We start from the raw sequence: 144,179 nt of genomic DNA, 5'->3' as shown, positions 1-144,179 counted from the left end.
CAAATTATTAGCCTCTAACACCTTGGACAACTTGTGAAAACTGTGTTTTATTTTCCTGGAATACCAATAATAATAATAGCCACCTCAAGACAGAATCTTGAGGGTCATCTTCAACCTACTCATCTCTCATCTGCCAAATCCAGTCCATCACTTAGTTCTGTTATTTCAGAGGCAGGAAGCTAGATCTTCCATAAATAGCCAGGATAAGGGTGTTGAAGAAGGATAGGGGACACCATGCCAATCTGAAAGAGACATTGGGTCTGAAGGACATCTTGTGACTTGCTCTCCATGCATTTAACCACAATATCTTCTTCTGACCTAGAATACCTGTTTCTATTCTTCACATCTTTAGTCATTGCATCCCTTCCTTAGTTACTCTTGCTTTTACCCCTAGCAACAGCCAACCACAAGCAGACCTCTACCTGAAAAGCTTCCTCTAATAGATGTGTCAAAAACCACCAAGTGAAAACTGACCTCTTAATCATGGAAATAAAGGATTGAAATTATGCATTCCTGATTGGTTTATTAAACCCAGACCTTGAAGAGCTTGATTGGTCCATGCTGATGTCCCTCAACCCACTAATCACCTTTGCTGGGTCATCAGACATGCCTTTAAAAACCCCGAGACAACAGATACCTGTTGGCATCCCTCTTGAGGCCCCTCCCTTTTGGGAGCTCTGCTTCTTTCTATTACTTTAATAAATCCTATTATTTTACCCTCATCCTTGTGTCCCTGGATTTCATTCCTTGAAATTGTGAGACGAAGAACTCAACTGCTTAACTTCTGGTTACATTCCTACCTCTTTAATGCTGCTCAGACGACCTCTGTTTTCTGCACCCCATTACCATAACCTCCATTAATCTTCTTGTCATTTTTCGTTATCTCATTGCAGAGGCTCCTCACTGCTGCTTTCCCTTTTTGTCTTGCTTCCCTCAGCTCTATTCTCCATTTACTGAAGTAGAGGCCAACACCATTGGATTCATCCTCAACTCTTTTCTTCTTTCAACCTATATCTAATTCACTAACAAGTCCTGCAGACCCTTCCTTCGATTATATCCAGAACATGACCTCTTCTCAGTTTCCTTATCACTCAGTGCCATTATCATCTCTTATTGTGTTGCAACAGTCTGATAACTGGATGCTATGGTTCTAATCTCAGCTTTCTAAAGTTGATTTTTAACACAGCAGACAGAATGATTCTTCAAAAATATGAGTCAAATCGTATGTGCTGATGGCTTAACATTTCACACAGAGGAAAGTCCAAAGTCCTTCCAATAGCCCAAGCAAGAAAGACCTCTCTTTTGGGCTCCATGTTTTGGAAGCTTCCACTGTGGCCAATCCTCTCCCTGCAGTGTGAGGTGTTCGAAGAACCAAGAGGGCTCCTCTGGAAGCTTTTACCTTCCCACCCCATCTCTCACAATCGGGGTCTTTGGGACTTGGAATTCCCTGTCTGAATGGCTCTAAGCTTGCTCCCAGGCATGTATGTCTTCCTTCCAAGATCCAGCTCCCAAGGACAGATCTGGCAGTGTGCCAGGTTCCACAATCTGGACACCTTCATCACTCTTTCTGGTAATATTGTATTTTGCAAAATTGTAACAGCAACTCTACCCTCACTTCAGCATTTTTTTTAAAGAGAGAGTGAGAGAGGAGAGAGAGAGATAGAGAGAGAGAGAATTTTTAATATTTATTTTTTAGTTCTCGGTGGACACAACATTTTTGTTGGTATGTGGTGCTGAGGATCAAACCCAGGCTGCACGCATGCCAGGCGAGCACGCTACCGCTGAGCCACATCCCCAGCCCTCACTTCAGCATTTTTAACTTTCCGTACCCATCTCTTAATTCCCCAAAGCTTTCATTATCATCTAATATATCATATAATTTACATCTTTATGATATTGTTGCCTATCATACTTCATATGAATATAAGTACAAAGAGGATAGTGATCTTTGCTTTGCTCATTGTTATGCATTCATCTCCTAGAACAGTAAGTAGGCCCTCAGCATTTGTTGAATGAATTACCCCTTTATACATTAGGCAAAATAATGTCCAGAATAATCAAATCCAGCGATGTAATTTCTGCTTGAAGGACTTTAACAGCTCTCATTATTTAAAAAGTCAAGTCTTCCTTAGTATGGCCTGCAAAACTTTCCCTAATCTGGCCTTCTGGCTTCATGCACATGGAAATATAAGTATTTTCTAAGAATAGGACCTCATGGCTGCTTTGAAAATTCTAATCTCATTTTACTTTTACTAATTTATTTTTCCTGTACCTCAGTTTTATCATAAACTTTAAAAAAATTGTAGTTCATATTATACTTTTTGTTAAGAGGATTTACATCTTTCTACTTCCAACTACCTTAGAGGATCTCCTCCTCCTTAAATGTATCCTATTTCCTTCTAGTGTTAGTACTTTACTCATTGCTGGTATAAGTTGCTATAGTTCTGTCTTCCTTGCTAGAACAAGAGCTCCTAATACTGAATTAGGTTCTCATAACTTTGTTGAATGAACAAAGAAATGAATGGTTACATATGAAGGATATAGGAAACAACAACTCCCCAGGGGAAAAGGGGAACCACTATCCCTAGGGAGAAAGGAGGACAATGGGTCCAAGGGAGAGAAGCAAAAGAATATGCTTTGCACTTTTACCATTTCCCAGCAACAATGGGCTTTGAACTTTCACAACTGCTTCCCCTAACTTGGGCTTTGAACTTGCACAACTGTGACCCCTGCTTATCCAACTGATGCATTTTGCTATGATTCAAGTCTCACTTAAATCTTATAAAAATCAGACCCTTCTTGTAACCAGTTACCATTTTCTCTCCTGAAAATGTGCCCTCTGATGCTTAACTTCACCACTTAATAAAAGTCACCACTGATCTGTTGAGATCTGTCCTTGTTCTGGTTATTTTTGCTTTCAACAGGCATGACAGCTTAGCATCATACTCAGGAGTCTGAGACTCACTTCTGGTTGGCTCCTTCCTCTTTAAGAGAAACCTTAATTTATTTACTTATTTTGGAAAAACCTATGAAAGGACTTTCCATCAACTAGTGCCACTTGCAATGGAATGGGCCACTAATGGGATGGGAGGTCATCATCCCTGGACTTTTTAAGAAAAGGGTCCATGTTGAAACAAGGGTTTCAAACTTAAGAAAACAGCCAATGTTGAATTTTAGGGATGGTGATCCTCTTTCAACAGTAAGATAACTTGCAACATTGTCACCCAGAGAAATTGTCACCAGTCCTAGGCCAGAGGCCTGACTCTGGGGGTTCTAACAAATCAGGTCTGGCCACTTGTCCCCAAAACTGAATAGAAAAGGTAATGGTGAAAAGAAGAAAAGAAATTTTAATTAATATGTTCATATTGGGAAGGCAAAGCAAGGTCTGGCACCTTAGCCCTGTCTTCAGGGGTGCTGACAGGAGCTTTAGGTATAAGCAGAGGAAGAATTGGGGCAGGTAACAAGAGATATGCATAATTAAGTACCCTTGGTCAAACTGTGGTCTGGTGGATAATTATTTCAGTTTTGGTTCTATGAGGTGGCTTTGGAAAACATTTTTTTCTTTGTTTTTTAATTTATTAAATGGATTTATTGTTTGACTCCTTTTCTCTTCTTTTTAAAGAATTTTTAAGTTCATTCTAGGTAGTTAAACATGATGGTAGAATGCATTTTGACACATTGCACACAAATGGAGTATAAATTCTCATTCCTCTGGCTGAACAGGGTGCAGAGTCACATAAGTAGTGTAGTTATAAATGTATGTAGGGTAATAAAGTCCACTTCATTCCACCATCCTTCCCACCTCTAAACCTCCTCTGCTCCCTCACTCCCCTCTGCCCAATCCAAAGTTATTTCATTATTCCCTACTGCCCCTGACCTGCCATTATGGATCAGTATTCACTTATCAGAGAAAACATTTGGCCTTTGGTTTTTTGGGTCTGGCTTATTTCACTTAGTATGATATTCTCCAGCTCCACCTATTTACCTGCAAATGCCATAATTTCATTTTTAATTAAGGCTGAATATTCCATTGTGTCTATATGCCACATTTTCTTTATCTATTCATCTGTTCGAGGGTACCTAGATTGGTTCCATTGTTTAGCTATTGTGAATTGAGCTGCTATAAACATTAATGTAGCTGTGCCACTATAGTATACTGATTTTAAGTCCTTTGGGTGGGATACTTGGGTCAAATGGTTGTTCCATTCCAAGTTTTTTTTTTTTTAGAAATCTCCATACTGCTTTCCATAGTGGTTGCACCAATTTGCAGTCCCACCAGCAATGTATGAGTGTGCCTTTTTCCTCACACCCTTGCCAACATTTTTTTTTTGGTGTTGTTTTTTGAGTTCTTTATATATCCTGGAGATTAATGTTCTATCTGAGGTGTGTGTGGTAAAGATTTTCTCCCATTCTGTAGGCTCTCTCTTCACATTATTGATTGTTTTCTTTGCTGACAAGAAACTTTTTACTTTGAATACAACCCATTTATTATTTCTTGAGTTTACTTCTTGCAATTTAGGAGTCTTGTTAAGGAAGTCAGTTCCTAAGCTGACATGATAAAGATTTGGGCCTACTTTTTCTTCTATTAGGTACAGGGTCTCTGTTCTAGTGCCAAAGTATTTGATCCACTTTGAATTGATTTTTGTGCAACATGAGAGATAGAGGTTTAATTTCATTTTGCTAAATATGGATTTCCAGTTTTCCCAGCACCATTTGTTAAATAGGCTATCTTTTCTCCAATGTATGTTTTTAGCACCTTTGTCTAGCACAAGGTAACCATATTTATGTGGGTTTGTCTCTGTGTCTTTTATTCTGTACCATTTGTCTACATGTCTGTTTTAGTGTCAATACCATTCTATTTTTGTTACTATTGCTCTGTAGTATAGTTTAAGGTCTGGTATTGTGATGCCACCTGCCTCACTCTTCTTGCTAAGGATTGCTTTGGATATTCTGGGTCTCTTATTTTTCCAAATGAATTACGTGATTGCTTTTACTAGTTCTGTGAAGAATGTCATGGGGATTTCAACAGGGATTGAATTAAATTTTTATAATGCTTTTGATAGTATGGTCATTTTGACAATATTAATTCTGCCTATCCAAGAGCATGGGAGATCTTTTCATCTTCTAAGGTCTTCTTCAATTTCTTTCTTTAGTGTTATGTAGTTTTCATTGTAGAGGTCTTTCACCTCTTTTGTTGATTGATTCCCTGGTATTTTATTTTATTTTTTAAGGCTATTGTGAATGGGGTAGTTTTCCTAATTTCTCTTGCAGTGGATTCATCATTGATGTCTAGAAATACATCTGATTTATAGGTATTGATTTTATATCCTGTTACCTTGCTGAACTTATTAAAGTATGTATTCTCAGCTGAGTTCTACAAGGGCTTCAAAGAAGAATTAACACCAATATTCCTTAAATTATTCCATGAAAGAGGAAAGGGGGAACCATGCCAAACTCATTATATGGGGTTAGTATCACCCTGACACCAAAACCACACAAAGATGCATCAAGAAAAGAAAACTTCAGACTAATATCCCTGATGAACATAGATACAAAAAAATCTCAACAAAATTCCGTCAAATCGCATACAAAAACATGTTAAAGAGATAGTGCACCATGATCAAGTAGGGTTCATTCCAGGGATGCAAGATTGGTTCAGTATACGGAAATCAATAAACATAATTCATTACATTAATAGACTTAAAATCAAGAGTCATATGACCATCTCAATAGATGCAGAGAAAGCATTTGACAAAATACAACACCTCTTCATGTTCAAAACGCTAGAAAAACTAGGACTAGCAAGAACATACCTGAACATTGTAAAAGCTATCTATGCTAAGTTAAGGCCAACATCAACATCATTGTAAATAGAGAAAAATTGGGAGCATTCTTTCTAAAAACTGGAACAAGACAGGGATGCCCTCTTTCACCACTTCTATTCAACATAGTCCTTGAAACTCTAGTCAGAGCAATTAGACAAAAGAAATTAAAGAGATACAAATAGAAAAAGAAGAACTATCACTATTTGCTGATGACATGGAAAAGTTCTTGTCTCTTAAGGAGGCAATTTCCACTTGCTACTCAGGATGATCTATGAGACCTGTGATTCTGAAAGGGGCAACTGAATTCCTGTGAATTGACTGCTCCTGCTTGAGGGCAAAGTTCATCATGGGGATTTTCTAGAAGGTGTCAGACAACCACTGAAGACTCAAGGTAGCACTCCAGGGGTCTGATGTAAAAGCTGACAGTAGAATATTCCTGAAAATCTTGTCTCAGTCTTGAAGGAAGATAGAGGAGGTACATTTAGGGCTAATAATCCTTGTACTAACAGTTGAGGTGCACACTTCTTAAATGATCAACATGCCTACATGCAGAGCTAAGCAGGCCACAAAGTTTAAGGTCATAAAGGAGAAATACAAAATGAAGGCAGAGAATTCAAGTTTTATCCTGTTTTCAGTAACTCATTGGGCAGCTGCAGGCCTAAATAAAGAGACACTGCTTTTGCAAAGTCAGCCTCTCTAATCCCTGTGACAGAATGTTTCCTCAGGTTTCTCAAGCCCCCTACCAAACTCTCTTAAAACCCTGGCCAATCTGGATAAAATCTGGATAAAACTTTATCTCATCTAGATAAAATCTTTCCAGATTGGCCAGGGTTTCCAGTTTCCTTATGGGAGCCATGATTTCTGAAAGAGTAGGTTTTTAGAGCCTTTAAAGTTAGGGAAGCAAAAATAAAATTAAAAAAATTATGGAAGCATGAACTCTTTAATACCTAGGCAGGCAATGCCTGAAAGAGTTTCTTTAGAGAACTTATTGGATACATGGTCAAAATTGATGACTTCATCACATAATTTGCAGAGCATGCATGAGCACTGTGATGGTACTTCTCCAGGAGACAAAACAAACAAATTCAAACAACCATTCCACCTCCTAGGTCTTCCATTCTAAAATTCCCTTGTGTTTTATAAATAAGTCTCTTACTGTCCCTTCCTGTTTGGCTGTCCATTTTCATCTTAACTGTATGGGGGTGGGGGTAGAGACTGTAAATCAAAAAGTTGTCCAACATCTCTGTCTCTCAGCTAAACCACAGATATGGAACAGAAATTCTTGTGGGTCCTTGGACAATACTTAGTAAACAGCAAAGCATTCTTCACATTCATTGTCATTATAAAGGAGGGTGACTAGTGATCTTTGGTCTAAAACTTACACTAATTCCTATACGACCACTGTTTTTCACTGGCCACATTAAGATCTTACCTAAGGAAAAAGACTACATGGTTTTAAGACTCACAAGGTCCCATCTCCTTCATTAAACCTACTCTGATTCTCCTAAGCAAATATTTGCTAATCCATTGTACTTTCAGGGCATTTCTTTTTATCTACTTTATATTTATTGGTTTATATTCAACTTTCTCCCTAGTAGAATTTTAGCTGTTATTTTGCCTATTTCTATCCAAGAAGTACTAATATCACTTTATTTAATTGCATTGCGAATTTTTATCTTTCCAGAGAATTCCAGAAAACTTTGGTACATTCTGTTAAGAGGTTTGTAAACAGAACCTGAGAAACACTTTTTCAAGCCCAATTTGCAAAGTATCAAAATCATAGTAAGTGCTGGCAGTTTCACTTCTTGCTTTCGGTAGGCCTTGCTTTGTGTTCTCTCTACTGTCTGCTGAAATCTATTTCCAATGAAATTTGTTGTGCTGCAGTAGAAAGTGTGAATTCTTTATTTTCTTCTTCATTTCTTCTTCTTTTTTTTTTTTTTTGAAAATTCAAAGCATTTACTTGTTCTTTACTATGTGCCAAGATCTATTATACATAAGAAAATAAGACAGAGCCAATGCTTTCAGGCATAAACATTCTGGAAATATCTCAAGAATCCTAGCAAAGCATTCCTTTGTATAATGATAGCCAGCATAAAGGACTCACTTGGCGTCAGTCAACAGGAGAAGTGATCAGATCATGTTTGCTTAATGCTTCATTCTTTACTGAATATTGCCAGGCTTATCTCATTTGGCTCCTCCCTCCCCATAAGTGTCCAGTACAGCCTTGGGTATTAATGAAGATTTATGTAAATACACGCCAAACTGAACTGACTACTGTTTTTGAAGTCAAGTGTTTAAGGCATAAATTGCACAGAATGTTTTTAAATAATTTGACCTTGAATGCCTTTAGGCAAGTAATGCAGAATCGATCCCAGATTCTACCACTCCTCATTGTATTATACCTAGCTCTATTCAAATATTTTTTGTTACCTGCCAGTCCCTATGAGCATTTAAGTTTTTAGGAGTTCTTTGTTAGAGCCTGTGCTCTCCTCTCATAGATGTATGTGTAATTATTTGATCTTTAAACCACCTGTGGAATAGATAGACTACCTTTCATGGTACAATTTTAAGTTCAAATTGCATCTTAATTTTTTAGTCAATAAACACTGAGCTTCCAGTTTTTGCAAGCCTTAATATTAGATTGTGGAGAATTTACAGAGAGTTTCATCTAAGAAAGAGTCCCTGCCCTAGAAGATATCATAACAGTTAGAAGGTTAAACCTTGCAAACATGAAGAATACAATTCTTACTAGAACTAAAGAGTAAAAAGAGTGATAGAAGTACAAAAATCCTGGAAGCTCTCTAGAGGAAGAGAGACTTCACAGAGGGGTGGAATTTGAACTGGCCCTGGAAACACTTGTGAGATTTGGAGTTAAAGTTACTTCAGTGGTCACTGCAGATGCAAATGCGCAGGGGAGTTGAGGGGACAATGAAATTTAGGTCGAGATAAGAATGTCAAGGGATTAATGCCAGGAAGAACCTCCAATGGAGAGAGAGTGACAGTCACTCAAAAATGGAGTTACAATACCAAAGAAGTATTTGGAAAAGATTAAATCTGATTATTATTTTTTTTCCAAAATAAAAAGGAGCACATCTTTAAGATTTTGGGGGGGGGGTGGGGATGGAACTGAAACCATGCACTCAGTTAGGAGGTCACTGTATTCATCCACATGTTTGATAACCAAGCCCTGACACTGAGTCAGAAAAGCAAAGCAAAGGAAAGGAAAGAAAAACGTATTATAAGACAACCGGCATGACAACTGGCAACTGATCAGTCATACAAGAGAGACTGTGATTTTCATAAGAATGGGAAGTTTTACTCCATGTATGTATGTTATGTCAAAATACATTCTACTGCCATGTATAACAAAAAAGAACAAATACAAAATACGAAAAAAAACAAAAAAACAAAACAAACAAACAAAAAAAAAACCCCCCAAAAAACAGAGACTGGTTTTAAGGTAAGACTATGGAGACAATATTGGAGCCTTGGAAGGTAGGGGAAAGAAATATAAAATGAGGAGTTGGTTTTAAAATGAAGGCAATGAGTTGGATATGAGTCATGGATAATGCAAAGCATTCAAGTAAAATGTAGGTCTAGATTCTGGGAGATAATTTAGGAGATGAGATTGCAATTGCCTTATTACAGAGTAATCCTAGCATGGTACAATCAAGGCACATGGTACATTTTGACATTGGCATGTGGAATAAAAATGACACAAAATCTATGGGTCACTGTTTAATGCATTGTAAAACATGACCTATAATACTATCTCTGAAGACATTTCCACCATCTCCTTTTAACATCAACATCAAACATTGAATATTTTTATGTTGATGTGTATATAAAACAAACATTTTGGTAATTTGCCTGCTGTTATACCAAATAAATTATTGCAGCAATTCAACAAGTTCCCAATGACTATGTATTGCTATGGGCCAGGTAGTTGGGACTCAGAAAATCTTAAAAGTGTGGTCCTTGTCTTTGAGGAGCTCCAGTTCATTGGAACCTGGGGAGAAGACATCTGGAAGCAGCAGGCCAGGAAGAGCCTGCTGATGTGTGGGAAGCCAAGTAAGAAAGGCACGCAGATCAGACTCCTGTGGCCAGAGTGGCCAGAGCAATGTTGTTCATCCATTTGTGGGACTACAGGTTGTAAGAGAACTTGGAGGACATACAGGTCAATCAGTATTTGACTTCTGATGAAACAGAGAGCTCCTGAACTTCTTCATGCTGAGAATATGTACTGTCCCCTGGCCCACCTGGGCACCAGTGACATGTTCTCTGCCTGGCACAGCACAGCTAGATCTACATACTTACTTCACCTGGCTTTTGTTTCTATAAATTGTAACTGCTTCTGTAGGACCAGAAAAGAAGGAATCTAGGTATTTCTCTCCAGTTTGATTAAGTTGCATAAAATTTGCCTTTTCTTTTTATGTTATTTGCTTACTTCTTATGAGGATGACTGAATCCAGCCAGCCAAGATCTAGGTAGGTTCCCTTGACTTAGATGCCAGTATGCCAGTAACACTGATAAAACTATCTGATCATGGCTTACACTGAATGATTTTACTCTGCATTTTGGCAATTTGTGTCTGTGATTCCCTTCCACAGAGCCATAGAATTTCAGGGCTAGATATACTGATTGGTAAGTAATCAAGTTTCACTTCTCCACCTCCACCCCCTCCCATGTGAATTTATTATTTCACTCTTCTACTATGTAAATCCAGAATAACAAGAGTTAAAATTATCTTTAATTTTTCTCTTTCCGCTGATCATTTTATATGAAAAAAATAAGTCTTTAAGTTGGCCCCAAATCATGCTTTTGTTATATGGTAGTTACCTCTATAAGTTAGTGATATGATAGTGTTTATGTTTTGTTTTGTTTCCTAACAGCTTACTCTTAGAGCATTGCTTATAAACACAGGCCAGCCTAGAGTATGGCCTGTCTGCCAAAAGGATAATCACAAACAGATGTCAGATGTAGAAAAACATTTTTAAGTTCTTAACCATTAACCCTTCAAAACCTCTAAGATGAGAGAGATATCAGGAATAAATTTTTCTGGAGTGCACATTTTCGGTATAGAAAATATTGTACCTCAAAAAAAATGTTCAACAAGAATAATAATGTGGGGGCTGGGGATGTGGCTCAAGCGGTAGCGCGCTCGCCTAGCATGCGTGTGGCCCGGGTTCGATCCTCAGCAGCACCACATACCAACAAAGATGTTGTGTCCGCCGAGAACTAAGAAAAAATAAATAAATGTTAAAATTCTCTCTCTCTCTCTCTCTGTCCCCCTCTCTCTCACTCACTCTTAAAAAAAAAAAAAAAAAAAAGAATAATAATGTGGAATAAAAATTGTAGCAAGTGAGAGAAATCCTAATATTTGGGGAACAGAAGGAAATTTGCTTGTTTATACCCCTGAGCATAATTTCTGAGGCAGAATTCCTCCTGCCTCTAACAATGGAGAGCAAAGATATGCCCACACCTCCTCCACCACAGCAGCCTCACCACAGTCTACAACACAAACTCAGAAAGTACAAGAAAACCTCAGCCCACTCAGTACTCACATAGGCACTGTGTACAGCTCCTCAGGAAAAGACACAAAAGAAAAGCAACATACAGTTGCTATCGGCATCAAATTTCTATTAAAGAAACCAACAAGCAGAGTAGACAAAACCAAAACCAAAGCAATCAGCGAGAAGTAGCATCAGCCCAGGATCCTCTTTTGCTGGGATATAGGAGGTGTAATAAAGATCTGTAAAAATTTGGGGTTAACATAGTAAGCAAGAAAAGATGCAATCAGTCACGTCAGCCCTGCTCTGCTTTCCTGTAATATGAGGGTAATTAAAACCAGAACAGGTTCTGGGGAACTAACTGATGGGAGCCCGGACTAGAGACAAGGTTAGTTTTGCTTTCAGTATTGCTTCTCTGCAAGCAGATGGTCTTGAGCTGTGTCCCTGGTATATCAGTTTCTCCACCAGGAATAGGGGAAAGGGAGGGGAAAAAGAACACCAGCAGGTCCCAACCATGTGCCAGAAACTTTGTATTGTGGTTTTTATCCATTTCCTAGGGATGCTATAATAAATTATCACAAACTGGGTAGCTTAAAACATCACATGCTTATTTTCTGACAGTTCTGGAAGCTGGAGTCTGAGGTCCAGGTGTCACATGCTCCTTCTGAAGGATCTAGGTAAGAAGACTTCCTGTCTCTTCCTGGCTTCCTCTCTAAGTGGTGCTTGGCAGTCTTCACTTGGCAGTCCTTGGTGTCCCTTGCTCATAGGGGCATCACTCCAATCTCTGCCTCTCTCTTCACATAGCCTCTTCCCTGTGTATCTCTGTATGTCCTCTCCTCTTCTTACAAGGACGCCAGCCATGGGATAATTGCCCCCCCTAATCCAGTATGAGTTTACCTAAACTGATTATATTTGCAAACCCTCTATTTTCCTTCTGAAAAAGTAGCGCTTTTTTTCTCCTCTTTGTTCTGTATCCTCTTTTCACTCTATCCCTTGTGCAAGAAAAATGGTTTAAATGTTTCCTTAGCTTGTATTACTCAGTAATATAACTATACTCTTCATTGCTGCAATGACTGTAAATGGGAATGGCTGCCTTCATCACAAGAAAGGGGTTCCTGTTCTGGGAAGCTGTCCTTCCTTTGGGAACTCCACCCAGGGCTTATGTGTGGACCTGATTGGAGATCCCCACCCTCCTTTTCCAGCGGCAGTGACTGGCTGAAGAATAGACACACAGTTCCTGATTCTGAGAGTTTAGAGTTGTGGCATTCGCACCCCACTCCACCAGAGTGCTGATCCCTCTACACACCCCTCTCTCCTCTTCCTCTACTGCAAACTTCCTCCTAAGGGCCATCTTACCTATAGTCGTTCCTCTGGGCAACTCAGCTCTTTTTCTAAATGTTTATGTTTTAGGAAACAGATTCATGTAGGAGCAAGGGAAAGCCCAGGTACTTCCATATCAGGGCCAAACAAAATTCAAACTAATGTCTCAGCACATTGGCCTGCCTCAGAAAATCTATATGTCAAGAAAAACTACCAGAGGGGTAGATACTAAGTGTTGATGGCACTTATGAGTAGAGGCCTTGTATGTGATTTTGCAGTTGCTTTTAAAAATTGTCTTACATTTATTGCTTCCCAGGAACACAAATTACATAGAAATAATGTTTAAAAAGCAGCAATGGAGAGTATAGTTAGATTACTGAATAATACAAGCTAAGAAAACATTTTAAGAGCTCACAAAGGGTTTATGTGTTTCTAATTAATTTTAATTACTTAATAAACTATCCATAAGTCCTTTGCTAAGTTCTTAAGTTAGAAACACACATATGCTCTTTTCTTTGTTTGCTTTATAAATGAAGGTCACCGAGAGGCATAGCTATTGTGTGTGTTTGTGTGTATTGTGTGTAGAACTAGAACCCTCATACTGCATTGATACTTGGTAATACAAACATTAGGATTTAGACCATAAAAACGTCTTATTATAATATGCATAATAATGATCTCATTGGTGTTTGCAACCAGACTACTAGGCCCCTTCTGTGTAAAGAAGTGAAAGTTGAGGCATGGAGAAATCACAGAGCTTAACCAGGCTCACTCTGTTAGAGAGCAAGCTATGCCTTGGAGTCCAATGTCAGTGGGGGTCTACTACCACTCGTGCTTGCAACCTTGCCTGAATTTCAAGGCATTGCACGTTAGTCGTGGATAGGGGGTTACTAGAAGGGAAAGGGAAAAGAGGGGCACTCTCAAGAGAGAAAAGAAGAGAACGGGTCCTCTCAGAGAGGTGAGGGGCAGCCCTCTTCTTATACTCCTGTTTTATTGGGGGATCCCAAGGACGTTTCCCAAAAGACTGGCTCAGGTCTACCTTTTGACTTTTGACTAATAGCAAGATTGTGTCAGAATTTCAGGTCCCCACTGTGCATGGTGTTACCACATGGAGAGGAGATTTTACTATTATAATGACATGCTAAAGATCCAGGCAACTCTGGGTCACTTTGGACTGTGCTGACCAGTTCTAGTTGGAACTTGTTCTTACAGATTTCATGGTTGGGAGTTTTGCTCTGCTTATCCTATCTCCATGAATCTGCAATCTGGTCTGTGTAAAGTCACAAAAGTGCCCACTTCAGGGTAACTTGTGCTCTTCTTATCAGTAGGGAAGAATGTTTTGAACTGCATTTCTCCTACAGATAACAGGTTGTTTGCTGAGGAATATAGCATAGCCTATTGACTTGAACCAGGCAGGACCAGAGTGGTCTCAGGTAAATTGACTTTTTTTTTTTTTTGTACTTGGAATCAAACCTAGAGGTGCTCTACCACTGAACCACATCCCCCAGTTCTTGTTATTTATTTATTGAGGCAGAATCTTGCTAAGTTGCTAAGGGTCTTGTTAAGTTATTGAGACTGGCCTTGAACTTTTGATTCTGCTTCAGCCTCCTGAGTTGCTGCAATTACAGATGTGTGCCACCACACAGGACTGGTAAATTGCTTTTTAAAAGAAAGCATTCCTAGAGGCTTGGGAGATTGAGGCAGGAGGATTTCAAGTTCAAACCCAATCTTAGTAACTTAGTGAGGCCCTAAGAAGCTTAGAGAAATTGTCTCAAAAAAAAAAAAAAAAAAAGGACTGGGGATGTGGCTCAGTAATTAAGTACCTCTGGGTTCAATCACCAGTAGCAAATAAAAAAAGAAAGAAAAGCAACCATGTGAGTGTTAGAGGAGTAAGGCCCAGTCTATAGAATTACCCCCTTTAACTTCATATCTGTCTGTTACCTATCGAGTGTATTGTAGCAGGAAGAAAAAATGCTACAACAATTTTGTTTTTCTTTCTAAATTCAGTGTTTGTTTTTAAGCACAGTGCAATACAAGGGATGCAATTAATGGAATGTGATGCGATGCATATGTTTATATGAAGCACCTAGAACAGTGCCTGCCACACCATAGCCACTAAATCAATGTCAACTAGTTTAAATCTGAAAAATAAGAAGTCCAGTCTTTCCCTTTTCACCTGAACATGTGGGGTTGGGGGGCGTGGAGCCTGAGGATGCACACAGATAGTCTGACACAGAGTGACGAGGATAAGAAAGAAATGCACTTAGGTTTTGGGAAAACGGGCAAACAAGTCCTAAGGAAGGGGCAAGAGCTGAGGAATCAACACTTTATTCAGAACTAGCCTTAGCAACTTTTCCAAAGTCGAGAACCAAGGTTCTGATGGGAATTTAATCTGAAATGTGATAAAAGGTCAGTGTCCTCATTGAAAATTGGGACAGGTGATTCATGGCTGGGAGAAGATCATAAGCAGCTGGGGATAAAGGGAGGAGGGAGGAATTCAACTTGAGAGCCAGCCTGAAAATTGGCCTCCCTTGTGTCATAGCCCAGAAACTGGAGGTAGGTTAGTCACTTGAAGCACATAAGGCTTGGGATCCCACCAGGTCTTTGCAACCTGTTGTCAAGGGAAAGGAAGGAAAGGTGTGGGTGGGAGTTCTGGTCAGAGCAATTGAGATGCTTGCTTTCAAAAGGACAGAAGTCTAGGTATGGCTTATTCATTGAAGAGAACTTCAAAGTAAAAGGAGGTTTATTGTACGCGTAATAAGTTAGGGAGTGAGATGAGGCACTAATGAAGCACTCTTCCTGTCCCAGCTCCACCCCACCTCCAAGTCAGTGAAAGTGAAGAAATAACCAGGAAGATAGTTCCTAGTTAAGAAAAAGTTTTCAGAGCTTACAAAGGCCAAATTTCAGTAAGTCAAATTTCATGATTTCTTGAGTCTTTCAGGTGCAGGGGTGGAGCAGGGAGTGATGGTAAGAGAAGAGAGGGGGGAATGAGAGGAAAAACAGTTCCACTGGCCTTTAACAAGGAAATGAGTGGACTCTTGTGACAGGGAGAAGGTTCTAGGTACTTGAAGATGCAAACTGCCCTCTTCCCCTCTCATTCTTGGAGAGAAAAAGGGGGTGCTGTACATACACCCCTAAAGTTTGAGAGTGTCTAACAAACATATTAATACTAGCCTTTTACCCAGATTTTCTCATGGTAGGAAGTTCACTGTATCTTCCATGCCTGGGGGTGTGAAGAGATGTGGGGTTATACTTAGGGATGAAGAAAATGGGCTGAGGATGTAGCTCAGAGAGGGAGGGAGGGAGGGAGGGAGGGAGGGAGGGAGGCAGAGAGAGAGAGAGAGAGAGAGAGAGAGAGAGAGAGAGAGAGAGAGACCAAAGAAAGAAGCAGACAGAAAGAAAGCAGGCCTGACTAGCATCCTGGTCTTGGTTCCAGTCCCTTCTGCAGACTGGGTTGTGGTCCCAGCCTCAGGTTTGCCTGGATAACCATGTATTCTTAGCATTTTCTGCTCAAGTGGCTGGCTGTTACATCAGAGGGCTGTATGAGTAGTGGGGGCCATGCTGACTCAGGCCTAACTTAATTTGTAGAGCAGTGAGATCAAGGTAGACCCAAGGAATATATGATCTGGAGCCTTTCCTTTTCTTTCCTGATTTTTGCCTCAGGAAGGCCAGAGGGAGACAAAGTCATGGGATGGGACATCAACACCACACCAGGGTATGCTGTAAGATGAGAGCCCAGCAATTGGGGGCTGATGAATTCCAGAGTTAGCCACTTCCCCAAGGTATTGCCTTGACAGAGATAATCAGGACTATAAGTGATCGCAGGATTAAAGTGAGGAAGAAATTCACCTCCTGAAGCTTGGACCGACATCCCTTGGCTTTTTGACCTGGGCAAGCCCGGTCCAAAGGTGAAGTGCTTGGGCCAAGGAGAATTCTAAACTTAAATTCAGGTAAAGGAAACCAGAGGTTCTCATAATGACTCATTGGTTTCAGCTGAGATTAAAAAAAAATGTTCAATCAATTTTACAGTCAAAGGTGAAATGTAGCCAGCTGACTCATGTTTTGAAATTAGGTCAGTGATTCCCAAACCTGATGGTTTCTGGCTGCACATTAGAACCCCCTAGGAAACTTCAAAAACAGAATTACCTAGGCACTACCAAAATCTCCTAATTCAAAATATCCAGGGCTGAGTTCCATGAATCTGCATTTTCCAAAATGTCAGGTGGTTCTGAAATAATCAGCCCTGCTCTTGTTTGGGATCAGCATTAGGTAATCCCTGGGCTTGATTTTGCTGGTAACAGCAATTCTTGAAGAGAAGTAAGTAAGAGGGAGAAAAGGAAGGTGAACATCCAAAGACAAATTGTGCCTATTTCAAGATGTGGCTTATATTTCTCTGTACATACTTAGAATTTCTTTTTCCAAGACAAGCTGGTATCATGATCTGCAATTTACCAATGGTAGTAAGGGGTTGAGGAGGGAAATATTCAGATATAAATGGATGCCCTCTTGGTGCTAAAATGCCTGAATTAAGAGACAGAGCATTGTAATTATAAATTATATCTTATAATTTGTAAATAATGCCTAGAATTCCTTTCTTTATTTTTTCTCTCTCTTTCTTTCCTCCTACCTTCCTTCCTTCCTTTCTTTCAGTACTGGGCAATGAATTCAGGCATGCTTTATCACTGAGCTACATCGACCATCCATTTTATTTTAAATTTTGAGACAGGGTCTCACTAAGTTGCTGAGAGTTTTGGTAAGTAGCTGAGACTGACCTTGAACTTGTGATCTTCCTGCCTCAGCCTCCTGAGTAGCTGGCATCACAGGCACTCGCCTCCTAGCCTGGCCAGCCTGCAAGTGCTGCTTTCCCTGTTACTCTGTTATCACAAGGCCATGTGACTGTATTTCTGATTCACTCAACAGAGGGTGTTTGTTTATTGAATGATATATTCCAGAAGCTGGGAACACAAAACTTCATGAGACATTGTCCCTGACTCCAGGGGACAGTGGGGAGAATGACAAATGAAGAGAATTTTCATAGAGGGTGGTGAATGCAGGGACAGAGAATACCTCTCTCAGCCTTCTTTGACAGCCAGCCTTCTGAGGGGCACTGGGGCCTGTCTCATAGCCTGAAACAAGGGGATGTTGGTGGTAGTGGGGGGGCACAATAGATGTATCTAATAGGTCCCTAGTTAGTATGTAAGGTGACTAATTCTAAAAGGAATGGCTTGGAAAAGGTTGCTTCATTATACAGAAGATGAATCTGAAACCCTGTGGAGTTAAGTAAACAGGTGGCTTGTGGGAGATTGAAGAGCAGCCACTTCTGCCTTCTCTGCTCCCTTATCACTCTGGCTCCCGCTCAGACCTGAGTACCTTCCTTTCATCTCCTGCAGATAGACCAGGTGAGCTGTATGCTGAGCAGCACAGGGTTCATGATCGGACACATTGTTTTCTTGGTTTTGGTACTAGAGATGGAACACCAGTGGTGCTTAACCACTGAGCTACATCCCCAGCCTTTTTGTCTTTTAATTTTGAGAGAGTGTCTCGCTAAGTTGCTTAGGGCCTTGCTTAGTTGCTGAGGCTGGGTTCAAACTTGTGATCCTCCTGCCTCAGCCTCCCGAGTCACTGAAATCACAGGCATGTGCCACTATGCCTGGCTGTGATTAAACATTTTGGAAGCAGAGCTTTGTCCCATCTGTTTTATCCCTTACCAGTCCAGAGACCTTGAAAAAAGGACTTCTTCTCTTGGTACCTCTCTCATTATCTATAAAATGAGGATCATAAAAAACTTGCTTCATAGGGTTGTTGTGTAGATTAAATGAATGGATACAGAAAAAGTACCTAAAATAGGGCCTGCTGACACATAGTAAGTGTTCAAAATGTTAATTATTTTAGTTTTATGCTATTACCTGGTTGGTGTGGCTATCCCAAAATCATATTCCCCAACCATGATTAAATCAGCTCATTTTTTTTTCATTAAGAATTTAAATGTAAAAATTTCTTTATTCCCAAGAGCACAAAATAACACATTGTGCTATTATGAAATATTTTTAAAATTAAAAAAAAAGTATAAAGAGAAAGTAATGATGACCCAAATAACAAGCCCCAGAGGAAATTGCTGTTACTATTTTTATAAACATAACTCTCTATGACTCTTTGAACACATTCATAAAAATTTAATTTTAATAAGTGCCATTATATCAGAATCAATTCAATGAACAGCTTTTATCATTCAGCAAAGGTTCTATAGACACCTTTTCATGTCAATAGTTACAGATCCCATACTTATTTGTGGAGATTAAGAAGTACTTCATTGTACAGAGTGCCATAATTTACTTAAGCTATTCTCTATTGGTGGCCATCTAGGCTGTTTCCAATACAGTACTGTTGCTACTACAAAACAATGACTATAAGAAACTCTGCACAGCCAGCTCTGGGAACCTGTCTGAGTATTTCCTTGGGGCAACTTGCTGTAAGTGGATCAAGGGTGGATACCTATGGACACATGTCCCAATAGAGGAACTCACATATTGGGAAAACAGTTCAGCTAGTCAGCTGGTTTGACAAGAACTGACATGGTGTGGCTTTTGCAACCACTCGGGGCCTGGCTGTGGGAACGCACATGGGCTGATGGCCAATTTGTGGGAGGGCAATTTCTTATAGTCCGTCCTTGCCTATAGGTTTCAGAGACGTCGTTCCTGTGCTATCAGGTAAATTTTCAGACCTGAGAGGGAAGTCTATGGGAGAATTTACTGACCTCTTTGTCAGTCCAGTGCCATACAATTTCTCTGAATTTCTGGCTTTTCTAGGAAATCAGGTTAGGGAAGTTCAATTGGTTGAAAAAATGTCACATAACTTTTGAGGAACCTTCTTTGGTATCATGTCCATGGGTATTTTACTCCAATCAAGCATAGGGCAGATTTTTGCAGGCACCAAACTTCCTTATCCCCTGGTTGTTAATCCTGAGCATCTTCCTCAGCACATGAAGCTGGAGTGTGAAGCAACACACAACAGTGGTGGCCAGGAAGCCCACCAGCTTCTACTGGCTGAAGATTAGCAAAGGGTGGACAGAAAGTGGGAGGAAAAGCCAGAGGAGGACTGCCTCAAGGCTTGGCCAGCTCCTGATGGCTCCTCTCATAGGTGGGGGAGGGGAGGAAATGCCTGAGCCCCCAGTGGAAACCAGAAGTCCACCAGTCTACATATTTCTCTTCAGCCTCCCTTCCTGACCCCTCCGAGGGAGACCTAGGGTAGAGCATTGTGTCACACAGGCTTGGGGTGGTTGAGGGGTGATCAGAGAGGACCAGTGGGATGTGCTACCTGCCTTCACTTTCAGTTATTCCTAACTGAAGACAAAAGCAGAAGTTCAGGCTAACATCTACAGAGGTCTAAAAAAATTCACCAGGGCAATTCCAAGTGCCCTATATGTTTTAATCCATCTAACTCTCACAACAATCCTTGGAGGGAGATGCCCTTACCAATTCCCATTTTATGAATAGGAAAACTGAGGCACAGAGAGGGTAGACAATTTGCTGAAGGTCACACATCAAGTGAATGAGAGAACTGAGATTTAACCCCTATAATCTGGTTTCAGGTTCCTTTTACTTACCATTGCTTCTCTTTATCATTATGTTAGTGTTGGTAATAATGGGCATCTGTCATTCTATCTTTGATCAAATACGCCCAAGAAAAACAGATTAGACATGCCAGTGACTCTAGAGAACTTGATGGGATCAATCTGGAGCCAGTTGATGGATTTTATGGATCTGTTTGTGCTCCTCATCCCCTTGCTCACCACTCCCTAACTTCCCAACAAGAGTACTGATTGGAGCCCTACCTGGCCTGCGACTGGGAAAGACAACAACATCTTTAGAGAACAATGGAAATTCCAGCTAGAGGATTTGCACCAAAAGTAGAACGCATGGTCCATCTTTGCTTTTACTCTTTGTCAACTCTAGTTTCTTACCCCTTTCCTTCCTGTTTCTTGTGTCCTTTCTTCATAGGCTGCAACTACATTGTATACAATAGACACACCATGGATTTGTTTTGTATGTGCATGTTTTGTGTGTGTGTGTGTGTAACATACACAAATTTTCTCCACAGATTTTTAATTTTCTAGAAGTGTTAGTAAGTCATCTAATTTAATGAACATTTTACTTCCATACCATGTTTGAAATTATGACCTCACTTTCAAGACAGATAAAGGATTGGGTCAAATGAAGTACCTAAAACTGTCAGGGGCCCCATCAGACTGGCTGAGCCATGTTGGATATACTAAGAATGAAGAGAGGCAGAAGTGACCAAAGAGTGGACAAGCCAGCAAGCCATTTCGCAATGGGCAGGAAAGAGACTGGCATGCTGGGAGGGTTGGTCTTGAGAGGGACCACATTTTTATTATGGATAAAACAGCCTCTATATTCACTCCCAAGAAATTTTAAGGATAATCATGGTATTTTAATTTGACACAAGCCCACTCACAAAAGATGTTTGTCTTCTTTCTGATGTGTGTGCCTGTGGGTGGGGGTGGGGGTGCATGCATGAACACATGCATGTGTAATGATTCATTTCCAGTAACATTTTAAAGTTCAAACCAAAGCATTTTCATAATCACCCTGACCTTTGAAGGAGTAGCTTCCTATTTTACTTCACCCTGTCCACATTCATTCCTCAATTCTCTAGTTGTAGCCCCTCCCATCATAGCAATAGAACTTGAGACTTTTTTTTTTTTTAGGTACTGGGATTGAGCACAGGGGCAGTCTATCACTGAGCCATATCGCCAGCCTGAGACTTTCTTGATCCTGTCTACACAATTGTGTCCCTTTCACATAATCCAGAAAAAATATCAAAAAGAAACTTCTTTCTGAGATCTATCATCTACAATCATCAATTAATCCTTGTGGCAATTTGGATTTTATAGATCTACTTTCTCTCAAGTCCCAACTTAATACTTTTAATTGAGAAACACCAACACACTGAAGACACAAGAGGGACATTTCTTTTCTTTCTCCCCCCACCCCCTTTTCTTTTTGGTAATGGGGATTAAACCTAGGAGCACTTAACCACTAAGCCACATCACCAGACAGATCTTTTATTTTTAATTTTGAGATAAAGTCTCACTGAGTTAATTAGGGCCCTGCTAAATTGCTGAGGCTGGCTTTGAACTCAAGTGATCTTCCTGACTCAGCTTCACCAGCTGCTGGAATTCCAGGCTTGCGTCACTATGCCTGGCAGGACATTTCTTCTTTTCAGGTAATATAATGAAGTTATTTTGAGGACAAAGAAAGAATCTGTTCTAGGATTCTAGGACTGCCCAAAATATTCAGAAAGGATTTAAGGATATTGACAGTGGCCTATAATATGCAGCAAAGGGCACAGATAAAAAGTGGGGCTAGAAAGAGGAGGGAAATAAGAACAGGACTTGAAACCAGAGCCTGCTCCTTTCCCTGGTTACGAACCAAGAAGAAGGTGTGCTTGATGCCAGGACCCACTGGCTTGCCAGGGCTGAACCACTGTCAGCTTTTTCCAAACTGTGACAACAAGCCCCTAGTGTTCTCTCTGCTCCCATGCCCCTATAGTGCACACCCCCACACATCACAGTGAAATGGTCTCCTAACAGTCAAATCAACCATTCCTCTACTTAGCACCTTCAACCACTTCTCATCACCTTTAGAACAGAAGCTGAACTCTATATTATTCCCTTGGGGGTCTGTATGATGAGCTTTAACATCTATTTGTGCTCCTCATCCCCTTGCTCACCACTCCCTAGCTTCCCTGGTCTCCATTCTCTCCCTTAAACTTGATGAATTCAACTCCACCTTAGGGCTTTGGAGTACATTGCACTTACCTGCTGGGGCTATGCTACCTTTAGTATGGCTAGCTCCATTTAAATGTCACCTTTTCAGAGATGCCCCTGTCCCACCCATGCTGTTTAAAGTTGGTTTCCAACTCTGTTATCCTTTAGGTTGGATCTTTATTGATTAATATTTTGCACTTACATAACTACTCATTTGTTTATTTTGTATCTCCATACCTACCTGCTGACTAGAATGTGACTTTTATGAGGTAGGAGCCAGGTCTTCTTTTATTTGCTTTTGTATCCTTAGGATCTTGTTCCAAGCTTGACATGTAGCAAGTGCTCAGTAAATATTACTTGAATGAAAGAATATCATCTCTAAGCCTTCTGAGCCAATCTTGGACAGTTAAGCAATTAAAATTTCCAAGAAAAAGCAAAGCAACTTGTTACTTGATAAAACAACTATTTTGGTCTTAAGATGAAAGGGAGATTTTTCTTAATGTCCTCTGCCCACTATGTAGTGAAATGAAGGATTCCTTATCAATATACTTATACTATACCCAATAACCAGTTTAAACAAGTTATTTTATTAAAATAACCTCAGTAGAGTCCAATAATGTTATAGACATTACAATTTAATGTGTTCTCTGCATTAGAATACCAGGAACAATGTGGTGTTGCTTAAATGCTCAGATATAGCTAACTCTAGCTCCTCTTTCTCCTATCTGTCTTTCTGTCTACATCTATATAATATATATGTGTATATATATATAATATATATATATGAATTTTATTCCATGCATAAAACAGAACATATGTATTCTTTTATCAACTTATATACATTCTTTTTTTTAAAGAGAGAGAGAGAGAGAAAGAATTTTAATATTTATTTTTTAGTTTTTGGTGGACACAACATCTTTGTATGTGGTGCTGAGGATTGAACCCGGGCTGCACGCATGCCAGGCGAGCGTGCTACTGCTTGAGCCACATCCCCAGCCCACATTCTTAACATATATTAACTCATGCAATTGTCCTAATGTGGGAGATGTAGAAGGGTGCAGTCAGCCAGGGCAAGATGACAAATGAGATAGTCAGGGCAATACCAGAACAAAGGAGCATAGAAAGATTTTCTAATGAGGTCAACTTTCTGGTTGACGAAAGTGCTTGTGGACACAAGTGGCGACCCAATTAGACAGACACTTTTTTATTCATGCCCCTAAGCAGGGGATCCAATAAAAAAATAAAATAGACATGAGGACACAGGAGGCACCTATCAATAGTAAAAAGAGTCTAGACTGTGGAATAAATAAGGAAAGGAGGAAATTCCAGCGACCACAAAAAGAATAAGCCAAAATTCTCCCACCAGCCTCCTGGCTCTGGTGCCCCTTCTCCTTGGAGAAGTCTATTACTGTTGCTTTTATAATAAACCTGCTCTTGATTGCTATCTCTGTGTCCTATTCTTCAATTCTTTGCTAGGCAGAAATGTCAATTCCATCACCCCTAGACAGCAACATTAACAACTCTAGGAGTCAGATACTATTGTTGACTCCATTACACAGATGCAGAAATAGAGACACAGACAAGTTAAGTAACTTATCCACAGTGAGATAACTAGGAGGTAGCAGAGCCAGAATTCAAACCAGACCAGACTAATGCTAAAGTCCATGTTCTTAATCACTCTACTCTTTTATTTCTCTAATAGACTTTTGTTAAACTCTTGGATGACTCAGGTATAAAACAACTAGATAAAGAAATAAACAAACCAAACTTTAGTCTTTCCAACATATTTATATTTCCTAGGATCATGGGAAATACTTTGACATTGGCCTGGATTATCTTGGGTCACTAAGACATTGTTTGTCCACAAGCTCGGTGTGGGTAAGTCTATGGGTGTAATATTGGGTGCATTACTATTGCATTTCTTCCTTTTGTTTCATCAGTCTTTTAATAAGGATATGGAGTCAGAGAGATGATTCTATGAGTAGGGTATAGATCTGGGGATAAGGGTGGGAAAAAGAGTTTGAATTACTGACATGCCAAGATATTATTTGGGTAGTGGGAAAATAACCACTTATTTTTCTTAGAAAAACAAATCCATGTAACACAGCCTAAAAAGATCAAGAAACAGCTCTAGAGGATTACTTGGCCTATGAATCAACTGAATGATTTAACTGAATAAATAAATTTACAAATAACCACAAACCGTGTCACGGCTATATTGAAACACAAACCTGCTTGACAGACTTCATGGGACTTCCCTACACCATTACCTTGTCATCTTTGTAGCTCCAGGAAGGTGTTGCTTTTACCTGTGTAGAGCCCAGTGGTGTAAGGAGTGGGATCTTATAAGGAAGGACTTGATAAAGAGTGGCCTATGGGCCAAATCTGTTCTACTGCTTGTTTTTGTAAACAGAGCTTTATTGGAACACAGACATGCTCATTTGTCTTATCTTGTATGCATATGGCTGCCCCTGTACTACAAGGGTAGAGATAAGTAATTGTGACAGGACCACATGACTCTCAGAGCCTGAAACATTTACTATCTGGACTTCTACAGAAAACATTTGCCCACGACACTGTTATAAAGGACAAGGGAGAAGAAAGGGATAAAGGTTAGTTTGGAGTCTGATGGTGAGAATCTCAAATGGGGAGGTCAAGGTTCAATCAGAACGAAGCCATCTGTGCTCCCCGGCCAACACATTACTATAATGTCAGAAGTCGACCATATCAGAAGTTAGATGAGATGAGGTCTTCTGGGTGTAACCTGGAACCAGTGCAGAAGTGAACAGAGTCAACAGACCAGTAGGGTGGGACCAAGAGAACTTCAGAGAAGCAGAAATGGTCATTCTACCTGTACATTTCTTATTTTATGAGATAATGACCTTTATTATTGTTTAAGCCAATATGAAGAGTCTGATTAAAAATCAAATAAATAAACCCAAGAGAAGATAGTAACAGTGAATTCACAGAAAGAACTAGACAAGAGATTCTGTGAAAAGGGCTTTTAAGTGTATATAAAGTTGCACCATGGGGAAAAGGGAGGAGTAAAAGATGGTCCTGAGGATTTTAGCTCTGGTAACTAGGAAATTGAATAATAATTAACAGAAATACAGAAATGTCGAGCATGACCCACAGTCTCTGCTTTGGGCAGGTGATTGTCCCGTAAGTGAGCCAGACTGAGACAACTGACATTCCAACAAGGAATCTGCTTTTTATATTGCTGCGTGACTCTATTCCCAATGTGTGATTATGTGATAATATGATTTCCACACATTCTAGGAAGGCACAATTATATTCAATATGTATTTTTATTATAAGGGTTTATATTAAAATAGAAATGGAATGTAGTTTTATCATGATGGGAATAAAATTATCAGGTGGGAATAAAATCTCCTTCTCATAGGAGTAAGAGTGAAGAATATTTTTATAAAATCAAAAACCACTGAATTTATAGTAGAAAATATGCACTGAAAGCTATATGGGTAAGTGTAATTCAATTCCATTTTTTAAAATAATATGGTAAATTCTGTATTCAATTGCTTTTAAAATGATGTATAAGAGAAGATATTCAACAGATTAATGATAAAAACATACTTTTATAATTATGGAGAGACAAACACATACAGAGAGAAGATGGAGACTGAATGAAGACTTGGGGTAAAGGTGAGAAAGAAAGAGTAGGAGAGAGTGATGGTGCTAATTTTTGTGTTTCATATACACCCACAGGATGGGTACCTTGATAATTGCCATGGCATGGCGAGGGCTGCAGGTGAGAAATCACACCCCAAGTGTTGTCTTGGTTCCAGGAGGCAAAATTCAAACTTGTAAATACTATTTAAAAAAATTTTTTTTGTAGTTGTATATAATAACTTTTATTTATTTATTTTTATGTGGTGCTGAATATCGAACCCAGGACCTTGCATGTGCGAGGCGAGCGCTCTACTGCTGAGCCATAACCCTAGCCCCAATACTATTTTAATGAAGTTTTCTAAACATAAAAATAAATAAGCTGATCAATGTAATAGAACAGAGTCCATACGCAGATAAAGTTAGATAGATAGAAAGACATAGTCACCTGGTTTTGTGATAAAGGTGACACTGTCATACAGTGGAGGAAACAACGATGATATTTTCAATACAGTAAATGGCACAGGGGAGTCGTCCATATGAAAACATATATTTTAACGCCTATCTCACATCATATGCAAACAACTAATTCCAGAAGGATTGCAGATCTAATTGTGAAAAATAAAACAACATAGATTTTAAAAGAAAAATTGGAGAAATATTCATGACTTTGGAGTAAGCAAAGTTGGCTTGAACCAGTACACACACAAAAAAATGTGCTAGCCATAAGGAAAAAATTGGCAAATTGGACCACATAAAATTAACAACTGCCATTTGTCAAAAGACTCCATTAAGAAAAGAAATAGGCTGGGCTGGGGGTGTGGCTCAGTGACAGAGCACTTGCCTAGCAAGCAAGAGGTCCTGGGCTTGGGTTCAATTCCCAACACCTTAAGAGGGGAAGAAAAAGAGGGATCTTAAGAGAAAGGTAATAGGCACCCACAGAGTGGGAGAAGATATTTTCTTTTTTAAATTTTTTTTTAATAGTTATAGATGGATAGTATGCCTTTATTTTATTTATTTTTCTATATGGTGCTGAGGATCAAACCCAGTGCCTCACACATGCTAGACTAGTGCTCTGCCACTGAGCTACAGCCCCAGCCCAAGATATTTTCAACTCATGTATTGGAAAAAGGACTTGAATCTAAAATCTGTTAAGAATTTCTACAAAATAGAAAAGATAGTAACTCCTTATCCCTTATCATTTTTACTTGTAGGATACTTTCCAAGTCTCCCAGTGGATGCCCCAAACCACAGGTAGTAAGTATTAAACCCTATATATAATATGTGTTTTCTATACATATATGTCTATGATGAAGTTTATAAATTTGGCATAGTAAGATATTAAAACAATAAATAATAACATAGGAAAATTGTATCAATATACTGTAATAAGTCATATGAATGTAGTTTTTTTTCTCTAAGTATCTTATTATATTATAGATTTAAGCAACCTTAGCATACAATTTCTTTTCTTTCCTGAAACAAGAACTTTTTACCCTTCTCTTAAGAAAGCATGTTATTCCTTCTCTTTGGCATAGTCAAATTTCCTGCTTTGGTGTTGTTATTAAGTAAAATCAGGGTTACTTGAACACTAGCATTGCAATACTGTAATAGTCTGATAACCAAGATGACTGCTAAGTGACTAATGAGTGGATGGTGTATATAGCAAGAGTACACTGGATAAATTCACATCCCAGGTGGAAAGAGAGAGATAGCATATGATTTCATGCTTCGGTGATTTGTGTTTAGATTTTTTATGAACATTTATTTGTCTTTTGTTTTGCTTTTGGACAAGTAGGAACTGAACTCATAAATCAAGGTAGTGTGTTTCCATCTTCACGTCTGAGTCATTTTTGCATTTCCCATAATGCCTAGAGAATCCGGTAGGCACTCAATGAATGTTTAACAGAGAGGTTAACTTATCATGTAGGATTGTTGACATCTTTCTGTTAGAAACCAAACCAGGTCATTGTTTTTTTATGTTCTGTTTTCATTTTGACTAAAGAGTGGACAGAAATATTTAACTTGAGGTATAAAAACAGCAAATGCTTTCCATTAGAAAGCTGTTTGTTCTGAAATTAGCAAAGTGAAGCATCTTTTTTAAAACAAAACACAGTTTATTCAAAACAAACTTCTACTAAATTGCCCGTAGATTAAGTTATGTTATCCTGTGTAAGTAACTTTGGCTTTGCCACAGCTCAGCACTCATGGATGATAGAGACCCAAAAAGGAACTGATGCTGGAATTTTAAATGTGCAAATTGAAAAAGAAAAAAAAATAGTTAATTTTGACATTATGAAAGATTATAAAATTACTGTCTATCAATTTAGATCTTCCACCTGGTGCATTTTAATGCAGTTGTTTTAATTTTTACTATAGATACAAGAGTTAAACACTTTAATTTTCAAAATATTTAAACATTTTAATAAGTAAAAACATTCATTAAAAGCAGTTTTTAAGTCGCCCATAACAGTAACAATCTGACTGGGATTATCATTCTTGGACCTTAAAATAATTTAATAAACCATTTCTTGGTATCAATAACATCAATATACAAGTGAATTTCAGGCTTTCTAACTACTGGGCATTATGCTAAACTCTTTAGATATGCGGCCTTATTTAGTCCTTATTTTTTCCCAGAAGAAGAAAGTCTCAGTGAAATGACAAACACAAGGTCATACAGCTAAGAAAACTGGAGTTTGGGTCTGACTGAATTCAGGCTTTCAATGCGTTCTCCTCTTCTCAAATATGAATACATGCCTTAATACAGCTGAATTTTCTTTTTCTTTTTTTAAAAATTTTTTTTTTATTATTTAATTTTTAGTTTTCGGTGGACACAACATCTTTGTTTGTATGTGGTCCTGAGGATCGAATCCCGGCTGCCCGAATGCCAGGTGAGTGCACTACCGCTTGAGCCACATCCCCAGCCCCTGAATTTTCTTTTCTGTCATTGTCTCCTGGAATAAAACAACTCTTAGATCAATGAGTTTCCTGGTATGTACAAATAGATTTTTTTATTGTTGTTTGTGGGGTTTGTTTTTTGCAGTTTTTTACAAGATATCTAAATAATGTTAATCAAGTTTTGAAGTCTGCAAAGTGTCTTAGAAAGAGATCATTATATTTGATTTCATACACTTTAACAGTCAGAACTTGCTCGACGCTTGCTAAGTCATCTCTGTCCAGAAAGAAGAGATAGATGATTGTTACAAGAAGCCTACTTTTGGCCATGTGCCATTGTTGATGTAGTTTTTTTCCCCCCATTATTTAGCCTTGAAGTGGCATTTTTTCAATTTTCACAATAACAACAAAGTTTCTCTTAATCAGTTTCATTTATGCAAATTTTGTTGTCTATTGCATCACTTCTCCTGATCTTCCTCTTTCTTCTTCTCCACCACAGAGCATTGAGGTGAAAGCAGCTTTGTGTGTCTTTGGAAGGCTGGATACTTGATCTTAAGGGAAGCAGCCAAAATTTCCCATGAAGAAGCCAAGATGCTGAGACGGGAAGCCTAGGTTTGGAAGATTTTGATAGCTATGAATAGCCCCAAAATGCTGACCAAAAGCCTCATATCTGTCATGCTGAAATTTCACTGGCAAAGGTGTATTAAATTTAGTTATCAGAATGCATGAATATAAATCAAGATCATTCTTGCAAGCTTTCCCAAGGTTCAACTCTCTTAATTTTTTTATGTCTATGGAAGCATAAATCTTGGGTTGATTTGGTTCATTTGTTCTTTTATAATATGATAATATCATTTATCAGCATGCAGATCTAAGCCTACAATTGCTTAATTGAAGGCCATAAATAAACTGATCATGCGTCCACAAATTAGAGGCTATGTTGGGTGTGAAACCAGCTTAACATAGGGAAAAATGAAAAAATTATTGATTCAGTTAAGTCCAGACTGAAATCCCAGGATGACTAAATTGAGCTTTTTAGACTCTCTCATCTCTAAAGTTTGTATTTGGCCTCATACACCACTAAGAGTTATAAGGCAAATAATTGAGCTTAGACTTTTTAAAAATTATAATTTATTTGGAATAGATAATATGTTCACTAGTTTCAAAAATCAAAAGGTACAAAAAGACATATAGTAAAATTCTCCCACTAGGAACCCAATTTGCCTCCCACCCCAGGCAAGTAGTTTTATTTGCATATGGTTTTTGTGTATGCAAGCAAAAACACATATGACTTTTTCTTTTCCCAAAGTGAGAAGTTTTTATCTGGAAAGATACATAAAGTACATAATATACAATCTCAGTGTACAAGTATTCATACTAGGACCCAGTATGCAAACTAATTATCATAGTATGCTTATTTTATATATAATTAATATAGTGCACTGTACCCTTTGTTCTAGATCTTCCTTTTTTAATCAACAAAAAATATATGTTAGAGATCTGCTTCATATTGGTACAGAAAGAATTTCTTATTTGTTTTTGTGGCTGTGTACTATGGGCTACGTACTTTGGATGTGCCACCACATTTATTTAACAAGTTCTCTATTAATGGACATTTGGGTTGTTTCCAGTGTTTTGTTATTATGAACAAAAATGCAAAGATGCAATGAATTTTCTTATATGTGTGTCATTTTAATACACATGAAAACAGATGTAGGATAAATTTTAGAAGTAGAATTGCTAGGTCATTTATACTTTTTTGTTTTGTTTTGTTTCACAGTGCTGGGGTTTGAACCCAGGGCCTCATACATGCCCTGGGTTCAAGGCATACCACTGAGCCACATCCCCAGCCCTCAATTATACTTTAAATTTTTTTTTAGTTATACATGACAGTAGAATGTATTTTGGCAGAGTGTACATATATAAAGTATAACTTATTCTATTAGGTTCTCACTCTTGTGGTCATACATGATGTGGAGCTACCCTTGTCATATATACAAATACAAGGCTAGGAAAGTTATGACCAATTAATTCTATTGTTTTTCCTATTTCTCTCCCACCTCCTTCTCTTAATATCCTTTGTCTAATCCAATCTATTTCTATTATCCCCCTCCTCAACCTCCTTTGCTTTGGGTTATGATCCACAAATCAGAGAGAACATTCGGCCTTTGGTTTGGGGGTACTGGTTTATTTCACTTAGCATGATATTCTCCAGTTCCATCCATTTACTGGCAAATGAAATAATTTCATTGTTTTTTTATGGCTGAGTAATATTCCATTGTGTGTGTGTGTGTGTATTTATCCATCCATCTGTTGAAGGACATCTAGGTTTTTCCATAGCTTGACTATTGTGAGGTGAGCTGCTATAAACGTGGATGTGGTTGCGTCACTGTAGTATGCTGTTTTTAAGTCCTTTGGGTATAGACCAAGGAATGGGATAATTGGGTCAAATAGTGAGTCCATTCCAAGTTTTCTAAGGAATCTCTATATCGCTTTCTAGGGTGGTTGTACCAATTTGCAGTCCCACCAACAACATATTGAGAGTACCTTTCTCCCCACATTCTCACCAATGTTTATTTTTACTTATATTCTTCATATCTACCATTTCTATACACCAATGATGTATCAGGTAAAAGAAAAATCAGGAAAACTATCCCTTTTACAATAGCCTCAAAAAAATATTTGGGAATCAACAAAAGAGGTAAATGAAAACTATAGAACACTAAAGAAAAAAATTGAAGAAGACCTCAGAAAATGGAAAGATTTCTCATGTTCCTGGATAGGCAGAATCAATACTATCAAATGGCCATACTACCCAAAGTGCCATATAGACTTAATGCAATTCCTATAAAGATCCCAATGACATCCTTCACAGAAATAGGGAAAGCAATCATGAAATTCATTTGGAAAAAGAAAGGCCCAGAATAGCCAAAGCAATCCTTAGTGTGAAAAGTGATGCAGGATGGGAAAATAAACAAGGAGAGTAATGAATTACAGTAGATGGGGTAGAGAGAGAAGATGGGAGGGGAGGGGAGGGGGGATAGTAGGGGATAGGAAAGGTAGCAGAATACAACAATTGCTAATTGGGCATTATGTAAAATTGTGGATGTGTAACTGACGTGATTCTGCAATCTGCATTTGGGGTAAAATTGGGAGTTCATAACCCACTTCAATCTAATGTATGAAATATGATATGTCAAGAGCTTTGTAATGTTGTGAACAACCAATAAAAAAAATAAAAATTATAAAAAAAAAAGTGATGCAGGAGGCATCACAATATCAGACCTTAAATTACACTGCAGAGCTATAGTAATAAAACCAGCATGGTATTAGCACCAAAACAGATATGAAGACCAGAGGAACAGAATAGAAGACACAGAGATAACATCTACATAAATACAGTTATCTCATCCTAGACATAGGCATCATAAATGTACATCGGAGAAGAGATAGTCTCTTTAACAAATGGTGCTGAGATAACTGGAAATCCATACATAATAGAATGAAATTGAACCCCTATACCTCACCTTGCACAAAACTCAACTCTAAGTGGATCATTAGACTAGAGAACCTGCACTTTCTAGAAGAAAAATTAGACCCAATTGTCCAACATATCAGCTTGGGAACCAAATTCCTCAACAAGACTCCTAAGGCACAAGAAATAAAATCAAGAATCAATAAATGGGATGGTATCAAACAATACAGGAAGCAATCAATATCGTGTACAGAGATCCTACAGACAGGGAGAGAATCTTTACCACCAGTACCTCAGATACAGCATTAATTTTCAGGATGTACAAAGAACTCAAAAAACTTAGCACCAGAAAAACAAATAAACCAATTAATAAATGGGCAAAGGAATTGAACCAACACTTCACAGAAGAAGAAATATGAATGGTCAAAAAATATATAAAAAAATGTTTAACATTTCTAGCAATTGGAGAAATGCAAATTAAAACTACACTGAAATTCCATCTCACTCATTTTCATTATACTTTTGATAGTGCCAAATGATTCTTTCTAGATGTGGTACCAATTTACATTATGACTAGCAGTGTAAAGAGCACAGATTTTCTTTGTTATGTTTACTCTTAATGAAATGTGAAGCAGACCCTTTTGTGAAGGCTTCCTAAGCCCTAGGATTCTCTCTGCTTTAGTTTGTTTTGTGTTGCTGTACCCAAAGTGGAATCTGAGTACTTTATAAAGAAGAGAGTTTTTTATATTCAGCTTGTGGTTTTGGAGGCTGAAAAGTCCAAACTGGGCGGCTACAACTGGTGAGGGCTTCATGTGGTGTCACAACATAGAGGACGGCATCACAAGGTGGGAGCCTGTGTGACACCAGCCAGCAGCACATGCAGAACTAACACAGCCAGAGAAGAAGCAAGAGGACAAATAGAGGAAACCGAGCTTGCTTCAGGTAATTTATCCAGGCCCTGAGAACAAGAACCGAGAACAGCACTCCTGCACTCTCCTGAGACCTAACTCACTTTCTGAGAAAGGCATCAATCTCTCTTAAAGCCCTAACCACCACCTTAAAGATCTTAAAAGTCCCACCATCTCCAATGTCGGACTGGGAACCAAGCTTCAGCATATGAATCTTTGTGGTACAAACCACACACAAACTACAACATTTTCTCTCCTCTACTTCAGTATTGCTGTCCTCTCTTACTATTTGAGATGTTTTCTCAAAGTCTCATATTCTCTAATATTTGAACTATTACTTAATTATTCATGAATTTATATATACCACCTCCTCAGTTAGACTGTAGACTCCAATGAGGACCTAAATGTTTCTCTGAATCCCTCACAATGCCCAGTAAGTGTTCAGCCTGTGGAAGACACCCAGTGAGTAACTGTCTCATTTTTGAGATGTTTATAGTGGGATTGTGGAAAAGCCAAGTGGAAATTCAGGTATTAAATGGTACTATGTATGTCTCAGCTTTGTCATGGGGTAGGGAAGGGAAATGTTTATCTGATCCTCAGCTTCAGAGAAGGAGAACAGAGGTAGAAAGAAACAAAGAAAAATTCCAAGTGTTGAGATATACTGTAATTCTGCCACAAAACCTGCTGGTAAACCCATCTACTTCTCCAGCCTGGAGAAGTTTAAATTTAAAGACTGGGTAGATCTTAGCCTCCCTTTCATCAAGAATGCTGCTATTCATTTTTCTCAAACTTATATTTGCAGTAGGTGTTCCTTTAACAGGGCCCAAGATCTTAACATTCCTAACCTCTCCATCCCACCTTGGTAACCCTAGCCTGAAAAACTGATGTGGGATTAAGTCATGAGTGAGATTTCTGACTGCTGACCAAGTTCTGGACTGTACTCTCTTCTCTCTTCCTGGCAAGATAGGGTTAGCAGTTCTCATCTTGCTTTTTTTTTTTTAATACTGAAGATTGAACCCAGGGACATTTTATCACTGAGCTACATTTTCAGCCTTTTAATTTTTTTACTTTGAGACAGGATCTTGCTAAGTTGTTGAGGCTGGCCTTGCACTTGTATCCTCCTGAGTTAGCAGGAGGTGTGTGTTACCATACCCAGCAGCTCTCATCCTGTGCAAGAGACCTCCTAGAAAGGTCACACTGACTGGAAGGAGGAAGTTGGAAATTTGTTTTCAGTGATAACACTTCCTTGGATTGAAATGGATTTATAAACTTCCTGCAATTTTCTAATTTAGAATTCACAATCAGACCTGAGATTGGTGACAACTGGATATTACATATGATAGCTTCACAACTATGAATCTCAGAACCATATATTTTAGCCATTGTTTGGCCACTTATTGCCCATTCAAAATTAATGTCTTATTTTTATATGCATTACTTATAAATGGCCATTTTATGTTCTTGTATTGAGGAGAAAAGATATAAGTAAATTTTTAGCAAGAATGATAATAAGAACTTTTGTTTTCCCTCTGTTCCTGCTGATGGGAAGAATCACAGTCTCTGGGACAGGAGTCCCCTGTGTTTCTCCTTTGCTAGCAAAACAATAAAACTTCTTTTTCCTTTTTTCTCAAAAAGAAAAAAAAAGAACTTCTGTTTTTAAAACTTCCAAGTAATATCACTATATACTTTTTTTGCTTTTCAAATATTCCAGTTTATTTAATGTTCCTGATTTGACTCTCCAGGCAAACACAGTGCCTTTATTTGGTACAACTCCCTGTCAGAACATAGCATTAAATGAGATAATACATGAAACACAGTGCCTGGAATACAGTATACATTCACCAAATGGTAATAATCATCGTAATTAATTAATGATAAGACTCACTTACACTTACTTCATTTGTTCAAAACTGACTTCCTTAAAAATGTAAATGATTCTGGGTATTTTAAATTACAACAGGGGGTAAGTTGGTTTATTATAAAAATTTTCTTGAAACTTTGGGAGCCTAGGGTAGGGAAAAGTTCTAAAAACAGGATAATCTGTCTTCACAAATTTGATCAGGGATATCAATAGTGCAAAGTCATTTCTGAATTCTCAGCTTTAAAATAGTAATAATCTTTCTGTGCATGGTGGTGCATGCCTATAATCTCAGAAGTTATAGACACTAATGCAGGAGCATTGTGAGTTCAAATACAGCCTTAGTAATTTAATAGGGCCCTAAGCAATTTAGCAAGATCCTGTCTCAAAGTAAAAAATGAAAAGATGCTGGGGAGGTGGGTGGCTCAGTGGTTATGTGTCCCTCGATTCACTCCCTTGTTTCCCCCTACCCTGTTAAAAAAAATAAAAATAATAAAAATAAAAATAGCAATAATCTGTAAGTTTTCTAAAATATTTAGATAAAAATATATTTACCTGCTTATGGCAGACAGCCACAGCTTGAAAAGTGGCTGGAGAAAAGTTTAATGAAAGCTATGGCTCATTTTAAGTTTTTTTTTTTCACTAGGAGTTGAACCCAGAGTCTCCTATATGTCAGTCAATCACTGTACCACTGAGCTCCATCTTCAGCTCTCAGGTTATCTTTTCTATACACAAACCCTCCCAATGTCACAAAATTCCGGCTGTAACTATGATCACCAAAGCCAGCCAGGAAGATTGTTTCTTTATGTTTTTCCCAGATAAAAATGGTGAGATATTGCTGGGCGTACTAGGGAATGTGCATATAATCCCAGCTACATGGGAGGATAAGGCAGGAGGATTGCAAGTCTGAAGCCAGCCTGAGCAATTTAGTGAGATCCTGTCTTAAATAAAATAAAGGGCTAGGAATATAGCTCAGTGGTAAAGTGACCTCAGTTTCAATCCCCAGTACTGGAAAATAAACGAAGAATCTAATGTATATTATTAGAAATAGCCAACATCATCCTTTAAAAACCTCCGATTCAGAGAAATGATCAAAAGCCTCATTAAATTGAATTTGATGACTAAGTACTCAAACGAGATGACACATTAAAAGACCCATTCTTCCTTGAATGATATCTTGTTTTAAAATCTAGATGTTTTTCATGGTCCCACTCAATTCTTAAGACCTTCATCCTCAATTTGGCCTCATTCTAGGTTTCTCAGTTCCTTTTTAAAACCTGGAGATTGAAATACATCTAGCTTCATGTGCTTTAGCTTGTAAATCATGTTTACAGATCTGAGAAGGGTGTACTCTGGGAGGAAAGCCCCTTGATTTCCATATGCCTCTTGAGTCTCCCTCCTTATCTCCTATCTTCTCTCCCTCAGATCTTCAATATGGATGACAGATTTTTTTTTTTTTTTTGTACTGGGAGTGGAAGCCAAGGACTCTTAACTTCTGAACCACATATCCAGCCCTATTTATTTATTTAAATTTTGAGGCAGGCTAAGTTGCTTAGGGCCTGGCTAAGTTGCTGACACTGGTTTTGAACTTGTGATCCTCCTGCCTTGGCCTCCTGAGTTCCTGGAATTACAGGTGTATACCACTGCACCTGGCAGAGTAACAAAATTTGTGTTTTGTCTTGGTTTTGTCCTAAAAGAAACTAGAAAGAAAATAAAAATTTTCAGTGAATTATTTTAAAAAATGAATTATTTTGATTTCTTTCATTATGTAGGATTCAAGAACATTATGTAGGATTCTGTGTAAACTGGGCATGGTGGCACATACCTATAATCTCAGCAGCTCTGGAGGCTGAGGCAGGAGAATTGTGAGTTCAAAGCCAGCCTCAGCAATGGCAAGGTGCTAAGCAACTCAATGAAACTCTGTCTCTAAATAAAAAATGCAAAATGGGGCTGAGGATGTGGCTCAGTGGTCGAGTGCCCCTGAATTCAATCCCTGGTACCAAAAAAGAACATACTGTGTAAACCCAGAATCTATTATCTATCTATCTGTCTGTCTATCTACCTATCTATCTATCTATCTATCTATCATCTATCCATCCATCCATTCAATATATCTATGAAGAGGGCTGCAGATATTCCAAGTAACTTTTCCTATTGGTAGATAAAACTGGAAGTGCTTTATACAACACCAAGAAAATAAGACAATGGACATATTAGCATAATGAGAAACAAAATAAATATTTTATTAAATTAATGCAAGTACAAACAATGACAATAAAATATAGAATTAGATGACATTTCTGCATATGTAATTTACAATGAAACACAAAACAACAGGGTTAAAGTGCTTATAAATCCAACACCATGAGGTGTTGAGACTTAGGAATGGAGTGAATGTATGGAACAAATGAATGTCTTGCTCATCCACAGTCTTTGTATCAAATAAAGGACATTGTCACACAAATTATTGTATAAATAAATAAGTAGAAACATATAACATAAGGGGTTCTGTTGGAGACTCTGTTTCTTCAGTATTGACACGTGGCAAAACAAAGAAGATGCTAATAAATTGCCGGGAGTGAAGGAAAAGTTTTGAAAGGTCATCTGAATCTCAGCGCTTCTGGAAAAAAATATCTTATGAGGCCCATGTAGGAATAAAAGATGGTGACATTGAAGGGTTTAAGCAGAGAAAATGGGCCCTTTCTGGTGCAGATAAGGGTTTAGGGTAGCCAGCAGCCAAGGTACTTTGCTGGGATTTCCAGAAATAACATGTAATTATGCAAGTGCAACATCAAGGTGGAATTTATACTAAGGGTGTGGTGGGGCATGCCTGTAATCCCAGAGACTGGGGAGGCTGAGGCAGGAGGATTGCAAGTACAAAGCCAGCCTCAGCAATTTAGGGAGGCCCTCAGCAACTTAGTGAGACACTGTCTCAAAGTAAAATATAAAAAGGATTGGTGATGTGGCTCAGTGGTTAAGTACTCCTGATTTCAATCCTTGGTATAAAAAAAAAAAAGAAAACATATTTTAAAAGTTTTTGACTTGTTTCTTGCATACAGAGTTAATAATAAGGCCATTACTAGGTACAATGGTACATACCTGTAATTCCAACCACACAGGTAGCAAACACAGGAGGATTGCAAGTTGGAGGCCATTCTCTGCAACTTAGCAAGACTCTGTTTCAAAATAAAAAAGGCTGAGGATGCAGATCAGATCAGAGATAGAGAGCTTGCAGGGCCCCGTGTTCAATCCTCAGTAGAAAACCAAACCAAACCAAACAACAACAACAAAACAACTCTGCCCTTCAATGCTGAATTGACTCTGGAATGACTCACTGTAACCTGAGAACCCATGGGCATCACTTTGTGCAAACATAAAATAAGCATAAATGGAGAAAAAATGAAAAGAAGGTGCTAAAAATACCACACACTACATAGAGAAGTATGGTAAAGTCATATCAGGGATAAATATAATGCTAGAAAAGGAATTCCAGAGTTATTTTCCACAGTTTTTTAAAAAAAAATACTGACTTCCTATAATCTAAAAATTGCTTTATTATAATGTTTATGTAACTGATATTTTGTCTTGCTCACTTCTGTAGACTCAATGCCTGGCCCAATGCAAGGCACATGTAACATACAAAGATATTTAAACACTTTTTAAATAAACATATTTCTTAAAATAGAGATGTAAATTGTATTCCAAAAGGACAGCAGATAAATTGAGGAAATCTGAATACTGCTATTTACTGCTGTGTACAAGCTACTTAATCTCTTTGCTTCCTCAGCTGCGAAATGGATATAATAGTGGTTGTGATGACAGGAATATATGAGATCATGTGTGTATAGTACCACACAGTTATAAATCTGATATTTAAAGAGAACAGATTTTGCAGCAGACCCCTGAGGTCTGAGAATAGGATTAGTCAAGTCAAACAAAATATCAATAAGTTATATAAGGTCAAATCCTATACAAACCAATGGCTTATTTTCTATGCTTCCAATTTGTAATGTCAGTTACAGAGAATACTAGTATCTAACAAATACTAGATATTTCACTGAACACAAACAAGCAGTTAAGTATAGAGTTTGGTGACAAAATTTTGACTTCTACTCTAGAATGTCTTCAAAAGAAATCATTCATAACCACAGTCATATGACAAGACCCCCTCAGACTGAAAATAAATAGAAACAACTCATTCTTCAACACCGTTGCAACACGAGGAGGTGGAGAAGACAAGGAGAGGCAAAGGGCACTTCTGCAAGAACATCCATGAAATCAGGGATCCTCAACCCACTTTCCTAGCATGAGTGATGGATGGTTTGCTTGGAGACCCTCATTCAGAAGTGTTCTTTGTCCCTTTTACATGCACTAACAAGTCTCTCAGCTTATGTTGAAATGCCCAGGTTTCCTTCCAGGCTCCCCTTTCTACTCCCATCTTTCTTTGTTCTCCTCTTCTTTCCCCAGGTTCCATTTTCAATATTTGGGCCTTTTAATTCCAACATCATCAGCAGCATCCCATAGGCCCTTTCATCCATGAACTCCCAAACAACAGGCCAAGAATCCCTGCTTGAAAAATGTAATTTTCAATGCTGGTTACGTCTCTTCAAACTGTGTATCTGAAGAATGATAACAGTATATTAATTGCATGGGGTCAGGGTTCTGGAAAAACAAGAAATTGGCAAGAAACAAAACTCATATTTTCTAACCATTTGATCAGTGTTCAATAAGAGAAAGAGGCAGATTACATTTATGCTCAATTACCCTTGAATGATAAAAGATGACTAACTTCTGGTTTGCTCGGGAATGTCCTGGTTTTAAAACTGAAAGTCTGATGTCCCGAGAAACCCCCAAGTTTTGAGCAAACTGGGAGGGTCAGTTCCCTAGGATGACCCACACGTAGACTAATTAGCTTTACAGCGCAAATTAACCACCTGATGAAACCTACCTGGGCTTTTTAAACTTGGGCTCATTGTGAAATGTTGTTTCTAACTACATTAAAATGAATTAGAAGATTTGATATAATTGTTTTAAGTTCTACCAGCTGGATGAGGTTTCTCTGCCCTTTTATAAATGTAGGCATTTGTAGCAAAATGAATTGAAGCAGATAGGTGAAGAGTAAGGATCCATGGTCAGGTTAGTGGGCCCACAAACTTGGTTTTTGGTCAGAAGCTGTGTATTTGGGGGTATTTTTAATTACCTTCATGAACCTCTGTTCTCTGCCCTAAAATGGAGATAATTCTAGTATTAGAATACTAGAATTTTCTCATTCTTTTGGTGTGTGGGTTAAGGGGATTAAATGAGACACTATATACCACACACTCATCAGTTAACAGTGCCTGGTATGCAACACTGTAGAATTAATTATCCACTCACTTAAGTCAACATGGTCCCCTGTGGCAGGAGATGATGGGATGCAGGGAAAAAGAAGGTTAGTGAAGAGAAGCTGCCTTCTCCTTTCCCCTCTTGTCTCCTCTTTCCTATGGAGGGTCAGTCCTAAACCTCCTCAGAATGGAAGGAGTTCTTAGAGTTGTGAGGCAAAGAGGAACCAGCAATTCCAACAACCAGCCTTTTCCAAAAGGAGGGGAGACTGTGATGGACAGAATTCTCCTTGTTATTACTTTAGTTTTTTTATTCATTTTCCTTTAATTTCCCAATTCTTTATGACATTCTTACCATTTTGCTTCCTTGAGTTTATATCTTGGATGCCACCATTCTCCACATCTAGCATTCTCACTGAAGAAAGAGAAATAATTTTCATTTTCATGTAGTACAACACCGTACCTTACACAGTGACTAAAGTTTAAACTCCAGGTTCCTATGAAACATTTTTATTCCCTAGAAACTTAGGTGAATTTCCTTATTCCAAACTCCAAACCCACGAGATTAATTAATTCCGCAGTTTCGAATATATACTTTTGCTCTTAGATTTTCTTTAGGAGTATATACTTTCATTTCTATGGTTTTAAAAAGAAATGGACTATATTCTGAGGCATTTTATTGGTTTTCTGGCCATTCCCAATGCCAACTAATCTTTTCTCCAAGGGAATATTCAAAATGCAAGTTGGTAATAATCATTTCCTCGTGCAAATCCATTCCATCTCGATACCTCTCTGTTACTGAAACTTGACCCATATATTCTGGCTAACTGTCTCAGTTCTGTTAAGGGCCTACTCTTTGAAAATAACTGATCTGTACTCATTCAGTTACATACTTTCCCAGGTCCACCCGCCCTCCTAGGGGGCTGTGGGGAATTTCTAAATGAGTATTGGAATTCCCTTCATATTCTACTTCCCTATGTGACATCAGACACTTCTATGTGAACATCATCATTGGATCTCTCGGTACATAATCTCAAAGTATTGGGGGGAAGTGTTTACTCTGAATCATCTTAGGAGGAAATTATTTGAATATACTCATTTTCTTGCATTTTAATCATTCCTATGGGCGTGTAAATAAATAAGCACATGCAATTTATTTTTAAAATTATGTAACACTCTCCTCCAGAAATCTTGCAATATACTCCATGGTAAATATATAGCTCTATAGAAGGAACTCTTTATTTCTTAGGAAACTCAGAAATGAGCTCAAAGGCTGGGATTGTGGCTCAGTAGTAGAGTGCTCACTTAGCCTGTGTGAGGCCCTGGGTCCAATCCTCAGTACCACATCAAAATAAATAAATAAAGGTATTGTGTCCAACTACAACTAAAAAATAAAAAAAAAATTTAAAAAGAAACAAGTTCAATATAATGTTGTAACTAATATAAGACTCAAATTCAATGGAACCAACAGGAATTTAAGTACATTCTCTTCTATAAATTTGTGGTTATTTGCATAGTAGAAAGAAGCTGCATAACACTGAGTCTTCTTCAGCCTCCATACATGCCCATTCTTCTACCTCTTGCCACTATACACCTAATCTTCTGGCAATTCCACTCAGCTTCACTGTGATTGCTATTAACAGTCAGATATCTTGGTGCCACCGTGCAAAACCAAGCCAGTTTCCTTGCAGACATTATTCAACTCTCACCCTTTGAAAATGCAACTACAGGGTTCAATGCCACCCTTCAATATAGGTGTAGCAAAATGAGCAGCATTGAAGGAAGAGATAATACACAGTTTCACTCAGTGGCAAAGCTAAAATCCATATGCAGAGTTGAAAGTGGGCCCTGAGAGGGAAAGCTAACAGGAAAGCAGCATAAGGCAGTACTCTAACATTCTGAGTGGGATAGATCCCCCCTGATGGGGATTGTCCTATACATGCAGGACATCCAGCATCTCTGGCTCTGCCTATTAAGTGTCACTGTGGCAACAATGAAACCTTCACAGACTTCACATCCCTAGGGGAGACCATTGCAATGAAAGAAATACCATTTTTTCTTAAGCAGATCAGGATTGTCAATGCTGCACCAAAGCAAAACAGTACAGCTCCCAGCTTCACAAAGTGAGTCCTTTGAAGTAATGTAGATGGTTCTGAAAAAGAAAATAAGACCAAAGAGAAAATTTTCATGGGAACTAGTCAGGGAAATAATCATCCCTTGAAGTTTAATTTTATTTAGTTTCAGGTTAATTTTCTTAAATCCTGAAGCTCCTGGCTAGTGAGTGGCTAGAATGATGAGATATCTCTGACAAGAGAATAGATGTAGCATGAGAAGTGGAAGAAGGTCTGGACTTGGACAGATGGACTTGGGACTTAATTCTGGCCCCACTGGACAGCTTTGAGATCTCCAGCAAGTCCTTTACCCAGACTACAAAATGGAAAGGCTAAGAAATTTCTTGTGAGGTGCAATTTCTTGTGTGGTGCTTACATAGTACCACAGGGAATGCCTGCTCAATATCAAATGGCAGAATGCACTATGTTACTTTGTCTTACATTCTTTAATATAGAAGTTGGAAGGCTACTGTACATGGCAAGGATGGCCCACTGTGGAACCTGGAAGGCCAACTGGCACTGTTCAAGGAGTTTCTGCCTCCCCACATCCATGGTCATGATCAAGGACCAATACTTGTTATCTTTTTCCCAAGTTTGAACACTTTGGGACACTATTGGTTTCTCTCACCAGTTTCTCTGTCTGCAGCCTCATGCAGGGGCTAAAGGAGTCCCACAGCACATGAATGCTTGGAGACTTCTAACTCCTCTTTCACCATAAGTCTGTTCTTGCTTAACCTCACTATCAGCTGAGACCCGTGATTCCTAACTTCCTATTTCGAATTTTAAAGTCATAACAGCAGCTGGACTTTGTTTATAAAGCCTGTTAGTTTATAAAGCCTGTTCATACATATTTTGAGTCTCAAAACAACATTACAAGTTAGGCATACCAGGTAAGAAAAAATCCCCAATTTGCAGTTGAGAAAACAGACTCATAGCCGTTAGGTGACTTACTCCAAGTTGCCACACAAATAAGTTGTCATAAGACAATTTTTAAATGGCAGGAATCCACTAATAAAGCTCTTAATTGAAGGCCAATCCCAGAAACAACATCTCTATTTTTTAAAGCCTTTTGGCTCTTTTTGTTTAAAAGAGCACCCTGGATTGGTTTTTCAAATGGGTTGACTTTTCTATCCAATTTTCCAGTAGTTTTCTCTGAAGTACATGGAGTTTTTCTGTCAACATCTACAGAGGGAAGGGGCAATGAAAAGCACTTCTCATCAGAACACCTTTGGGTTTGTACTAATCATCATGCTTATCCTCCTCACTTATTCAAATGGCCCAAGACTCATTAGACACTGTCTCCTATTCTACCTACTTCTGCTGAGTAGTGGGAATAAAAATACTTGAATTTGGGCTCACAGGGTCTCAAATAATTTGCATATACTATAGCTTATTTTTCCCCTTCAAAAACCTTGCCTTATATATATTTATATACCCCCTTCAGGGAATGTGGAACCCACAAAAGTCTAGTAATTTACCCAGGGACATGAAGCCTTTCATTCTATGGTCCAACCAGGATGTCTTGAGTTGAAAACCCACAGAATAGCTTGAGAGAGGCGCATTTGGAGTAAGATAAAAAAGTACATTCCCTTTGCTTCCTGGCCCAGAAACTGTGGAGAGAAGGGAGCAGCTCTGATATGCTAGACGTTGGATTCCTAAAACAAGTCCTGAATTGAGTATTGTTCTCAGGTTCCTCCTGATGTCCCAACTACAAGAGCATTTCCAACATACAACTGGATTGCCTCTTTTCTTACCTGTTTCCTGGATAGTATGAACAGTGTCCTATTCTTCTACAAATACCCAAACCTTAATATACTACGTGGCAAGTAGGGAATATTCCATAAATATTTGCTGAATGTGTATTAAGTAGCATTATGACTTGGATGCATGGAAGTGAGGGAATAGCATAATGGCATACATTTTGTAAGTACTATGCTATTCATTCATTCAACCATCACTGAATGACTATGATGAGCAGGCATAATGGTAGCTGTTAGACATGTTTTAGTAAACACATTCAGAATATTACCTGGGATGACCAATTCAGCGGTATTGTTTTCTGTGAAACTTAATCTCTTAAAAGTACAGTAGAAAATCTCATTAGCTGTTGTGTTGATTCTTAGTGTGCTGGTCACATTGAAAAACTTCTCTTCGCTCTGGGATTTGGTGATGGTGGTTTTAGCACTCAGGATTTGGTGGTCACTGCTTGTCCAGATGACTTCAGCCTCAGGGTAGCCCTCAGCCTGACATGTTAGTTCATATTCCGAGGTGACTGGATCCATAGAAATTCTTTGGCTGATCTCTCGGTATGGTGCTGCGTCATGAGAAAAAAAAGAAGTCAAGGTTTTCTCTAGACATGTATCTTGGTGTTGTCTACATTAGAAACCATCAATGCAGGCTGATTCTCAGGGAAATAGGCTTAATGGTCAGCTTTCTTAGCAGTAGGGAAGCCCTGCCTGTTGACCTCAACACTTCTATTCAAGCACAGGCCAAGTCTGAGCTTTAAGAAACAACTGTCTTGCTAGAAAAATCATGTTAGTATATGAATACATGAACCAGTTTTACTCCACATCATATACAACTACAAGAATGGGAAGTTATACTCCATGTATGAATGTCAAAATACCTTCTACTCTCATGAATAAATAAAAAGAACAAATAAAAAATTTTAAAAACTATGTTAATATATGTATTGAACTCAAACTAAAATATAGACTAAAGTAAACTGTCATCTTTAAACAAGTAGTCTCTCTATTCAAATATGAAATGTCTATTTATTCACATTTTTATGTTTTTCCCAGCAAAATGCTATAGCTTTCATAAAGGGCTCTGTTTCTTCTTAAATTTAATCCTGGATATTTCCTTTGTTTTATTGTAAAGCTGTCTTCATAAACATGAACCTTTCTAGCTAGCATGCACTATACCTTAGACTTAATCGAATAAACTGATTTTGATAGTCATTTACTTGTTCAACTTTGAGTCAATGATCAGAAGTTAGATTTGAAAAGACATACTATGTCACTTGTGAAAATTAATACTTGTTCCTAGTGACCCTTTTTAAAGTTTAAGTACATTTTTAAATTTGAGAATGGGTTAAGATCTACAAAAAAAGTTGTAAAAATAATAGTTACTATATACTCCTTACCAAGATTCCCTCATTATTCACATCTTACATTACTCTGGTACAACTGCTATGACTGAAGTGCCAACATTAGTACATCACTATTAACCACATTCCATCATTTATTCCATTCCACCAACTTTTCCCTAATGTACTTTTCCTGCTCTAGGATCCCATCTGGGTTACCATAATATGATTTAAAAATTTTTTTTTTATGTTTGCTATTTTAGTACATCTTTTAATTATTACATTCATGGCAGAAAGTCTAATTAGTTTTAAGATAATTGGTTTGAGAACTTTTTAGGATTAAGATACTCAGTCTGCTGACTATTCTAGTAGATTGTTTAATGCTCATATATAGCATAAGATTTATACTCATGTTTACTCATTACAAGTACATCAACATATTTTTAATTCTGTTGACATAACCATTGCTTTATACCTAATACTTTAATGAACAACTAATCATCTATAACTCTCCAATTCTTTACAAAGACATAACAAAAGCTTTGTGATATAATACTTTCACAGAGATTTAACAAAGCAATTAGTATAAAATAAAATAAATAAATAATGATGTGATGTTTTGGTGCTCTTAAATCAAGGAAATCACAACCAATAAAATCAATATAATTATGATTTTGAAACACAAAAATAATTGGGCCATCCATCTTTTATCTGTCATATTTAAAGACCACTTAAAAATGAATCCACTGATTATACTTCACAAACTGCTATTAACATAACAGGATCAAGTTCACATAGCACAGAGCTTGGTTTATGGGTGATTAGAATTTCAACCTAAACTTACTGTTAGTGATAAATACTAGGGTTAAAATTCTTTTGCCTTTTTTTTTTTAAGACTTCTATTATCATTTTAAATGGAAGAAGGGTGAAAAAGGATGCTGTTTCACACAGAGGAGTAAGTACACATATGATGCAGCCCTAAGAGCCAACAAATGAGTGGTTCACTCCACAAGGATTGAGTACATAGCTGCGCATTAGTCCCTAAAGTGGGGCACATGTGTGAAGGTATGGGAAGAAAATGCTAGAACTTCCACTTACACACATTTCTGTCATATCAATTAAAAAAATAATTTAAGCTTCACAAGCTTTGCTTTTTGACACTGGGTCTCAGTCAGCCACACAGGGGTCTTACAGGAAGAGGACTTTCACAAAACCAAAGGGAGAATGGGGACCCAGTTTGTACTTACTATGGATTTTCAAATTCTAATATCTACTTTTAACTAATCTTCTCATGAAATGAACAACTAATTAAAAACTTTTCCACAAAGAAACCAAGAATTGAAGATAATACTAGTAATTTAAATACAAACCAAAAGGAAATGTCAGAAGGGATTTTTTTTAATCAACTACTTTATGAGGTTAAAACAATAAAGACCTAATTGGACTTGACAAAGTGTGGACTAAAATCCTCAAGATTATCAAGACTGTCTACCTTTGCTAATGATGAATTTTACCCTAAGGTGCATTATGCCTTGCCGTATAAACTAATGAGTGAAGCATCTCAATTAGCAAGATATTAAAAGTATTGCTTGGTAATTTTACTTTACCTTTTGAAGTGTCTATTTTTGTATATTCCTAGAACATATCATGTACCATATGAAGTTGGTGAAAGTCATCCTTTTTGCCTTTTAAAATGTCAATTCCTTATAATACAATCTATATATTACTACAAAGTATATTCTTTATAATTATACACACATTAGTTTAAAATGTTTTACAATTTTTGCTGAATTCTGGTTTACTAGATCTAGAGCACTATGCTAATGTTGGTTGATCAAGATTAAGAAAAGTTCAAAGTAGTTTTGAAGTCATACAACCTGATACACATGCCAGAGGTATAAAGGTAGGCAGAAAAACATGATTATTAATGACAGATTTTAGAGCCAGTCTGCTTGGGTTTAGAACTCAGTTTTACCACTTACTAGTCTGATGGCCTTGGATAAATTGCTTGATTTCTCAGCCCTCAGTTTCCCCATTCTTAAAATGGGAAGAATAATGCCACATATCATTGAATCTAAGATACTTATCAAAAGTACACATTCAAATTTCAGAGCTAGTAAAATGTGAAAAATATTCACCTTAGACAAGAGTCATGTTGAAGATTAAATGAAATGATTAGCCAAAAAAGCTTAATACAGAGCTTAACCCATAGAAGTGCTACCCAAGTGTTAGCAGTAGTACCGGTAGAGCTGCTTCTCTTCCTCTTTTAATACTGAAGTGTACTCTTGTGGCAGTTCCTGATGAACACCATTGGAAATAAATTTCCACATATTATAACCTGTTCACAAAAGGTGCAATAACACCCAAAGTGATAAGAATTGAGTTAATCCAAAACCAAACCTTTCCAAATTTCACTTTTGAAATGCTTCACTTATAAAGCCCCGTGGTGAGTAAACTCCCTGTGGGGAGCTGTGTTACCACATATTTGCAGTGATGGGAAGAGAAGTCCAAGAGCATTACTGTGAAATCATTTGCATAAAGAGGTGACTCAGTAGTTCTATTTCCTTAGGTTGTAAAATTGTGCAAGCTAGCCACCAAATGTCCACAGGTGGCAGTGCCTCAGTGCAACTGAAGCTTGGTGGCTGGCTTGTTCTCAACACAGAATGTTGAGACCTGCTTTAGCTCAACTCATCTTCCTGTATGCAAATAACAAGATGGTTTGGGATGAGAGGCTAATTTATAAAACATAATTCCTGTATGCAAATAACAAGATGGTTTGGGATGAATGGCTCAACAAACCAGGTTTCAAATCTGGTTGGTCACTTGCTTTGCTCCATCAAGGATCCCTCCTAGGAAAAACCTTCAGTGCTAGAAGATCTTTTATTATGTTGAAGAGATATTATAGAGCCACAGATAACCTGGTATAAACTCTTTCTCATTTACAAAGTCAGCCATCTGCCTGCATCCTCCTGACAGGCTGATCAGAGACCTTTGGAAACAGAAACTTAAACTCTATGCTTCCTTCTTCCTGACTGCCAGGTTGATGTTCTTTCACCCCATCCTAGATCTAGCAAGCTTATGGCTTAAAGCTTGCCAATTTATTTAATTGCCTTTGAACACAATAGATACCTAATATTGCTGATGAACCCAAGAAAAGTTGACGATTTAAACAACCATATCCCAAGTTTTTTTTTTTTTCCCATGACTGTCTTGAGGGAGAAGCAAATGGTGAAACATAATGAAAATCAAGTCTACTTCATGAGGCAAGTGACATTTTCTTAACATCAGTAGCATTAATTAAGCCAGCATCAGACACCCAGTAATGTGCCATAAAATGGATGCATTTCTCCTAATCACTAATAATTTTATTTTTGAATTTATAATTATCAGTGATCTTTCATAATAAATCTAAATTTTCCTGTTTATATCATGGACCTTCAGATTGATGAACAAACAAACCAGAAATAGAAGATCCTTTGGGGTTTTTTTGTTCTTTGTGGGAGTTTGGATTAGCTGCTCATTCCTGGGATCCTTTTACCTCTCAATTCTATGAAACTCAACAGTGAAAGCAGAGTGGTCAGCTAAGGTGCTTTCCTTCCCTTAGCTAGTACCAACCCAATACTTTGAACTCTAGTGACCTGATGACATAGTTATGGGTCAGTACTCAGGAATTAACACTTATAGTTCCTCTTTAACACTCCAAGATAACACTGGTACATACACTGTTAAAATAAATACATGCTTGGTGATCAGAGTTGTTGGCATCTCTGGGGACAAATGGCTTTCTTTATACTTGATGTGATTATTTTTTGCCTTCATAGATTGGCTTAAACTGTTATTGAATGTGAACCTAATTATGGGATTTGTTTTAAATATATTTATTGGGGTTTGAGAGATACAGACATTCCAAGGAAGGAAAATACAGCAGACCTAATAAAATTAAAAAACAGCGATTGAATTAAAATAATAAAAAATAACTTCCAAAGGGATATACAAATAGTATTAACTATATTTGCATGCTGTAAAAGATAGTGGTAAAGGGAGGAAGGAAGCTTTTGCAATTCATTTTATTCCTTTCCATAGCATCCAAATTATTTGCAGGTACATGTATTGCTTTTATAATAATAAAAAAGTAAAAACTGGGAATTTATTATGTGGAAAACTGAACATACCGTATAACATGGCTCTGTGTTACTTGACTCTGGATCACCAGAGACTGCCAAATAAAAGGTGCTCAAAGAAGTACTCACTAGATGAGTATATGAATAAATTAGTGAACAGGTTGCTGGTATTCTTTTTTTTTTTTTAAATAAAGTTTCCTCTTTTTTTTTTTAAAGAGAGAGAGAGAGAGAGAGAGAGAGAGAGAGAGAGAGAGAGAGAGAGAGAGAGAGAGAAATTTTTTAATGTTTATTTTTTAGTTTTCGGTGGACACAACATCTTTGTTGGTATGTGGTGCTGAGGATCGAACCCGGGCCACACGCATGCCAGGTGAGCGCGCTACCACTTGAGCCACATCCCCAGCCCAAGGTTGCTGGTATTCTGTTGGAAATTAAGTCTGAACTTCTAAGAATGATAAGCTCTCAACACTTGGGATATGTTTTTCATTAAGGTTTAGCTTTCTTTATCTACAATAATTCTTACCATTGACTTTCAAGGTAATCCACTTGTAGTCTGCACCACCATAGCTGATCATGCAGCAGTAAACCCCAGCATCCTGCAATTTCACATTGGTGATCTGAAGGACAGCATTTCCCTGGTAGAGCTGGTCTTTCAACAGCCAGGCCCTCTGCCTGTAGCTACTGTGCTGAACCTTCAGGTCTTCTTTCCCATGCACAAACTGAATAATTTCCTCATCCTCCTTTCCCCAGTAGACAACTAATGAACCCAAGTCTAGTTGTTTTTCTACTGGGAATTTGCATTCGATTGTCACATTGCTGCCATGTTCAACTACATACAGGTCCTTGGGAACAGTGATACTAAAGGCTGAAAAGAAAGATGGCAAATCTTCAGAACATAGAAAATTCCTTAAAACATTTACAAAATGGGTAGAGGGCTTGCAATCACCTTATCTGGTGAGTTATAGGATAATTATATTTAAGGATTTTAGTTCCTTAAAATACATGTTTTATCCAGTGGGCTTGAAACATGTTTTGGGACACTATTTCTGATCCCTGCATTACAATTATAAAACTAGCTAAACAAGTTGCCCCGCAATTTGTAAACATACATTCCTGTAAAAATATTATAAGGTGATGGAGAACTTATAACCACAGAGACCTATTTTCACATCGACATCCCCAGAATGTCCTTTGCTTTCAACACAGTCTGAGTGGTAGATTTCATAATCTTCTCTTCTTACTCCCCTACATTTTTGATCCATTCTCTGGTCAGAGGTAAGTGGGTATGGAAATTTAGAGAGGGCCCCAGTATGTTACCAGTGCTGTGTTACCCTTAAAACTTCGATACACACTAAAATTCTTTCTTAGAATATTTTCATCAGGAAAAGCAGGTCATAAGCAATATCAACAGTGATCCTGGCTTTGTTTAATACAAGCAAATAATGTACGTATAGGCCATTTCTCTAGAAATTTTCAATAAGTTATTCATGGGAAATCATTGAATTTTATTTCTTTCAGTTTGTCTGTCTTTATACAATGACACAGGTGATTTTTTTAAAATGAAATAAGTAGACTGTTCTCTCTATACAAATTATGTCCACTTAAAATTATTATTTAAGTTTTTAACTCATGGTTAAAATAGTTAAAATACAGAACCTAATGAAGGGATTTGGTGTCTTACCGTTCAGCAAATGACAGAAGGATGTGAATATAAAGACATTAAACATCCTCATCTTTTTGCAATGACCTAGTTATGGAAAACACAAAAAGAAGACTGCTTTATTCAACAGTTGAACACATAGCACAACAGGATGGCACTTGGCAGTTCTAAGTGAAATAGTCCTGATAACCAGGTGATAACTGATGTCTAAGTGTGGAACCATAGCAGGGGAATTTGGAAGTTAAATATCTTTATTTAATAGCACAGAACTGCATAAAGCCAAGTGAATAGAGTTACTGTGATGAGCATCTTTAAATTTGGTTACAGGCCTGAAGAAAATTGTAAATTGTAATGTACACTCAACAAAAGCCAAGAAGAAAATACTTTGCCCAAATCCTCTCAGTTATTTCATGTTTTCTGCATGGTAACTTATCTAGAAACTCAAATGTGCCTTATGCAAAAATTTCAAAGTAAGGAAAATTTGACTTCTTCTTCTCACCTTCCAATATTTTTCTTTTCCTTCTATGACTAAATATTTTCATTTTAACCTTTGGCTCTTCAAGACTTCCACTCTATTATAACAAGTAGGCCAGATGCATCCCTCAAAATCTTTTATGCCTCTCACTTATTCCAAACTACAAATCCTACTCTTTCAATAAACAGAATTTGTTAGTAACAAGAGATGGGAAGATGAGAGAGTTGGTCAATTTATGTTAAGATATGAATATCTCATGGTCACTCTCCCAGAGTCTTTTCTTCATTTTATCATCTCGCTTAAAGTTTTACTGATTTTTTTTATTCAGCAAACCATTGATCGAGCACTTCTTCTGTGATTGGCACTATTTTAGGAACTGGAGATATGGCAATGAATATAAAAGAAAAGTCATTCTTCTCTTGGAGTTTATATTCAAGTAGGGGAGGAAGACAAATTTGTGGTATTTCAGCCATGCTATTTATTTATTAACACATTTTTGTCTTTTGTGTTATATTTATACACTTTGATAAGAAAGTCAGTATCTCTCCAACCTCTATATAAATACACACAAAATTAATCAATGCTACAGATATATAAGGCAGAAGATTAATGTTCCCAATATATAAATAGCTCCTAAAAATCAATAAGAAAACTACAGTAACCCAAGAGTAAAACAAGTAATAATTTCTAACATACAGCTCAGAGACTAAAAAATACCAGTAAACATAGGAAAGGATGGCACCAATAAAATGTACATTTAGGATATAAGATATCATTTTCACTTATTAGCTTGACCAAAATTACAAAGATTACTAATGTTTGGTGTTTATGAGGACATATACAAATAGGCTTTCTTGCCCATCAATGGTGGGAAGGAGAAGCTGTATATCTTTTTTCCGAGGGCTATTTGGTAATCTTTTTTGAAATTTTAAATGTATCTGTCCCTGTGACCTTTCACTACTCTCCTAAAAGTCTATCATACAATCCCACAAACACATACATACAATAATATATGTAAAGACATTGCATTGTTAATAATATCTCCAAACAGAAAAAAAATTACCCTAGATGGTCTGAATGGTTAAATAAATTTTGTTCTGTTGATATGATACCATTAAGGATAGAATTCAGTACATGTATATGTATTGCTTTTGCAAAAGGAGGCATAGAAAGGGAACTTCAGAACAGTATATGAAGCAGAAATCCATTTTTGTTCAACAAATAAAAAGTATGTGTGTGTGTGTGTGTGTGTGTGTGTGTCTTTAGACATAGGAAGTGTCCAAAATACCGACAATGATCATATCTATGAGTGAAATTAGAGGGAAGGCAAGTAAGTTTTCACCCACTTATAGTTTTTAAAAGGAAGAAAAGGATAAATGGGATTGTGATTGATTTCATCAGTGTTTTTCTGAGTTTTCAAATGAATAATGGTTTTACTTTTCTTATCAGAAAAAAAAATGATGAGTTTTTGGCAAACTAAAGTGGTATAATGGAAGAACCCCAGAAATGGAGTCCAAATATTGAGGTAGAATGAGGATATTAATCTAATGTTTTTCTTCACTATAAAAGTGATATAATCACATTACAGAAAAAAGAGAAAGGAGGGAGAAAACCCTCTATTCTATCACTGTCATGCAGGGACATTTAGTAATAACCTGGAAACATTTTTAGTTGTCAAAACGGGTTTTGGGCAGAGGAGAGTTGCTGCTGGTATCTAGGAGAGAGGCCAGGAACTTGCTCTGAAGCACAGGACAGCATTCCTGCAGAAAAGACATATCTGGCCTAGAAAACAATAAGTGCCAAGGTTGAGAAACTCTGTGACCAATGTATTTCAGGAAAATATTTTTCTTTCAGTCTTTTTCCCTATGAATCTTTAAAAGAAGAGAATGTTAACATACATTTAATATTAATTTTTTATTGAAGGTTATGAAAAATGTTTTCCATTTGGTGTGTGATATTCATATACATTATTTAATAGTCTCATTCTATTCATTTATTTTTAGGTATCAAATTATTGCCAATTTAAAAAAATCACAAGTGTTGTGTATTCAGAAACTATTTATTGAGTGTTTATTATGTGCCAGGCCCCAGGTTAGCCCCTAAAGACAGATTTCCCCCAAAAGAATTGCTGATCAAGGAGAAAAAAATATTTTCTTGGTTCTTATTCTGAAAATTGGTACCATTATATAGTATATTCATCCACCTCTGGCATTATTTAAAATTTTTTTCCTAATTTCATTACTGAATAGTAGAACTTGAATTTTTTGTGGGTTTGTTTATCATTTAGTTCTTTGGGAATTATCTGATAACTTCTTTGTATAGTTATGCTAACATGTTTCTTTCATGTTAAAAATGCATATATGAAAATATTAAAAATAAAATGAATCATCCTCTTGCAAGTTCAAGGTGCACAATTCTTATTTCTTTCCTCTCCAGCTACACTGCAGATAAGAAGCAGGAATATAACTAATCCTTTGAGGACACAAAGGTTGCAAAAATGAGGCTGCAGCATCTGAGTGTCTTTTCATTGAGCCAGTATTGATTATAGCACAATTTTAAAATATTAATGTGATATTATAAACACAAATATGTTTATCAGGCAGTAGAGGATTTGGGATACCCCTAATTACAAGCAAAGCACTGTTGAATAAAACAGAGAGACACTAAATTCACTTGTGGGTTACAACTAATTTTGAAAATGTTTATGGCATACTCTGGTGGAGTTTTAATCCTTTAATGAATCTCGTTGAAATTTTAGATGCAATTAAAGTTTACTGAAGGTGATGGATTAGATTTGATATTTACCTAATTCTTCATCATCCCTTCTCCTCTAAGGCTTTGTTCCCTTGGAGTGCAACTATCATGAGTGGGAGAAGAAAAGGGGGAGGAAAGAGACCATGTAAATAAACATGTTCTTTGATCTCTAAAACTCACATGAGAGTAGTTGATCCAAGAGAACAATGATGTCTTCTTCAGGTAAACTGACCTTGTGTGAATTCCCAGACAAGAGTGGACACTTTCACAGAGCAATGAAATGTGGCCTGGGGAAGAAACAAGGGCTCATTCAGGATGGGGAAGTGGGTTTGCCCCTGGGAGAAGTCCAGTACAACACCAAGGAAGTGATACCATGTCTCTATCTTCCCAGGGTAGGACGGCTATGAGAAAGATGCAACAATGCAAGTTTTCTTTCTCAAAAGTAAAAGCAAGGACTAAGAGAGTTGATCTATCAAATCTTTAGTAAATTTTTAAGCTCTATTAAACTGTACTAAACCTCATCCCCCTGCCCCAGTCACACTGAATCACTCTTGTACATTTTCCACATGCGACTTCAAACCCCCAAGCTATTTCTCAGGCTTTGTGGAAGACCATACTCTGACTGCTATCATGTAGCTTCTACCTCACTTTCCACGAAAAAAAAATCTACTTTTTGTTTTTTCTTCGAGTATCATAGTTCTCCTTATATATTGTTGACCACTATCGTTGTCAACTGGTACATCTTTTCTGGAAAGCACTTTTAAATATTCATGAAAAGGTCTTTCAAATATACAAGACACTGACTATTTACACTTCTAACAGTTTATCTGAAGGCAAAAATTGGCAATTTCCTAGAGACTTATGTGCAATGGTTTGGTGAATGGCTAGCGTAGTGAACCCTATGAATAACCATTATGTTCAGCAATGGGAGGGTAATATTGGTTCTGTAGCACCATGAAATACAACAATTAAAAAATATTTTAGAAGGCTACTTAATTCATAGAAAAGCATTCACAGTTAAATATACAATAACAACAACTAGTTAGAACAATGGTACTTTTACTCCTTGTGTTTTAAAGCAACCCCAAACTGAATTTAGACATAGGTCAAAGTCAATGTGTCTAAGAAATGTCTTAGCATTTTAATTCTTAGGCTCTTCCACTCTTCCTCCAGGATTCCCTTTGATCTTTCAAGCAGATACAGCAAGAAACTTAGGCCTTTGCATCCTGGATCTCAAGACTGGAAGGGACCTTAGGAGATGCTGAAGGTGGGATGACTTACCCTGAGTCATATTACAAGTGATAACTTAATGTTGGACTAGAAGCCAAATGTCCCGGTTTCCAATCTAGTAATTTCTCTCTAGACCCAGCTACCTCTCAGGATCGTATCCATGCACATGCACTCACATAAAAGATTGACATTAGTGCAAAACAATAGCAACTGTCAAAAGGCCAGATATATTGCCTGGTTTTAGGTCTTAACTCTACCATACAAATGAGTTCTGCTGCACCACCAAGTATCACACTTCCCATTTCCCTCTCCTCTCTCCATCCCAAAGACCCTGTCTTTTAAATGCCTCCAGTAGCGACCAGAGACACCTGGAGTGGGTGCGGGGCGGGAGAAGGACGCTCCCTACCTGCGGGTGGGGAGACTCGTGGCTGGCTGCGCGGGGAGCCGGTACCCAGGATTAAGCGACCAGGGGATGTAGCGTGTGCGCTCTAAAGACTCGGGAGCGAGGGCGTCCCCGCCCTCTGGCACAAAGCTCCGCCCCAGGGCAATTCCACTAGGTGAGTGTGGGCTTTTTCCCTGTCAGCTGGGTTCTTGGGATAAATATTTATGAAAACGAAACGAAAAGTGAAACTTTCCAGCCCCGCTTTTTCCCGTAAGTAAGTAAGGTTTCGTGAAGAACAACACTCAACAAGTGAATGGAAATATATTGTCAAAAGAAAAAAATTTTTTACAAAGCCTCCCAAACACATGAAAAAAATGTTCAGCATCATTAGCAATTAGAGCAAATCAAAACTGCAGCTGAGATTTCATCTCACACCAGTCAGAATGGCAGCCATCAAAAACACAGTAATAAATGCTGGAGAGGTTGTGGAGACAAAGGAACGCTTTTACACTTTGGTGGGATTGTAAATTAGTACAACCACTGTGGAAATCAGCATGGCAGTTCCACAAGACTAGGCATGGAACCACCCTATGACCCAGCAGTACCACGACTCAGTATTTATCCTAAAAAATTAAAGTCATCATACTATAGTGAAAAAAAAAATGGGGGAGGAAGAAGAGGGAAAGGGGGAAATACTGGGGAATGATATTGGCCAAATTGTATAATTATATTGCGTGCATGTATAAATATGTAACAAAAATCCGGCATACAACTATATGTGCCAAAAATGTGTAAAAAAAAAAAAAAAGAATCTAACTTAACTACTCTTAACAAACAGTGTCCAAAACTAAAATAAACTTACATCTATTATATCTTAAAATTTAAGATTTAAAATCTATTATATCTCAAAAATTTAAAATAAACAAACACCTGAAATCACAAAGATTTTAGTCTTTGATTTTAGGTTCTTTCGTTCTTACTCCAGGACATCTTAGTAAAGTCTACTGTCAGGTTCTGCCCCGTTCTAATAAGAACCTTTGGAAGGTGACTGAACATTTTGATATTACTTGATATACCTTGGTACAACATACACACGGTAAACAACAGACTCATATTAAGGCTTTGGTTTTTATTCTAGAAAGTAGTTATGTGTGTATAATAGGAAATATATTTTTAAATTGTGGATTTTTGTGACTTCCTCAAAGTTCCTCGACATAGTGAAACTTCAATTGCTTTGTCATTAAAAGAACTTCCCATCACAAGCTGAGCTATATACCTTTTAAGAATGCTCTGGATCCTTGCTATACTACCATCTTTGGGATCTAAGTTGGGGAAGCCTATTCTAGATGATGAATAACACCCTTCTGGAAACTCTGAATCAGAGGGTATTCCCCAACCGAAATCATGTGACTACAATAGAGCATGGTGTCTTAATTTACTTAAATATGCCCATTGTTGGACTTCTAAGTCTTTCCTTCCTTCCTCCTGTCCATCAATTGAATTCATTTTCGTTTGCCTTTCCGGCTTATTCATTTCAACTACAATTCAAAATACTGCATGATGAATGAATATTGAGTTTGCCTTTGGCTTGATTGTGGCATTTGCTTCCCCAGTACAAATTTTCACACAAGGCATTACAGATTTTTATTTTTTTAGTACTAGAGATTGAATTTATGGGCACTTTACCACTGAGCCACATCCCAGCGCTCTCCTTTTAAAAATTTTTTAAAATTTTGAGGTAGCCTCACTAAGTTATTGAGGCTGGCTTTGAACTTGAGATCCTACTGCCTCAGGCTCTGGAGTCACTGGGATTATAGGCCTGTGCCACCATGCCTGGCAGATTTTAATTTTTAATTTGTAAATACTGAGGATGATACTTCCTTAGAGATCTGGTAGGAAATGTGGGATTCTCTCTGGTATCAGTAAAATTGTAACAGACTTTGAAGACTCAGTTCCAGTGCTCCTTCTTTCAAATAGTTTTTGAGGCCATATAATGGAATAGAACAGGTTTCCCAACTTAAGGTCTAACCTGTGATAAAATATAGACTTTATGTGGTAATCCAATTTGCACATGTTTGTGTAAAGGTGTGTTGAGTGTACACACATATATAAACATGTTTCATGCAACAGTGGCTGTGTATGTAATTAATACCTCTGACATTTTCTTTTTAATGTTTAATTTTTCTAAAAATAATGGTCAAGATCCAGGAAATAGACTTCATGATCTGCTAGTTCAGTCATCACTATTAAGATCTTAAAAAAAATGTCTCTAGAGTCACCTACCTCAAGCCAGCTAAGATATCTTGGTCAAATAGTTTACCAAGTCATCAGGATTAGGTCATATTCTCTTGGATAGTATTTATAATCTATGAATTCTTTATAAACCTGGAAAGAGGGATGTTTTGGTCTTTGATTATTTTATGAAAGGTCTACACAAATGATTAGCAGGGAAAGCAGGAAGTGAATAAAATTTGCCTTTCTCTGAAGCTGTTAGTGGGAATTGAATGTATTTACTCAGCTTGTGCTTAGGGATTTGCATATTAGTAATCTGAGGATTTGTGTTCTTTTTTCATCTATTTCATCTTTTTCTTCTCTTCAGCTGCTCATACTCCCATGCAATTGAGTAAACTTCTTAATGAGGTTTTTGGTATCCTCCAGAAATAGAAAAACAGAATGTGCCTAGAAAAAGAGAAATTTCATTTATCAGCTCTAAAAATATACATAAATCCAAAGAACTAGGCTGTTAAGAAGTGTTATCTTGAAAAACTGTGTGAGTTTTATGATTTGGGCAAAGTGGATGGAGAAGTGCTGAGCCAGAAGAGCAGTGACTAGCCAGGGTTGAAAAGCTAGACACCTTGGTCACCTCTAATGTCACCATTTCCCATTCCCATTCACTCCCCTCATTCATTTTTAGAGGTAAAAACTCATCATTGCCAATGTGCTTCCCTTCCTCCCCCCCTCCTTTTCCTCCTCTTCCTCTCCCTTTTCCCCTTCCTTTTCTCCTTCTCCTCCTCCTCCTCCTCCTCCTTCTTTTTGGTACTGGGAATTTGACCCAGGAGCACTTTACCACTGAGCTACATTTCCAGCCCTTTTTATTTTTATTTTGACTCTGGGTCTTTCTAAATTGCCCAGGCTGGCCTTGAGCTTATGATCCTCCTTCCTCAGTCTCCTGAGTCACTGAGATTACATGGGTGTGGTACCATGCCCTGGTAATGTTCTAGGGTCCCTTGCATCATGGTTGACTTGGGGTAAGTGTTTAAGATATCCATTCTAGAGCTCTGCCATAGACCTGCTACATCTGAACTATGAGGCAGGATGGGGTGGGGGTCTTGGAAATTGACATTTTAATACTGTTATCAGGTGAGTGATGTTCACATTGAAGTTTTGAAAACAGATGACTTAAGGTTTAAAGGGGGAAAAAATCAAATCAAGAATTCTTTGTAAGGACAGTTCCAACTCCTCTTCTTCTATCTAATATGGCTGATTTAGATTAATTCACCTTTCACTCTGCCTCTGCGTACTCCATTTGCCACTTTCTTCCCTTAATCAAGAGAGATGAACCTCAGAACAAAGCAGTAACAACAAAAATTGGCAAAGTGCTTCGTCTGCATCGAGTATTTTAAAATCCACTTTATTATATGAAAAGACAATGTTCAGATTTATCCCCATTTTCTATTTGAATTGTGCAGGGTGGTAAACCACTGCCCTCTGCAAAACCCATTTCTCTCTCACTGTTCCCATTCCAACCCCTAACCTTGGTTGCCCCATCTTTGCTATAGATTAATGCATAAAGACTCTGGAGCAGAATACTTAAGCCGGGTTACACAAAACAATAACGTAGATTTCAGAAGTAATTAACATGTGGGGACCAGAGAGTAACAGCTGTCCTCACCTGACACTCAGATGCTTCCCTTCTTAGTGCTCTATTTATCTCCTTCCTCTACGGATGGGTGGTAGAGCTCATGCCTTTGTTGAGGAGCTCCCAGGTCACAGGGGCTCAAAAACAAAGTCTCCAAAAATATTCCCTGTCCTTATCAAGTACACAAAACTATGTATAAATAGTTATGAACTAGGTAAATACTGTGGGAATTTGGGAACACTTTGTGGTCAATGCTTTAATTCCAGGGATTCTCGATAAATCAACAGAAAGCCACTAAATAAGAGTTTGCAGTAAGGAGATGAGTTTTTTAGGAGATGCCGGGAAATGTTTTGTTGATTTAATATCCTAAATAACCTAAGTGAATGCCATACAAATGAAACAGTTACTCATGGGTCATCTACTTGATGTAAGCCCACAACTTGGTTTAAATGTCTCATATAGAATGATCTCCAGAAGCATTATCTTATACTGACACTTGGTTGTAAACTGATAAAACATGACTCGAAAACCTAAAATTCTATGAAACTTCTACTTTGAAGGGAACAACTACTTTTGGTTTTGTTTTGGTACGAGTAAGTATTTATTCAAAGACCAATTATGGTTACCTCCAGGTGAATTGGAGCACTCTATATCTGCTATGATGTAGGCTCATCATAAAAGAATGATGAGCCTTTCCTTTCCCCACCTTTTCCTAAAAAGGCAACAAGGCCATTCTGTTCTGAGAGAGGTACATTCCAAATGTAAATTGATGCTTAACAATTTCAGATAACAAAGAGTTTTATTAAAAATAAAAAAGAATTAGAATGCAGGAAGAATAATACAACAGAGTGTGCAAGAGTGTGTCAATACATAGAGATGGTTTTTGAAAAATAAATTGTGAAGATAATCATGAAAAGATCTCCAGGAACAATATATTTTAGGAAAGAATAGGTGCAAAGACTATGTAAGAGCCAGGGGAGGAGCCAGGCAACTTTCAAGACTGGAAAGATCATTGTGTCCTGAGTATAGAGGAAAGAAAGGGAGGGTAGATTAGATCACATCTTGAATGGCCCTGAGGCCTAAGGATAGAGGCAGGATTCTAACTGCAATTAAAAGCCACTGGATAGTTTAAAACACAAGAATCACCTAGTGGACATTCTGAAGTTTGGAGTTTAGAGGGGCCTTATGTTCATGGAAGCTGAGAGGTCTTTAGGAGTGATTGCTGTAGACAAATTTCAAATGACAGTTTGGAAGTAGAATCATTAGGACCTGTTGATAGATATTAGTGATATACTCTTCCAGAGTAAGGTACCACAGCCAGATAACTTTTTTTTTTTTTTTTTTTGGTTTAAAAGGTCTATTTTTATTTTAATAAATGTTGACACATTTTTAAAACACTAGCAATTTACATTACCATCAGCAACATTTTGAATATACATATATGTGCTGCCTCCTTCCCTGTGACTTCAGCTTTTTTTCTCTGGATGTTCATGAGCCTTTTTAAAAAATTTTGAAACCAGGAAATTCTTACTAGGTTGTATCTCCCTGTTGATTCTTTTTTTTTCTTTTTTTTTATTGGTTGTTCAAAACCTTACAAAGTTCTTGACATATCATATTTCATACATTGACTTCAAGTGGGTTATGAATTCCCATTTTTATCCCAAATACAGATTGCAGAATCACATTGGTTACACATCCACATTTTTACATAATGCCCTATTAGTGACTGTTGTATTCTGCTACCTTTCCTATCCCCTACTATCCCCCCTCCCCTCCCCTCCCATCTTCTCTCTCTACCCCATCTACTGTAATTCATTTCTCTCCTCGTTTATTTTCCCATTCCCCTCACAACCTCTTATATGTAATTTTGAATAACAATGAGGGTCTCCCTCCATTCCATGCAATTCCCCTTTTCTCTCCCTTTCCCTCCCACCTCATGTCTCTGTTTAATGTTAATCTTTTCTTCCTGCTCTTCCTCCCTGCTCTATTCTTAGTTGCTCTCATTATATCAAAGAAGACATTTGGTATTTGTTTTTTAGGGATTGGCTAGCTTCACTAAGCATAATCTGCTCTAGTGCCATCCATTTCCCTGCGAATTCCATGATTTTGTCATTTTTTAGTGCTGTGTAATACTCCATGGTGTATAGATGCCACATTTTTTAATCCATTCATCCATTGAAGGACAGCCAGATAACTTATACCAGTCTTTCACCAAGATTATATAAGTACTCTGAAAAGTCTGAAAACAAAACCAAAAGTCTTCTGTTACATTGACAACTGGGAAATTAGCAATCAAGAGATAAACTTACAACCCTTTCTGAAAATAAGAGAGGAAGTTGGTGGCAGTTGCTGGGAGTGGTTCAGGGCCTTAGCCCTGCTCCTGGGACTTACTGTTAACCAGGCTGGGAAAATAACTGCTTCCATCAGAAGTTGAAGAAATTGGTGGGGAATGCCAGGTCAGGTATGAGAGCAGAGTTCTGAGTAATGGTTAGAACATTTCTTTGACAAAGTACACAGAGGGAAAGCCTCATTGGCTTAACAGTGCCATTGGCCTGGGCATTGGCATTAAGGCGGGTGCATATGAACTCAGGATGAATCATTCAGGGCAGGGAGGAGACTAGAAAGATAGATTTCATGATGACTGTGCATGGACAAACCAAATAAAAATGTGAATTAGAGTCTAGAGTTATAGACATCTCACAATCTCAAGGGAAGGCTCCTAACCCAGAAGTTTTTGTTGATTTTTGTGCTAGTAAGAACCGACAAAGCAAAGGCTGAGAGAATGGAGAAGTTGGGGGCAGCATTTTCAGAGTAAGACAGAATAACAAGAATCCAGGTGAGTGAGGGCAATACAGAAAAACGTCTACCCCATTAAGTCTAACCTTTTTTTAGGCAAGTCCCTGGGGAATGCAGAAAAGCAATTTCTCCCAACACAGTGTGGCCTAGCTTAGGTTTGGGTTGGAAAGGGTAGCCTTATTTTACTTCTGATCATAAAATTGGTCTCAAGTAAGATCATTTGGTATCCATTTCCCTATATTTAAGACTCCCAATAGATATGGCAATAACCAACCCTAATCTGCTTGGTTTTCGTAAAGGGGATAGTTAATGCCTGCTATAACTGAGAAAATTTTAACATGGTTAATTCCTCTTTTCCACATGTTTTTAGAGGGCAAGAGGAAGATGGTGAGTTGGCATGGGGAAGAACAAGCTCTAACATTGACATGTTTGGTCACAGGTTGGCTTGGAAGGACTTTGATGGACACTTCTAGACCAAGCTGTGCAGTACTTTCAATGATGATTACCATAGAAAGAGGAGAAAAAGAAAGAAGATGAGGTCTAGAATTGTTTTTTTGGTGTCTTTCTTGTGGAGAACTATTTAAAAAAGGAGAATATATAATGTAAGTAAGATAGGAAAAACTAAAACAAACTTTTCCCTACTCTCATATGCAACACAGCACAGAACACTTAAGATCTCCAAAGTGTGCATGGAGTTTTCCTTACACACCAAGCAATTCTCCAGCAGATATGGATTAAGTGTTCTAGAATTCAATTAAATTCTGACACTATGGGAAGTTATAGAAAAATCCCACAATGTACGGGGCCCAGCCCCACAGGAGGGTTCCTACTTCAGGAAGCCCTGAGTCCAGGCCCTTAGAACCTCTGACAGACCAGCTACGTATTGTGGTTTCCCATGACTTTCTCCTCAGGTTTGATTAATTTGCTAGAGTGGCTCTCAGAACTTAGGGAAACGGTATACTTACATTCACCAGTTTATATTGGTGGAAATTACAAATGATACAGATGAACAGCCAGATAAAGAGATGCACAGGGTGATGTATGGGGGAAGGGGCAGGGAGCTTCCAAGCCCTCTGAAAACTTCAGGTGTTCAGCAACTCAGAAGCCCCATGAACTCTCTAGATCTTTATGGAGAATAACGAGATTGATCACAGCACATCAGCAACGGTTAACTCAATCTTCAGCCTTCTCCCCCTTGTGGAGGATGGGGGTTGGGCTGAAAATTCCAAACTTGTGATCATGTCTTGGTCTCTGATGACCATCTCTTATTCAGGAGCTCTCAGTCACTTCTCTAGAACCAAAGACAGTCCTGTGACTCAGGAAATTCCAATGGCTTTAGGAGCTCTATGTCAGGAACTAGATTAAAGATAAGATATCAGAAGAAAAGATGCACCTACTACCACTGTCCCTCAAGAAATTACAAAGCTTTTAGATGTTGTGTGCCAGAAAATGGGGATGGAGACCAAGAGTGTCCACAATATCACACACAAAAAAATAAAGATCATTTTACTCATCAGCATTCAGGGAATGTTTTCTGTAAAAACAGAAGCATTCAGGGAGAAGAGTAGACTGAATTTCTCAAGGCTACAAGCGACTGATTTTCACAGACTGAGAACAGTGTCATGTGAGTTTTGTAAGTTTCAGAAGGAAGTTAACAGGGTCCTAGTCAAGTGGTATGGTGACATCACAGGTGAGAAAAAATATAGACACAAGCAGCTACTGTGAGTGAAAAAAATCTGGAAAGAGAAATATCTAAAGAAGATTTTAAGAGGTTATGCTGTACAGAACATTTGATCATTCTATAATGCTTCACCAGTAGTTTTCTTAGAATGCTATTGCATGCTTGGACTGAACTGTGTGAATTCTTGGTTTGATTCAGGTTATACTCTAAAATATAATCATCCCTGCTCAGAAAAGCTTTCCTTGACTTTCTTGCCCACTAACATGAGTGTCATTTCCAATACTGTTTTTCCATGCCAAACCTCAACAAACTATATCATTACTTTTTAAATTAATAAAACAAAATACAATAATCATAACAATAAAGATTAAAAGGAGCAGTGATACTAAAACAGGATTTTTTAAAATGTCAGATACTGTCTTAGTGATTTATATATGTTAGCTTATTAAAATATAATAACAATCCTATGAGGAAGTTACTATTATTGGCTCCATGTTAGTGATGTGGAAACTGAGACATACAACTTAAGAAATTATCTAAGCTTACACAGCTAGAACAATGGCACAACTAGGATTCAAACCCAGACATTATGTCTCCAGTGTCTGCTCTTAACACCTACAAAGGGTTGATTGGTGTCCTTATTCACTGCTAGTGGCATCATATATTTGTTTAACTCCTAAAAGTTAAACCCAGAGTTATCATATGCTACAGAAATTTTACTCCTACATATATACCCTAGCAAACTGAAATATGTTCACATAAACTTAGCAGTATTATTCATAATAGCAAAAAGTGGGAGCAATCTAAATATCTATCAATTTTTAATAGATAAAACAAAATGTGGCGTATTTACACACTGGAACATAAAATGAAGAACTGATACATGCTATAAACTTGGATGAACCTGGAAAACCAGATGTTAAATAAAGGAAACCAGACACAGAAGACCATTCAATTTTTATGAAATTTCCAGCATACACAAATCTATAAAACCAGAAATTAGATTAGGAGTTACCAGGGCCTAGGGAAAGGGAAGAATGGGATTGACTGCATCTCACTAAGTTGCTTAGGGCCTCACTAAGTTACTTAGCTAGCTTTGAACTTGTGATCCTCCTGCCTGAACTTCCCAAATTGCTGGGATTACAGGCCTGCAACCCACCCCATTTCCTCCCAGTCTTGAATTTTCTTTAGGGGCTGATGAAAACATTCTGGAATTAAGTAGTTGTGATGCTTGTACAATTTTTAAATATGTAGCCACTAATTACATACACTTTGGAGTGGTGAATTTTATGGTATGTAAATTCTTCTTCAATTTAAAAATCTTTAGGCAGGGAAAATACAGGACCTAAAGAGTTCTCTGCTGACATGTAACACATTGTTCTAAAGTGTCACTGTTGAGGAATGCAGGAAGTCCAAACAAGGCTCCTACAGAATTTCTGTGATGATTATCTGGTCCAGATTGTGCTCAGGCTACAGTCGTGCCCCAGAATTGGAGTGAAAAATTAAAATTTGGAATTTAGGGAACCCCATTCCAGAATGGTTTAAAAGAGCATTTACCCTCAGTCCCACACTTTGCAACTACTTGCAGTTCTTTACAAGCTGAGGTTCTTGACTAAACTGGTTCTCAGATTAATGGCATAAGTTTCATACTCCTGTGAAAACATCCAAAGCCCCTCCCCTCTTTTGTTTTTGGTACAGGGGATTGAATCCAGGGGCGCTTAACCTCTGCCCTTTTTAAAAATATTTTATTTAGAGATAGGGTTTTGCTGAGTTATTTAGGGCCTTGCTAAATTGCTGAGACTGGCTTTGGACTCCTGATCTTCCTGCCTCAACCTCCTGAGCTATTGGGATTACAGGCATGCATCACGGCTCCTGCACACCCTTTCTTTTAAGGAAACTGTTTTTTATTATCATATATATACTTCATAGAAAAAGCAATGCTTCAAATAGGTCAGGAGACTATGACAAGTAATGCAGTTTGTACGTGTCACTCTATGTACATGTGGGAGCAGAGCTCTCTCCATGATGGGGAAGCGGTTGCACTTGTCTGATGTCCCTTTGTAGACACATTCCTGAGCACACTTGGCGTGGCCCATGGCAATAGCTTTTCTTGCAGACAGTACATCTGCTCTCTTTACAATCTGCAGGAACCACTACTGGTGCAGTCACAGTTGGGGTCTATTTCAAATGGAAGTGAGTCAGTGCCCAATAGGAAGGATGAATAGGCAGAGGTGCTGCTGGAGGTGTGCTCTAAGTCCATTTTGAACTTTCAAACTCATTATTTTTTTTTAAGATTATTTTATTTTTTAAGACTTTTTAGAAGGATAGAGAACTATTGTACAATTTTACCATCCTGGTGTAAGGAGTTTCCATTGAGTGGAGAATTTTACATTAATTTTCTCTAAAGTATTATACTATTTAATCCAGTATTTCTAATCAAAATACAAAAAGCTATATATACATTAAGATGACTATTATGATGTTCTTCCCAATAGAAAAAAATCAGAAATGTTCAAAATGGAAGTTGTTGTACAACAGCTTCTGAAAATCATATAGTTGTTAAAATCAGTAGTATGAATGTTATGTACATGAAAATTCTCATGCTATAATGCAAGATGATAAAAAGCCCACATTTGTATGTGTGTAAAAATATAAAAATGTATATTCACAAATTCATATAACTGGATATAATCTACATACCAGTTAAAATTATATGTCACTTGGTATTGAAACATTTCCTTTAATCATTTTAGCTCACATTTCATAAAATGTGTCCTATAGCTATACCATGATTTTTCTCAATTCCCTAGGTATATTCTCATGGTCATCTTTTTCTCTTACATTTTGAAATTATGACCAATATCCTATATGTCATATATTTATAATTGTATTTATAATTTAAGGTATAGAGGGTTTACAATCAGGATTGGAATTTTATTTGTTGGCTCAACTAAAGACATATCAATGAAGACAATATTTAAAAAGCTGTGGAGTAGGTTAAGAGAACCATCAAGCTGAGGTCTCTAGAGAGTCTAGTAACAATGGGAAGCCTGTGCCATGTCTAGGCTGTAGCATAAGGTCAGAAGTATGTCCAGCGTCTAGTAAGCTGGAACAATGGAGGAGGGAACACTTGTCAGGAGCTGCAGTTGTGAAGGAACATAGCCACCACCAGAGAAAGAATGGAGAAAACATACCCTGATGCCCCTTCCTTCCTGTCTTTCATCTCCTGCAAAAGCCCCAAAGGGATACCAGCTGGGGAGAGCCCAGGTGATGCTTTCCTAAGAGGCCATCTTCTGCAATCCAGTGAGTACAAGGAAGGGAGGAGAATGTATATAAGGGAAGGCAGACTGAAGAGCCTGAGAGTCTATGGGCTTTACCATCCAGCATCATTCTTGTCCTTTGCTCAGATGAATAGGAAACTGATCCCCTACTCACAGGAATCATGAAGTGTGACTAGTGTTAAACACAACAAACTTCTATAAGGCTTCTTGAAGACTTCTCCTCACTTAGACTTTGAACTCAGGGTCCTGTGTTCTTCCTTGCAGAGTCAATTTTAGCAAGAATCCTGCAAAGACAGTTTAAAGAAAATTCCTTGGATGTGGATATATGATTACCTTCGATATCTGATCAAATTCCTCATTCCCCACTACCTCTCAGGCAATCTCTGATCATTCTTACCTGCTTTTATCAAGAATTTTTAGATCAGTTTAGTAAGAATTCCCTCTGTCCTTCATGTCTCCACTTAGTAATTTTTCATCCACTGACTGCTTCTACCACCCTTGCTTCCTAGCTATAAACCTCCACTTCTCCTTGCTATATTTAAAGTGGAACCCAGTTCTCCAACAGAGCTCCTTTTCCCTCCTATTTCAGTAGTTCCTGAATAAAAGAAATTTTTATTCCCTTAACTACTGTCTGGCTTTGATTTTCTTTCTTTTTTCTAATATTTTGCTTTCATTTGTAGTAGGACACAATACCTTTATTTTATTTATTCATTTATTTTTATGTGGTGCCGAGGATCGAATGCAGCGCCTCACATATGCTAGGTGAGCACTCTACTGCTGAGCCACAACCCCAGCCCCTGGCTCTGATTTTCTATAAGTCCCATCAGCTACCACATTGCCTTGAGTTGAGGTCAATTCAGGTGTACTCTCACTTAATTATTAAATTATATTTGTCTTCACCAGTACTCTTTATGCAAGGTAGCAGGAGAAAAGGGGCAGGGAAGGAATAGTGAATTAACACTTTATATGTGGAGCTACTATAATTCCTGCCTCTCCAGTTTCTTGCTGAGCTAAAGTTGATAATCATAGCTTCCTATTCATTCACTCATGTTCCCCCTGCCCTCTGCCAGCACCTTGGTAGATCAGGATTTTTTACCTGAAGTAGTGATATAACACTTCAATTTTTGCATAATCTGAAATTTAATTGGTCCCAACTTTATTGGCTTACTGCAGTTATCTAATGATCATTATTATTGTTCATGAGAGGACTAGGAGATACCCAGTGAATCTCTGGTTGTCACACATAGTTTTCCTTGCCCTTCTTGAATAGCTACAACTCAATTTCCTTTTAGTAATTGGGATCAATCTTCTCAATTTTGTCACTATGATGAACCAAAATTATCAGAGGGCACTTTCAGCTTCCAATTCCCTAGAATCATGTCTGGATTCTCTAATGGAAGCATTTCTTCCTTTTGAACTAGGACTTTCAAGCATGACAAACCCAAGATCAGAGGAATGGTGTACTGCATATTTTCTGGTTTTCCCTCTAGGCATTGCGCTTAGGAGCCTGACTACCATAGACTGCATCAACCTGACTTCCTCGTCTTCTGGCTGTCATGTGGATCTAGCCAATGGAAGACCTGACAGGATATGGGAGCATGGAAGGACAGAGAAGTGGGCCTTCTATCTTCACTCTGTTTCCACTTTGAAGTGAGGTCCCAGCAGCGGCTACAACTATAGAATCTCATCCTGCTCTGCCAAAGGTTGGCATTGACTCTCTATAAACAATTGGCTGCTATTGGGTAACCTCTCCTGTAGCTGCAGCTTCAAATCTCACCTGGTTTTGGTAATTTCCCCCTCTTTCTCTCCTTCAGACTTAGAATTAGTAGCAGTTCTCATTGTTCTGGCTACTACAATTTATTAAATCCTTTATGCCAGACAGTTTGTCTAACTATATTATCTGATTTGGTCCTAATAACCCAATAAATTAGATGTTTTTAATTGTATTATAGATAGAGGTGATAATGTGAGAGGGTGACAATGACAGCTGAAAATTGAATCTAGGTGTGTTCATGCCAGTATGTGCACTCAAACACTACTCCATGCTCTCAAATGTTACTTCCTACTTCGTGGAACAGTTTTAACATCGCTTAAAAAGTTAAACCTCCTCTTGGATTTGCTCCTGACAACACACTCTTGCTCCCACAACTGGAAGTGGGGATGTTGTTGCAATTTTTTCATTCAGCCATTGAACAAATAGTGTTTGAAAGCTAAATACTGAGGGCTGGACCTTTCTCAAGGCTAGAGACTAGTGAAATCCATTTGAAATCTATGCTACTACCCCAGGCCATTTGATAACAAAGGATAGCTCTTCAAATAGTCTCTCAAGGAGGCTGGGAGAGAAACTTGGTTTACTCAAGAGAAAAATTGCTGGTCTGAATGAAAAGTGGCATTTCTCAGAGGAGCAGAGGATAAATATGGCTTTATCCAAAAAAGAACCCATAATTCCGGTCAAGTTTGTTCCTTTTATGTATATATATTTTGCTACTTTAATGGTGGCAGCTTTTCAGCTGAGTAAACAAGCACTTATTTGAGATTTCCATTCTACTTCTTCTGCCTTAAAAACAACTGCTGACATTTTTAGATGAAATGTAACTGGCAAAATCAAGAAAGACTATTTAAGCTCACTAGATGTCAAATATCAGCTACAATTGCAATGGTGTCATACCCCTATTAAATTAGCTAGTTAGTAGAATATACACATATGTATACAAGTGTGTACATATGTGAATATATATACACATGCAGAAATGCCCTCTGCCTTACCAGGTAACAAAAGCTCCAAGAGGAAGGATTAAAACTCTTTCTATGTGATCAACTGTTTTGTTCGGAGACCCCAACTCATTAACTAAAACTGAGTGTTTAATAAACATCTGTTTGTTTGAAAACTTGCCAATGAAGTCATGGTGAAGCTGAAGTACATTTTCAAAGAACCTGTTTTATAATGTCTTTCCACTTTTCAAGTTATTTCAGAATTATCAGTACTTTTATCTTTTTAACAGTACTAGTTTCTAAACAGTAAACTATATAAATTGACTGAGTCCTTCTTTTAAAAAAATTAAATATTCTGATTATGGTTTATTTTTAATATATTTTTCTGTCCTTTATTTAGCATTGCAATGTACTTATTTATATCATGTTTTCTTTTCTTTTTTTTTTTTTTACACTGGGGATTGAACCCAGAGGAAATTGGCATGAATCTACATCCCCAGTTCTTTTTATTTATTTACTTGTTATTTTAAAAAATCTTTTATTGATTTTATTTTTTAAAAAAATACACGACAGCAATAGAATACATTACAATTACAAAAAAATTCGACATCATGTTTTAGTGCAACTTACGAGTATCAGGCCAGAGAAAATTGCTTTGTAAATATAAAAATGTAAACAAAATACAAATTCCATTACCAAAAAAACCCAAAAACAACAATAAAAAAACAAACAAACAACAACAACAACAACAACAAAACGACTGCTGAGTTGTTATGTTTTTGAATTTGCCTCTTCCACACACCTGTTCCACTTTCATTCTCCCCTCGACCGGAAGAATACTCAGGCTTCTGTTACGATTGCGGGCCCTTTAAGAAAGCCAAGGGCCGCACTGATTGGCTGGGGCTCCTAACAACTGTCATGGCCAGCCAATCCCGAGGCTCTGTGGGCAGGGCCTCGTCCCCGCCGCGGTACAAGGGGGCCCTAGCTTGCAGGCCTCTGCAGCCATCACCTGATCACCGCGCCCCTTTACTCATAGCCGGTGAGTGAGCGCCCACCGCGGGCGTGTGGGGAGGGAGGGTCGGCACCGCAGCGTTGGCCGGCGCAGCTCCCGGGCCCGGGCTGGAGAGGCGGCTCTCCCACTGCCCCTGGTGCTGATAGCTATTGCCAACCTCATTTCAGAAAAGCTGGTTCTGTTTGCATTGACCTGAGGTCTCTTTGTATTGTTAGAATGGAGTTGGGAAAAGTCGCTGAGGAAATCAGCATGCCACTTGAGCGGAATGTCTCAATTACAGAAATTGCGTCCAAAATCGAGAGTGGAGATTATTACAGAAAGCCTCCTGTCACCGGGTTGAAATTTGCAGAGGGGAATGGCCTAGTTTGGATCGCAGACGTTTATTGAAAATCATTGTGATTATGCGACCAGTCATAAATTCAAGCAATTTTTTTTTTAAATCAGGAAATAAGTGCAGAAATTTGGATGTTAGAAGTCATGGAATTCATATCCTCTCTCTGAAAATCAAATTCAGGTTTCCAAGGATGGCCACAGAAAGACTGCCTGGATTGTGCAATTCTCCTCTGGGCAAATAAATCTTCCCTCAGTAATCTATAGGACAGCCAAGATAGGGCTGGAGCATTACAGACTCTCCCAAGGTCTCACAAGTAATGAAGGCAGAAGAGATCCCAAGTCAATTTTCTCAGCCTTCTGAGACTCACCTGTGTCATACATTGTAAAAGTAGTAACACATTTGTAATCCATGATAAAGTGTTGGATTTTTGACAGATTTATCTCATAAAAAATCAATGAAATAAAAGTTATTTCTATTGCTTATTTTCTGATAATTTTTTTTTTGTGTGAGTGGGAGACAGAAAGTTGAGAATATTCTGAACATCTTAAGGAACACTCCCAGACTTTGGAAAATGGATTGTTTACCAGTAAGAAAAGGGAGGAGGTTTGAAAAACTCCATTGAGGGCAAAGTTTACAAGGTGTGGCACACAAATTTTCAGGTGTAGTCTCTTGAAAGAGAGATTTTTTTTCTGCCCAGCCTCCACCTTTAATCCTTGTATCTGGGAGTGTCACATAATCTGTCTGAACTATAAGCCCAGTCCCAAGGAAGCAAGGCCCAGAAAGAAGTAAATCTAAATCCTAACTTTATAGAATGTTTCTCTTCTCTAGATGATTGACATGAGGACTGTCCCACTTCAGGGGAGATCCCACCCCCTTACAAACAGAAGCACTCTAAGGGACACAGAATGGTGACATACAGACTGTGTGCATAAAAACTAGAGGACAAATGTTTTCTTTATGTTTGCAGCAGATGTAAAAATTCAATAATTCTGTACATATGCAGAAGAAAAAATAATAAGGAACGGCAATGACTTGAGCCAAAGTTCTTGTACTTTGCTTTATGCAAACACTGTGTTCTGCATCATTTGGTTTATGCAAACCCTGTGGGAAGAAGTCCATGGAGACTGTCAAGATGGATAACATATTGCTGGAGCATTTTAGGCAAGTTCTAGGTCTGCTGTCTGGTCAGTACATGGGGTGCTAAAACTTTTAGAAAGAAGAGAATTGCTAGTTCTTCTACCTTCATTAGGTGGCCTCTATCTTTGGCCACAGGTGTTGGAGTGGAACAGAGGGAGAGAACCTTATGATTACCCAGGTCTGTTCTGGGTCCTGTCTTTTCTCTTTTGCCCAGTTTTAATGCTGATTCTGGCTCATTGGCCCCAATAATTCTAGGCTGTGTCCTTAGCCAGAACACAGGGAAGCCATTGAAGTCTGGTTTGTGGCTCCCACTCACCTGGAGCACCATTGGCAGGGGTAAACCATTCTACCTGACATTAAATACCCCCTTCAACATCTCCTAAATTAGCCAGAACCCAAGATTTTCTGATATGGAAGGATAGGAAAATAGGAGCTGTCTGGGCTTCTTAGAGAATACTTGTGACTCCTGGATATGAAGCATTAAGTCTGGCCACCCTCACATGAACTCCACCACACTATTCATCAGCCTACTAGAGGGGAGCAGTATCAGCAACATTGTTGAGGAAGGTAGAGAAGTTGTGACTTTCCCTGGGTTTTCCATCTTTTAAAAGTAAAATCAAGAACTAAGTGTATTCTCTATCTACCCAATTGGATAGAGAAAAAAATTTGGAATTCTGACCCACCCAGAATTGACAGTACTTCTCAGGGAAGATTATAAAGTAGAGGATAGAGATAATCTCTGATTTACATGATGGTTTGACTTAGGATTTTTGACTTTATTATGGTGCAAATGCAACATGTATTCAATAGAAAATATACTTCAAAATTTGAATTTCAGTCTTTTCCTGGGCTACAATATACAACAACCACTCCGTTTTTACTTTCAGTAAAGTATTTAATAAATTACATGAAGTATCCAGCACTTTGTAAAATAGGCTTTGTGTTAGATGGCTTTGTCCAACTGTAGGCTAATGTAGGTGTTTTGTATATGTTTCAGGTAGTCTAGGCTGAGCTATGATGTTGGATGGGTTAGGGATATTAAATGCATTTTTGACAATGATATTTTCAATTTATAATGAGTTTAAATAAGTGGCATGTTGAAGAGGGACACGAGTCATGGCAGGATTAATGTACTGACCTTGAGACACCTAAATCTTCTTAAAACACAAATTCAGTGAGCACAGAAAAATCTGTTCACAAGATACTCAAAGCATGTTCTGATTCAGCTCTTCAGAAATGCAAGTTTTATTGTCCACCTGTATAGTGGGTAAGAGGATGAGTGCTATCCAACCTGCTCTCAAGATTTATAGCAGAAAGAAAAACTAGGAAATATGGAGCCATATACTTTATAGAGTAGAGAGAGATTTTGGAAATGATCTGATCCAATCAGCTATACTTAGGTGAGTAAATGATGGCCAAGATGGTTAAGCTGGATGGCTAATAAGGAGTAAGGACTAGAATTTACACTGTGTTCTAAGTCAGAAGTTTTTCTTTTTTCACTTTGTCATAAGATCATGGTAGCCCAAAGCAGAGCATGCAAGGATGTACATGTATATTATTTTAATTGTCTTTATATGTTTTACACTTTAGATCAAGATGGGGTTTATATTTTCAAAATCTATGAATGAAAACATGAAAAATCAACAAGAGTTCATGCTTACCCATGCCCGACTTCAGGTATGTTTTGAAACAATTAAGCTATTATGTTGTTACAATGGTTAAGTTCTACCACTTTTACTTCAGCTGTTCTTTTTGACCTTCCCCTTCCAAAAAATAAAATAAAAAAACCTAAAATGCTCTTGGGGCCTCTTCCTCAAAGACAAGATGAAATGGATTGCTAATAATCTGGTGAATGTCCTTGTTTAAGTCTCCAATCCAGACACTTGTGTCAAAATTGCCATTCTGTAGAAAGAGATAACTACTTAAGAGTATGATAGGTGGAATAATGCCCTCCCCAATATATATGTGTCCTAATTCCCAGGAACTGTGACTATGTCAAGAATGTTACCTTGCACAGCAAAAGAGATTTTATAATGTGGTCATGTAAGGAGTTTGAGATGGGAATATTATCCTGGATTATTCAAGATAGGTCCATTGTAATCATAAGAGTAAAGAAGGAAGAGAGAGAGAGGGGAGCGATTTTAAGGTACTGTACTGTTCTACTTCTGGCTTTGAAGATGGAATCAGTTGGGATTGAGAGCTAAGGCATACAGGTAACCTCTAGAATGTGGAAAAGACAAACAAATTCTGCACTGTAGTTTCCAGAGGGACCAAGTCCTGTCAGGCCATTTTGTACTTTAAACCTCACAACTATAAAGTAATAGGTTTGTGTTGTTTTAAATCATTACATTCTTATAATTTGTTACAGTAGCAATAGGGAACTAATACAGATAATGATAACTTTACATTAGATTATACAATGAGCAGATAAAAAAGATCTAAGCATAGTAGAGGGTTGTCCAGTTGCCTAATAAAAGTTGTCAAAAAGTACATTGAAATGTAGGAATTCAAAATCAAGGGTTAAAGGTTTGACCCAAATTATTTTCTTAAGATTTTAGTTAAAGATTTCTAGGTCTTGGTTATCCTTTGTAGTGCTGGGAGTTGAAGGTTCTACTATTAGACAGTAGAGCTAGTGATTAAATGAGGACCCAAGCCAGACTGCCTGGATTTGAATCCTAGTTGCACCCATGACTAACTGTATATCTGTATAAGTACAGATCAGTCTCCTGATCTGTACTCTAGAGGTAATAACATCCCCCTCAGAGAGATGTTTTAAGGAATAAAGTCAATATATATTATATAGAACCACATCTCCAGTAGTTAGAAAAGTGCCTGTAGGCATTAGGGTATATTAGGTATTGCTGTTGTTATTGCTACTAAAGACTGATAAGAGTGTCCTGTGCAAGATAAAGATTTCTTTTGGGGGAATGGAACAATTGAAAGAATGGGAAATTGAATTATTATAACAGAGAAAAGTGACCTACAAGAGACCAAATATTAGATATTTTAATCAGTCAAGTATGTCAGATACTTAGAACATCCTGGTCAAAGATCTTTGGAAACTATAGTTCCCATGATGGTCAGGGTCTGTGAAAGGTTGGGGAATTTTAGCCTAATGGAAAACTCATTATTTAGTCTGTTACAGAAGCCCAGAGACACCTAGAGCAGAGATGGAGGACTTCATTACTTATATCATAGAAAGCAGCATAATCATGATGTTGGTGTTATTTCCCCATGCCCTGCAAGACTCATGGAGGTGACAAAGATGGGCAAGGACTAATTGGGTGCTATACAGTGGATTTGTGTCACATTTGAGGAATGTTTAGCTTCTGAAATCTACTGCATTTATAATAAGCCATGAGCAAGGAAGGGGTGAGGGCAAGAAGAGAGGAAATTTCTTTTATCTCATTCCTCAAATGGCTCACTGAAGCACAAGCAAGAAATGCCCCATGTAAAGAGCAGTTAGGGCCTTCATTCTTGACATAACCTGCAAGAATGTATAGGGACATTCTGGGCTCATCATAATACCCTGATTTGTCAGATTCTGGGAACAGCTTTGACATTTTTAACACTGATCCCAGTGACCAGGTGTTACAAAGCTGGGGCTGAGGCCAAATGGTCCCAGTGTAGACACTGGTTTTCAGCTTAGCTGAACCAAAGGTGAACCCAGGCATTTAGGGAAATATCTGTTAGTCTAGGACCCTATTGAGATGGCAATTTTGTCTTAAATGGAAGAGTGGGGTGGGGGATAAAGTTTTCCCCAGAGAGTGGTTATTACTCTTTTGTGCAAAACTGAAGTGATATTTGGATATGACCAGGCCAGTCATACTCTCAAACACATCATTGTCTTTGAAGTTTTATTTTTTAATTTATTTTTTTAGAGATACATGACAGTGGAGTGTATTTTGACATATTATACATGTGTGGAGTATTAGTTATTCTAATTAGTATCTGATTCTTGTAGTTGTACATGGTGTAGAGTTTCACAGTGGTATATTTATATAGGAACATAGGGCAGTTACGTCTGATTCATCCTACTGTCTTTCCTATTCCCATTCTCCCTCCCTTCCCTTCATTCCTCATTCTAGTCCACTGAACTTCTATTTTTTTCTTCTCACCTCTTATTGTGTGTTATTATCTTTATATCAGAGAGAACAATTGGCCTTTGGTACAGTATTATTTCCACTCAGCATGGTAGTCTCCAGATCCATCCATTTACTGGCAAAAGTCATCAAGTCATTCATTTTATGGCTGAATGATATTCAATTGTGTATATATATCACATTCTCTTTATTAATGCATCTGTTGAAGGGCACCATGGTTGATTCTATAGGTTGGCTATGTGAATTGAGCTGCTATAAACATTCATGTGCCTATGTCACTGGGATATGCTGATTTTCAGTCCTTTGAGTATATACCAAGGAGTGGGATAACTAGGTGAAATAGTGGCTCCATTCCAAGTTTTCTGAGGAATCCCCATACTGCTTTCCATAGTGGTTGCACCAATTTACAGTTACACTAGCAATGTATACATGAACTTTTCCCCTACATCCTCGCTAACATTTATTGTTACTAGTATTCTTGATAATTGCCATTCTGATTGGAATGAGATAGAATCTCAGTAGAGTTTTGATTTGCATTTCTCTAATTGTCAGAGGTGTTGAACATTTTTTCAAATATTTGTTGATTGATTATTTCTTCTGTGAAGTGTCTGTTCAATTCCTTAGCCCATTTATTGATTGGGTTATTTTTATTTTATGTAATTTTTTTGAGTTCTTTATATATCCTTGAGATTAATGCTCTATCTGAGGTGCATGTGGCAAATATTTTCTCCCATTCTGTAGGCTATCTTTTCACATTTTTAATTGTTTCCTTTGCTGTGAAGAAGATTTTTATTTCGAATCCATCCCATTTTTTGATTCTTGATTTTACGTCTTGTGCTGTAGGAATCTTATTGAGGAAGCCAGTTCCTAAGCTGACATGATGGAAAGTTGGGCCTACATATTATTCTAGTAGGCCCACTGGTCTATTGGCTAGGACCTAGAAAATGAACTTGCTTTGCTCAAACCAGCCAGTTTATAGCCCTTCTCTTGTTACTGCAGTTGTGGCTAAACATTATCAAGAGTATTTGGTGCTATTTCCAGCAGGTGGCGCTGTTGTACAAGGCATCGAGTCTCTTTGCAGGTCACCTTTCATTTTCCCTATTTTTCCCAGGGATCTTACAATGTTTCTGTAAGACCACCTGGGAGGGGGTCGGACATTCAGATCCTCTGATTCACTATGGGTTTTATAATACAAACATGTAACACATCAATTTCATAAAACATTTATATGCAGTGGGAAAGGGTGGATATTCAGTACAGTATCTTGAATTGGTTCAAGGTCCCTCTAATTTCCCTTCTTCACTGTACACTTTGCTCAGACTTTACCAGTTGAATCCAAGTGTTCCTCAACACCCACCTCCCTGCCCAGTTAGTACACAAAAAAAGAGTTTAACGTGAGTATTTCAGGGGTTATCATATCAGGAGAGTAGGCAGGCAGGGGAGATCAGGAGTACACAAGGGTAGGAAGGACTTTTTGTTCTTTGGCTCCTCATCACAGAATGGACACTCCTCTGTGCCTTTGGTTGTGTTCAGGGGAATTGACTTTTTAGCTTTCATTGGTGTCACAGTGCTTCCCAGTGGTCCTTGGTAACCTGGGCCATCTTGGTGCATAACACAACTCTTTCCATGGGACCAAGTAGACTCTGGCACCTGCAACCAACAGAGCCATAAAAAGTTGGGTCCTTCCTCAAAGTTCCCCATCACAACCAGACTTCTTCCTGAAAGATCTCAAGTTGGGGAGGAGAGTATACAGAATGAGGTTCTGAGGGCAAGGAAGTTGAGAAACAGCTTGGCACAGGAAAGCAAGTTTTTGTATTTACTTTTAGTTTCAAGTGGCCTCTTGCCACAGCTCAGCAAATACATTTCTAATGATTTCAGTTGACCCAAAGTTATATATACTCATCCTTGACACCATTTATTTAGGCTTCAGGGACCTCTTGCTTCAGCAGCTGCAGCCACATCATGTTGCCTTTGGCTGTGGAACCTGCTGCCCTATTGTCATAAGAGCATCCTCCCTTTCACCAACCCTAGAGGAAAGCATTGCTATAACTCAAGAACTATTTGGGCAGCTTGTTTCAACCCTATATGATTATTTATTTATTTATTTATTTGCAATGCTGGGGATGGAGCCCAGGTCCTAGTGCAAGCAGGGCAAGTACTCACCACTGAGCTATATCCCCAGCTTTCAACCCTAAATTTTGTTGCTCGGTGTCACTCAACACATAGGACAGTGTGTTACTTTACCCTCCTGTCCATGAGAGGAGAGAGAATTTGTTATGAGATCTTAGGGATTTTACTCACACCCTCTAACTCAAACAATGAGAGCCATTGTCTTTTCCAGAAAGCCATATCTCAATCATCATCTCATTCTTGTTGCCCAAACTGGTTTTTACCTGACTTGTAAATTAACAAGTTAGCTTGTCATGATTTTACAGATGCTTGTGGAAGACCTTATTCTCACAGCACAGCACGCAGCATGTTGGCAGCAGTTTTCCATGTACTCCATTTCCCATGGAGGGGATGTAGGTGAGCCTAGTTGGAGGTTGAGATAAATACAATGGGTTTGTGACATAACTGAGGAACACTGGGTTTTGTGGAATCTACCACTTTTATTATATGTAGCAAGCGAACCTGCAATTTAATGAGGAGGAGATGCTACCTCATTGCTTAATGCTACTAACCACAACTATGGGAAAGTGCCCAAAGAGAGAGCTGCATCCCTGGCCTACCCAGTAAGAGCATGCAGGAAGACCCAGAGACATGGGGGATTGATTCTCCTAACATATGTGCTGGTTAATAAGACTAGTTTTTCCATTGGTTGTTATTTCCTTGCTGATTATTACTTATCTGTTAATTTCAAGGAAGGATGGCCAGGAGAATATAGATAATACAGTTGAACAATTCTTGGAACCCTGAAGCTACTTGAATAAGTTCTGATCCTAATTTGGGCAGCCTTGAGAGAAACATAGTAATAGTTTTGGAAGATCAGGTCCATCCTTATATGTTCCATATTTAAAAGAATTAAACTTCCTGATCATTCTTAGGTTTAGAGCTATTCTTTCTTTCTTTTTTTTTTTTAAAAAAAGTATCATGAAGTATTTGACACAACAGAATATATTTATAATAAATGTTTGAATTATGAAGTGTAGTGAAATGAACATCAACTACCCCTCCACTAAACTTAAGAATTATGTTATCACAATACTCTGGAGCCATATGTAGCTTCTTCCCTACTTGCTGAGTGACTCCAAACTGCTAAAGCTAGGCTGTATTTGACCTTCTGTCCCAGAAATTGGTAGGACAGAGGAAGATCCTGCAGTTGTGATGACATGGACCTCTGGAATGGAGAATGACTTGTCTTTATAAGATATTCAAAAGAGAAATTACAAAAATACTGGTTGAAATACCATGCTTAAATAATATATTTAGCTTATGATTATATGTGTGTGTTGATTATTTTCTTTAAGGGAAATGATAGAATAAATAAGCAAGATTTTTATTACAGAAAGCATAATGACTTGAAGCCTTAGTCTAGTGGGTTTTAATTTCTACTTTATTTGTAAAATAAAAAAACAAAACTCAATAATTCCTTATTATTGTTTTTTCTTTCATAAAAAAGGACTAAAATTAGAAATTCAGCAACATCTCCTATACCCGTGGCCAGGTTCTCAATCCTGGCTGTACATTTGGTTCAGTCAGAGGCTCTTGAATATTTAGGTCTTGCCCCAGACCAGTTGGATCCCTCATGGCTGTGTGTGGGTGTCATTGTTGATACTTGAAGCTTTCTAGGGGGTTCATAGTACACTGCCCAGGATGAGAAGCTTTGTCCTTTTCTTCTTTCTCTGTGATGTTACATAAACATAACTAGTGATTGACAGTGATTTTATAAAATCTATGTAGGAGATAGAACCAAATAAGTTTTCACTTCATAGTAACTTAATCATAGTAAATTAAGCATTGGGGTCTGGTCAATCAAAATTTATATCTCCTGAAATTGAAATGTTTTCTTCTATTGAAAGATGGAGGGAATTCACATTCTTAGTTGTAGTGATATTTTCAAATCATGAGCAATCTTCAATTTCCCACTAGAAATTTTTTTTTTCTAACCTCTTATTGAAGATGATGGCTAGGTAATTAGCAAGCTTTCACCCCTATAAAAATGAATGCTTTCTTAAAATGCCACTAGGTGGCACACCTAAACCAATTTTATTTCACTTCATTGTCAGAAAAATATCTTGCTGTTATGAAATAGGATGGAAACAGGAAGTCTAAAGCAGAGAGACAGAACAGATTCCATAGGTCCATGCTATGCTACAATGCTATTATAGAGATTAGTTGTGCAGTGAATAAATATTTATTCATTGTTTGTTACAAAGTTTGGGCAACAAACTGAAGATTAAAAAAACAAGAACAAACAAAACAAAACAGAACAAAAACCAAAAACAAAACAACAAGAACAAAAAATCAAGACAAAAATTCAAACCAAAACAGAACAAAAACCCATGAAAAACAAACTTTAACCTGTATAGTAAAAAAATAAAGTCAGGATTTATAGACTCCTTTCATTTTCCTTAAAAGCACACGAAAGACATTGTTCCAAATGTACTAATAAAAACAAAACAGTTTCAAACACATACTGTGAGGCTTTTCTTAGCCATTTCAATAGTCATTTGTCCATTTCTATAAATTTCTATGGAATGCCTAACATGTGCCAGATGATACTTTGCTAAATGGATTTCTTCTTCCAAACAATTCTTGCTTTTGTCCAAGGGGCAGTGGCAACCAGAAGTTTCAACATTGTGTTCATAACTGAAAATTCTGTAATGTTTATGAACCAAAATTGAGTTGGTGTCAAATATTTTCAAAGTGCTAGAAGATTATGGAGCAACATCTTCAGTTTTGAGAGGAAAACCCCCACATTCTATATTTAGCTACATTGTACATACTGCAGATGAAAAGAGAAATTCAGACATGCAGATATTCAGAAAATGAGTCAGCTAGGTGTTATTGAAAAAATTAACTGAAGTTGTATAATGTTGCCAATTAATAAAGAAATATTAAAAGCTACCAGCAAAATCTAACTTGCTAATGTGCATATAGAGGAGAGGAAAAGGTATAATTTTAAACCAATATTTTGGCAATCTTGTTTCTTCTATCACATCTTTCTTTACCTTTATTATTATTATTTTGGTTTTGGCTGGAATGTACTTTATGGGAAATTTCAACTTAACTGTAAATACTTCAGTATGAATCTCCAACAGATTGTATGCTATACCACAATGCTATTAGACAAATCAATTGGGGCTAAAGATTAGTGGGGCAGTGACAAAATATGTTATTAATAACCATAATTAATATGGTTATTAATAACCATATTTAACTAAATTTACAATAATTCTTTTCTATTGTGATCTCTCATCTCAATTATCTCATACATGTCTTTTTATAATTGTTTGAAATAAGTATCCAAGCAAGTTATTTTTTCTTTTGTAATAATTTCATTTATCAGTCTTCCTAAAGTCTGTTAATCATATCATGGAAGTTGCCCCCAAACAGTTTTCATCTCAGTTTCTCCATCACACTTGGTTAGTAGGGCTCCCAACTCTTTCTTAATTTGTGACAATATCTCTTCCATTTGACTTGCTATAACATTTGTTTATTGAAGAAGCCAGGTCATGTGTTCTAAGCAATCCCCTGATGGCTTCCTCATTAAATTATTGAACATGTTCTTCTGTCCTTCTGTCTATCCTTTCTTCTTCTTAGATGCTGGCATAATCCAAGGTTTTGCTGAGACTCAGGCTCAGTTTTTCTTTTCCAAGGATCTGTTAGAAGTGGAGCTTGTACATCACACCACAAGCACATAAGGCCTGGTTGTCTTACTCTCAGTGATGTCGGCCTGACCTATCCCTTATAAAGTTCCCCACCAAACTGTAATTGTATGACTTTACTACCCATTTGTGATCATTGCCTAGATATATTAATTCATTAGGGCTTGAAAAATGGTGATTTAAAAAGATTCCTTCTTTCTGTATTTATTAGCTGAAAGTTTATTAAGAACTTTTCTTTACTAACTATTGGATATCGCAAGTCAGTTGGTACAGGAAGCACAAAATGAATGCTTGAACCTTTCCTTTAATTTAGCCATTTTCATAATAATGAGCTGATATCAGAGCAATCTACATGTTTAAAAAATAATTTTTTTTATTTGTATACTATGATCATAAACTCTTGATGTATTTTAATCAGTTGCAGTCATCATTGTTTTTGATGCTCAAATTGTCCCAGTTTTGACTAGGGGGAGATCTTTCAACTTGACATCTGTGTCTTTTGGATAAGACCCAATCAATCTTTGATTGTAAGCAGGTCTCATTTCCTACATTAAAGTATATAGCTTAGTAATAAGGATTATTATACTTTGTGTAGTTGCTCTGAGGTTTAAATGAGGTGATACTTGTGCAGGAATTTAGAACAGACCATTGACCCCATGTAACACTCAGCAAGGTCAGTAATGTGAGCCAAACTTTTATTACTAGCAGTGTCATTCATTTACTCACCATATATTTGTGAAGCCCTGCTCTAGTCTAGGCAGTAATTTGGAAGGTACATGATGCTGGCCAAGTCCTTTCCTCATGGAGCTTACATGCCAACAGGAGAGCAGGCAACAAGACAACTAGCCAGAGTGTGTTATGGGTATCAAGTTCTGTGAGGGAAAAAAGCAGGTTGAGAGTGTAATTTCAGGAGAATGTGGATTGGTGGGGAGATGCCATTTTCAGTAGAATAAATAGTGAAGACCTCTCAAAAAGGTGACATTTGAGCAGAGCCTTGAGGGAACTAAAAATGTAAGCCAAAAGAAAGTCAAGAAAAGATGGTTTTAGGCAGAAGGAAAGCAAGAGCAGAGACTTGGAGGGGGAGAACCTGTGCTGTGTTGGAGGAGCACCCAAAAGACCAAAGACCGGGTACCCTGAGCTCTGGAAGTGGCGGGGGCGGGGGGGGGAGGGGATGTGGGAAGGGGAGAAGGGGACAAGGTCAGAGGCTACATAGGGCCATCATCCATCATAACTGTTTTGAAATGTATTCTGAGTGACCTAGAAAGTCATTAAAGGGTCTGAGGTAGAGGAATAGCATGACCCAATGGTTTTTGTGACATGAAATATATTTGCTTTTTCAAATACATAAAAATACAACAAAATAACTTTCATAAGAAATAACACTATAAAATTGCCTAAGCCCTCATAACTCCAAAGTCTGTCCTTCTTATGCCCTCCCATCTGTTTTTCTTTTTGATTTAGGTGGAAATTTTGCCAGCATCTTGAACTGGAAAAGGCTTTGTGTTCTCAGAAAAGCAGAACAGCACAGCATGCACTTTGTGGACTTGGGGTGTCAAGGAACCCAAAATGTAGAGTAGGTGGTGAGAAGGTGAGGAGAGTAGCCAGATCTTCTGCAGGTAGATAAACGAGAGAGTAGGTGGCAGGTGGATGCAGAGCCGGGAAGTGTCAGGGGATTTAGCTAGGAAGTGCCTTGAATAAAAGGGGCAGACTGATCACAAGTTCACCAGGACTCTGTGGGGCTGTGAGGAGGCGTGATCAAATTTCTATATTTGTGTCTCCAACTATCCTCAACTTATCCTCTGGGACTCATTTATATCCATGCTTCCCTCACCCACTATCTGTTCCTAGTCTCCCCGTGTCACTTACCCATAATCATTTTTTCTGAGGTCTTTTAAAAAATTGTGATAAAATATACATATAAAAATCACCATTCTAAAATGTACAATTCAATGGCATTAGGAAATCTATAATGTTGTGCAATCATTGCTAGTTTTTAATTTTTTTTTTTTTTTTAGCAGTGCTGGGGGATTGAACCCAGAGCCTTGTACATGTGAGGCAAGCACTCTAGCAACTGAGCTATATCCCAGGCTGTCACTACTTAATTTTATAACATTTGCATCACCCCAAAAAGGAACCCTATATCTGTAAAGCAATCACTCGTAATCCCTCTGAACTCCAACCCCAGCTCTTGGCAACCATGAATCTGTTTTCTGTTTCTATGGATTTGTCTCTATGGACATTTCATATAAATTGAATCATACAACACTTTATATTTGTCTAGCTTCCTTTACTTAGCAAATGTCTTTCCAAGATTCAGCCATGTTGTAGCATGTATCAGTACTTTGTTCTTTTTTTTTTAAATGGCTGAATAACATTCCATTATAGATGTATCACATTTTGTTTATCCTTTCATCTCTTGGTGGGTATTTGGGTTGTTTCTACCATTTTGCTATTGTGAATGATGCTGCTATAAACATTCTTGTACTAGAATTTTTTTTTTTTGAACACTTGTTTTCAATTATCTTGGGTAAATACTAGGAATGGAATTGCTGAGTCATGTGGAAATTTTACGTTTAACTCACTGAGAAACCACGAAATTGTTTTCCACAGTGTCTGTACTTTTAAAATCTCTTTTTACATTCCCATTATATGTATAAGGATTTTTCTGATTCCTACTAATACTTGTATTTTCTCCCTTGTTTGTCTTTCTCTCTGCCTCCTCCTCTTTCTTCTTGCCATCTAGTGGGTTTAAAGTGGTATATCTCATCGTGGTTTTGATTAGAGTTTCCATAATGAGGAAAATATTAAACTTTTTTATATGCTTGTTGACCATTTGGATATGTCTTTGGTAAGATGTCTGTTCTGGTCCTTTGCCCAGAAGGACAATTTTAAAATTTGAAATTGACAATTTTAAAATTGGGTCGTTTGTCTTTTCATTGTTGAGTTGTAAGAATTCTTTACATATTATGGGTACTAGATCTTTGTCAGATACACAATTTGCAAATATTTTTTTCCTAATCTGTGGGTCATCTTTATTCAATGGTGTCCTTTGTAGTACATGTTTCTAATTTTTGTGAAATCCAATTTTTCTTTTATTGTTTGTACTTTTGGTGTCATATCTGAGAAACTGTTATTAAATTCAGGGTAATAAAGATTTGTTTCTATTTTTTTCTTCTAAGATTTTTAAGGCATTATCTCTTACTTTGGTTCTTGATCCATTTTTTAGTTAATTATTTAAATGGTATGTGATATAAACACATACTGCATGTGACTATCCAATTTTCCTAGCCTGAGATCCAATCTTTTTTTAAAATTTCTTTTCTTTATTTCTTTCCATTTCTTTCTTTTCTTTTCTTCTCCCTTCCTCCCTCCTTCCTTTTCTTTTTCTTCCTTTCACCAGGGGTTGAACCCAGGACACTTAACAACTGAGCCACATCCTCAGCCCTTTTAATTGGTTTATTTTTTTAAATATTTTTTTTAGCCATAGATGGACACAATATCTTTATTTTTATTTATCTATTTTTTTAATGTGGTGTGAGGATCAAACCCAGGGCCTCACACATGTGAGGCAAGTACTCCATCACTGAGCCACAACCCCAGCCCTTATTTTTTATTTTGAGACAGGGTCTTGCTAAGTTGCTTAGGACCTTGCTAAGTTGCTGAGGCTGGTTTTGAACTTTCATTCCTCCTGATGAAGTCTGTTCTTTATGAGCATAAAACAGTTAACTACTATGCAGCAAAGGTTTGGGGTTACAGACTAAGTCCATAACTGCCTCAGATGAAGATCCTATCTATGTAACCCCTCATAGAGGAAATCTTGACTTATTAGTGGTCTTTGTCTAGGAATCAAGGGAGTGAAAATGAAACAATTAGGAAGATTGTTGGTGCCATAGACACATGTCTACAAAGGCAAATGAAGGTCAAGCCACCAAGCTGACTCTTTGCTACCTGCCCCTCCCACCCAGAAAGTGGGACCAAACACTTATTATATTCACTTCTCTGAGGGGGACACACTGGTTCTAGGGTTGTTCACAAACTTAAGTGAGACCAGTGAATCTAGTTATAGAAAATCAAAAGGCTCTTCTTTTTCTTTTTTTCTGTGAAGCTATAAGTTTATTTTCTGATTGGAGTGAACCTTATGTTGTTTTTAGTCCTTTATTGCTTCAGCAAGAAGGAATTGGTCTTACTCTGGATTGTGGTTTGAGACTTAAGATTATGAAGAGAGAGGATGACTGAACTTTCAGGCAGGTTGGCAAGGCTTCAGGTTCTCACTTACAGGGTTTAAGTCCAGGGTATGACTGCTAAGGACTGTGGATTCATTTTCTTTTTTCTTTTTTTTTTTTTTTTAAAGAGAGAGTGAGAGAGGAGAGAGAGAGAGAGAGAGAATTTTTTAATATTTATTTTTTAGTTCTCGGCAGACACAACATCTTTGTTGGTATGTGGTGCTGAGGATCGAACCCGGGCCGCACGCATGCCAGGCGTGCGCTACCGCTTGAGCCACATCCCCAGCCCCATCATTTTCTTTTGTGTGTAACTGGCAGGTCACTGGCATTAGAGTCAGACACATCTGGGTCCAACCCTGCCTTCATCACTTACTGGTTGAATGACTGTGTCAGGCAACTTTCTGTTGCTGTGGCAAAATACCCAAATGAACAATTTAAAAGAAGGTAAGATTTTTCTCAAGGTTTTCAGTTTATGGTTACTTGGCTCCATCATTCTGGGCCTGTGATGAGGTAGATTATTATGGTGTGGAAGAGCACAGCTTCCCACCTCATGGTGGCCACGAAGCAAAGCAAGAGGGCTTGTTTTTGTAACAAAGCCCCTTTCCTGAATCCCATTAAGCTATGAATCCATAAATGGATTAATCCATTCATGATGTCAGAGCCCACATGATCCAACCACCTCCAAAGACCCCATCTCTATACACTGATAACATTGCAGCCCCAGCCTTTGATCCTCTCCCCCCTTTCCTGGGGGACATGACAATGACTGTGTGTAAATAACATAGGCTTCTTCATCTCTAAGATGGGACAATATTGAAGCACTAGGTCATATGGCAGTATATGCTCAATAATGTTCCCTTTTTTTGTTGTCTACTTTCCTCTCCATTTGCTCACAATCACTATTTCATTCTTCTATCTCAAATTTCATTTTCCCATTTTTCACTCTTTGCCATCTTTTTTTTTTTTTTAAACTTCTTCATCCCTATACCTTCAGTTTTAGAGTAAGCACATGCTCTTCCAGTTCTCTCTCACCACTGCCATGTAGGATATTTAGCACTTTAAACAATCAATCCTGGCAAATGGCTGAGGGGCCAATTTGCCTGTCAGTCCACAGCCTTTTTTGGATGTCTGGATCCCCATGGGCATGCTTAGCTCTGAAACAGTAGGGAACATTTGTGAGTGTTCCCTCCAGAGCCATGGAAGAACCAGGAACATTCCAAAAGTTTCCTGTGACCTGACCTAAAGAACATGGTGTGTTCCTTTGTGTTCAACTTGTACAAAAATGGAATTGCTGTTTCTTCCATTCTTTTGTATAAAAGATATTTCTGAGTTCTCATGATTTTTTTTTAAGGAAACTTCAGAACAAAACATTCCCAGTTTAAAATGAGTTCAGTAAATAGCAACGTGACTTGGGTGGTACGTCGAATATTGCAAAGAAACCAGCACAAAGTTAGGAAGTTACTGAGTAGAGATTGTACTGAATCATGTATTTAAAGCTGATTGATTACAATCATTGCATAAGGATATTTCCTGTTTTCATATTTTTTTTTGTCCAGAGATTTGACATCTATTCCCATACTTATAATTTACTTTGTAACTATTTACAATCTGATTGTAACCATATTTATTTTTTAATTGGAATTTTTTTAAAGTTAATGATTGAAAAATCATTGCCTACCTTTAATAGTTTCTAAGACTTTTAAGTCTGATACAAACCAGAATTCTGAACATATTCTCTCATGCTGCTTCAAATCATGATTTCATATCAATCAGGCAACCACTATGTTGGTTATTTTGTTTGACACCACCTTTACCCTTACCCAGCTCCATTTCCTTTCTCCTTCTGCACTAGAAATGCTAGTGACTTCCTGTTGTTGCCAGCCTCTGGTGCCTTCCCATTGCTGTGGTTGCTTAAACCCCGATCACACTGTCCTTTAATTAAATTCTTTTTAGTTACACTGTTTTCAAGTCTAAGAGGGTGTGCACTCTCTATTTCCTGTTGATATTGAAGAAGATAATGAGCATGTTCATGTTTTTGTATAAGCCATTATCTGAAATTTAAAAGGTACCTGCATTTATCATGAGCACTAAAAAGGTAATATTTTAAGTTAATCTCAAACTACAATAAGGTTTCTGGCAGTTGCAAATTTAATGTGATGCTTATAAGACTGCTTCAGATAAATACCAAAATTATAAATTAAAAATTTAGACATGTCTTTTCTATAACTCTGGTCCCAATTTAGTTCTCTGAACTAGTTGGTGATTTCTTCTTTGATTCCCACATTGCATATGTACACTAAATAAAATAATGATTGTTTATGCTGACCACAGAGAAGAGACCTAGAACTCAAGTGTGTTATACAAAATTTACAATAAAGCAGCTGATTCTTTAATAAAATTGATATCCCTTTTCAGTTCTAGATATGGAACCACAGATACATTACAGAACTACAACTTATGTACATACTGGGAAAATAAGATAGACTAAATGCTGTTTTCTAAATACCATTTTATTTAGTTATGTAATAATTAACAGTATGACATCAAGCCCAAGTAAATTAACAATATGACATCAAGCCCAAGGAAATAATGCTGATTTATTTCAAATGAGAGTGGTACATATTGGTTCCTAGGTGAAATCCTCTGCTTGGGGGTGGAGGAGACAAAATCTCCTTGATCATTTTTAAAGCTTATCTAGGCACTGGAACCATTTTTTGCCTTGCTCTTGGATCTAGGCCATATTGTGGATCTGTGTTATTCTAAATGCCTTGCAACAGTTCCTAGTATTAGACAAAGTTTTAGTGTGAACAAAAGTTTTAGTGTATTTTTCTAGAGAAGCATATCTACAACAATTTTTCCAGTCCCTTTGATATTAGAACTAGTTATTGCCTTAATTATGATTTTTATGTTTGTGGCTGCTGTTAATATCTATGTTTTAAGCTGATAGCAATGTTTGTTGCATAGATTGGGTAATGAAATAAAATCATTTATACTTGAAAATGACAACCTTACATGCTCACTTCTGTTGCCAAAAATAACAATAATGAATGAATAAATAAAAATTAACAGGTACAATTAAGGTAAGTTATAATTTTTCTTGCTTTTAAAAATCAAGTTTGAAAGCCAAAATCTAATTTTATTATTTTAAAGTCAATAAAATAATAAATTATTTTATTATTTTATTGTCCTATGAGCTGAATTCTGGAGTTTCAAAGGTAAAATCTATCTAAATCTCACTTCTGTACTTATCCTTAAACTTAGACAAGAATTTATAAAGCAATGCCTCAGGATGTTTCTGAAAAATATGTCAGAATTACCTTATACTTCTGCCTTAGCAGTGTGTTGAGCATATTGGCATTTTCATTTGAATTTTCTTATTAATGTTTATGTTAAAGATAAAACCCCAAGAAGAATATTCTAAAACCAAATTGTTTATTCAATTCTTATTAAGGACAGCTGTATGCCAGACCCTGTGCTAATGAGGATCTAAAGATAAAAAGACAAGGTTTAGAAGTTTTATGGTATTTGTGTGTTCTGAAATAGTTCAAATTACTTTACATGCTATTTTTCTTGGAAGAAGAGATAGTTGGATCATATTCAGTAAACAAAAATTTTGTGTTCTCTGAATCTATTTTGTAAATTAATGATGTTAGTTTTGGATTTACTGGTTAAGTTCAAATATTATTTATTAAAGATAAATTAGAAACATGTGGGCCATTATATTAGAGATTTATTTTATTATAGTAATATGAATGTATCATTTGGGATCTGAATTTTTGTTATATATGGAAATACCCGCTTGATTTTATAATTATTGTTGATGACTTAAATGCCAATTTTCGTTATAAAATAATTATTTTTAGTTATGTACTCAAAATAAAGATATTAATTTGAAGCCATATTCGTTTTGAAGAAAGCTTGAACATGAAGACCTCAAGTTTTAAAAGCTATATTAAAATGGGTTTATGAGTGATTTTCCTCTCTTGAAAAACTCTTATATATTATATTTATAATGTATATAGTTATATATTTATAATGTATATAATGCAGCAGCAGACCTATACCTTAACAGTAGCAACTCTTACTCAGCCCACAGACTTCTCATGAATCGTTTCTTGCACATATTATAATAAAAATCCAAACCACCATAAGGTCTATTTGGCAATGAATATTTTAATTTGATATTCTGTTCATATTTTTAGCATTTAGATATTTGCATATGCAAAGACTTTAGGACACTAAAAAGCAAAGGAACTTTTATGCAGTTAGTTTTAAAAGCCTTTTAATATTATTTCCTTTTTTTACACAGTGCTTTGTTATTTGCCCTTTTCATAAATGGAGCAATTAGAGCTTTCATTTTCAAAAACCATCATTTACAAATGCTTTCTTTCCTTTTTAAAAGTATGCTTACAAGTGATACAATTTCTCCAAAGTTTTATGGTATAAAATAGGGTATTTCAGATGTGGACCTCCCAGTGAGAGGATCTCAAAGGCATAGCTCTTTGCTTTGTGTTCCTCATATTTTATAGTGGTTTGGGGTACAATGTGGTAGAAATGTCAGCATGCTCATAGAGTCACCAAAATTTTATGAAAAGTTAGAGCACCTAAATATTAATCACTCAGAAATCAAATTGTTTTCTGTGGACTTCCTTCCTCAAAAAGACTCAAAGCAGTTGCTAGAAGGAGGGAAGATCAATGCTCACTTCTTTTCAGTTTTCCTTCCTCTGTAGAAGGCTTGTGCCAATTTTGCAAGTTAACACTTGATGTGATCTCTTTAGGCAGTTCAGCTTCTATATCTCTTCTGTGATTAAAGATTGTATTTCTTCTGGAGGGTCTCTGGCATGCTGAAGTTCCACAGCTGGGTGGTAGGTTTCTCATTCTTCCTAAATCTGAGCAGCAAAGCATTTCTGGAGCATCCCTATCTCTGGTGTTTCCCTTTTGATGGGTGGGATTGAGGAATGGGTGAGGATATTGGTGCTGCCTTATCAACTTGCTTGCAGTCACAAAGAGAATCTCAATCTTGAAAGAGACTTTATTTATTGTTTACCCTATTTTGCTGTCCATCTGCTGGATAATCTAATCTCCTTGCTACATGTCCTCATAAGATGTGGTCCAGACACAGCTTTAACCTCTTCCTTCATATTTTGATTTCTCTGTTATAAAGTTCATATTTACATAGCCTCAGCTATGCCTTCCTTCAGGTTTTATGCCTCCCAGTTCTAGTTTTTAAATAAATGGAAATAAGGTAGAGAAGGAAATGCCCAGGGCTCCAAAGGGCTGCTTCAGAGTCACATTTAGAGATGGTGAAGAAGCTCACAAACCTTAGGGGTTATGTTGAGTGCAACCAGAATCAGCGGACATTTGCTGTCTCTTTGTGCCCTTTGAATTCAGTGACCTCAGGTCAGCATTTCAGACAACTACCTGTAGTGACTATGCTCCTCTTGACCCAGCCAGGCTGGACTTGGTTAGGGAAATACTTACAAGCCCACTAACTGCTTGACCCTTACTTCATCCCCCCTTTCATTCATTCATTGATTCACACATTTCACAAATATTGATTAAACATCTATTTAAGGTGATGGGGATACAACAATGAACAAATAGATTCACTGCCCATATATAGTCTTCATTTACTTAATTTTCATATATATGAATAAAAAAGCTGTCTCTGAGGGGGAAATATCTGAACAGAGGTATAACCTGAGGTCTTTACCTGAGTAAAGCCTCCATATTATTTTAAGCCATTTATTTCAAAAGCTTATCTAAAGGGGTTTCTAATTTTTTTTAAAGATATCTCCCTATAACCCCACTTTTCCTATACTTGTTCTTAAACTTAAGCAAGAATTAGAAAAAACAATGCCTCAGAATGTTTCTGGAAAAGTGTCAGAATTATATTTTACAACTGCCTAGCAGTGAGATTGACTATGTTGGCTTTTTCTTTTGCTGCTTTTATTAATGTTTATATTAAGGATAGAACCCCAAAGAGAATGTTCTAATACTGATTTATTTTTTATTTAAGTTTTGTTACTTTTAAAGTTTTAGTTTTTAGTTTATTTTTAAATTTCATTTTTGATACTGATTTATTTATTCAATATTTCCTTGGCACTGGCAGACTACCAGACCCTGTACTAGTTAATGAGGGTATGAAAAGACAAGGTTGAAAAGTTCTATTATGTTTATATGTTCTGACATGGTTCAACTTATTTCATGTAGTTCTTTTATTAGAAGAAAAAATATTTGGATTATGTTCAGGAAACAAAATTGGAATCCATTAGGAAAATTAATGATATTAGTTTTAAGTTCATAGTTAGGTTCAGTTCAAGTATATTTACTGAATGTAAATTATAAATGTGGGGAACATTGGGTCAGGGGTTTATTTATTTTAGTAAGATAATTATGTTATTTAGGATTTGAAGTTTTGTTATTTATGGGCACATTTTGATTTTTCAATCATTGTGCATTCTTTTGATGCCAAATTGAGGTATAGATTACATACTTTTAGTTATGTGCTCAAAAAGGAATATATTATTTTTTGGGGGAGGTGTGGTGTCAGGAATTGAACTCAGGGGCACTTGACCACTGAGCCACAGTGAGCCACATCCTCAACCCTATTTTGTATTTTTTATTTAGAGACAGGGTCTCACTGAGTTGCTTATTAGCACCTTGATTTTGCTAAGGCTGACTTTGAACTCATGATCTTCCTGCCTCAGTCTCCTGAGCCACTGAAATTGCAGTGCGTGCCACCACAGCTGGCAAAATATATTAATTATAAACAATATTTTCTTTAAGGAAATTTTGAGCATAAAGATCTCAAAGTTTTAAATGCTATAATAGAATGGAAATTATGAGTAATTTTCTTTTCTTGAAAAACTAAAAATTTATCTTACTATTTACACAAATAAGTGAACAGCACAGTGAACTGAAATTCTAGATTTCAGTTACCTTAACATTAACTACTGGGCTGGGCTTGTGGCTCTGCAATAGAGAGCTCACCTAGCACTTGCAAGGCCTTGGGTTTGATCCTCAGCACCACATAAAAATAAATAAGTACAATAAAGGTATTGTGTCCAACTATAAAAATAAATATTAAAAAAGTAACTACTGCTAATTTTCTGATTGAGAATATATATTTTAATTCAACTTTTGTTCATATTTTTAGTTTTAAAATGTTTGTATATTTAAAGTTTAGGGTACTTATGAGCAAAGAAATTTATATTAGGTTAGATTTTTTTTAAAACCCCTAAAAATTAATTCATTTCTAAGTAATATTTTGTTTCTATAACTCTTTAATAAATATACCAGTTAGAAATTTCATATTTGAACAGTGTCATTTACAAGAACTACATATCCAAATACATAAAATATATATGTAAAAAATACCAACAATCTGTCTGTTGTGAGAGATAGAAGGAAGAACAAGTAATCCCAAGAAACATGGGTGAAAGTAAATGAACATAGCAGTAGTTTTGCCTTCTTCATGTATTTTGTGAGATGAAAAGCAACCTAGTGCCACCTGGCATCATGTCACCATATAGTGCTTCCTTCTAAAAAAAATGTATAAATATGATATAATTACCCAGAAGTTTTATAGTGTAAAATGAGATATTTCAGATATATTCCTCCATGAGAAGATCTAAAAAGCACATCCATTTGCTTTATGCCATTCATATATTCTATTGTGACCTTGGGTGTAATGGGGGAGAAATTCCCATCATGTTCATAGCTTTACCAAACTGAAAACTTAGCACATCTTAATATTAAGACTTAGAGATGAAATGTTTGTCTGTAGACTTTCTTCACCAGGGGCACTCAAAGCAGTTGCTTAAGGAGGGAAGATCATTACTCACTTCTCTCAGTTTTCCTTCCTCCAGGTGAAATGGTATGTTACTTTTTTGGCTTAACAGAGTTAACTTTTCCCCATGGATAGCTTTACCTGTTTTTTTTTTCTTTTAAAGTTTAGTATTTATATCTTTCTGCAATTAAAAGTGCCTTACTTCTAGAGAGTCCCTGACTTGTTCATGCTGAAGTTTCAAGACTGGTCTTAAGTTTCTCATTCTTTCTAAATCTGAGCAGCAAAGCATTTCTGGAGCATAACCTCTGATGTTCCCTTTTTGTAGGGGTGGCAGGGTTGGAAGTTGAGGATTCAACTTGTTGCCTTATCAGCTGGCCCAGCATCAGAAAACCTCACAGTTGAAGGGGACCCCGTTCAGCTGTCTGCTCCTGGTTGCTCATAATTCACTGGATTAATTAATCTCCTGCTACCTGTCATCAAATGATATGGTCCAAGTTCTGCTTTATCTCATACATTTGAAATTTGGTAACTTTTCTACAACATTCTTACATGCACAAATCTCAACTATGCTGTCCTTCAGATTCTAATTTCCCAGTTCTTTTTTTTATATTAAATTAAATAGAATAGACAAGGGAGTGATGTGAAATCCCTTGGGTGCCTCATGCTAGGAACAAAGATAGGAAGAAGCTCATAAACCTCAGCAGGTTTGCGCCACAGCCAGCCAACACTCCCACGCCTTTATTTCCCATGAATTCAATGGATCTCAGAGCAGCATCTGTGATAGCTGCCTGCAGCAGGTACTCCTTCTCCCAAGGCCACAGCAAGAGTGGCTTTTTTTTCTTTCTTTTTCTTTTTCTTTTTTTTTTTTTTTAGGGGAAATAGCTCAGCTCCCTCCATGCTGACCACTACTTCATTCTTTTATTTCTTCATTCAGCAAATACTTATGGTACATCCATCTAAAGTGGTGAAATATACAATTGAACCAAGTCGCTGCTCAAATAGAGTCTACTTTTAAATAGGAAAGACACAAATAAACAGACATGAATACTGTTGGGTCCAGTAAAGTCATGTGATGAATACTAGAGAGGGATGTGGGATTCAAGGAAGACCATTCTCTGAGGAAGAAGTATTTGGGCAGAGACTTGAGTCAACTGAAGGGAAAGCTATGAACCAGATGGAGGGAAAAGAAATAGCATTTCCTTTTGTCTTCTTACATGAAAGTACATGAGTTCATTTAGTGACGGACTGGTCCATCTGTCACCATCAATAGTGAGTTCATAATTTTGTGTCCTCACCCTCACATTCATACTTAGCACTGATATATTTGTATTTAGGGTAGAGGTTAACTCAAAACAGAAAAGAATAATATTAAAATTTAAGTATATGTTTAAAACTGTCATTTTGTTTTATTCTGATTTAGTAGAAACATATTCTTATTTTTGTCTTTATTCTAATTGTGAAGTATGAACCATTTCAAAATTTACAGCACAAAGAATTGTTTTGCGGTCTCTCAACTCACTCTTAAATAAAGTGCCTAATTTTTGTAAGATAAATCATTCTAATCTTTGTTGTTTATTTAGAATAATCCAGTGCTGGCTCCTATATTCTATAATGGACCAATAATTATGTAAATGTAACATAATAATACTTATTTCTACTCAGACTTCCCTCATAGTTTACCAGGATGGGAAAATTATTTTTGTTAGGTTTTGTCTCTCCTATAAATTTCTCTACTATTTTTAATGTTCCTTGTGTATTTCCTGTTTTCAGTTTTTCTTGTCAAGAGATTTGAAATCTATTCTAATTTTTGTATGGGGTACAGGCCATAGAACTGTACTTGAGATACACCATCTTAATTATTAACTCTATTGCTTTTTTTTATTAAGTTTTCTTGTTTGTTCTATAAGATGTTTAGCTCATTCTAAATGCCATGCCACACACAACATCATTGGACAGAGTTTCAATGTGAACAAATTAATGCATTTTTCTAGAGAAGCATAATTGTATCTGTAACTATTTTCAGCCTCATCTATTTAAACTTATTGTCTTTATTATTTATTTATGTCTTTGATGGGCTTCTTTTAATTCTCATGATTTGAGCATAACAGGAGGTCTATTGTACAAATTGATTAATGGATCACTAAACTTCTATACCTGAAAATGAACAGCCTCAATACTAACATTAGACACCTTCCCCACAAACTAGGAGTAAAAATTAAGGCCAGCAAAAGAAGTTTTTCTTTCCTTAAAAAATATTTAAGATAAAATGTTATTTGATTATTTCTAAGACCATTATTTTAAAATATTATCTAATTCGGTTCTTAGGGTTTTGAGGCTAAAGTCTCCCAAGACCCCAACTTCTATCTTTGTTCTTATACTTGAGCATGAATTTGCAAAGCAATACCTTAGAATATTTCTGGAAATACATGTTAGAATTATATCATATTGGTGACAAGTAGTCATTAAACATGTTATAGGCCATTAAACATGTTAATATTTTCATTTGTCTCTTCACATTAATGTTTATGTTAGGGATAGAACCCCAAAGAGAATGTTCTAATAGTGATTTATGTGTTCAGTATTTATTAAATGTTGACTATATGCCAGTCCCTGTTCTGGTCAATAAGGATATAAAGATAAAAATACAAGATTAAATATTTTTATAATATTAATTCATATGTTCTGGTGGTTCAAGTTATTACACATAATACTTTCATTGGAAGAAGAAGTATTTGGATCATGCTTAATAAACAAAAATTTTAGCTGGACCCAGTAGTGCAGACCTATAATTCCAGTGATGTGGGAGGCTTAGTTTGGTTCAGTTCTGGTATATTTACCATAGACAAATTAGAAATATGGGGGCCATCAGATTAAAAATTTATTTCTTTATGATAATAAAATTGTGTCACTTAGTATTTAAGTTTTTATTATAGAAGGGCACATCATTAGATTTTTTTAAAAAAATCATTGTACATAATTTGAATGTAAGCTTACAGTGTAAATAATTATTTTCAGTTGTGCATTTAGAAATTTAAAGTCATATTTATTTTGAGGAAATTTTGAACATGAAGTCTTCAGAGTTAAGAATTATATTTAGTGAGAAAATTATGAGTGATGTTTTTTCTTGGGAAATCTTTTTTGCAATTATGTTTTCTTTTTAGGCATGTAAATAAATAAGACAAAAAACACAACAAAAGTTGCAGTTATAGTTATGAACCTTAACATTAACAACTATAACTGCTCAATTACTCTTTTTACTTTGAAATAATCAATATGCCAGAGTGGAATATTTGGAGATGAAATGATTTTTGAACCCCATTACTACTTGGTGGCATAACAATGCATGATGCTATCTATAAAAAAATATTTAAACACTACATATTTTTCCTAAAGCTTTATAATAAAGATGAGGTATTTCAGATGCAGATCTCTCTGTGAGAAGATCCCAAGGGCATAGCTATTTACATCATTCATAGTCTGTAATAGGGCTGGGTGCAGTGGATGAAGAATGCCAGCATGTTCATAGTTTTATGAAAATGAAAGCTTAGTGCATCTTAATATGAAAAACTCAGAGACTAAATTGTCTGTGGACTTCTTCAGGTTATGGCTTGTGCCATTTTCAGGGCTTCATAGAACAGCAAAACATTTTTGGAGTATAAGCCCTGATAGTTCCTCTGGGGGAAAAACGGGGGAAGGTGAGGATGCATCCACTGCCCTGTCAGGTTACCCACAGAGAACCTCTCACCTGAAAGGAATGTTATTCGTGGTCTGCTTGCATTTCTTGCTGTCCACCGACTGGATATCCTAATCTCCCTTCTACGGTTTTTATTCATACTGATCTCAACTATGCCCTTCTTTGAGTTTTATGCCTCCTAATTCTAGTCTTCAAATAAAAGGCAATAAATTGGAGAAAGAAGGGACCCAGAGTGGGGTTGGGGGATCAGGACTAAGACAAAAATACCTTTCAGTTTTTGTTATACTTTGAATATGAAGTGTCTCTGCAAAGCTCCCATTAGTGCAGAAATATTCAGAGTTAAAATAATTGCACTATGAGAGCTGTAATATAAACAGTCTATCCTAGTTTGAATGGACTGACTGGTAAGCAGGTGAGACATGGCTAGAGGAGTTGGGTCACAGGGGATGTGCCCTTTTTTCTTCTGGCCCCTTCCCTGGCCATGACTCCTCCCTCCCCACTTCCTGAGCTGCTTTCCTCCGCCAGCCCTCAACTTATCAGCATGTCATACAGGCTTTCTGCTTTTACTTCCCAGTAGTTAAAAAAAACCTGTGTATTGTGTCAGAAAGTCTAGATTGCTAGACGTTTAAAAATTTCACTTAACAAAGGTAACAAAAACTGATGTGTTCATAGTTCCTTAGGAAATGGTTGTATGAAATTTGTGTTTATAATAAAAATAGCAATGCTAGATTGAAGGCTGGTCTATGGAGATGTAAATTTCTATAGATTTATCAATCAAAGGAAAATACATCCCAGTAAAATGTAAGATGATTTTCTTCTCAAATCATCCAACATCTGTATATTATTATCATGATTCAGTTTTTAATGTACATACACACACACACACACACACACACGTGTGTATATATATGTATGTATTCTGCTGCTGCCCAATGAAGTCAATGATTAGAGAGAAAGTGATGGGAGAAGAAACAGTTTATAGATAATAAGCTGGTAGAGAGAAGATGAAGAATTGTGACCCCAATTCCATCTTGCTAGGCATCACAGGTGCAAAAGTTTATATGGGGTCTTTGAAGAGTCTAATTTTATCCATACCCAAACAGGCACAATTCATAGCAGTAATTAGTTCTCTTGACTTGGCTTGGATTTTGTCCATAGGTCACCAGGTGTTCCAGACATTCCTAGTTTCTGCAAATTCAAAGAAAAATGACTGATTATGAGGTTGGATTACTGGTATTATTCTTTGATCTTTTCCATTATTCTTCTTTAAAGGCAAAGTTGACATTATGGGTTAATTATTTAGGAAGTAAGGCACAGAAGAGGGAGGTAAAATAGAAACAGTGAAAAACAGACAAGCTGGAGCTAGCAGCGAGTTAACCCATCCATCAGCTTTGGCAATTGGTTTACATAAATATATTAACCTTAAGCATCTACTCAGAATTATGTTAGTATGTTATTGTGAGCATCTATTGTAGCTTGACAAGTATCTCTTAGTTTATCCTCATAGCACATCCCAGGAGTAATCCTGAAGAGATCAGATGATATATCTGTTACTATATTGTCTAAAATGTAAACAGAAGAAATCCAAAGGCACAAGAGTTGTGCATGCATTCTTAACATGCATGAGCCTTGATTTGTTTAAACACCAATTTCCCAGCATTGTTCTAAGAGATTTGCTGCCTTATCTACTTTCTTCCTCTAGATGTCAGTACAAATGTTAAAACTCTAAGAGGTGAGAGCCTAGGAGAGGAGCCTAGGATTATCCAACACAGAGAAACATGCCCTCCCTTCACTTTGCATTGTAGCAGTGGGGGGTGAGACAGTTCATTCAAATTACCTGTGGGGCTTTTTCAACCAACATTCCTAATAAGTTACCCACTCCAGTGCATCTTGACTTACTAATAGTTTGAGGATAGTTAAACTGGACAAAGCATCATTGTGATTGAACACATCAAGATACCTATAGGACTGTCTGCTTTGTTTCTTGGTTCCACCATGGTAAAAGGGAAGATTTACTCTTACTTCAAGGCCATAAAACCTGAAGGACAGTTTCCAAAATCTGTGTCTCTTATCACAGAGCAATGAGGAGAAAGCAGAGCTGGATCTTCTCCAGTTTATTAGCTCTACTGATCAAAGACTCTAATAGTCAATGTAGCAATCTTTTTGTATCCAGGTGTACAACTCATTATGTGACAAATGAGTTTTGTGTAATCTTCTGATATGAAACCAAAGTATCCTACCATTAGGAGAATTATTGTGGTAAACTAGATAAAACTAGTCTTAGCCGAAGTTTATGACTTCCTTCCCTTATCTTTATTTTATCCTCAGGCAATGTTCTGTGCTATCTTGGCTGTTATTTGTTTCACCCTGAGAAACCAAGTATCATAAACTGCAATTGTTACAAAGAAAATTAATCCTATTCAGATTTAGCACAAATGAAAGCCATTTTACATGATCCAAGACAGCCTCAAATCAATGACTTAGTTAATGATGCTATAAGCACACACAAATGCTTAACTATTCCAGTCAAGTTTTTAGGGTCTTCTGTGGCCAACATAAATCTGCAAAGTATTTTTCCATCTATTGGGCTACGCTAAATGTTCTTTAGAACACTTAGAAAATGTGCTGTTTTGTTATTTAAGATGGGCAAATGAAAAAATATCCCAGTGTTACAATTTTCTGAGTGTTGAATAGTCTATTAGTAAATAAAACTTTTTTAGAAAAGATTTAATTATTTTATAGTTTAAAGACATTTAAAAATTCCTTCCTTTTCCACTTCACGCATCCCCATTTGATGTGAATGATGGAAAGCAACACTATTGTAGATTTGACTTGGCCCTGTCCTCTAATATTGGTGACATCAGAGCTTGCTTTTTCGTATATACTATCATTAAGCCTCACAACAGTTTTTCAAGGAATATGTTAGTAAATGCATTTTATAGGTGGAAGAGTTGCATCTTAGAAGAGTACCATGGATGAGATTAAGTGGCTTGTACCCAAAGAAGTCTGATTTGAAGATTGGGCTCTCTCTGGCTCCAAAGTAATAGACCCCAATTTGATTTGGTAATTGTGTGAGTCAGTTTTCCATCACTGTGTCAAAAACCTAAGAAAATCAAATTAAAGGAGAAAAGATTTATCTTGGCTCCTGGTTTCATGGGTTTCTGTCCATGGTCACTTAGCCCCTCAGACTTTGGGTGTGAGGTGAGGCTGAACATCATGGCAGAGAGACATGGTAGAGCAAAGCTGCTTACCTCATGATGGCTGGGAAGGAGAGAGAAAGAGGGGGTGGCGGAGGGAGGAAGGGAACAGAGATAAAATAAACTTTCAGAGGCATGGTCCAAGTGACCTACTTCTCCCAACTAAGTCTTACCTCCTAAAGTTTTCACTACCTTCCACTGGGGACCAGTTCTTCAATATATGAGTCTTTGGGGGACATTCCAGATCCAAACTATAACAGTGATTTATAGCATGCCAAAGAGAATAAAAATTGTAGAGGATAGACAGGAATGATGACATTGTGTCCTCTTCTACTCTGAACACTGTGGTTATGGAATCCAGACAGGAAGTGTCTCCAGGCCCTCACAGCCTCCCTCTTTGACTCTTTCTGCCAGAGGTTCCTCTTCCCCTTCCTTTGATCTTTCAGATTCTGAAAGTTGTCCAGCACCAGGCTGTCTTGATCAATTCAATAATGGTGTCAACAGGTTCAGGTCTTCCCTGCCAGTCCCATGGTTTTGCAAGGCTACTTTTACATGAAGAAAGGCAAATAGAATATAATAAAGTCTGAATTAGACACAGAGTTGGAAATTTCTAGGATTTTATATAACAGCACTCTAGCCTGAGGCAGACAAACGCTGGCACCTCAGTTTCAGAGCTTCTTAGACAGCCTGCTCTGATTGGTCTGACTCTGCTGGGGCTCCTGAATGAATATATGACCACAGACACCTTTTGGCCATGCTACAACCTTCCTACACTTTTACATTTCAGGCCCCAGGCCACCCTCAGGCTCTAGGCCACCCCCAGGCTTTGTCTCATGATACATTACTCAGATAGTGTCACTGTAAACTATGAAAGTTCTTCCTCCTCAAACCACATGACATTTTATACTGATTAAAAAAAACCCAAAAAACCACACCCCTCACAGCTGGGCTCTTCCCTGGAACAATCAGCAAGGCATGGTGTTCTCCTGTAGAATATAGAAATGTCACAGGTCATCATCAGATAAGGCTATGCTGTGACCATGATGCAGCAAGACAAAAACAAGAGCATTTTGTAACCATATTAAAACACAGAGGACAACATGAATGTTGTCCAGACTACAGTGGTGACCAAGAATCCCCATTCTGGCTAATATGCATACCACTATATCTTGATTGTTTGTCCCTCCTGCTTATAGTGAAGTCATAAGATATCCAGTCATAGAACAAATGCCATTTCCTGATGGGACCCAATTCCAGATCAGCTATAAACCATTCCCAAATCACTTAACAGAAGTCTATGTCCTATGGGAAGTTCTTTCTAATATCCTTATACTGAGGCTTCCCATAGTTTCCATAGTGTGTATCTCCTTCATTGCAATAATGTAATAAATTATTTCGTTAATGGCTTTTCTTACTGTAGGTATGTTCCTGGTGTCTTTAGCTGGAGGATACTGACAATACAATGATGCTATACTAAATATCTAATACTTATTTAGCATTTACCATGTGCTAGGCACTGTTGTGAATTCTTTGCATATATTGACATTTATAATCCTTGTAACAAATTTTGAGATTGGTACTATTGCTATTCTTATTTTTTACATGAGGAAACTGAAACAGAACTTAAATAGCAGTCCTGTTTCCCCAAAGAGAGACATTTCCTCAAAAGTTTGGGCAGTATTTAAAGTATACAATAGGCCAAGAACATTTCATTTCTCTATCATCTTCAGGATCTGAGTGACTGAGGGCTCATTCCCTAAGACTAAATGGGGAGAAGATCTTCTCTAATTGCTCATTCTAAGTCAAAACCTCAAGGACTGAGGAAAGAGGAAAAGAGTGGACAAGTTTGTGAACTTTATTTTCTTCAATGCAAAAAATATGATCTTTTGTTGAGAACAATGAGTTCATATATAGATTTTTTTTTTTTTTTGGTACCAGGGATTGAACTCGGAGCCACTCAACCACTGAGCCACATTCCAGCCCTACTTTGTATTTTATTAGACAGGATCTCACTGAGTTTCTTAGCACCTCTCTAAATTGCTGAGGCTGGCTTTGAACTTGTGATTCTTCTGCCTCTGTCTCCAGAGCCACTAGGATTACAATATGTGTCATCCACCACGCCTGGCCTTAAGTAGATTTTTATGCATCTTCTTTATATGTCTTATGATTATTGGGGGCTTTCTTTGACACAGGAATGTTTTAGATGTTCACTAATCAATAATATGCTTATAATATCTCTGAGACATCTTACTTAATTTTTCAGCATCTTTTGATACAGCTGATCATTAATTACTCCCTCCTTGAAAAACACTCTCAGTTGTTTCTGGGAGCTCATGCTTCTCTGCCCCCCTCCCCACAATGCCATCAATCTCAATCTCCTTTGCCTCTACTTCTCTCTGATGGTTGCACCTTCTTGGAGTGGCCCTGGTTCAGTTTGCCATTGTCTTCTCAGCGAACAAGTTTTATGTCTAGGCAATCTTGTTCAGTCTCGTAATTCCAAATGTGTTCAAATTAATATTTATAACCTGAACTTTGACCATAACTACAGAGTGATCTATAAGATTGTCTACTTGACACTTCACCTAGATGCCCATAAACATCTCAGACTAACATGTCTAAAACACAATTCCTCATCCTTATTGAACTGAATCTGCTAATTCTGTGGTGTTCCCTAGTTCCATAAATGACACTATATGCTACTCTTTCTCTCCCATCCTTTTCTCCAGTCCATCACAAAATTAGTTTCAGTCCTAAATTCCAAACATATCCAGAACCTAACCACTTTTTACCACTTCTACTGCCATAGTTCTGCTCCATTCCCTGATGTCTTGTCTGGATTAATGTTATAGCCTCCTAATTGGTCTCCTTGTTTTTATCTTTGTCACTTTAAAAGTTCTTCTTTTCTTCTTATGCTAAGGTATGTTATACCTAACATAGACACAATGAAGTACATAAACATCAGACGTATAATTTGATAAATTTCTATTTATATCTATAAAATTACTACCCAGATCAGTAGATAGAACATTTTCAGCCCCTGGAAGACTTCCCCCTGCTTCTTCTCAGCTAACATCAACCAGGATCCAAGAACTGTAGAGGGAACTCTCCAAGATCTGAGACTATATCCTATTTGCAGGTTAGTAAGTTAGTCCTGCATAATTTTATGAATGCTGGCAGAAGTGACAGCAGTCCTGGGTCAGAAGAAGGACTTTATTACACATGTCAGTAGCAGTGTTGAATGTGTTAGCATTGCCTTGTATTGGTTCCCTGTGCCCTCAAGTCCCATGGGAGCTATGTGAACAGGGCCAGGAGACATGTGGATATGCAGTGGGCTCTATTACAGGAGATGGTGACTGAGCTAAAGGAACCCAAATGTTTTATAATGGACAATGATCTCGCCCATCTTTATCTCCTGAAACAGATGTTCTCTGTTTTCCAAGGCTATTTCTAAACAGCTTCCTTCAAAATACAATCTGGAAAAAAGGAAATTAATGCCTTTGCTCACAAGGCATACAGAAATGTGAGAGACCCTTTGAGAACTGCCTCTCAACAATGTCTTTTGAACAGTAGATCACAGATTTTGGCTGCCTTCCTCTCCCTTTGACCATCCCTTCCTTGTAAGATTTATATAAACAGACTCTGTTTTTCTGTTTTCTCTAGCACAAGCATATAGGTACTATTAAGACATCAATTAAGGTGTCTTTTTCAACCCAAATAATTTATATGAAAGGCCACAAAAATAACAAACATTAGGAGAGTATAAGTTTATACCAATTCAAAAAAAGGTATCATAATATTTATTTGCTGTCTTAAATTTTATAGGCTAGAGAAGCATTTATTGAGATATAACTATGAACTATTATAGAAATAATAATCACAATGTCACTTCTTTCCTCAAAACCTTCCACAAGCTTTTCATATCAGTAGGAATAAAACCTGGGACATTCATTTACAACAACCTATAAAATCCCATATGACCTGTTCTTCCTAGTCAAACCCCCATTTGACCTTATCTCACCTGTCTCCTCATCTCTGACCTTGTCTTCCCTCAGTTTGACTGTTTTTGTTATTATTAAGTAAAGGTTTGAGCAATACCAAATATCGGAGGAAAATTAACTCATTTATCAAAATTATTATATTGTGTTTATAAATTTAAGTACTACACCTTGGTGAATGGGGAAGAAATTCAAATTCATTAGGTACCTTCTGCGTGACAGAAGCTATGCAGAGTTCTTGTGCTGGAATCTGCACTCTGTTTCTTGTGGGGGCGGTGATGATTATATTCTGTGTGTTAGTGAAGAGTAGCCATGCATTTCTAACTCATGTCTCAACTTGGTACATTATGATCTTAGCTCTTTTTTCATGATGTGCTTACACATAGTCAGTCTTTCTTCATCTTACATCTGTACAGTTTGGTTTTCCTTCCACAGATGATTTGGACTAAACCAGTATGCTGTCTCCATAGTGAGTAAGAATTAATATGAAAATCAATCTCACTCTTTAGTAAGATTTTGACTTTCTCTGCTGGTTACAAGCCACTATCCAAATATATCATTGTCCTGGTGTGATTTCATTCTACTTCACATCCAGCCAATTCTCATAAAGTGTGGCATAGCATGCACTATTGACTTCCTCCTTCCTTGCTAACAGAACGTCTAAATAATGGGGAATATGAATTATTTTATCAATTTTACCTGAAATTTTATAGAAATTATTGTTTTACTCAGATATAATCGAACATTTATCCTATCTAGTTTTGCTCTGATCACCTGTACATTTTGTATGTCCTCAATTTCCTTTTCTCGTGTCTTGATAGTTTGCCATTCCTCAGAGTAGTGTCCTAGGGCCTTCACTTCTAGGGCTGCTTTAACAAACGTGGTGACTTTAAACAGCAGAAGTTTATTTTTTCACAGTTTTGGAGGCCAGAAGTCCAATGTGAAGGGGTGTCATCGTCATCAGGAGTATGTCCCTACAAGGGCTCTAGGGAGAATTGTTCTTTGCCTCTTCCCACTTCTGGTGGCCCCAAGTTTCTTTGGCTTGTGGTTGCTTCACTCCACTCTCTGCCTCCCTTTTCATATAACCTTCTCCTCCTCCTCCTCCATGTGTCTTTTGTAAGTATATTTGTCAATGAATTTAGAGCCCAATGGGATAATCCAGGATGCTTCGTCTCAAGATTCTTAATTACATCTGCAAAGATTTCTTTTCCACATAAGGTCACATTCTTAGATTCCAGGGATTAGGATGCACAGATATTTTTTTATTTCTTTGCTAGGGGCATTATTCAACCCAACACAGGGAGCTGATTCTTAATCTTCTTTCCTTCTTTTCCTAGATCCAGTTTCTCACCAGTTCCTACCCATTCTATACCTTTTGGAGCCCATCCTTTTCCCCCCATTTCTACCATCCTACTGTGGAAAACTTCCTAGTGGTCTGCCTGCACCCAGTTCTGTTCCCCTCTGTTCTATTCCCCACAGTGCAGCTAGCAAATATAATCACATCACTGTTGTTTTTGGTGGCTCCCCATGAAGTCCAACATTGTCAGCATGGCCTTGCAAATTGAAAGTAGGATCAGAGAAGCCCTCATGAGAAAATGCTATTTGGTGAAAACAGTGCCACCCAAGCCCTAGAGTTTTATTCTATTAAATAAGTTAATAGAATAGTACCTAGCACATAATAACTATAACATTCTATAAATATTAGCATTTTTTATATTGTTTTAAATCCCATGCCTACATTAAGAATGTATCAAAATTTATTGGACTATTTTGTTATTGATAGGTATTTAGATGGCCCCCATATTACAAATAATGCTAATACTGAAAAGTCTCATACAGATGTCTTTGATCAGATATACAAATATTTCAGTAGATACCTTCTTAACCTAAAATTACAGGAGAAGAAAGCCTAAGTATTTTGTCTTCTGGTGCTGCCAAATTGTCTTCAAAACTCCCATCCTCATCTGTGTCCCACTTGCAGTATTTGAGTGCCCTTTCATATTCTCTTACTAAGACAGAGTATTGCCAATTTGTATGTATATGATAAAAAATCAGATATGCATATTATATAAATTTTATTTTTCTGACTACTAATGAAGTTTTATATTTACTTTGTATTTTTTTCTGTGAAATGTTTATTTATATCTTTGCCCTTTTTTCTACTGTGTTAACTTCATCTTATTGATTTGCAGATTTATTATTTGCTAAGCTTCTTTTGTTTCTTATATATACATATATCTGATAAACTGAAAGTATGCATTTTATGTATGTATACATGAGTTTATATTTACATATATGCACACACATACACATATGTGGATATTAAGTGCTTGAAATATGACTAGGGCCACTGATAAACTTAATTTTTAATTTTAATGTACATACCTAGATATAGCTAATGTCTACCAAATTGAACATGTTTCCATAGTAACTCTGGATGTCTGGAAAGTAAGACAATTTTCAAAACTACCTTTTCTCTTCTTGTAAATTTTTCCTCTAGGTATATTTACAGTGAGCTTGTCAAGTTTATTAAGGTGATTTCTGACAGAATTCTGATTAGGATTTTTGTGGGTGTTACACAGTATTTGTATTATTGTATTACTGATTGATTTTTAATGGTTTTGGCACATAGGAAATCTTTAACTTTTGTCTGTTGATCTTACATTCATCCATCCTATGAAATTATCTTGTTGCTTCTAATAGTATTTTTGAAGTTAATTTTCTTGAATTCTTATAGGTAGACAATAATTACCCAGTTGTCATATTTTTTACTTTTACTGCACTACAATTAAAAAAGAAGGCCTGAGTTCTACTTTGAAGAATTTATTGGGACATTTTATTGTGGTATATTACAATGTTCTCTAAATATCTGTAAAGAATATTGTTCTATGTTTGTTGAGCATAACACATACACATGATTAAGCTTATTAATTTAATTGCTTAAACCCTCAATTTTCCTACATTTAAAAAATTAGATCTGTAAACTTGTAAAAGGGGTAGCTAAATTTTACCATTATTGTTAGTAACTTGTAAATTTTTCCTTTTTTAAAAATAGTTTTGCTTTATATATTCTAAAGCTACACTAAAGACTAAAACTTCTTTACTAATGTATCTTTTTTGTGTGTTTTAAAAAGTTTTTTTATTTGTTATTTTTAGTTATACATGACACTTTACTGTATTTTGACACATTATACATATATAGAGTATAACTTTCCAATTTTGTGGTTATACATGATATGGAGTTATGCTAGTCATATATTTGTATATGAACACAGGAAAGTTGATTCCAACTCATTCTACTGTCTTTCCCATTTCCATCCCTTCTCCCTTCCACTCCAGTGAATTTTTTGATTTATTGTATATGCTTTCTATAGTTTTACAGTGTACAGCTCAATTAATTTTTATAGATTCAACAAAACTGTAAGCCTCAGCTCGACCCCTTCTCATTCTTTCCTTTACGTAAGGATAACCTCTATCCTGACTCCCAGCAGCATAGTCTATTCGTTATCTTTACACATTGGATTCCTAGGTTTGTAGTGTATTATGCTGACTTCTTTTGTTTCAGCATTGATTGTAAGATTTTTTTATCTTGTGTACAGTGCCAGCAGCCCCCTTGTGGTCTACCTTAGTGGGACCTAGAACTGCAAGCCAGCTAGAGAAATCCTTTCCCTGAAGATAATTTCCCTTCAGGGATACATGCAGAAATAGGAAAAGCAGACTCTGATCATATGGATTACATTTTTTCTTCTGTCTTGAATAATTCCTTTTATCTTACACTTTTTTATGCATCTTGCTCCTTCTCTATTATACTCTTTGCTTCCATCAGAAGTCTGATAGCTACTGGTTGCCTGTTCACATGCATGATGAAAAACTAGGGAGATTAATGTAAGTAGCTAGCTCAGATTTTCTCTGCAGTCTGTGGGCTTTATGGAATGGGCAACATGGGATAACAAAAAAACTTTCCTTTAGGATGGATGAGCAAAAGTACCAATTTATAAAATAATAAATGGCAGGAGGATCAGGGAGGTAAGAGGTACTAGGGACTGATATGGAGCAATTTTCTTCCATGCATGTGTGATTATATCAAAATGAACCCCACTATTATGTTTAGCCTTCTAGCACTAATAAAAACTTTGAAAAAAAAACACCCTGCAGAGCAAAGATTGATACTTAGGTGGAGCATGGTGCCATATTTCAGGTCCCAGTGTTACTGCTTCTCTTTTTTTTTTCTCCCTTCTCTGTTGGAGTACACAATTGCCTCAAAAGAAGCTCTTCTCTCTTTGACCCCATATCCTAGAATGGAGCTTTCTCCAAGAAATGTTCCACTTTGGAGAAAAATTTGGCTGGGAACAAGCAGTCATATCTGTGTGTGTTGAAGGGGAAGGGTATCATTTGTCATTGCATAGGTAATCATTAAATTATGTCCCAAATTTAGAGCTTCTCCAGCCTTTTTACAGACAGACCTACTGGTCCTCCCCATAGCATTAGATTATAGTTTCTTCTCTGGAGTTACCATCCTTCTGATTGTATCTGCTTATCTATGGCCACACCCCCTGAACATGTCTGATCTTGACTGATTTCATCTACTTTATCTCTTTCAGAACTCAACATTTCTGGCTTGCTGATGTCATCCTTCCTTGTTTCCCAGTACAATTATGGATTTATACTTTAAAAAATGTTATTAGTCTATATATATGTATATATCAATATCAAAAAGTCACTACCATAAAGTCTCACTACCCAGTAATCCCTCCTACATTTCTTCTTTTTATTATCATTTTTATTATAAAGGAATGAAACAACTCATAAACAAAATTTATGTGATGCATATCTATAGAAAGAAGAAAATATTACCACAGTGCTACCCAAAACAGCCATGCTTACCATTTCTTCTTATTTTTTTCCTGTGCTACATTTATTTTTGTTTAGTTGTTATCATATTCTATACATTTTTGTATTAGGCCTTTTGAGCTGACACTGTCTTATCATTTTCTAGGATTGTAGACAGCCTTTACAATGTAGATCGTACAAAGCTTCAGCACATTTAATTGTATAAATATTGCACTACTTATTCACTTCCCTGTTGTCAGATGGAAAAATAGACATCTACTTCTCAGGAACCCTGGGTACAGATTCATTCTGAAATGTTGGCTTAGCAAATTTGTTTTCTTTCTTAAAAAAAAGGAAAAAGAAAGAAAGAAAAAACCCTGAATGTAATATTTTTGATTCATTCATGAACCAAAATTCTGTAAGAACAAGAGGGTCTATCTATAATCATAGTTCCCTTATACCCCTCTCCCCAGGTACCTGGTTCATCTCCTCAGATTCAACCACTATTACTAGTTTCTTAATAGTCTTTCAAAGGAAGTACATAGTTAGGCATATTGGAATGAGTGAATGAGTATGTGAGTGCACACAAATGACATGTGGTTGCATAGTATACCCTCTTTATACTTTACCTTTCCCATCTAACAATAACTTATAGATTTTGCCACATCAGAACATATAGCTACATATGAATAGTGATAATGATGATAAAAATAAAAACAAAAAAGAAAAGGAAAGGAAGAAGAGGAAAAACATACATTAGTGTTTACTGAGTATTAACCCTGCTGGAAAGTGAAATTACTAGATTGAAGAGAGGTGCATTTTAAATTTAGTTGCTTATAAAATCAACTTACTATTTCCAAATGATATTCTCATTAATAATAAAGTCTTCAGTATGCTGAAGTATGCTGAAATACCCCTTGAGATGTTTACCATGATTATCCACATTTATGATTAAACAGAGATACAGATAGATTAAGGGATTTGCCCAAAGGTGCAAAGCTAGTAAGTGGTAGTATCAGGACTCAAATGTAGTCAGTGTGACTGTGAGGCCTGCACTCAGCTTCTGCACCATGCCTCTTCCTTGTGCAACCATCACTAGCAAACATATTCAAAGCATACTCATTTTCCCTAACAGAAACTCTGTTCCCATTAAATTCTACTCCCCATTCCCCCCAGTCCCTGGAAATCACCATTGTACTCTGTCTCCATGAATTTTATTACTTATTTCATATATAAGTGGAATTATATAATATTTTTCCTTTTATGATGGCTTATTTTATTAAGCAGCATAGTGCATTCAAGGTTAATCCAGGTCAAAGAATGTTTCCGAATTTCCCCTCCCTTTTAAAACTAACTAATACTTCATTATACAGAAAGCCAAAGATATTTGAGATGACACTCATATACCCTGTCCATTCCACCTCTATTTTTGATATTGGTTCAATTTTTGCAAGTTTACTTATAGTAGACTGCAAGTTTGGGTTTAGAGCAGGCAGGCTTGGGTTTGAATCTCAGACCTGCACTTATTAACTGTAACCAAAGGGAAATCACTCTGCTCTTAAGTTACCTCAACTATAAACTGAGATAGTACCTTAAGTGTCAGGGAATAGGTTGTTCAACTTCCATTCCACTCAAACTCCCTTACAACATGCCTATCTAACAAAGACAGGTTTCCCAAACTCCTTTTCAGTGGGGTTTCACATCTGGCCTGATTCTTCAAGGGAGTTTATAAAGCCCTTAAGGAGACTTGGGAGGTGAAGGCACCATTGAAGGTGACATGGGAGGTGAAGTAGGTGAAATAGGTGGTGTAAAGGCTTTGAGAAGACATTGTGTCTTCTTGTAAGCACTGTAGTAGATGTGACTGGTATTTTGGGAGTCATGGATGTGGAGTTTCAGTGTTTGATCCTGAGCATCTGTGGAGATGGCAGAAGATGTGTGGTTCCCCCAGGGTAGTCCTAAGTTCTGAATAAATTTCTCCTGGTTATGTTCCTGAAAGTGTAGAATGCAAACTTATTTCCATGGCTCCCCCCCCCCAAACTCTTAAGCTTCCAAATATCCTATACTAATTTTGTTTTGTTTAAGCTAGTGGTAAGAGTGGATTCCATTGTCTGCAATTCAAAGACTAACCTAGGATTTTGGGGAAAAGTTTATATATGTAACTAGCACAGAATTTCACATACACTGTGACACAGATTTTTATTGTTTTTAAAAATATTTTAAAAATTTTCAGTGGGACTTTTATTTATGTATTTATAGTGCTGAGAATTGAACCCAGTGCCTCACACATGCTAGGCAAGCTCTGTGCCACTGAGCCTCAATCCTGGCCCATCAAAATTATCATTATTATTTAAAATTTTATCAAAGTATTATAATTATACATAACAGAGGATTCATCATGATATATTTGTACATGCACTTGGTATAAATTGGTCTACTTCATGCCTCCATTCCTCCCATTGCTCTCCACTTCTCCTTTCCCATTCCCTTTCTCTACACCACTGCTCTCTATTCTATTTTCATGAGGTCTCTTTCCCTTCCTTTTCCCTCTCTAGCTTCCCTATATGAGAGAAAACATACAAACACTGATTTTCCAAGCCTGACATATCACACTTAACATGGTGTTCCATCCAAGTGCATCCATTTTCCTGCAAAAGACATAATCTCATTCTTTTTTAATGGCTGAATAAAACTCCATGGAAGCCACATTATGATTTTTATGTGTATCAGTTGCCATAATAAATTAGAAACAAGCATCCTGGTTTGCTTAAGGGTTTTCTGATCTTTTTAAAAATTATATCTTGATTCTGTAACTCTTTGATGTATGGATTACAGAGTAGAGCTCTTAGCTTTGTACATTGTTGGAATTGACAGTAGAACATTAAATATTAAACTAAGAAGTCTGTACTCTTTCAAATGGGAGAGATCCAGGAGGAAAGAAAACATCCTTATGATTTTTACTTAAGTTCTAGAATTGTCTTAACCTCAGTTAATAGGGTTTATAACATACCAGATACTGTTTGGAGCTGAGGCTTTAAAGAGTTTTTGATAATGATTTAGAAGTTTTGGATTTTGGGGGAAAGTTTTAGTGGAGAGTAGTATTAGAAACTACATCTGAGTGTTGGGTGTGCTTGTTGGCAAAAGGCTGTGATCACTTCTGTGTCCTTCCAGTGACAGAACTAAGTTGGTGTTTATGATTACGCCAATTCATTTTGCATGCATATCTGTATTGTTATCTTTCCAAATGCATCCACATTAACCTAACCATGAGTTCAAACTGATGTCATGACTAATCCATGACCACATGATTTATTCTATCCTTTTCCCCTTGCTTGTTTAAAATCTCCAATAGTTAGAAACATGTCTCCCACTATCTGCCATCAACTTCCTTGTTTGTTCCTGTCCAGTAGATAGGTAAAACCGTTTCAGAATTGTTAACCTATACCCTGTGAGAAATAGTTTTACCAAATAGAGCACAATGCTCATGTTGTTCCTTTAATCTTAAGTTCTACAGTTTCTAGACAAAACACTATTTTCCAGGTTAGTTAGATCATTCCTTTCCTTCTATTCCTTCAGTGAGGCTATGTCACACATTTGTAATACGATCAGAGTATTTGGTCACAGTCTGTGTTCCATCTCGTATCCCATACTACTATTACTACTACTTCTTCTTCTCCTCCTCCTCCTCCTCCTCTTCCTCCTTCTTCTTCTTATTCTTTTTTGAGATACTTGGATGATTTATAAAATTTGTCTACACTGAGATTTGGTCTGTGATATAAAGCTGTATGCATTTGATAGTGTTGTATGTTCATTATAATAGTACAATTCTGGTTAGTTCTTCCACCCTTAAAACCCTCATAATTTTTGAGAGTTCCCAGGGCATTCGCTCCAGAATGTTAACTCAGCTTAATCTTTGGTAGAAAAAAACAAACAAACAAAAAAACAAAACCTAATCTGTGAGTTAGTTCTTTTCAGGCAATGCTTTTCAATCCTGGGTGCCCCCTGGAATTTCTGGACATCTTTTAAAAATACTTAGACCTGATTCTACCTTCAGATCCTGATTTAATGGGTCCCACCTGGTTTAATTGGTTTGGTATGTGAGTCTGGGCATTGGAACTTTGAAAAACTCCCCAGATGCTCATGGTGGTAAGCTACGGTTTAGAACTACTACTCTTGAGTTCTTCCATATCTTGTTTGATCCAAATGCCTTTTGATCAAAAACACCAATGATTGTTACATTTACATGACATTGAGAAATGGTATGAAATGTCATCTAAATTTTGTGAATAAGTAACACAGCAAGGGTGGATTTCATACACTAAATAATCATGAACACAAAACACATTATTTATTCTTTACTCTCTGAGCTCAAAATGAACCTCTATTTCTACTGATGAGGGCAACTGAATTTTGATAAGTCAAAGTGATTTAATTACTTCAATTTAAAACTCACTTCTCATATTGAATTTAGTTTGGCCCTCTCTCCTTCTCTGTTCATTTTTTTCCTTGGAACAATCTATGTTTGAGTTCAGATATTAGGGGAGGCATATCTGGTAGAAGCAGGCCTTTTTGCTGTTATTTTCTGTTTGATCAACCGGGGCAGTACCAGGTGATTTTCTCTGAGGGCATCTAGTCATGTTCCAGACTGGATTAGTCATCACCTTTACAGATTTGGGTGCTGTGAATCCTCTGAGATCCAGCTGTCTTCTCAGTCTCTAGCTTATAATCACTACCCAAGTATCTGTTTTGGGGTCCCATGGCAACTCTGATATGCCACCTGCCTTAACTTTTTGTATTTCTCCTGTGCCCCTCTCCAGGTGACATGGAAATCTTGCAGACTTTCTCCACACCCCTTGATAACTGAGAGAGACTATGCTTGGATATGCCCCAGAACCATTGCTACCCTACTGTAGCTGGTCCCCTCTAAGAATTCTCAATAGGAGGCAGGGCCACAAATCCTTTTTTTTGGGAACTCCAAGTCTATCTAAGGTTTGCTTTACATTTCCTGGTACTTTAACTTCCAAGAAACCCCAAATAGCTAAGACTTATCTTACATGGAAACTCTCATTCTCCTCTCTCAGTTCCTACCCACTATACAAAGAGGGAATGGTGAGGAAACTGAGTCATGTTATTACTCTTTCATCATAAAACCTAGACTTTCTGTCCTCCAGAGTTACTAATGATATGCAGTCCCAATATTTTAGGATTAAAAAGCCAAAGGGAGAACAATACTTTTGTCTCTCCAGAGTCAGATTCTCTTCAAATAATAGGCTTGGGCTTTCAGTCTGTTACTTCTTTGTGTATTTCCTAAAAATGCACTCTGATATTCAGACTACTGTGTTCTGAGCTATTATTTGCTTTATGTTCCAAAGCAGCAAAAGGCACTGACTAAATTGGCAAAGAACTTGACACAAGAAAAAAAAAGAGGCAAAGAAAAATCTCCACTGATGTCCCCAAGTAGCACCTCTTTATCTTCATGTCACATTGTGATATGGATCTGATGCTCAAAGTGAATCTCAGTCTGTAGTTGGATGGATTTGGAAGGCAAAATTAGTTTCATGCAAGTGGTAACAATAAAGCCAAATAAGATGTATCTATGTTTAAAAATCCATAGATCTTTCCTCACATATAATAGAAAAAGTTGAACATATATTTGAGGCTTGGACCAAATGCAATCAAGACCTCAGAAAGCAAACATGGAATATCAATATCTATTCTGTATATATTCCAAAATTTCACAGTCAAAGTTAACAGTTGGAGATCAGTGTCCAGAGGGACTTTAGTCAAAGTTTATTGAGATTAAAAAAAAAAAGGACTCAAAACAATTAAGAATGAAAATCCACTGGAAAACCAGATTATCAACTCTGTGTTTAGATTCAAAGACAAGTAATCACAGATTGTCTTTCATTTTGTCCTCAGCTGGAAAGGCAGCTAACGTTGCAGAATGAAATGAGGGAAAGACAAATGGCCATACAGGTTGCTTGGTCTCGGGAATTCCTCAAATATTTTGGAACATTTTATGGCATTTCAACCATCTTTTTAACAGCTGGGTATGTTTTCTATTTACTTTAACATTTTTTTAAAAATAATCTACTTCTTTTGTCTTTAATCACATTAATTTGGCAAAAATAGGACTTTGGTCCAAACAGTGTACATGTAAACAAAAAAACCTCTTATTGATTAATCCTTGGTAGTAACTCTGTAGAACCATCCTAATAATAGTAAATCCTGCCTTTAGTTCCTTAGATTTCATCTGTCCTTTTCTCCACTTTGTAAATTAGGGAGAGGACTGACTTGACACCAAGATAGGGGGCCTTTGTGGGTTTATCTCTGCAGTCCCTGAATGGTAGCTCTTAATCTTCATCCATTTTAAAAACAGGAATTTGAGTGTCAAAGTCAAATAAAAATGAGCAGCTGATGGTGCATACCTGTAATTCCAGTGGCTCAAGAGGCTGAGACAGGAGGATTGCAAGTTCAAAGCCAGCCTTAGCAACTTAGCGAGACTCTAAGCAATCTAGCAAGACCCTGTCTCAATAATTAAAACAAACAAACAAAAACCAGGATGGGGATGTGGCTCAGTGGTTAATTGCCTTTGGGTTCAACCCTTGGTACTTAAAAAAAAAAAGAGGGGATTTGGGGTGAGGAAATTCTTATTTCCCTACAAGATTTAAATGAATTAAATAACTTTTGCCATAGAGGGCATTCTTCCAGAAAGCAGGTATCTTTTTTTCTTCAAGTATGGATCTATGTATTTACAGGTTATTCCTTGATAATGTTTTTTTTTTCATTCTTGAAACAGAGCAATAAAACAAAAGAAGCCAGCCTTCCTCTTCCCTATAGTTCCATTAAGCTTCGTCTTCATCTATCAGTATGACTTGGGCTATGGTACTCTTCTACAAAGAATGAAAGGTAAGTCTCTCAGCGATTCAGGAGGCTAAGACAGGAGGATCACAAGATTGAGGTTAACTGCAGCAATTCAGCAAGGCCCTAAGAGGCTTACCAAGACCTTGTCTCAAAATAAAAAATAAAAAAAGGGCTGTGGATGTACATCAGTGGTAAATCACCCCTGGGTTCAATCCCCAGTACATATCTACTTATTAAAACTTTCATTTTAGTGACATCCCAGTGGTAGCATAAGGTAAGTCATAGTGGGAGTATTTACACCATGGAAAACCTTAAATGCCAAGTCAAGGCTTAAATTTTTATTTTGTTGATCTTCTATATCAGGGGTTGGTCTAGCTCACTATTTTTGACAATAAAGTTTTACTGAAACAAATCCGTGCCTATTTATTTTTTCATTATCTGTGACTATTTTCTCATGACTATGAAATAGCTGAGTCATTGAAATGGAGACATTTGAACTCATAAGCCTAAATGTTTTACCCTTCAAGAAAGTTTGCCAACCCATAGTCTAGACTTCAGAAATAGATGAAAAAAAAATTGCCAAATAACAGTAGTGATTAAGCTAAATTTTTGTATCTGTAGCCATTTTTTTTTGGTCAGCTTTTTAGCTGCTGTGACTAAAAGATCTGACTGGAACAATTATAAAGAAAGAAAAGTTTATTGAGGGTTCACAGTATCAGAATTCTCAGTCCATAAAAGGCTGGCTCAATTCCTCAGGGATTGAGGTGAAGCAGAACATCCTGGCAAAAGAGTGTGGGAGAGGGAAGCTGTTCACATGATGATCAGAAAGGAGAGAGAGAGAGAGAGAAAGAGAGAGAGAGAGAGAGAGAGAGAGAGAGAGAGAGAGAGAGAGAGAGAGAGAGAGATAGAGAGATAGAGAGATAGATATCTCTACTTGCCAAATACAAATATCTGCCCCAAAGCCATGTTCCAGTTCCTACCTCCTCCAGCCGTACCCCACTTGCCTTCAGTTACCACTAAATTAATGTCATCGGGGGATTAATTCATTGATTAGGTTAAAGCTCTTGTAACCCAATTATTTCTTCTCTGACCTTCTTGCCTTTTCTTACATGTGAGTTTTTGGGGGACACCTCACATCCAAACTATAACATTCTGCTCCTGACCCCCAAAAGCTCATATTCATCTAACAATGCAAAATACATTTAGTCTATTCCCCCTAGACTCAACAGTCCCGAGACTGCTCAAAGTTCAAGGCTAAAGTTTCTTCTGAGACTCAGGGAAAACTTGCATTATGGGTTCCTATAAAAATCAAAACAATTTACAAGTAACCAATATATAATGGTACAGAGTAAACATTTCCATTCAGAAAAGTAGGGGCCTAGAAAGAAGGGATAGGACCAAAGCAAGACTGAAAGACAGCTGGGGAAATAAGTCCGGTAATTCTGTGTCTGGCAACTGGAGCCATGTCATTATGATGTTCTCTCCAAAGGGCTTGTGTAGATCATCTTCTGTGGCCCTGTTTGTTGAAGCCCAAGTGGCCTTTCTGTTTGCTTGTCTCACCTCTATTCCTGCAGCTTTCCCAAAATGACATCCCACATTACTGGCACTTCTTGGGGATCTCCACTGCAGCTTTGGGTTCCTCCTCAAATCTCTACACATTGCCCTCTCAGGGAGTGCTTGCAGGACTATGACCCTGCTGCACTTTGCCTGGCCTCCAAGGCCTTCCTCTGAAGTCTCAGTGGAAGCCTCCATAACCCCCTAACTCCAACATCCTGTAATCCTGCAGAATCAGCACCATGGGTTGATACCAAGGTCTGCCACCATCTCGAGCAGTAGCCAAGTCTCCAGGGACCTTGGCTACAGCAGCCTCTGAGTTCCTGGGTAGCTGAGCATGTTGAAAAAAACTTCCTAGGCCACCTTGTGCAAGAAAGGTATTCCACTGGTCTTATCTCAAGAGAATTTTTACTTTTTCTCCCTTGATCTTGAGATGGATGTAGTCTTACCAGCTCCTGAGATCCCCTCAAGCTTTCTCATTGTCTCTGGGCAAGGTCTCTAGCATTTCTTTAGTGGTAGTAAGATCTGCAACTTCCTTAGTCCCAGTTTTTCTCCTGCCTTTCAAGTCCAAGTTTTTCAAATCTTTCTGCTCTGATTTTTGCTCCAGATTATCATAGTAAATTTGGCTAAAAAATGACGAGCCTGTGTCACCACCTGAGTGGTATGCTGTCTAGAAATATCTTCTGCCAGATTAGGAAGTCCATTGCTTTTGAAATCATCTTCCCAGAAAGTCTCTGGACATGGGCAAAATTCAGCCTACTTCTCAGTCAGACCATAACATGAATGGCCTCTACTCCAAATTTCAATAGTGTGTTCCTTTTCCTCTTGAGCCCTGTTTTCACTGTTCAGAGTCCTATTGGCATTCTGGTCTTCTGAGCTCCCACCAGAATTGTCCACTAACCTTTGCTTACAATAATCTAAAGCATTTCCAGCTTGCACTGCTAACCATCTCAGTATTCCTCATACCAATTCCAAAAGGCTCCAAATGCTGATGAACCACATGGTCAGGTTTGTCAGAGCAATGAACCCACTCTCGGGACCAATTTCTGTTTTATTCAGCTTTTTTGCTGCTGTGACTGAAAGACCTGACAAGAGCAATTTTAGAGAAAATTTTATTTATGGGCTCATGGTTTCAGAGGTCTCAATTCATAGACAGCAGACTCCATTCCTCAGGGCTTAAGGTGGACATTGGGGGCATGGCTTTAGGATATATATTTTGTATTTAGGGAGTAGAGTCTCTTGCTCTGCTTCTGATCATCATGTGAGCTGCTTCCCTCTGCCACACTCTTCTGCCATAATGTTTAGCTTCACCTTGAGCCCCGAGGAATGGAGTCTGCTATTAATAGATTGAGACCTCTGACACTGTGAGCCCTCAAATAAACTTTCCTTCCTCTAAAATTGTTCTTGTCAGCTCTTTCAGTCACAGCAGTGAAAAAGCTTACTAGCTCTTTTATATTGTGAGTAGTGTGAAAATGCAAGAAAATATTCTTCAAGTATTTAAAAACGATTATCTGATTTAGCAAAGTTGTTCACAACATTCTCAAATGAGTGAAGTTCCAATACAATCATCAATGTTTCACTTTTGTTCTACTCCTTAGTGTAAATGAAAACATCAATCATCATTCATGTTGAAATTATACTCTCTCATCAACTGCAAATATAGTTTAGTTATGGATTCAAGAGTTCCACAAAAATCAGCAAAAATATTCAGTGAGAATCAATTTGCTACATGAAATTTATGATCAAGAGTATTACATGTTTTATTATATGCTATATATATGTGAAATTTATAGTAAACAGTTTTATTTATTTATTTATTTATTTATTTTGAGAGCTGGTTGTTAAATACTCACTGCAATAACACTATTCTCACAGGATCCAGGCTCTTGCTACCTTAGAAGATGGTGCTGCTGCCAAAGAAGCCATTCCTGTTCTAGGGAGATAGGGTTGCCCATTAGTCTAGGACATAAATGTCTCCCAAATTCCTACCACTTCTCTGAGATTCACACTCTAATAAAGATTCCTGTGTCCCTTCTTATTAATCCTTCAATACAGAGCACATTGAACATGTGCTTTACCAATCTGTGTTGTCCTGGGCCATGAGCCTATCATCGTTCTATTATACTGGTTAGGTATGGCAAAGGAAGAGTTCTACACTCCTCTCCAGGTTTGGGAGTAAAGAGCAGAACATTTCATTCCCAGGCCTAGGGATATGGAGAGGTTCTTTAAAATTTCCATTTGAAAATGGAAATGCATTTTCCACACAGAAAAAAATGTTCATTTAGACTCAGGTACTATTGGTATCGTGGTTTAGCTGTATTGTGGGCTAAATAGTTTTTGTGGATAGCCTTGAAATTGATTGATAGCATTACTACTGTGTTGCATTCTGAGTTCCAAAAACACTAATTTATAAATTAACTTTTAGAATATAAACTCATTTTAAGATGGAAACAGTACACAACTTATTTACAAATATTAAATTTCATGTCCATCGCCTGCACAGTTTCATATTACTCATCTGCTTAAGAATTCATTAGTCTATGCTCAAAAATGCCTATTTACATGGAGAATAGAATTCTTAGTGTCTTGTAAAGGATGATATGTAATATTAAGGAATATCAATTCCACTGTATAGCATTCACTTGAACATATTATTAAAGGAAAGCAAGTTTTTTTTTTCTAGATACATTTGATTATCTGTTTGGAAATTAATTCTATCAATCAAAAATTTAAAATTTCAAGGCAAATTATGTGAGTTTCCTTTAAAAACATTACAGCTTTAGAATCCATCAGGAAACATCACAATAGAAAGTTGAGATTATGTATTTTCCCCTGCTAATAGTGATGATTGTAAAATATGCAATTCCTGCCTGACTGATCTTACATGGAAAACATCTAGTCTTTCTTCAAAGGCCAACTATTTATATATAATTTTATTATTATTTTTACTTGGTATTTAAAATTGAGGCAAAAAAGATGTTTGAAGATAGTTAAAATGTTCTTATAATTTGAAAATTGTAGCCTGCTTCATGGGTTTGGAGTACAATTAAGAAATGATAAATGAGTAAGGTCATGGATATGCTAAGTACCATGATTTTAAAATATACAATGTATAAATGAATACAAACATCAACCTATGCCCCTAAGTATGTACTTATAAATTGTCAATAGAAATTAATTAATTAATTAAATAGTGTATTAAAAGAGGAGTACGTATAACAAGCAGTTATCTTCATTCATATGCAGGGTTATAGAATATCAACAACAAATTCTTAAAATTTCTTGTTAATTGTTTTCAGTAATAAAAGCAAATGTCACTGGGCCCAAGAAATTACTACATTGTTTAGTTCTTGTTTGAAAGAGGAATTATTTATAAAAAAGGTATGTACACCAGGCACAGTGGCACATGTCTATAATCCCAGAAGCTTGGGCAGCTGAGGCAGGAGGATCGCAAGTTCAAAGCCAGCCTCAGCAATTTAGTGAGGTCTTAAGAAACTTAGTAAGACCCTGTCTCAAAAAAAAAATGTCTGGGAATGTATAAAAATAATGTAAATGTGTGTGTATGCATGTTTACAGACTACGGAATATTTAGTATTATTTTGGGTGTTTGTGAGTGATTTCAGGTCAAAACATACCTTTCTTGAAAAATTTTTAGTAGAATTGACTTTCTTTCCTGTCACTTCATTTATATTAAGGGACAATAGGAATGACTGTAATTTTTGCATCTCATTTCATCGTAAAATGGAGAAATAACATAGAGTTCAGACACAATTAATACTGATGATCCTGACTTTGGTTCAAGGAAAGAAATATTGCTCATCTTCGTGTTCTTTCTCCTCTCATTTTCAAATGCTGTCTTGTTTCAAAAAAAATTCTGGTGTCTGATTGGTCTACAAGTTTCAGAATTCATCATTGTGTTTTCTCTGGTATGCACTAGTGCATTGTATTACTTCTGAGGAAAATGGGTGAAAAGTTTAACTGTGGGATATGAGGACATGGCCCCATATGGTGTTACAGCTTGTCATAGGAACACAGCAATCAGGCAATCTCACAACATGCTGATGACCACTTTGTCACCTTGCATATATCTACCTGTGCTTTGTTTAAGGTGAAGCTGAGGACATACTAGAAACAGAAAAGAGTATGCTGCAGCTGCCAAAAGGAATGATCACCTTTGAAAGCCTTGAAAAAGCCAGAAAGGAACAGAGTAAATTTCTCATGGACAAATGAAGCAGGGTTTACCCACTGACTCTCAAAGCACAGAATTGTTGGCTTGAATCATGGTTTTTCATAATTTTTTAAAATGCTCAAGATTTTGATATAATGGATTTTATTTTGAAATAATAAAATGCAAGATGAATTTTGTTGAAATATTTTAAAATAAAGTTTATAACATTCAACACAAAATCATGGGGGTACTCCAAAAAATTTTACATTTCATATATATGTGTGTTTTATAATTGTCTAAATAAAAAAATAATAAATTATACTGCCTGGAAGCAAATATCCTACTGCTTACATTTTTTTGGCACATAAACACTCTGCATCACATTCAACTGTTAAAGGTGATTCTTTTGTTTCAATTTATCAATAGTGCCCTGTTCCCATATAATAGCAAACAACCAATATCAATGACTAACATGTATACTGAACTTGCTATGGAGAGACTGTTTGGAGTGTTGTGTACATGTTCTTGTAATCATCCTAGTAAGTCCATGAGGTATCATTTTATGAATGTTGGAACTGGGGCAAAAAGAAGTGAAATTACTTGCTCAAGGTCATACATGGGTAGAGTTTGGATTTGAACCTCAATAGTTTGGCTACACTGTTTGTATTGGAAAAAACCTTGAAATAGTTAGGTCTTATATTGAACATGCAGAGAAGTGCTATGAAACACAAAATGTGGCAACATTCAAATAATGATTCAGAACATAGTTGAGAGAGGTAGAAGGAGGTTGATTGGAATGCTTACCTTTTAAATTTATTTTAATTAGCTATACATAACAGTAGAATGCATTTATGCACTTTGATGTACATGGATGGAATATACTTTCTCATTTTTTGATTGTACATGTTATAGAATCACATTGGTTAATTTGGATTTACTAGGGAACCTATACTTCTATTTGTACTATTCCTTCAGATGTATACCCTGCATATTACTCTCATTCCAATCGTATTTATTGAAGGCTACTGTGTGACCGGCACTGTAGTATGCATTGGAGCTATATCAGTGAAGAATAAGAGAACCCCACATCCTGGTTATATGAGTAAGTTCTGGAAAGGGGTGGGAGAACAAGGGAGGGCAGCAAACTAACATGAGATAAACAATGTTATTTTTTGTGGTGGTGAATGCTTCAAAGGAAATGGAACCAGATGCTAAGAGAATGATTGGGAGCATAGGGTAGGGCTTCTTTAGATCTGGAACTGCAGACACTGTGTCTCTGAAGTGGTGACATTTGAACTGTGACCCGAATGATGACTAAGCCAGTCTGTGAAGAGCAGAACAGGGTGTGGGGTCAGAGAAGGCATCTCTAGGCAAAGAGAAGAGCTATAGGAAAGGCTCTGAGACTCCATATGTCAAAAGAATGAAAGAAAGTCAGGGAGAGTAGCAAGTGATGAAATCTGAGGGTGGGAGCAAGTGTGAATGTGATGAGGACCCTATCTTTAAGGAGCTGATGACACATCAATGTTCTTGCAATTACAATTATGTTGTAATTGTAAGAGAACTTTAGGCCAAGTCTCAAAAGATGCATATACATTCTCCACAAAGAAAAAGAAAGTAGGATGAATGGGATCTCAGGAAAAGGAGCTTGAATAAGTGCAGGACCATGTGTGCAAAACTCAAAGGATCATTCTGCTGTCTGGGGCAAGTGACTTTTCAGCTGGGAAACTTTGTGTGTGTGTGTGTGTGTGTGTGTGTGTGTGTGTGTGTGTGTATGTGTATGTGTACTGGAGATTGAGCCTAGTGAAACTCATCACTGAACATTTCCAGCCCATTTTATCTTATATTTTGAGGCACGATCTTGCTAAATTGACCAGGCTCGACTTAAACTTGTTATCTCCCACATAGCTGGAAATGTGGGATACAACTGGCACATGTAGGAATTGAAAGAAATGAACCTAGTGACACAATTCAACTCCCGGAGGGCCTTGGATGTAACACCAAGAACTCCTGGACTCTAATTAGGGTGATTTGAGTGAAATAATCCAATTTTGGATTTTTACCAGGATTAGTGGATTGGAAGGGAAAAATCCTAGAGTTCAAGCAATGACATAAGATGGAGTGGTCCACTTGAGCATTGACCGGGGGTCCTTTATTAGGGGTTTGGCCTTGAGGATACTCTGAGGAAAAAGAAAGACGAACAGTGCTAGGAAACTAATTTGAAGTCATAGAGGGAGGAGAAAGCAATTTCCCATCATTTAATAATGGGTTAACTGGGTACCCTGAAGAACATGGGAACAAAGAAATGGTAGGAAGAATACTGGTGGCTAATGTGTGCCTAAAATGATTTGTAGACCACGTCAAAATCTGGATTTGTATTTTTCCCCCCTTAAGTTTAATCATGCTATCCAAACTTTCCTGATATACTCTAGCCAGGGCTCACCAAGTATAGTTTTGAGGCTCTTACAAGTATTGATCTGGCTAAAGACCTTACATGGGGTTTGTGCTGGTGTGCACCATAACTAGATCCTAGGTCCCCTAGGAACCACAGGCCATTCACTTGTATTGATTTATCTTGGCATCAAAACTGAGTTCATTCATAATTCTATCTCAAGAGAAGCACTAGTGATAAGCACACTCACACATGAATTTACGTTTTTTTTTTACTTTATTTTAATTAATTAATTAATTAATTTGGCATTGAGGATTGAACCCAGGACCAATCATCCTCAGATTATTCCATGAAATATAAAAGGAGGCAAGCTTCCAAACTGAAGGTAGTATCACCATGATACCAAAAGCAGACAAAAACACATTAAGGAAAGAAACCTTCAGCCCAATATCCCTGATGGATATAGATGCAAAAAATCTTAATAAAATACTGGAAAATTGCATACAAAACATAGTGGGGTTCATTGAGGGAATGCAAGATTGGTTCAATATACAAAAATCAATAAACATAATTTATCACATCTATAGACTTAAAGACAAAAATCACATTATCTCAATAGATGCAGAAAAAGCATTTGACAAAATATAGCATTGTTCACATTCAAAACACTACAGAAACTAGGGGTAGTAGAAACATACCTCAACATTGTAAAAGCTATATATGACAAACTCAAGGCTAACATCATTCTGAATGGAGAAAAATTAAAAGCATTCCTTCTAAAAACTGGAACAAGACAGGGATGTCCTCTAGCACTACTTCTATTCAACATATTCCTTGAAATTCTAGCTGGAGAAATTAGGCAGAAGAAAGAAATTAAATGGATGCAAATAGGAAAAGAAGAGCTCAAACTCTTCCTGTTTGTCATGACATGATTCTGTATTAGAAGATCCAAAAATCTCCATAAGAAAACTTTTAGAACTCATAAATGAATTCAACAAAGTTGAAGGATATAAAACTAGCACCCATAATTCCAATAATGTAGTATCTGAAAGAGAAATTAGGAAAACCATCTCATTCACAATCGCCTAAAAAAAAAACTTGCAAATCCATCTAATAAAAAATGTGGAGGACCTCTACAATAAAAAATACTTAACACTAAAGAAAGGAATTGAAGAAGACCTTAGAAGAACAAAAGATCTCCCATATTCATAGATAGGCAGAATTAATAATATGAAAATGGCCATATTCCAAAAGTGCTATAGACATTCAATGCAATTCCTATTAAAATTCCAATAAAGTCCTTCATAGAAATAGAAAAAGTAGTCATGAAATTCATTTCCAGAGAGTCCTACCCAGTTCTACCTCTTGACTTTTGACTGAGACCAGGATTGTATTAGACTTTAAGTTTCCAATGCACCTGGTAAAGATTGAAGGCAACTTTCATTCACTTTGGTTCATACTGACAATCTTGAGGTTCACATTTCCCTGAATTCTGGAATCTGGTCTATATAAGGGTCATAAAATAAGATCTACCCCTTCTCTTCAGGGTAACTTGTACTCTTATTATTGGCAAAAGGAGCCTTTTGGGTTTACAGATAACAGGTTTATTGCTGAGGAATTTAACATATTCTATTGACTTAAGCCAGGCAGGTAAAAATTGCTTTATTTTATTAATAAAATAAATGACAGAAGAATGCATTATAATTCTTATTACACATATATACCACAATTTTTCTTAATTCTGTATATAAAGTATGTTGACACCCAATTCATGTCTTCATACATGTACTTTGGATAATGATATCTATCACATTCCACCATCCTTGCTAATCACCTGCCCCTCCCTTTCCCTCCCACCCCTCTTCCCAATCTAGAATTCATCTATTCCTCCCATGCTCCACCTACCTATCCCACTATGAGTCAGCATAATATTTTTTAATTTTTTAAAATTTATTTATTTATTTATTTTACAGTAGAATGCATTTTTGACATATAGTATACAAATGGAGTACAACTTCTCATTCCTCTATCTGTATATGGTTCAGAGTTATTCTAGTAGTGTAATCATACATGTATATAGGGTAATAATGTCTGTTTCTGTCTACCATTCTTCCCATCCCCACAACCCCATCCCTTTCCTCATTCCCCCCTATACAAACCAATGAAGGAGCTGTGGTAAATTGCTTTTTAAAAGAAAGTATGTGGGATCAGCAGAATCAGCCTGGTTCATAGAATTATCCCCTTAACCTCATGTTCCTACAGTTCACATCTATTTATTTTCTATCAGTGGTGATGCTTACAAATCTGGAACAGTTAAATTCAAGTCTCAAGAGCTGGCAGCAACATTGTTGGGTGAGTGACTGAGGACTGTTTCTTTTGGGGTGGTTTCCACATGTCCTGGTTTCCTGATAGTCTGCATAGATCAACTCCTTCATTGAGTAAGACTTTTTTTTTAAAAACTGAAATTATCAGATTTTATTTAGCATGCCAGTACAATTAATTTTGATAATAAATTAATATGTACAGTTATAAAAATGTTTGTTGCTATGTATAAAGTATATCAGAATCCTTTAAACAGCCAACTTAATTTTCAAACTCAAAAAGTGGGGTAACATCAAGTTATTGATGAAAACTGGAGTTTACATTCCCTGTAATTCATGATTCAGACTGTTTTGAATTTATAAATGTTTTAACCACCTTTTTGATTCGAGCAATCTCCCTCTCATTCTGAAATGAGAACTAACAGCTGAAAACCTTCTGTGCCCAGTCAAAAGTGTCATGGGGTTAAATGATAGAGTGCTAATCTCAATTTGTTTTTTTCCTTAGAAGACTTAATTTGTGGACAAAACATTCTGTGGAATATATGTACAAGTCAATGGTTTAGAGATATTGATAGATTGAAATATTATAGGGAGGTTTGTGTAAGTTGATTATGTCATTGTGATTAACACTTACTGATTTATGTATATTGAACCATCCTGAATCTGTGAATGACCTTTTGTATAGGTTTGTAGATTTGATTTGATTTTCTAGTATTTTCTTGAGATAAGGATGGGTATCAGGGATATTGGCCTATAGTTCATTTTGTTTGTTGTGTTCTTGTCTCCTGTTGGTATCGGGGGATGATGTTCTAGTATAATGAGTTTGGAAGGTTTTTCTTTGTTTTAATTTTTTTGGAACTTAAAAATAGTTTGAGAAGAATGGGCATTCTTTCTTAAAATTTGGTTAACAGGTGCGGTGGCACATGCCTGTTATTTCAGTTTCTAGGGAGGCTGAGGCAGGAGGATTACAGGTTCAAGTCCAGCCTGAGCAAATTAGCAAGACGTTATCTCAGCACAGGCATTAAATGCATTAGATAAAATTCAACATCTCTTCATGATAACATCCCTGAATAAATTAAGTATAGAAAGAATGTACAACAGCACAAGGAAGGCTATATATGACAAAATCATAGGCAACTACATAGTGAATGGGAAAAGCTGCAAGCCTTTCCTTTAAGATCTGGAAAAATACAAGGATGTCCACTGTCACTGCTCTTAATCAATAGAGTACTGGAAGATTTAGCCAGAGCAATTGGAGTACAGAAAGAAATAAAAGAAATATGAATAGGAGGACAGGAGGTTAAATTATCTACTGTGGATGATATGATATAGGTATGGAAAAACCTGAAGACTCCACTAAAAAACTACAAGAAGTGATAAACAATTTCAGTAAAGAATACAATATCAACAAAAATCAGTAGCATTTTTATAAACCGTTCACAAATTTGCTAATGAGTAATCATGAAAATGACCCCATTATGTCAGCAACAAAAATACAAAAACAAAACTAAAAGAACCTAGGAATCAATTTATCTAAGGAAACAAAAGTCTTCTACAATGAAAATTACTGATGAAAGAAAGTGAAGATACCAAAAAGAAAAAAAAAAAGAAAAAAGAAAAAAGTGAAAAGTCCACCTATGTTCATGGATTGGAGGAATTAATACTGTTAAAATGTCCATACTACACTAAATGATTTAAGGTTCAATGCAATCTTCATTAGAAGACCAATGACATTCTTCACAGAACTAGAGAAAACAATCCCAAAATTCATATGGAAGCACAAATAGCTAAAGCAATCTCGAAAAAAAAAAAAAAAAGGACAAAGCTGGAGGCATTGTAGTATGTGATTTTAAGACGTACTACAGAACCACAGTAACCAGAATAGCACAGTGTTTGCATGAAAACAGACACATAGACCAACTGAATAGAATATATATCCCAGAAATATATAACCACCTCTGTGTACAACTAATTCTTGATAACAGTGCCAAGAACATACATTGGAAAACAGCTAGTCTCTTTAATAAATGTACTGGGGAAACAGCACAAGCCAAAGTTTTAAACTTGACCATTTTCTCACCTTCTTCAAAATTCAACTCAAAATGTATCAACTCCTAAAAATGAGACCAGTAACTATGAAACTACTATAAGAAAACATGGAAGGAATACTTCAAGACATTGGTATAATTAGTGATTTTTCAGATATGACCCCAAAACACAGGAAATAAAAGTAAAATAAACACATCATTATCAAACTGAGAAGCTTCTTTTCAGCAAAGGGAATACTCTTCACAGTTAAAAGAGAAGTAATAGAATGGAAAAATATTTTGCAAAGTATTCTTAGGACCAGGGATTAATAGCCAGGAGACAAAGAAACTCAAAAAAGTCAGTACCAGTGAAACCATCCATCTAAAAATGGGCATGTGACCTGGGTAAGTATTTCTCAAAAGAAGAAATGCAAATGACCAACAAATATATGAAAATGCCCAATATCATTAGTCATCAGAGAAATGGAGATAAAAACGACAATGAGATATCATCTTACCCCTGTCAGAATGGCAATGATCAAAAAGACAAACAAACAAACAAAAACAAAAAACATAGATTCTGGCAAGGGTGTGAAGTAAAAGAACTCTTACACATTGTTGTTGGGAATGTAAATTATATCCAGAAAAGTATGGAGGGTCCTGAAATAACTAGAATTGGGTCTACCATATAATCCAGCTGTCCCAAAAGAATAAAAAAGGAAAGGAGATCAGCATACCAAAAAGACTTCCAATCCAATGTTGACTGAGGGCCAATTTATAATAGCCCAGAAATAAACCTAACCTATGTGGTCACTGACTGATGAATGAACACACAGTAGAATATTTTTCCACCATAAAGATGAATAAAATCCTGTAATTTGTAGGAAACAGTGAGACTCGACAATCTCAATTTTTTTTTTTTTTTTGGTCCGGGGATTGAATTCAGGGACACTCAATCTCTGAGCTACATCCACAGCCATATTTTGCATTTTATTTAGAGACAGGGTCTCACTAAGTTGCTTAGTACTTTGGTGAACTCATAATCCTCCTGCCTCAGCCTCCCCAGCCGTTGAGATTTCAGGCATGTGACACTGTGTTGGCCTCCACACCATGAATTTTATTTAGTCAGGGATATACAAATTGAGGTTATACTCTCAGGTGAACTGTTCTGAGAGATAAAAATGAAAAAAAAGAGCAAAATTTTTTTTAGAATATTTTATATTTATTATTATATGATTTATATATATTGTATAATATTGATTTTAACATTATAATAACACATGTATAGGCTATTGATCACACATATTTATTATCATTCTATATCTCTGAAGTATAGATTTCTTTTTTCAAATTAATTTTTAAAATCTATATATGATTGCAGAATGCATTACAATTTTTACTACACATATAGCACAATTTTTCATATCTCTGGTTGTATACAAAGTATATTCACACCAATTTGTGTTTTCATACCTGAACTCTGAATAATAATGTCCATCACATTCCACCATCATTTCTAACCCCATGCCCCACTCCCCTACCCTCCCACCCCTCTCCTCTATCTAGAGTTTGTGTATTCCTCCAATGCTCTTCCTCCCTACCCAACTACGAATCAGCCTCCTTATATCAGAGAAAACATTCGGTGTTTGTTTTTTGGGGGGATTGGCTAACTTCACTTAGCATTATTTTCTCTAATTCCATCCATTTACCTACAAATGCCATGATTTTATTCTCTTTTATTGCTGAGTAATATTCCATTGAGTATATATGCCACATGTTTTTTATCCTTTCATCTATTGAAGGGCATCTAGGTTGGTTCCACAGTTTAGCTATTGTGAATTGTGCTGCTATAAACATTGATATGGCTGTGTCCCTGTAGTATGCTGTTTTTAAGTCCTTTGGGTATAGACTGAGGAGTGGGATAGCTGGGTCAAATGGTGGTTCCATTCCCAATTTTCCAAGAAATCTCCATACTGCTTTCCATATTGGCTACACCAATTTGCAGTCCCACCAGCAATGTATGAGTGTACCTTTTCCCCCACATCCTAATAGACATATAAGAAGAGGATAAACAACTCAGTGTCATGTATGTCTGCAATCAGAATTTAAAGGGATTAAGATAGAAATTCCTATATTTCATGACTGATCCTAACAAAACCTCCAGCTGTCTTGCACAGCTTCATAAATGGCTGTAAGACCACGAAATGCCTTGGACAAAGCCAGGGAGAGTGCTATCTAAAATGGCGCCTTCAACCTAAAAGAATGAGGACAATGCCAAGGAAACTTACAGGCCAGACAGAACAAAGGGCCGCTACCCAGAAGTACATCTCTTCAGCCTTGTCCTGGTCCATGTCCCACATCTTGTCCTTCACACAATCCACGGAGGCAGTCTTCCTGGAATCAGTGTGTATTTACTGCTTCTCATGATATGGCCACTGTTCTTTTAATGTGATGCCTTCAATCTCTTTTATGTCCCACTTTGATTAGGCTCTTATAAGTAAAAAATATTTTCCACTACTTGAGTAATAATAATGCAAGTAAAATGACAAATGATAATTAATATTTTCTCTTTTCCCTTCATCCTCCCTCCCCATATTCCCTTTCTTCTACTCTACTGATCTGCCTTTAATTTTGGTGAGATCCACCCCCAATTTTCTTTTCCACTTTATTTTCTAATTTCCACATTTCAGAAGTCATGTGACCCTGAACCTTCCAGTTATTTTAACATAATGTGTTCCATCCATTTTCCTGTAAATCATATAATTTTTAAAAATTTTTGTCACATTTTATTTCATGATTCACTTTTTCTAGTCTGCTAATTTTGTTCTTTCTTTCTCACTCTTGGTTTTAAAAGTGTGATTTTAATTTATATAACTACAGTGTTTAGATTTTCCTTTATTCTATTTAGATACTAAGAGCTTAGAGAAACAGGAAATTTTTGAATGAAGATATCCTGAAATAATTATACTGGTGCTAGTTTTTATGTTTCCCCATAAACTTTCTCTGAGAAGGTAAATTAGTAAAATCAAATTATTATATCTAGCAATGAAATGATGTAGCTATAATTTGAGAGTGATGTCTTAGTTTAAGAAGTTCAGTTTTGTGAATATTGAAAACAATTTTATTTCCACATTATTTTATTCTAGAAGTTAGAGTTATCTCTTATGTTAGCTAATTGGTAGAAAATTCAATTATAAATAAAATTATGTTCATTACTGCAAAGTATTTGATAGTCATAAAGCTATATTAAAATTATTTCAAGATTAATTATAACATTATTTTAGTAGGAAAGAAATTTAATGGATGATGTGGATTATTTTTATTTTCTAAGAAATTCTTTTTTTTCCCATTTTTTTCATTGGTTCTTCTACTGTTATACATGGCAGTAGAATCAATTTTGATAAAATTATACAAGCATGGAATATATCACATTCTAATTAGGGCCTCATTCTTGTCAGTAGACATGATGGTGGGATTCACTTAGGTATTTTCATATGTGTATATAGAAAAATTTTGTTAGATTCATTCTACTTTCTTTCCTATTCTTTTCCTCCCATCCTTCCCTTTGTTATCCTTTGTGTAATCTACTGAACTTCTCTTCTTCCCCTCCCTTCTTATACTGTAGTTTAGCTTCCATGTCAACCTTTGGTTTTTTGGGGATTGGCTTATTTCACTTAGAAAGATAGTCTTCAGATCCATCCATTTACTGCAAAATTTCATAAAGTCGTTCTGCTTGTAGATGAGTAATATTCTATTGTGTAAATATACCACAGTTTCTTTATCCATCCATCCATCTGTTAATGGGAATCTAGGATGGTTCCATATCTTAGCTTGTAGGGAAAATAAAAAGAGACACATAGACAAGATGCAGAGGCAGGAAAGATGGCTGAATGGCAGAATGGCCAAGCTGCCAGCTTTATTTATATCAATAGGTTACATTAGGTCATTGGCATCAGTAATACATTATAGTTCATTGTGTAGTCAGGTAGGTTACAGAGTTAGCAACATTATGCAGTTTATTCCTCAGTTATATACTGTAGTTGCAATGTGTAATGTTAGGAGCTTTGGGTAGCTCTCAAGAAAGTCCATTGTTTAAAGTTACTATTACCTGAAGAGGTTCAGGAGCAGCAGAGCTTGTTGAAACATTGTGATTGTCTAACAAGAGTGTTTCTTTATTCTCAGGAACTGTGTGCCTGAGATTAAGGTCAAGGCTGATAAGACTCTAGCACAGAGCCTCCTCATGCAGGGAGGGCATTGCTATAGCAGCCTGGCATTTCCTATCAGCCAGGCATTCTCTACCTTTGCACAGAAACTTCCTTAGCCACCAAGCATGCCACAGTCATGAAGCTATCAGAGACTCCAATCCCAAACACAGAACCCCTACATTAGCTATTGTAAATTGTGCTGCTATAAACATTGATGTGCTGAGTCACTGTAACACGCTGATTTTAATATACTGAGAAGTGGAATAACTGGGTCAAATAATGGTCCAATTTCTGGATTTTGAGGAATCTCCATACTGATTTCCATAGTGGTTGCACCAATTTGCAGTCCCATCAACAATGTATGAGTGTTCCCTTTTCTCCACATCGTTGCCAACATTTGTTATAACTTGTCTTCTTGATAGGTGCCATTCTGACTGGAGTGAGATGAACTCTCAATGTAGTTTTATTGTGCATTTCTCTAATTGCTAGTGATGTTAAACATTTTTTATGTGTGTTTTGACCATTTGTATTTCTTCTTGAGAAGGGTCTATTCAGTGGCTTTGCCTATTTATTGATTGGGCTATTTATTTATTCATTTTGTGTTAAGTTTTTTGAGTTGTTTTTATATCCTGGAAATTAACACCCTGAGGTGCAGGTGACAAAGATTTTCTCACATTCTGTGGGCTTTCTCTTTATACTCTTGATTGTTTCTTTTGCTAATAAGCTTTTTAGTTTGATGCCATTCCATTTATTGATTTTTAAATTTTATTTTTTTGTACTTTAGGACTCTTGTTGAGAAAGTCAGTTCCTGAGCCAATATTTTGAAATGTTGGGCCTATATTTTCTTCTAGTATGTGCAGGGTTTCTGATCTAAGTGCTAGGTCTTTGATCCATTTAGACATTATTTTTGTGCAAGGTGAGAGATGGTGGTTAAATTTGACTCTATTACATATGAATTTCCAGTTTTCTCAGCACCATTTGAAGAGGCTATCTCGTGTGTGTGTGTGCGCGCGCATGAGTGCATGCCTTTATTCAGTATGAAGTAACTGAATTTATGTGGGTTTGTCTCTTGACTTCTATTTTGTTCCAGGGGTCTTCTTGCCTGTTTTGGTGCCAATACCATGCTGTTTTTGTTACTATAGCTCTCAAGTATACTTTAAGGTCTGGTATTGTGAAGATCCCTGCTTCAATTTTCTCATTTAGGATTGCTTTAATTATTCTAGACCTCTTATTTTTCCAAATAAATATCATGACAGTTTTTCTGTTTCTATGAAGAACATCATTGGAATTTTTATGGAAATTGAATTGAATCTGTGTTGTGCTTTTGGTAGTATGGCCATTTTAACAATATTAATTCTGCCTATCCAAGAACATGGGTGATCTTTCCATCTTCTAAGGTCTTCTTCAATATCTTTCTTTAATGTTCTTTAGTTTTAATTGTAGGAAACCTTCCTCTCTTTTGTTAGATTAATTTCTAAGTACTTTTTTTGAGGCTAATGTGAAGGGGATGGTTTTCCTAATTTCTCTTTCAACTGCTTCATCATTATAGTATAGGAATGCAATTAATTTATGAGTGTTAATTTTGTATCCTGCTACTATTCATTTATAAGTTCTGGAATTTTACTGGTTATGGAGTTTTTTGGGTCTTCTAAATATAGAATTTTATTACCAGATAATAGGGGTAGTTTGAGCTCTTCTTTTCCTAATTTTATCCATTTAATTTCTTTCTTTTGACTAGTTACTTTGGCTGAATTTTCAAGGAATATGTTGAATGAAAGTGGTGAAAAAAGTCATCCCTGTCTTGTTCCTGTTTTTAGAGGGACTTCTTTAAATTTTTCTCTGTTTAGAATAATGTTGGCCTTGGGTTTATTATATATAGCTTTTACAATATTGAGGTATGTTCATTCTATTCTTTGATTTTCTAGTGTTTTGAATATGAACAGATGCTCTATTTTGTCAAATGCTTTTTTTTGAATCTATTAAGATCATCATGTGCTTCCCGTCTTTAAGTCTATTTATGTGATGTATTACATTTATTGATTTCCATACATTGAACCAACTTTGCATCTGTGGGATAAAACTCACTTGATCATGGTGCACTTTCTTTATAGTGTGTTTTGAATGTGATTTGCCAGTAATTTCACTCTCTTTATGACTTGAGTAAAACTCCATTGTGTATATAGACTACATTTTCTTTATCCATACATCCATTGAAGGATATCTATGCAGGTTCCATAGTTTTGTTATTGTGAATTGTGCTCCTATAAACATGATGATTAATCATGATGATTAATTCTTTTAAGATATGTTGAACTTCAGTTGCTAATATTTTGTTGAAGATTTTTGCCTTTATGTTCACCAGGAATATTGGCCCACAATTTTCTTTTCTTGTATTGTCCTTGTTTGGCTTTGGGTGTTAATATATTGCTATAGTATGATGACCTTGGTTCTTTAATATACTGAGAAGTGATATATATTGGTAATATGGTGGTTCCATCCCTAGCCTTTTGAAAAACTTCCAAACTGATTACCATAGGGCTTGTACTAATTTACAGTCCCACCAACAGTGTAAACATATTCCTTTTTCTCCATAAACTCTCCATCATTTATTATCATTTGTGTTCTTGATGGCTCTCATTCTGACTGGAGTGAGATAAAATCTTAGTGTAGTTTTAATTTGCATAGAAGAGATATTTGTATTATGTTAACTCTTCCAATCTGGAAGATGGCTTGTATTTCCATTTATCTATGTTTTCTTCAATCTCATCAGTGTTTTATTTAAGTAGATGGTTCCTTCTTAGTTATATGTACACCTTGGCACTTCATTTGTCTTGCTACTATAGAATTTGTTTTCAGATAGCTCATTATTAGTATATAGAAATGCTATGGATTTTTGTATTTTGCATTTCTATCCTTTACTGAATTGGTTTATCAGTTCAACCAGTTGTCATCTTTTATTTTTGTTTTTGGTGGATTTCTTAGGGTTTTCTATAGTTGGCACATCATGTCATCTGCATATAGGAACAATTTCACCTTTTCATTCCTATTAGGGTGCCTTTTCTTTCTTTCTTTTTCATAAGTGTTCTGGCAAGGACTTCCAATAGTGTGTTGAATAGAAGTGGTGAAGTGAACATCCTCATCTTGCTCCTGATCTTAGAGAAAATGCTTTCAAGTTTTTGACATTGAGAATAATTTCAGATATGGGTTTGTCATCTACAGCATTCATTGTATTGAGGCACAGCACCTCCATACCTAATTAGATGACAGTTTATATCTTAAAAGCATGGTGAATTCTCTTAAATGATTTGCTGCATGTATTGGGATAATAGTATGATTTTTATCCCTCATTCTGTTAATGCAGAGTATCACATTTAACTATGAGTGTATGTTGAAACATCCTTACATCCCTGGGATAGAATCCACTTGATCATGATGATTTATTCTTTTAAGATATGTTGAACTTCAGTTGCTAATATTTTGTTGAAGATGTTTGCCTTTATGTTCACCAGGAATATTGGCCCACAATTTTATTTTCTTGTAGTGTCTTTGTCTGGCTTTGGGATCAGAATAATCCTGGCCTCATCTAAAGAGTTTAGATGTACTCCCCCCATTTTGTTTTTCTGTATGAGTTTGAGAATGACTGGCATTAGTTCTTTAAATGTTTTTTGAAGTAGCAGTGAGGCCATCTCTTCTGGGCTTTTCTTTGACAGGAGATATTTTATTACTGATTCAACCTCCTTACTCACTATTGTGTGTTCATATTTTTCTATTTCTTCATTGTTTAAACTTGGTATATTGTATATAACTAAGAATTTTTCCATTTCTCACAGATTATTCAATCTGTTGATATATAATTTTTCATAGTAGTCTCTTACAAACCTTTGTATTTCTGTGGTATTTGTGGTAATGTCTCTGTTAATTCCTGCTTTTATTTATTTAACTCGTTTTCTCTCACCCATTATTTTAGCTAACGCCTTGTCGATTTTATTTATCTTTTTAAAAACACAATTCCTGATTTTGTTGAATTTTTCTATAGTTTTCTAGCCTCTATTTTATTTATTTCAGTTATAATCTTTATTTTTCTCTTATTCTGCTCACTTTCAGCTTAGATTTCTTCCTATTTACTTGAAAAATAATGCTATGTTGTTTATTTGAGAACTTCATTCATTTATAATGTGTTTATTGCTGCTGTTAAAAACTCTTGGAAATACTTTTTCTGCATCCCATAAAATGTTTCCATTTTTACTTTTCTCCACTATTTTTTTAAATTTTAAAAAAATTTTAAGATTTAAAAAAAAATTTGTTACCTTTTGGTCATTTGGAAGAATGTTCTGTAATTTTCACACATTTGTATGTTTTCCAAAATGTCAACTGTTATTGATTCATAGTTTCTACTGGAGTTCAAATAGATATTTAATATAATTTTAGTCCTCATATATTTAAGAGGAAGCACATGGTTGGATTTTGATTTTTTAACTTTTAAATCTGTTTAGATACTATAATTTTTGACTGAAAAATTTAAGACATATACATGCAAGGTAATTGGTTGGTAAGTACATGATACTGCCATTTTTAAATTTATTTTTTGAATGTTTTATAGGTCATGTTTCTTTTTGTCTTGTGTTTATACTGTGTAATTCAATAGCTTTCTGTAATAATATGCTTTAAATCCTTATATTTTATGTAACTTCTATATGTTTATAGTTACCACAGATCTTACATAAAACATATTATCCTTTTAATAAGCCAGCTTAAACTAATAAAAACTTTACACACAAAATTCTTCATCTTTATTGCCATCCCCCCAATTTTTATGATTTTATTTTGAAAACTTGTAATTTTTCTAATTTGCAACCTATATCAATTTATCTATCTGTTCCTATTTTTAATAGTTTTGTCCTTGTTATGGTTTATGTCTTTGTGGTATCCTCCAAAAAGCTCACATGTGAGACAATACAAAAAGGTTTGGAGGAAAGCTGATTGGGTCATAGCCTTAATCTAGTCAGTGAATTAATTCTTATGGGAGTAACTGAGTGGTAGCTGGAGGAAGGTGGGGTTGGCTGGAGGAAGTGAATCACTGGAGGCATGGCTATGGAGTATGTATTTGATTCTGAAGAGTGGAGTCTCTCTTGGCCTCCTGATCACCATGAGAACTGCTTCTCTATTCCACACTCTTCCACCTGCCTTACCTCCAGCCCCAAGGAATGGTGCCAGCTTTCTATGGACTAAGACCCCTGAAACTGTGAGCCCTCTAATAAACTTTTCCTCCTCTATAATTCTACTGGTTGGATCTGTTAGTCACAGCAGTAAAATAGCTGACTGAAACAGTCTTCTAACCTTCATAGTTTGATAGCATTTCAATACACATTACACTAAATATTGGAAGATTTCTGAATATGACTGTTATGACATATCTTTAAGGATTTTTTCTTTCATGTGGTTTGTGGTATTAACCTTTCATTTCAGTTTAAATATCTTCCGTCATCAATTCCTACAAAGCTTTACCAGTGATGATGAATTCTTTCAGTTTTTATTTATCTGGGAAAACTTTTATGCATTTCTCACTTCTGAAGGATAGCTTTGCTAGATAAAAGGTTCTTGGGTTGCAATGTTCTGTTTGTTTGTTTATTTGCTTCAGCACACGGAATATCTCATCCTCTTCTCTCCTGGCCTGTAGTGTTTCTGATGAGAAATCTGCTGAAAGCCATAATAGAGTTCCCTTGAATGAGATGTTTTCTTTCCTTCTTGCAGCGTTCACTTGTCCTTCTTTGTCTTTGTTGGTAATTTGATTATGGAGTCTTTGGTGAACTTTTCTGTGGTTAAATTTCATTGGAGATCTTGTGGCTTAATTTACCTGGATATTGTTTTCCAGCAGATTTGGGGATTTTTTCAGCTATTATTTTCTTAAATTTCTTTTGGAATGCCCCCTCACCCCATCTTTCTGGAACTTCAATTTGCAAAATGTTTCATGTGTTTGATGACATCTTATAAATTAATTATTTTTTATTCTTATTTTTATTTGTGTTAGTTCCTTTGATAAGGTAATGTCAAATGTCCAATGAATGAACCCACTGATTTCTTTCTTCTACTTGTCAAGCCTGCTGTTCAAGCTTGCTGTTGAATTTTCATTTTGGTTATTATCTAATCTCCAATATTTCTTTTCATTGTTTCTATTTCTTTGTCAAACTTCTCATTTTGTTCATGAATTGTTTTCCAATTTTCATTTAACTCTCTACCTGTATTCTTTTGTTGTTGTTGTTTTACCTAAATTCTTTCAAAGGATTATTCTGAATCCATTGTTCATCATTTATAGATCCTTATTTCTTACAGGTCCATTATTGAAGCTTTGTTAGTTTCTATAGTGATGCCATATTTCCCTTATTTTTAACACTTCTTCTTTTGGTGCCTTTGCATTGAGGATATGAACATCTCTTTTGGTCTTTGAAAATCTTTTTGTCAGTGACAGATGCTATATTATTTACTCTAGCCAAGGATTCTGGATGGACCAGCTAGTATTGACCCCACACAGGTAGAACTTGGGTTAGGTTCTCTGGTTCTACTGAGACTCTGTGCTCTGAGGTCAGAAGGTAATCCCTATTCTACTCTGAAGTCTAGAGATATCATTGACTAGACTCTGGACAGGCAGAGTTATTTACTGGTCTTTGTGATAATCTCAATCATCTCTCATTGTATAGTGTTGCATGTGTCTTCCCTAACTGGGCAATACTAATGTTTGGGTTCTGTGTTTGAGAAGTGCTGTGTGCTTCAAGGATGTGTGAGAACTGTGTGGTCATTTCTCAGCCACACAGTGCAGCCAGGGTCACATGCTACACTCCCCAGATATCTCCGGACCTAGGCTTGAGTTGTGCATGAGGATAAGCTGTTGAAAATTTGCCACTCGGCTACCGAGGTTGGCTGCTCCTTCCACTGGCAAAGACAGAATAAAATTTGCCTCTTGACCTGGGGTAAGTTTTATAAGAATACCAAGGTTTAGTTCGATAACCCTGGTTTTGGGAAAGGCCAGCTGCTCCCCTACAGGTTGATGTTGATCTCTACTTGTGTCCCTGCCTAGGGAAGGCTTAAGGAGAATTCTGAACCTAAATGCAAAGCTGCCTAGGGACTTTTGCCTGGCAGATTTATGAACCACACTTCCTGCAGTACTATGTTATTAGCTGGTCTCTCTGGTGTTGTGGCCCCTATTAGATAAAATGCAGAGCAACCACCCAGATATGCATGGTACTCACTAAGAACCCCATCTTTGCTCTTTGCTTCTAAGTGACCACAGGTAAGGAGCCCAGGGTTTTCCCATGAAATGAGACAAAAGAGAGCTCCCCCCAAAGAGTACCAGAATGGTGGGGAACAAATGGCCTCTAGCTCTCTTTTTGGAAGGTAGGAACCATGGGCCCAATAGACTCTACTGAGTGTGGCATTGTGCCCTCTTGTGATAGGGGTATACAGTTAAAAATAAATCATTCCTCTTATCAGTCAAACATGTTTTTATCAATTCTACTGTGTAACAGGTGCCTTAGCCTCAATTCTGAGTTCTGGGATATCAACAAATATATTATTGGCTGTGAGTATTTGATACTTTGATTCTGTGGGTTAGGGGTAGTGAGACTATAGAACTATATCAACCTCATTACTTCTTGCTGCTCCCCATTTGTTTGCATATCCCTTCTGAGATATATCTCTTTTCACATGCTTATTGGCCATCTTTTCTGGAGTAATTCTGGTTTAAATCACTTGCCTAGTTTTGAATTGGCTTATTGATTTTTATAAGTAGTTAATAAGTAGTTTTAAATGTATTCTCAATGTTAGTAGTTGGTCTGGTATACAATTTTCCGCTAACTTCTTCCATTTTTGGATTTGAATTTTCCTTCTCTTGACAGTATGTCTTTTGATGCCCCAAAGGTTTTCATTTTGATGTAGTAAAATTTACCTATATTTTCTGTCTGCTGGGAGTTTTGGTGCCTTATTCAAGAAGTCATTACCAAATTCATTCAGAAATCTTTCCCCTGTGTTTCTTTCTAAATTTCCTCTAAAGTTTTATAGTTTTAGTGGTTACACTTAGAAACAGATAAAGTTTAAGTTTTCCTCCCCTGGGCTTGCTCCAGCAGCAGGTTTTTGTTCCTGGACTTTTGTTCCAGTTTTCTGAGATTCACTTTATCTTCTTATCTCTCCAACTTGAGGGAGCTGTCTTTTCTTGAACTTCAATTCTCTAATGAATCTAAAGGGTTGTTGGTTTTTCAGGTACTCAGTCAATATTTCGTTGTGAGAATTGGAAAGGCAACTTGGCAGCTCCTTATATGTCTTCACAGAAGGGTGAGACCATAACTGGCACAACCAGCCACTGTTGTATGGAAGAAGTATACAACCATTTTCAACATGTGTTCTTTCTCTGTGAAAAGGAAAAATGGCTACTTGACTAGACAGTGTGAAGGCACCTTTAAGACTATCCATGGAGTCAAGCATGGTGGTGGACACTTGTAATCTCAGTGACTCTAGAGGCTGAGGCAGGAGGATCCTGAGTTCAAACCCAGCTTCAGCAATTTAGCAAGGTATCCTGAGCAACTCAGCAAGACTCTGTCTCTAATAAAATATTTTAAAATGGGCTAGGGATGTGGCTGGGTTGTTAAAATCACATGTGGGTTCAATCCCTGGTACAAACAAACAAACAAACAAAAACCCCACTATCCATGGAAAGTGTCTGGTGCAAATGAATACTCAGGGAATGTGTACTCTTTCCCCTTCTTTCTCTCTGTGTTACTTTCTGCTTAGAGGTGCTCCAAGATCTATTTGGTTTTCATGTATAAATAGTCAAGGCACAGGATGTATGTCTAAATAGAATCTATGGCTCTTGAATTGAGACCTAACTTTTATCTTCTGAGAATCCACGCATATATGATGTTCGTCACTTTGTCTAATTATCTGCCTGAACAAATAATTCTTGTTACTTTGTTCAATTGTTTCTCATATACAGCTATGTTGGTATTAAAATAATTTACTTATCTAAGATAAGCAATAATCACTTGTAAAAAATTTTAAACATTATGCTAAAGTCAAAAAGAAAAACATCTATTTTTATTAAGTAGTGATGTGTAATTATTTGAGTCCTCTCTCCCTTATTCTTAATCTACCTCAGGGTTTGCAATTTTGTTTTTTCTTTTTGTACAATGAGCTCTTTATTTCATTGATCCTTTGTATTATTTTTAGTCTCCATTTCACTTATTTCTTCTCTCATATTTATAATTTTTTTTATTTTTTATTTTTTTTTAAATTTTTATTGTTGGTTGTTCAAAACATTACATAGTTCTTGACAAATCATATTTCACACTTTGATTCAAGTGGGTTATGAACTCCCATTTTTACCCCGTATACAGATTGCAGCATCACATCAGTTACACATCCACTGTTTTACATATTGCTATACTAGTGTCTGTTGTATTCTGCTGCCTTTCCTATCCTCTACTATCCCCCATCCCCTCCCCTCCCATCGTCTCTCTCTACCCCATCTACTGTAATTCATTTCTCCCCCTTGTTTTTTTCCTCCCCTTTCCCCTCACTTCCTCTTGTATGTAATTTTGTATAACCATGAGGGTCTCCTTCCATTTCTATGCAATTTCCCTTCTCTTTCCTTTTCCCTCCCACCTCTCACCCCTGTTTAATGTTAATCTTCTCATGCTCTTCCTCACAACTCTGTTCTTAGTTACTCTCCTTATATCAAAGAAAACATTTGGCATTTGTTTTTTAGGGATTGGCTAGCTTCACTTAGCATAATCTGTTCTAATGCCATCCATTTCCCTGCAAATTCTATGATTTTGTCATTTTTTAAT

General features: G+C 36.8%; 2 protein-coding genes across 2 annotated transcripts; one reads left to right on the top strand and one right to left on the bottom strand.

The window, feature by feature from the left end:
• Positions 1-37,426: 37,426 nt before the first annotated feature.
• On the bottom strand, positions 37,427-56,498 carry Cd274 (CD274 molecule). Its single transcript, XM_005327958.5, has 8 exons — positions 56,372-56,498; positions 54,916-55,022; positions 51,528-51,593; positions 50,370-50,711; positions 44,670-44,954; positions 42,580-42,681; positions 40,885-40,944; positions 37,427-39,827 (listed from the first exon to the last, which is right to left on the bottom strand). Exons 3-8 carry the CDS (start codon positions 51,577-51,579, stop codon positions 39,805-39,807), a joined length of 864 nt encoding a protein of 287 aa, XP_005328015.1. The 5' UTR covers positions 51,580-51,593; positions 54,916-55,022; positions 56,372-56,498; the 3' UTR covers positions 37,427-39,804.
• A 15,077-nt stretch (positions 56,499-71,575) lies between these two features.
• Positions 71,576-123,740, top strand: Plgrkt (plasminogen receptor with a C-terminal lysine). The gene is made up of 5 exons (XM_005327957.5): positions 71,576-71,715; positions 74,750-74,836; positions 116,738-116,868; positions 117,618-117,727; positions 123,345-123,740. Exons 2-5 carry the CDS (start codon positions 74,756-74,758, stop codon positions 123,464-123,466), a joined length of 444 nt encoding a protein of 147 aa, XP_005328014.2. The 5' UTR covers positions 71,576-71,715; positions 74,750-74,755; the 3' UTR covers positions 123,467-123,740.
• The last annotated feature ends 20,439 nt before the right edge of the window (positions 123,741-144,179 follow it).

Source organism: Ictidomys tridecemlineatus, chromosome 4, assembly GCF_052094955.1.
Source record: "Ictidomys tridecemlineatus isolate mIctTri1 chromosome 4, mIctTri1.hap1, whole genome shotgun sequence".
In the NCBI taxonomy this organism is placed as follows: domain Eukaryota; kingdom Metazoa; phylum Chordata; class Mammalia; order Rodentia; family Sciuridae; genus Ictidomys; species Ictidomys tridecemlineatus.
The sequence above is the reverse complement of the archived record's forward strand: the minus strand, read 5'-3'. Positions and strand labels throughout refer to the sequence as shown.

What these genes read in the sequence shown, in the direction of transcription:
- Cd274 (XM_005327958.5), bottom strand. Translation starts at nt 51,579, where the DNA reads ATGAGGATGTTTAATGTCTTTATATTCACATCCTTCTGTCATTTGCTG. An exon ending in CTTCTGTCATTTGCTGAACG is followed by an intron (nt 50,712 to 51,527) that starts GTAAGACACCAA and finishes CTTTCTTTTCAG; the next exon opens with CCTTTAGTATCACTGTTCCC. An exon ending in GATTACCTTGAAAGTCAATG is followed by an intron (nt 44,955 to 50,369) that starts GTAAGAATTATT and finishes CTCATGACGCAG; the next exon opens with CACCATACCGAGAGATCAGC.
- Plgrkt (XM_005327957.5), top strand. Translation starts at nt 74,756, where the DNA reads ATGGGGTTTATATTTTCAAAATCTATGAATGAAAACATGAAAAATCAA. An exon ending in TTACCCATGCCCGACTTCAG is followed by an intron (nt 74,837 to 116,737) that starts GTATGTTTTGAA and finishes TTTTGTCCTCAG; the next exon opens with CTGGAAAGGCAGCTAACGTT. An exon ending in ACCATCTTTTTAACAGCTGG is followed by an intron (nt 116,869 to 117,617) that starts GTATGTTTTCTA and finishes TTCTTGAAACAG; the next exon opens with AGCAATAAAACAAAAGAAGC.